This window comes from Macaca thibetana, chromosome 17 (genome assembly GCF_024542745.1).
Source record: "Macaca thibetana thibetana isolate TM-01 chromosome 17, ASM2454274v1, whole genome shotgun sequence".
NCBI lineage: Eukaryota > Metazoa > Chordata > Mammalia > Primates > Cercopithecidae > Macaca > Macaca thibetana.
The window spans coordinates 4,773,501-4,917,679 of NC_065594.1; the positions used below are offsets into that span (position 1 = coordinate 4,773,501).

A 144,179-nucleotide genomic window follows, 5' to 3' on the forward strand; every position below is an offset into this window, starting at 1 on the left:
GCCTGTAATCCCAGCACTTTGGGAGGCCAAGGCGGGCGGATCACAAGGTCAGGAGATCGAGACCATCCTGGCTAACACAGTAAAACCCCGTTTCTACTAAAAATACAAAAAATTAGCCGAGCGCGGTGGCGGCACCTGTGGTACCAGCTACTCAGGAGGCAGAGGCAGGAGAATGGCGTGAACCCGTGGGGCGGAGCTTGCAGTGAGCCGAGATTGCGCCACTGCACTCCAGCCGGGGTGACAGAGCGAGACTCCGTCTCCAAAAAATAAAAATAAAAATAAATAAATAAATAAAAGAAAAGAAAAAATAATTGATGCCTTATCCATCAATGCTATCTTTACCATGCTCAAAACTTAGAGACTACAATCCTATGTGGAAGAATGGAAGAGTTAGCATGTCTTAACAGTTTCTTAGTTCAAGAGTTTCCTCTTTCACTGCTATAATGAAGCACAGTATCGTTAATAAAGGGTGCCTTTATTGTCTGTCTCCTGACTTGTTTATATCATCTTGTCTCAGAAGGATGTTTACTTACATGTGGTGGCTCATGCCTGTTATCTCAGCACTTTGGGAGGCCGAGGAGGGCAGATCACTTAAGGTCAGGAGTTCAAGATCAGCATGGCCAACATGGCAAGACCTCATCCCTACAAAAAATACAAAAATCGCTGGGCATGGTGGCGTGTCCCTGTGGTCCCAGCTACTTGGGAGGCTGAGGCATGAATTGCTTGAACCCTGGAGGCAGGGATTGCAGTGAGCCGAGATTGTGCCACTGCACTCCAGCCTGGGCAACAGAGCGAGACTCTATCTCTAAGTAATTAAATAAATAAGAATTCCCCACTTTGGGAGGCTGAAGTAGGCGGATCACTTGAGATCAGGAGCTCAAAACCAGTCTCACCAACATGGTGAAACCCTGTCTCTACTAAAAATATAAAAAATTAGCCAGGCATGGTGGAGGGCACCTGTAATCCCAGCTACTTGGGAGGCTGAGGAGAATCGCTTGAACCAGGGAGGCAGAGGTTGCAGTGAGCTGAGATCACACCACTGCACTCCAGCCTGGGTGATCCCAGCGAGACTCTGTCTCAAAAAAAAAAAAAAAAAAAAAAAGAATTCCCTTCATCTTTACTCGATTCCCTGAGCTACTTTTAGTCTAGCTGACCTGTTCAAAACACCCTCAACAAAAATATCCTCCTCTCAGCCAGTCATTTTCTTCCTCATATTTACAACCAGATCTGTCTCTGGAGAGACATTTCACCTTGAATGTTTGCACTCACTGGGCCCTGCTGTTTCTGGAGTTTGTTGCTTCTGGTGGGTTCGTGGTCTTGCTGACTTCAAGAATGAAGCCCACAACCTTTGTGGTGTTACAGCTCTTAAAGGTGGCATGGACACAAAGAGTGAGCAGCAGCAAGATTTATTGTGAAGAGCGAAAGAATAAAACTTCCACAGCGTGGAAGGGAACCCGAGCGGGTTACTGCTGATGGCTGCAGGGTGGGGTGTGTCCACCTTTTATTCCCTAATTTATCCCCGCCCATGTCCTGCTGATTGGTCCATTTTACAAACCTCTAGCTAGCCACAGAACGCCAACTGGTGTGTTTTTACAGAGCACTAATTGGTGCATTTTACAAACCTCTAGCTAGCCACAGAACGCCAATTGGCGTGTTTTTACAGAGCACTAATTGGTGCATTTTACAAACCTCTGGCTAGCCACAGAATGCTGATTGGTGCATTTTACAAACCTCTAGCTAGCTACAGAGTGCTGATTGGTGTATTTTACAATCCTCTTGCAAGACAGAAAAGTTCCCCAAGTCCCCACTTGACCCAGGAAGTCCAGCTGGCTTCACCTCTCACTGCATTCCAGTGTATGTGTACTCACTGGACTCAGCACTTCTTTTAAAAATGCCAGCAAGGCCGGGTGTGGTGGCTCATGCTTGTAATCCCAGCACATTGGGAGGCCAAGGTGGGGGATCACGAGGTCAGGAGATCAAGACCATCCTGGCCAACATGGTGAAACCTCATCTCTACTAAAGTATAAAAAAATTGCCCAGCATGGTGGCACACACCTGTAGTTCCAGCTACTCAGGAGGCTGAGGCAGGGGAATAGCTTGAACCCGGGAGGCGGAGGTTGCAGTCAGCCGAGACTGCGCCACTGCACTCCAGCCTGGCAACAGAGCAAGACTCCATCTCAAACAAACAAACAAAGGCTAGCAAATACATGTAAAAAGTTAAGACAAAATTAGAAAATCAGCATTTTGTAACATCAATGAAATAACTGATTTGGGCAAGTATAATTAATGCATAGGTTGTTAGGGATGGGATATTTACTTTGATGCCAAAATATCGCCCCATAGAGCATTTGCTGAGTTCAAAGGGAAAAAAATGTATCTTTACAAGGAAAAGATAACCAAGTGATTAAATTTAGCGTCACCAACAGTGGAACCACCAGGCATTACATCCTCCTGCAGTAATTCAATATGAAGTACACAGCATCTTTCCTGAAATGCAAACTCTGAATTGCATCTAGTACCTACTTGACAGCAGCTACAGTAGACAGAGGAACAAGTTAAATTACACCATGAAGAAACAATCAGACAAAAGCAGAAAGCGGGAAAACTACAACTGGTCTGGTGCAAAAGGTCAATGCGGAGGGGAAGAGGTGAGCGGCTGTTCAACACAGAGACTGATGGGCTGTCACCAAATGCAGTGCACAAACCTCAGCTGGATACTGACGCAAAAGAGCAGGACAAAGGCCATTTGGGAACTAATGGGAAAACAGAACTTTGTACAAATGGTTCCATCCCTCAGGAGGGGCGCGGTTACACCACAGTAACAAAGAGCCCAAAATCTCAGTGGCTTAAAACAAAGATTGATTTCTTGCTCTCACTTGTATCACAATGTTTCAGAAGTGTGATGCTCCCCAGCCTGTTGCTCTTTAGGCAAGAGTAATTCTGAGGCGGGTGCGGCGGTTCACGCCTGTAATCCTTTGGGAGGTCAAAGCAGGTGGGTCACCTGAGGTCAGGAGTTTGAGACCAGCCTGACTAGCATGGAGAAACGCCGTCTTCACTAAAACGAAATTGTGGTGGCGCATGCCTGTAATCCCAGCTACTCTGGAGGCTGAGGCAGGAGAATCACTTGAACCCGGAGGCGGAGGTTGTGGTGAGACGAAATTGCACCACTGAACTCCAGCCTGGGCAACAAGAGCAAAACTCCATCTCAAAAATAAATAAATAAATAAAAATAAAAAAATAATAATAACTCTGCATCCCTTGAAGAACAAACGAGATGTTTACTGACCATGATGGATGGTTTACAGCAGTGTTTCTCAAAGTATGATTCCCCAACCATTTGCATCACAATATCCAAAATATTGCTAAATGCAAACAATTTATTGGTATGCAAATGATTTTAACTCCAGAGTCCCAACCCCTAACTACTGAATCAGAAACAGCACACCAGGGCTAGAGAGTCTACTACTAGCTTCTGAAAGTTCCTTTCAGTTCTGCAGGCCACTATTTTATAAAAGTTGCCATTTAAATGGATATTTTACTTTGCTAGAAATAACTAGAGTAGCACAAATACTGTTTATTGAAATATCAGGGTTTCATGTTTACATTTTCTTATATCAAGTACAATGGTATATATATTCTTTTTTGAGATAATTATTCTAGATTATAGGCTTTCTTCTAGATGTAAGTTCCTAAAACTTAGTTTACATTGATATCTAGATATATATCTTAAACAGTCTCCAAATTTTCTTTAATTAATCAAGGTATGTTAATGTCACTTGGAATTCTACATGGAAAAGCCAACAAAATAACTAAAACTTGACTAATGAAGATCAATGTCACTAATAAAAGTCTGCAACTGTAGTAGTAGGTTGGTGCAAAAGCACTTGCGGTTTTTGTCACCACTGTCGATGGCAAAAGCCCCAATTACTTTTGCAGCAACTATATAGTTTTACAGATGATCAGCATTTAATCCAACTTAGCATGTCAACTGGAAATTTTTCAAAATTTTAAAACTGGCCTTCTGCAAAAACCCCTTTTTCAAAACAGGCTTGACTGACACCACCTCCCTGCTCTGCTACCCGACCAAATAAATTGAATTTGTTTTTAAAGAGTTCCCTTCATCTTTACTCAAGATTCCCTGAGCTACTTCTAGCCTAGGTGACCTTTTCAAAACACCCTCAATAAAATTATCCTCTTCTCAGCCAGTCATTTTCTTCCTCATATTTCCATCCGGATCTGCCTTTGGAGAGACATTTCACCTTGAATGTCTGTACTCACCGGACCCTGCCTTCCATCAAGCTGGCAAGGGCACAATAAAACCCTGATTGTTACATGAGCAAGTGACAGAAACAAAAGGAAAACTTAATGACATTATTACCTACATCTGATGGGCCTTTTAACCCACTAAACCTATTTTAAATATTATGGAAATTATTTTTGTATGAAACAGGTATGATTTATCAACAAACTTTTGGAAAATAAACTACTCAAACCTTATGCTGTTATGTTAATGTAATGGGCAAGTCGACTTGCCTACGTGAGAAGAAAAAAAACAACTACAACTTGATTCTATTTGTTTTATCCAGAAGAAAAACATTCAAAGTAAAATGTGAACATTTAATTACCTTTAAATAATATATGAAATAATTTACATGCTATACACTTCCAAACACACTGAACATAAATCCAACTTTATAAGACATACACAGTCTGCTTTTGCCAACATATATCCTGTAGGTCACTTAAGATGTAACTGATTTCTCAGTCCACCTGTGAGCATATAAACACACAAATATATGTCTAAAGTTGAAGATTACGATAATAAACCAGAGTTGAATACAAGAAGTCAGCCACAGAAGATTCTAAAACCACAATCAGTGACTGGAACACCAAGGCACAAAAACTTCCCTTTGTAGTCACAGAGATTAAGTTTCCATTCCCAGTGCTTAAATATGGAAGCAGTATTGGTTAATCACATACTATATTTTATAGTGCATTTCTGTTGCTGTTTAAAATGGAGTATTTTTTAAATTACATAATGTATTACAGAAAAGCATTGGAAAAATAAACAGGATTAGATAAGCTCTCATACAATAAAGCTTTTTTTTTTGTCTGAAAAAGACGTTTATGTTCAAAACTAATATAATAGAGGTGTAACACAAAGCAGCATGAGGGACCCTATGCAAACTGCCTAATACTCAAATTGTACCTCATGCCACCATGTTATTTAAATTTACAATTTTAAAGCCAGTTGGGTGATATTGCTAATTCCAAGTGATAGTTTTGGGGTTTTTATGTTTTGTTTCTTGTTTTTTGGTAATTTAAAGATATGTACTTTAATAAACAGAATAAACAGTAAATATAACATGGCAAAATGAAATCTTTCCCAGAGTGTAAGTTGCTTTTGTTAAACAATAACTTTGTAGTAGAATCTCTTTTTCTTTTTTTCTATATTTAACAAGAAGAAAAATAATGTTCCCCATAGAAATGACTTCAAAATTCATGCAACCATGCACAACCTAAACTATCTATACTTCCTTTTTTTATTTACCCAAAAGTTTTTGGGTAAACTGAAAGTTAGATACTCCAGGAACAGCAACTCATTGAGCAATAAGGCAGTTAAAAAATATACGTATACATATACTATTCATTGTTTCTAAGAACAGTTTTAGAGCTTTAGCTCTTTAAACTTACATAGTTGTGAAAGAAATAAAGCCAACCACAAAATAAGAATCAATGGAATGCAGTAATCCATATATAAAAGACAGTCAAATGTGCTTATACGTATTCAAGAAATCAATAATCTGTCTAAGCTGTAAATAATAAATTACCAAATAGCACTAAACAAATTATGATCAGAATAAACCTTCAGTTTCATTAATTTTGAATACGAAAGTGGGGCAGGCTAAATGTGAACAGTGTACTTCTACAAGTGTTTATATAGAAGTATTGTAGCATGCAACCCCAGCAGTAATGAGAGCACAATTCTTTACAAACAAAACAAGGCTGACCAAAAGAAAAACAAAACAAAAAATCTTGTTGTAGGCTGTAAAACGTAAGGGTAAAGAATCCACTGGGAATTTAAGGCTTTCTTAGAAATATTTTTCATGGCACTTCAACATTAAATATCACTAAAAGGCAAAATATGTAAATATTCATAGTTACAAAGCTACATAATTGAAAGCACATGCCATATCATTTATTAAGAAACTATGTTGTCAAATTTTGTTTTCTTGAAGTTAAATTGTACTTAAGGAAGGCTATTTATGTTTGGCTGAATTAACATAAATCATAAATGTCAATTCCTTAGTGTACAGTGCAAATTGTGTTTTGAGTAAATACATCAAATACCACTCATTTCTTACAGAATTGAATGTCATTTCTTGCTGGAAATGCAATTCAAATGACTTATCTCTCTCCCAAGGGCAGTTATTATCCTTCCTTCAACTATTAGCCTACTGTTAAACCCTAAAATTGTTATTAGACAAATTCCTCTTGGTCATGCTTACAGACCATCCTCACAATAATCCTTTTCTTGTATTGCAATCATTGCAGAAAAAACTCTAGGAGCCTAACAGGTCATTCTTGCCACACCATACTCTAAGCTGACCACAGCAGGTTCTGATTTAGAAAACTCTTCTGCATATTCACTATAACGATTATCTGCCAGGCTGCTGCCCTCTATAGTTCGAAGAGCATCATTTACGGGTAGCAGAGTCTGCTCTTTAAAACACAGGGAAGTTTTGAGGGTAGGTGATTCAGGATGAACTGAATGCAACAATTCCTTGGTGAGGATGCCATCTGTTTGCTTATTTTTGCGCTGTTTAATTTTCTAGAACAAACACAAATTTGAAAAGAAAATTACTAACTGCATATACCACAATATGTTACATGAAAAAAGAAAACATGCTTTTTGCAAAATATGTTCTCTGTATGTATAACAAAACTAAATCTCAAAAAATTAGAAACATTTAATGCATATGACATGGTTGAAAATCCTAATTGTGTACAATTTTTTGCTGTGGAAAATTGTTAGTTTTTATGTTTATTAAACAAACAATCCAGCAAGACTTGACTGCAGGCGATCACTAGGCTTCCACACTTGAAATGGACATATATTACCTAGAAAGCATAACAGTTAAACATTTATAAAAAAAAGAAATGTATATGAAACATCCACCCTGAAAACACAACAAACAATCTTGTGTAGCTAAAGGGCTCACTGTATGAAGAGTTTTTCTTACATGGTTTTCCTACAGTGGCTTGTTAGGTAAAAATAACAGACTTTAAACACAACAGAACTTTATTTTTTTAACAGAAGATTTTTAAAGTGTCCTGTGGCAGAGTATCATGCTCTCTAAATTCTTGGACTGTCCCGATAATCCTGTATTACCTATTAACCTGGACTTGCCTCTCTTGACCATATCCTTCTACAATTTACTCAAGCAGTCATTACCTCCTTATATAAAAGATGACTAAGGTAGACTCCTGCCTGAGAGGTAGGCGAGACAGTCTTACTGTTATAATTGTCTAGGATTTTAAAAATATATATGTACTTACTGATCCTTTTTGCTTATATAGGATGGCAGAAAAAAGATTATAGGAAAGTCTTAGGGTAGAGAGGGGTTTGTTAAACAAGACACACCCAGAAAGCATAAAACATTGACCAATTTGACATGAAAATTCAAAACATCTATATATAGCATACCATAGAGTGGAAGACCATAGGTTGGACAAAGCCATTTGTAATATATATAACTAACAGAATTAGTGCCTGGCATATAAACAACTCTTACAAATCAATAAGAAAAAGGCAAATATGCCAACAGAAAATGAGCAAAGATTTGAACAGTCCGTTCACAGAAAAGGAAAACCAAATGGTCAACAAATATGGAAAGTCATTTAACTTCATTTGTAATCATGGAAATCCAAAACTGAAAACAATTTAAATATTCATCCATAGCTGAATGGATAGACTATGATATATTCATACAATAGAAAGTTATACAGTAGTTACTAAAACAGATGAATAAAAGCTGCGTGTATCAATATGGATAAATGTCAAAACAATGTTGAGCAAAATGAAGCACATAAACAGTATGGTAACAGTTTTAAAACATCAGTTTCTTAAGCAGAGTGGCGGGTATATGGGCATATACATTGTCTGTTTCCTTTTACACCTCATACAAACATTATAGATAGTCTTTGGTATTTTTTCAATACACAATAAAAATATTTTAAGTCAAGAAAAACAGTATTATGAATTGTGGATACAAACATATATAGTAAAAGTATAACAACATGCACAAGAATGACTAAGAGCAAATCCAGCACAGTGAATCTGCAGACCTCAAAATACATGGGTGAAGACTGGCTAAGAGTATAGAGGGTCTTCAAATAGATCTATGTTTTATTTCTTTTTTTTTTTGTTTGTTTTTGTTCTTGAGATAGAGTCTTGCTCTGTCACCCAGGTTGGTGTGCAGTGGCACAATCTCGGCTCACTGCAACCTCCGCCTCCCAGATTCAAGCAATTCTCATGCTTCAGCCTCCCAAGTAACTGGGATTAAAGGAACACGCCACCATGCCTGGCTAATTTTTAAAATTTTTTTAGTAGAGATGGGGTTTCGCTGTGCTGGCCAGGCTGGTCTCGAATTCATGACCTCGTGATCCGCCCACCTCAGCCTCCCAAAGTGCTGGGATTACAGGCATGAGCCACCACGCCCGGCCTATGTTTTATTTCTTAAAACAAGAACGAGAAAGATCTGAGGCATATATAGTAAATGTTAAAATCCCACAAAAGCTAGCTGGTGGGTACACAGATAGTTATTGTATTTATCTATACATTATGCTATATACTTCCAGTATTTTAATGTATTTTAAAATACAAAGAAAGTGATTCGAACTAACATATTCAACCAAAGTAGGGTTGACCTGATTTTGAAGCAACTGCTTACTTCAGAAGTTTATACGCTGATTTACACCAACAATACAAGTATTAGTCTAATCGTAAACTAATTTCACATTCCAAATATATTAAATTAGATACTTCAGAATACTTACAGATTCTAGGTCTTTAATATCTTTCTCTAATTGTTCATTTTGCTCATTCATATTCATAATTATATTAAATACAGACTGCCTAGGATGCAGTGTTCGATCAAATTGGTGGTACATGTTCCTCCAAAACCTTTATGACAAAAAAAAAGTTTCAATAAATTGTGTTTGAGAAAATTCAAATATAAATACTTCAATGATGTCAACTTACTTAAAATTGAAAGATATTGTATTTGGCTCCAAAACTGTAAATCTGTGAGATTTGGAACTGTAGAGAGGATTTAAATACTTCTTTTGGTCTTCCAAAAGAAACGGCCACAGGGAATAAGTCTTCTCCTTCAACCTTAATGTAATGAGAAAAACACAGAGATCTTTCCTATAGGTGCAAAGTAGTAATGGTAATATTCATTTTTATAAACCAGGCGATGGCTTCTGAAGCAGATTTAAATTTTAGTTTTTTCTTCTATTCACAGTCCAACCTTGTATCACAATTCCGTATTCTCTCTAATCTCCTTTTTCATTCATAATTAGGTAATAAATAAAGCCATGTTTCTTGAACACAACACAGGTATAACATTTTCTCTCACAACCATATATTTTAAGGGATTCCTCTCAACTCACACAATTTCAAAAACTTGGTCTCTGTTTCATCTACTTCAAATCACCACAAACATACACATAGAACAAGACACTAATGTATCTTTCTGTCTGGGCTTCTTCTCTTAACCCTACATCTGGGCTGTAGGGGCAAGTACCACAGGGCAGGAACACATGTAAGTGTGAGTGGGTACAAAAAGGGAAACAGGCCAAATCAGGATATTATGCAAGAATTTTAAAAACCAATTATTTTGCAAATCTAAGAGTAGGTGGGCAAAGGTAAGAATGGTTTTAGACTGCACATTTACCAAGTAAACATAGTGTAGGTATCCAGAGGGAAAGCGGAAAATCTCCTCATTTTTCCATAACTCCTAAGATGACCCATAGGTGTGTCTTAGAGAAAAACTACTAAGAAATATCTACTTTTATTTCCATCTTACCATGTTTGATAATGTTTGGCACTAATTAAGAGTAGTTTTTCCTAAAACAGCTCTGTACTCCAGGAAACGAGTCACCTCTGTGCTCCAAATTATAATAAACAGTTTTGAATCACTGTAGCACAGAGCTAAAGTCTCAGTGTTCTTTGATTGTTCATCTCCGCCGTTCTCTATTCACTTTTTATTCTCTTTACACATCTTGAGAATTTTCCACATGCTCTCAGTTCTGCTGTTAACTCTGTTGGGAGTGTGAGCATGTGGCTATCTTCAAATACTACCAGATTTAGCTTCCTCAGTATGTCCCTTGGATGTTCAAAAGTCTGTTAAGTGCTCTTTACTGCCTACTGTAGGAGGCAATAAAGAAATCCAAACTCAGAAGCCCAACCTAAAACAATATACACAGGACCTCTAAGACCTACTCCAGAGATCTTCCTTGTAGCAAAATTTAGGCAAAAACCCCTATCCCCAAAGATTGGTCAGGAAATAACATGAACTAGGGTCAAGTAGTGTCTCAGAGCTTTTCTCTGGACAGACGCGCTAGAGTCAACACAGCTAGATTTACTTTCCCCAAAGAACTGTCTGTTTAGAAATGTGGGGAGAGCTATAAGGCTCCATCTTACCTTAAAACAAACCAACAGTTTAAAATATTTTACACCTTAAAACTAGCGACCAACACACTCTGGGAAATTAAACAGCGTAAGGATTTCTCTGTTCTAAAATATATTAATGCAGACTGGAAAGAAGCATGAGGGGACTTCCCAGGGTGTTGGCAATATTTCACATTCTGGGTTCTGGTGACATAGGTGTGTGAGTTTGGTAAGATTTACTGAGCTTCATACTTACGCTATATGTACTTTTCTGTATGTATGCTACACTTCAAAACACACTTTATAATGTGTTTTTCCTATTAACTGAAAGGCAGGGGAATATTAGAAGGGTACTCAGCTTTAGAAATACAAAAAATAAAATCTTTACAATAAAATTTCAAATTGTCAAGGTATTTTATTAAGTTTCAACCACGATTTTTGTTAGACCTCGGCTAAGTAGGGGGAAAAGGAGACCCTTTTAATTGAATCATCTTACTTGAGCTCTTCTCTTTCCTTTTGACAATTTCCAAGGAAGTTTCCAAACTGGCATGAATGAATATGTTCATGGATCTGAAGAAGAAATGCTTCACTGAATTCAAAGGCTTGTGGAAACTGTTCGGTCAAATGCCACACACATTCCAAGAACTGAGTAAACACTGGTGAGACTTCCTTTGGGTCACCATCCAAATGGCCACACCTAACCCCACAGAAAGTACAAGCTTTTAAAAACACCTCTGAGAGAGTCCATTGTTCAGGTATTGTTAATCTTAAACACACAAAAACATTCCTAAAGCACTGTTATAGTAGCACAAAAAACTAGAATTTTTATTGAAACCATTTATGAGTTTTTAAACTACAGCTTTAAAGGATCTGTTACCATCTCTAAATATAATGCAGCCAAAAAGGAAGGTAATAGTCATAAAAATTAACAAGTGTACTAGAATTGAAAGAAATTACAGAAAAAAATTAAACATCTTCATGTAAAATACAGTAAAAACCATGACACTCTTACCTCCCACCACGCATGTGAGTTCATAAGGAACAGAAACATTTTGGCATTCTAAACTTGGTTTACTAATTTTATAAAATATATGACCGTGTAACTGTGACTCACCTCTCTGAAAATTTATGTCCAAAAGAGATCCAATCCTTTTCTATTAAAACCTTAATGAGAAAAAGTAAAATTCACTTTCTGACTACTTTCAATTATTTTGTTTAGGCTGGATTAAATCTTATTAGTTTAAAAACAGTATTTACTGTACACTTTTAACTTATAAACAAAACAGCACAAAAAACCACAGGCAAAAGAATGCCAAAACCTTGATTCGAGGTGGGGTTAAAGAAGAATAAAAATGTATAAAAAGAAATAGAGTAGTTTTGTGACTTAAATTATTTCCATTGAACTTATTACATTTTAAGTGAAAAGAACATGTTATAAAGCAGTATTACATTTAAGTTTTTGTATGTACGAAGATGACGTATCATAGGAAAAAGGCTAGAAAAATGTAAACCAAAACTGCTAACAAAGGTTAACTCTAGGTGGTAGACTGAGGTGGATATTTTAAACCTTTTGGCTTACTTGTACATTATTTATATTATTTATACACTACTCTTTTGAAGAAAAAAAACTAATGATAAAAAGACCAATTATTTTAATCAAATCATCTTACTTGGGTTCATGTTCAAATCCAAGTGTTAACATCTATCCTCTTGAATGGACTGACTTTATGTTTTCCTTGCTGCAGCTTCTCTACTTACCCACTCCACTGTAAAAACAGATTTCTAACTTTTTCAGTCTAATCTAAACAAATATTTGTAGTATTTAGTATACTTTATCACTTCATTATACAGTCACCAAGCACATTCTTTTCATAGTGTCAAAACTGCCAGTTTTAGCTTCTCTGAGTTTTCTCAAGCCTCTGCTTTTGGCAGAAGGCTATACACCGATGTGGCTGAGGATGCAATCGCTGGAGCTCAGGCACAGGCTCCAATCCCAGCTTCACCACTTTGTGTGACCTTGGCCAAGTGATCTTTTGGCTGGAGCTACAGATTTTATTCTGGTCTCTCTGCCATTCTTCTGCACAGCCACGTTTAAAGCATAACTCAGTATCTTTCTCACTAAATGTATTCTTCGGCTTCTCTCAGTGAAGAGCCAGAAAGCAGCACCATCCGTCCTGGCACCTAATTCAGAAACTTCGAAATCATCCCAGAGGAAGACTCCTCTCCTCTATCCCACATCCAATCCATGACCAATTCTTACTGACTCTACTTTCTTTTTTTTTTTTTTTTTTTTGAGACAGAGTCTCACTCTGTTGCCCAGGCTGGAGTGCAATGGTGCAATCTTGGCTCACTACAACCTCCACCTCCTGGGTTCAAGTGATTCTTCTGCCTCAGCCTCCTGAGTAGCTGGGACCACAGGTGCACACCACCACGCCCGGCTAATTTTTAGTAGAGACAGGATTTCACCATATTGGCCAGGCTGGTCTCAAACTCCTGACCTCATGATCCACCCGCCCCGGCCTCCCAAAGTGCTGGGATTACAGGAGTGAGCCACTGCGCCCAGCCACTGACTCTACTCTCTAAACATCCCTGGAACCCTGGAACCCATCACTTCCCCTTTCACTTGTGTGTTCCTCTTTTAGTGTGGTAAAATTAAAAACTTTCGTCTCGTAAGTTATTGTAACAGTGTCTACACTGGCCTCCTAGCCTCCATTCCCACTCCCTCTGGCCTTCAAGACACCAAGCCATCTTTTTAAAAAGCACATCTAATCAAGTTACTGTTTGCTTGTTTAAAACTCTTTAATAGCTCCTATTATCCAAAGAGGGGAAAGCCCCATTCCAGCCTTCTCTTCCTCAGGCCCTGACCCCACTCTATTCCTCTGCACCTAAGCCCTCTATTCTAATACTCACTCTGAACTTCATCCATCACACATTACCTGCAGTCACCAAAAGAGGTTATGCTTTGGTTCACACTGTTCTTATTGCCTGGGAAGCTCTCACATGCTCCCCATTTATTACCTAATTTCATTTGGATGTCTAATAAATAATTAAAGCCAAATAAGGTAAAGAAAATATTCCTTATCATATACTCTCAAGGTAAGCTGAGCATTGTTTTCTTATCAGCAGCACTCCCGCTTGGCCTGTCCAAGAGTCAGTGTGTTAGCAGCACAAAATAGCGGTGCTGAAAAGGGACTGGTGATTTTTAATCTTCCCTTGTTTTAAGATGGCACTGTATTTAATAATTCTAAACTCATGAAAATTTTCTAACATCTCTTCATTTAATTATGAGTTAAGATGTAAATTTTGAAAACATAAGTTAATCTGATCACACGTTTAAAAGCAAGCAAATAAAAATCTGATCATACCTTTAAAAGCAAAGAAACAAAAAGTAGGAACTAGGCCTTTATCTTCACAAAGGAGAAAATCTATTCAACCAGAAATTTTATCTTCAGATATAAAACATGGCTAACATGTTATTACACTTACAAATGCAGGTGCTTTAAATAGAAGGTTTCCTTCAGAATTTAATTTTAAGTACTCTCATTTGTGCATTGTTGTATTACATTATTTGTATTTGTTAGATAAAAATGAGGGACAAAATACTGAATATTTCCATTGCAACATTTTAGGAAAAAAAAGTTATTTAAATCTAAAGTTTATTGTCAGTGTTAGCACACATGGAAATGTGTCTAATTCATGGTTTCCCAACCTCAACAGTACTGACATTACAGGCCAGAACATTCTTTGCTGTGGGGCTGACCCCCCAGCAATAATTTTATGCATTATAAAATGTTTAGTTAGCAATATCCCTGGCCACTCCCACAGATGCCAGTCTCATCATTTCCTTTAGTGCAAAATTGTCTCCAACACTGCCGAATGTCCTCTGGAGGGACATAAAATTACTCCTACTTAAGAACCATTGGTCTAACCAAATAAATCCTTACCATGAATCCCTTGATTGTCCTGTAGTAGGAATCCAATAAAAGAGAACCCAGGGAACAAACCTGGGAAGTCCTATCCCAACCGTCGGAACAATGCACCAGCACACTTGCATTTTCAACTGTTATTGCCTAAAAAGAAAGATCACATACATTCTAGCAACTTTAAGATAAACCAGTAAGTTCTACTTGAAAACCATACTACCAGGTATTGTGTTACAAAGAAGTGCTATGCCTGCAATGATGTCACAGCAATGATTTCCAAAATATGCAACAAAATACGGTAAAAACAAAAACACAAGCAAATAAACAAAAAACAAAGAAAAAATGCTGCTTCGAAGTACTTAGGAGCATCTTTTTAAGTTTCTACATTAAGTGCTACATGATATTTTTAAGGCTGAGAATAAAGTGAAGCTCATTAAAAAAGTAAAAAATAATAAAAGTTACCTGATGAATAGATACCAGCCCCCAACAGAATGAATCTACTCCTTCCCAATCATTACAGACCCCAAGACCAAACATGAAAGATAGTGTTACTTTGGCCAAGAAGATTGCAGCATCCATAACAGCTTTGATATGGCGAAGCCATCCTGAGCTCTCCAAACCGGAGTAGAAATCATTGACGGAAAGCCCTTTAGTGCCATTGACTAAAAGAGGGATAAAAATATTTCAATTAGAATATGGCTAGAGTTTCTGTGGTTTTTTTTTCTCAAGATCTTTCTAGATAAGTGAATTAAGAAAGAAGACAAAATAAATAGGCAAGACTCTATAAATGAAAAGATGCTATTAAAAGCTCAATAACTGATTCTTGGATATATTTTTCTATTATTCCTGCGCTTACAAAAATGCTCCAATCTCTTTAAAAACATTGTAGCACAAGCATCTAACTAAAAATAATCTTCTATTTTAATTTTTTAAATTCCATACTATGACTGGAATATTTAAATGAACATTACCATAAATTAGTATTTACTGTACTGACTACTCAAGAATATCTATCTAATAACAATTTTTTTGCAAAACCATTAGAATTGTTCTAATACAGTAGCCACTAACCAAATATGGCTACGAAACATTTGAAATATGGCTTGTCCAAACTCAGATGTGTAGTAAGTGTAAAATACACACCTGATTTCTAAGAGTTGTTGAAAAATATCTCATTACTGATTTTTTTATATTGATTACATGTTAAAATAATGTTTTTAATATATTAAGTAAGGATATCATTAAAATTAATTTCACTCATTTCTTTTTAATTTTTAAAATGTGACCACTGGAAAATTCTAAATTACATGTGACTAGCATTAGATTTCTTTTGGACAAGGGTGCCTAAAAAAGCAAGCAATAATATACCTTCCAATAATTTCTGAAGGCTGGACCTCATGACATGAATATTTTCAATTCCAACAAACTGAAATCTAATATTGGAATAGTTGTCTTCATTTTCATAACCTTTTCCAGCTGCTCTGTTGGCCATTGCATTTAGCTAAAATTAAAAGTTTTAGAAATTTAGAGACAAATTACTTTTCTCTTTTAATTTACCAAAATATCATGAAAATACTAAATAAGCTGTATTTTAGCTAGGAGAGAGTTTAAAGCAACTCATCAAAACTGAATAAGCTACCATCCATGTTTTAATAAGTAAAAATGCCACATGTTATTAAATAGTAAAGAAGGAAATAATTAATATGATTCTTATATAATGGAAAGGTCAAAGTTCTCATAAGTTCATGAAACCAATTCATTTATGTTTTTGTCAGTTTTCCATATGTTTGTAATATTTTAAAATTAAAAAGAAATAAATGTCTCCTATCTGATTTTTAAATGATTCAGTTGAGCAGAGCTGGCTGGGGGACTTTTCTATTACAGAATGAACCTATAAGTTTATTTCAGAACAAGCCTAGAGCACTGATCATTCTGAGAGCCACAGGGACCTGAAAATCAGATCTGAAATATGCTTCAGATTACTTGAGGTCTTCTATATGAGAAATTATTGGAGGCCCATACACCATATAATATGGCATATAACCGGCTATCGAGATACATCTCTGAGAACTGGGCCAAAAATAAACTGGTCTCCAGGAAAAAATAGATTGCTCATAGGCCCATGGTCTTTAGCTATTAGATCAAAATGTTGTCAGTGGTCCCCTTAGGATCTGTCATGCTCAATTCTTCCAGGCTAGGATTTCATATAGTATGTTAACACAATTTATTAAAAATTCTTATGAACGTGGATAAAACGGAGCCTAAATTAGAAGAAAAGGAGCTCTTCATTTTGTGGATTTGACCTCAGTTTGGTAACAAGTACAGTTAAATTGTATCCTACTGACTGTAAAATCTACAGTTAGATGTTAAAAAATGCTTCCACATTACTACTTGATTTACATTTAACTAGTAAAACAATCAAAGAATGATATATTTTCTGTGAAGATAATTATATAAATAAGAGCTACGAGGTCCTGAAAAAAAATCACTGTATCAGACCTCATCTTCAAAAATTCTCATATTACAATAACCTTTTATATCTAATATTATCTAAAAAGTGTTCTAGAATTTTTCTTATAAGAGATATCACCAACACTCTCAACTCCTAATAGTCTTTTATTTTTAATAAAAGATTATCAAAGTTATCAATTTCAATTTTTAAATGATAATAATAATTATTATTATATATATTTTTTGTCACTCAGTCTGGAGTGCAATGGCACGATCTCGGCTCACTGCAACCTCTGCCTCCTGGGTTCAAGCAATTCTCCTGCCTCAGCCTCCCAAGTAGCTGGTACTACAGGCGCCTGCCATTGCGCCGAGCTAATTTTTTATATTTTTAGTACAGACAGGGTTTCGCCATGTTGGCCAGGCTGCTCTGGAACTCCTGACCTCAAGTGATCCACCCACCTCAGCCTTCCAAAGTGCTAGAATTACAGGTGTGAGCCACTATGCCCGGCCAAATAATTATTTTTTTTTTTTGAGACAGAGTTTTGCTCTTGTTGCCCAGGCTGGAGTGCAATGGCGTGATCTCGGCTCACCACAACCTTCACTTCCCAGGTTCAAGCGATTCTCCTGCCTCAGCCCCCTGAGTAGCTGGGATTACAGGCATTCACCACCATGCCCGGCTAATTATGTATTTTTAGTACAGACAGAGTTTCTCCATGTTGGTCAGGCTGGTCTCAAACTCCTGACCTCAGGTGATCCACCCGCCTTGGCCTCCCAAAGTGCAATTTACTCAACTTAATCTCTTCTTCTGTTTTCTAAATTATCTTTTGTGAAATTGCATAATGATGAGAATCACTTCTAAAATAGTGACCATTCCCTTCACAAAGCTGCCTAAAAGCCACTTGCGTTCTATATTGCTCACTCGCTTTTTCTCATTGCTCTCTCTTATTTTCTCATCATTCCGGATTTTTGAAGAAATCCTCACTATAATTCTGCCAATGTCCTTTTGTGTAGCCCACCAGCTCTGCATGCGACGCTATAACAAAAATTAAAAGTAATGTTAGCTATTACCACTGAGGATTTTAATTATTTTAGTTTTAGGATCCTATATGAATTGCTTGTTTAACTATGTTAATAAAAAGATGAGACTCTGACATTTGTCCCAATGATAACAATTTGGCCCCATAGCACAGATGCCTAAGAGAACCCAAATTCCTGTTCACTATTTACAATTCTCTGGTTCAAACTCTTTCCTGACTTAACTGTTTTCCTTATTTTCTTGAATATTTCAAGCTAAAATCCATTATTTTAGCATAAAAATGTTTTGCCAATTGAAAATTCTACAAAAAAGAATAATAAGAATTTAGAATGGGCGCAGTGGCTCATGCCTATAATCCCAGCACTTTGGGAGGTCAACTGAGGTGGGTGGATCATTTGAGGCCTGGAGTTCGAGACCAGCCTGGCCAACATGGTGAAACTCCATCTCTACTAAAAATACAAAAAATTAGCCAGGCATGGTGGTACGTGCCTGTGATACCAGCTACTCAGGAGGCTGAAGCAGGAGAATTGCTTGAACCGGGCAGGCAGAGGTTGCAGTGAGCCGAGATCACACCACTGCATTCCAGGGTGACAGAGTGTAACTCTGTCTTAAAAAAAAAAAAAAAAAAAAAAGAAGAGTAACAATTTATTTTTCACAACACACATTTTATTATTTCTTCACAATAACATAAGATTTAAATACTAGCAAGAGTTCTCAATATACAATTCAGCTTTCCTGAAATTATATATATCAGAAGACATAAGAAATCACCATGAGCTACTCAGAAATTGGTCTTCTAAATTGGTATCCTTTAAATAAAGGATTGATTTCCTTAGTATGATTAACCTTAGTTAATTTAAAACTAGGATTCAGATATTTTATATATGGGCAAGTTTATTAGCTCTCATTAGTAAAGTAATAAAGATAATTAAACTAGCAGACTGTACTGTATTTAAAATACATACTTTTGGCCTGGTATCCATGACATACATATAGCGATTAACTGGATTGGCTTTACTAATGGCTTGAAGCAAATGTTCATCCTCCAGGCACCTGGCACTGAATCCAGAGAGTGGTTGACTACATCGACAAATGGCAGCCTATTTTTTTAAAGAACAGAAAACAGATTATGCAAATATCTCTAAAATGTGTCTTTAAAAATGCTTACAAGAAAAAAAGCCAAAAGTGTTAAAATCAAATATAACAATTAGGAGGCATTAACTTTAAGATCCTCTTTGAATTAAATACTACTTCAGTATCTTGACATTCTCTAAGTTTTCCCAATATTCTCTTCTCATAAGAAAACTACCTCCTTATCTAGTTTGATTTAAAAACCCTGGATCCTAAGAACTAACACCCAGTCAATTCTCTGTTAAGTAACCTTCTGTTAAGTAACCTTCTGTTAAGTAACCTACTGTTAAGATGCCTGCATTCTGCGTTCCATTTAGATTACAGGATACTTCCAACTGACGTTCAAGTAAAAGATTAGTCAATAAAAATAGAACAAGAATTTTTAAGTAGCATCATTAGAACTTTTACTTTCTAAAGGCTTTAAGATCTCTAATTAGAAATCAGCAATCTTAATATAAAATGAAAAAATAAGCTTCAATTCAAATTTGGGTTAAAATACAGTCAATCGAATAGCGCAAGAATATCTATAAGTAGTGAATGGTTGGATTCATTATTTACTGTTTTTTGTTTGTTTGGTTGGTTTTTTTTTTTTTTTTTTTTTTTTTTTTTTGAGACTGAGTCTGGCTCTGTCGCCCAGGCTGGAGTGCAGTGGCCGGATCTCAGCTCACTGCAAGCTCCGCCTCCCGGGTTCACGCCATTCTCCTGCCTCAGCCTCCCGAGTAGTTGGGACTACAGGCGCCCGCCACCTCGCCCGGCTAGTTTTTTGTATTTTTTTTAGTAGAGACGGGGTTTCACCATGTTCACCAGGATGGTCTCGATCTCCTGACCTCGTGATCCACCCGTCTCGGCCTCCCAAAGTGCTGGGATTACAGGCTTGAGCCACCGCGCCCGGCCTTGGTTGGTTTTTGAGACAAGGTCTTGCTCTGTTGCCCAGACTGGAATGCAGTGGTGCGATCACAGCTTACTGCAGCCTTGACCTCCTGGGCTCAAACAATCCTTCCAACTTAGCCTCCAGAGTAGCTGGGACTACAGGAACACACCATTGTGCTTGACTAATTTTTGTATTTTTTGTTAAGACGGGTTTTTGCCATGTTGCCCAGGCTGGTTGTCAACTCCTGGGCTCAAGCAATCTGCCCACCTCAGCCTCTCAACATGCTGGAATTACAGGCATAAGTCATCATGCTCAGCCTACTATTGTTTAAAGTCCTAAAAAAAAGATTTAAAAGATTTAGACCCATATACTTTTTCTCCAATGCAAAACAAAAATACATACAAATTCACACAATTGCATATTTTAAACTCACAAAATAAAACCATGAAAATGATAAAATAGTAGAAAATGAGTATTGCCTAATTAAATTCTTTTCAGACCTACTTTCTGATTTGTTAAGTTGTTCACTGAATAACTATTTTCAGCCCAACTTTCCAATAAACAATGTTTACACATATGGCTGTGTCAAGACAGGCCATAACCATTTAACCTCTCTACGATTTATTTGTGAAAAGTAGATTAGAAATTTCTGTCTAAACCCTTACCCCTTTGCCTCTGCTCCTTCCCAAAATCCAAGTCAGGTTCTAATAAAGAAAGTTAAAATGTATAAAACCACAGGGACAAAGAGAATGGGAAAAAAGACATAGAGATGTCAATAAAATCTGGGGAGATGATAGCTGACTAGCAAGTGATACCCAATTTTACAGGACAAAGAAAGCTGCTAACTCCCTTAAGTCAATAAGAAGCAAGGTATTTTGTGCAGCAAAATCCCAAAAGGCTCAAAACCTCTGAAGGCTTGAGCAGGGATATAACTGAAAAAAAGGAGAACTGGTGGATGTCTGCATGGGGCTAGCTAAGACCATCAGACTCCCTTACCTTGAAGACAAGGTTTATTCTATGATGAGGATGAACCTGAAGACTCTATAGACAATACACACAGCTGTGGGCAGGGGTGAAGCCCTATACTCACAAAAACTAGGAGCATTAAGTAAAGTCTACGTAACAAAATGTGAGATCCTGCCACCACTCTTTTCACCCTTGGATCACGGCCAGATTTACTATACACATTGGGACCAAAATTAGAGGTTTCTTCTTTAAGGAAACCAACTTATACAATAGAAAGAATCCCAAAGCCAGGCACAGTGGCTCACACCTGCAATCCCAGCATTTTGGGAGGCCGGGGCAGCTGGATCACCTGAGGTCAGCAGTTCGAGACCATCCTGGCCAAATGGTGAAACCGTACCCATCTCTACTAAGAATATAAAAATTAGCCAGGCATGGTGGCACATGCCTGTAATCCCAGCTACTCTGGAGTCTGAGGCAGGAGAATCACTGGAACCCAGGAGGCAGAGTTGCAGTGAGCCGAGATTGTGCCACTGCACTCCAGCCAGGGAGACAAAGTGAGACCTTGTCTCAAAAAAAAAAAAAAAATCTCAAAAAAAAAAAAAAAAAAAGAAAAAAAAAGGCCGGGCGCGGTGGCTCAAGCCTGTAATCCCAGCACTTTGGGAGGCCGAGACGGGCAGATCACGAGGTCAGGAGATCGAGACCATCCTGGCTAACACCATGAAACCCCGTCTCTACTAAAAATACAAAAAACTAGCCGGGCGAGGTGGCGGGCGCCTGTAGTCCCAGCTACTCCGGAGGCTGAGGCAGGAGAATAGCGTAAACCCGGGAGGCGGAGCTTGCAGTGAGCTGAGATCCGGCCACTGCACTCCAGCCCGGGCTACAGAGCAAGACTCCGTCTCAAAAAAAAAAAAAAAAAAAAAAAGAAAGAAAGAATCCCAAGATTCAAACCATTCCTGCACACAAACTTCAAAACAGCTTAAATATGAGAAGTTGGCCAAGAAACAGGTATTTGAAAGACATGAAAGACAAAAACACTAAATAAACAGAAAAAAATGGAACTCTTAGCAAAACAATAACTAATGTGGGAAGCATGTTTTAAAACTTTAACATCCTCAAAGAACTAAAACATCACATCCAAGAATAGAAAACTATCTTTTTTTTTTTTTTTTTTTTTTGAGATGGAGTCTCGCTCTGTCACCCAGGCTGGAGTGCAGTGGCCAGATCTCAGCTCACTGCAAGCTCCACTTCCTGGGTTTACGCCATTCTCCTGCCTCAGTCTCCCAAGTAGTTTGGACTACAAGCGCCCGCCAACTTGCCCGGCTAGTTTTTTGTATTTTTTAGTAGAGACGGGGTTTCACCATGTTAGCCAGGATGGTCTTGATCTCCTGGACCTCGTGATCCGCCCGTCTCGGCCTCCCAAAGTGCTGGGATTAAAGGCTTGAGCCACCGCGCCTGGCCAGAAAACTATCTTAAAAAATTTCAGAAAATAGGAAAAGCTCTCAGATATTAAAAACACTACAGCAAAAAAATAAATAAATAAATAAATAAAAAGGATCTAAGACACAGACTGGAGATAAGGTTGAGGAAATCTTCCAGAAAATACAAAAAAATGAAAAATAAAGGAGAAAGTTTTAAAAAAAGAAAGTAGAAGTTTATTCTACAAAGCCCAATTTTCAACTAATAAATTAAAAGTACAAAGAAAATTAATAGAAGAGAGGAAACTATCAAAGAAATAGAGAAGCAAATTCCCAAAATTGAGACCTGAGTTTCTAGATGAGATTTAAAAAGACATTACTGTGAAATTTCAGAACAGGCAGGGCACGGTGGCTCACACCTGTAATCTTAGCACTTTGGGAGGCCTAGGTGGGTGGATCACTTGACATCAGGAGTTCAAGACCAGACTGGCCAACATGGTGAAACCCCATGTCTCCACTAGAAATACAAAACCAAGTCTCCACTAGAAATACAAAACCAAGTCTCCACTAGAAATACAAAAATTGGCTGGGCGTGGTGGCAGGTGCCTATAATCCCAGCTACTTGGGAGGCTGAGGCAGGAGGATCGCTTGAACCCGGGAGGTAGAGGTTGCAGTGAGCTGAGATTACGCCATTGAATGTCACCCTGGGCAACGAGCGAAACTCCATCTCAAAAAAAAAAAAAAAAAAAAAAAAAAAAAGGAATTTCAGAACACTGGGGAAAAAGAAGATTCTAAAGGTTCTCGGAGAAAACAAAACCAGGTCACAAAGGACTGGGAGTCAGAAATGGCATAGAATTCCTCAACTTACTTGCTGAGAGACAAGGAAGTGACTTACCCTCTTTGAACTTCAGTTTCCTACTTGAAAGTCACAGGTAATTAGTAAAGCCTACCTTACAAAGTCAGGAAGACATGCATATAAAGCATTTAACATACAGTGCCTCCTGGCCTTCTATTAGCAGGCTACAAAGGTTAAGTTTTACCAATATAAGCAAACCTTATTACAGCATCTCACTATAAAGATGCCTCCTCCACTGCTTCATGTTGCAAAACCCTTTTGATTTGAGTTTACTATTAAAATGGGACTCTGAAATGCCCTTGGTTCTCTCCCTTGTCTCAGCGGTCATCTTATCAAAACTAACTGGTTTTCCCAAATATAAGCAGAATCAAAAGAGAACCACAGGAAAGAAAGAGGATCCTATCTGTTAACTAACTGTATTATTTTCAAGTCACTGCTGGAAGGAAGGGAGGGTCAAGAAAAGATGACAAGAAGTATGAAAATTTCTATATTTGAGTAGTTTTGTTTTAAATTTGCGAAAATGTAATTAAACAAAAAGCCAGTGCTTCTCCATTAGCAATCTTTTAATGTAAAAAATAGTGTTCTTGATCCAGGCAGTGGCTCACATCTGTAATCCCAGTATTTTGGGAGGCCAAGGCAGGCGGATCACTTGAGATCAGGAGTTCAAGACCAGCCTGGTCAACGTGGCAAAACCTCGTCTCTACTAAAATTAGCCAGGCATGGTGGCATGTGCCTGCAGTCCCAGGTACTCAGGAGGCTGAGGCACAAGAATTACTCGAACCAAGAGGTGGAGGTTGCAGTGAGCCAAGATCGTGCCACTGCACTCCAGCCTCGGCAACACAGCAAGACCCTGTCTCAAAAAAAAAAACAACAAAGTGTTATTTAAGATACTTAACCCTGAAGATGAGTTATACCTTATTTCTAAAATCAAAAGAAAAGCATCCTACCTCCTTATCTTGATGATAGTAGGAAAGAACTGGGAATCTTCCCTTGCTCCGGAACTTGGAACTACCAACAATGATGGGTTTGCTTGCTATCCGGGGAACATACAGTTCTCTGGGGTACGTTTCACAAATCTGTAAATATGAAACCAAACATAACCATTGTATCTCAGTTCAAAACCTCTTTAAACACCTTGAAACCTTATTAAACGCAAGAACAGCACATTTCAGTACACAGACAACTTGCTATGCTGACACTCTCTAACCCTCTGCTATTAACATTTTCTGAATTTCTCCAAAACGTTGTTAAGGTACCTTGTAGTCCCGGTTGGCATCAGACAACTGCCAGTGAGAATTTGGCACTCCCATCCTCTTATATTCCTCAGCGAGATCAATGAGCTGCCAGCCTTGTAGTCGTTCTGAATCATTTTGTTTGGGATTATAAGAAAATGCATAGAGATCTTCATATTTTGCTACAGAATACAAAATTTTAAGTGTTAGGTGCAATTTATAAGACATACTACAAATAAATGTAATTTTTCAGTTTTTTCCTTCATTTTTCTCTTTACAATCTTCAAAGAGATGGCTAATACCTGAATATATTTGATATTCAGTATGCAAATGATTATACCTAAAAAGCACACACATCAATCTGAGATGGGATTTTTTGTCATCAGCAAAAGTAAAGCTCATAAATACAGTTAGACTTACATGTTAAATCCTCTACTGCAGTATTTCTTTTTCTTAAAAGTAAAATTATAAAGACACTAATAGACATTTTCCACTAATCACTTTCCCAAATGAGATGTAAACTAGACTAACGTTATAATGAGAAGCTAGAGACAGCATATAGAACATGAAATTGCATTATACATCCCTATCGGACACTGTCAACTAAAAACAGCAACTGTTGCACAGAGCTCTTGAGGCGCTTTGGAATCATCTTTACTATAAACTCTGGCTTGAGACAATGGGATGTTACAGGCTTATGTCCTCAGAGAGAAGAATGAACAAAGACCTGCTCTGAGACCACTCTTGTAGGCAGCAATCCAGACTGCTCAACCGAAATCCAGTCCAACACAGAATTCAAGTCATGCTGGGGGAAGGAAGTCACCAGATCCACAGGGCATAAGTAGTGATAAGATTCTTCTTTAGTGGCTCACGCCTGCAATCCCAACACTTTGGGAGGCCAAGGAGGGTGGATCACAAAGTCAGGAGTTTAAGACCAGCCTGGCCAAGATGGTGAAATCCCGTCTCTACTAAAAATACAAAAATTAGCCAGGCGTGGCAGTGGCTGCCTGTAATCCCAGCTACTCAGGAAGCTGAGGCAGGGAACTGTTTGAACCTGGGAGGCGGAGGTTGCAGTGAGCTGAGATGGCGCCACTGCACTCCAGCCTGGACCAGAGAGTGAGATTCCGTCTCCAAAAAAAAAAAGTTCTTCTTTAGGACTGAACTCAACCTTACTTCTACTCAAATAGAATTCACCCTCTCTTGTTTCTCTGCTCATCTTCTGTATCTCCCACTCAAATCTATTAAATATTTTAGTCCCACTGCTACCAAAGGACCTTGACCTTCCTTAACTTTTTATTTGTAATATCAATTTCCAAGTCATTCTCTTTGATTGTGAAATACCCTCTTAAAAAATATGTTGTGCTACTTGCTATCAATAGACTTAAAAGATTAATATAAAACTGTGGTTTTGTAAGTCTCTACTATAAATGCTTTACTTTTTCCTTACCATTACCCCTTCCGATTATACCATTCTTAGATCAATAGTTTCTAATTACTTTCAGGCCAATTTGGGGGAGATAGAGTACACAAGAACCTGACAGAGTATAAAAGGATAAAATAACAATAATAAAACATTAAATAAAGTATCTTAGATAACCCATCTCAAAGTGAGCATGCAAGCTTTGGTCTCTAAGAACAATACCTTGTTTTGACAGTTGTAGCAAAGAGTTGTAAATATCATGGCAATCTCTTTCTCTGGGAACAATGAAATGCACGGTTCTGAAGTTCTTGCACTGAATCACAAGGGGACATCCAGAAGTAGTCAAAGCAAGTTTCTCTACTGAGGCAATATGGTGGTGTAATATCTACAGCATGAAAAAACATCCCGGTCATCAACATGGAAAGCACTGAATATTCTCTTCCAGAATGCATAAGTTTAAGAATGTCCTCCTCAACAAAAGTTGCAAATGTTACATACTCACTCAAACTTCAAGTTTTTTTTTTTTTTTTTTTTTTTTTTGAGACGGAGTTTCCCTCTGTCGCCCAGGCTGGAGTGCAGTGGCCGCATCTCAGCTCACTGCAAGCTCCGCCTCCTGGATTTACGCCATTCTCCTGCCTCAGCCTCCCAAGTAGCTGGGACTACAGGCGCCTGCCACCTCGCCCGGCTAGTTTTTTGTATTTTTTAGTAGAGACGGGGTTTCACCATGTTAGCCAGGATGGTCTCGATCTCCTGACCTCGTGATTCGCCCATCTCAGCCTCCCAAAGTGCTGGGATTACAGGCTTGAGCCACCGCGCCCGGCCTAACTTCAAGTTTTTAAATGACTGAATGCCCAAGGCAGAAATATGGGTGTCACTCTGATCCCTCCTCCATCTCTCCACATACTCAATACATTATCAGACCCCGGGAACTGCATCGCCTACATGTTTCTGTAACCTATCCACTTCTCTCTCTCTCTACTGTCACATCCCTAGTTGTAATGTCCCCACTGTTTCTCACCTGAACTACTATAGATAAACATCCTCCTAAACGCTCTCTCCATATCTACGCTTGACCCTCTGATCCATTTTCTACAACACAGTAGTGAACACTGAAAAGCAGACTAAAAAAAGGAAGGCAATCTCGTCATTTCAAGTCCCTCTCCCGATCACTGACTATGTTCTAGTGACAACAGCCTTCTTTTGGCTCTTCAAATGAACGAAGCTCCTTCACACATGGTCAGATGCTCCCACTAAATGGAATACTGTAACTCTACATCTTCATCTAAGAACTTCTAGACACACTTCTGGCCTTTGCTCAAAACTCATAATATCACCAAAAGTGTAGCCTGACATGCCCCACAACCCTTCCCAAGTAAGTTAGGCCCCCTCCCTTTTCTTACTGCAGCTTAAGCTATACTTTCCCTTCATAGTGATGGCAGCAGCGGCCTGTCTGGAGTGGCCACTGTGAGGATGCCAGCTGCAGTGGGGGAGGTGCAGCCAGGGTTGCGTGCTCTGCAGAACAGGCAAGACCTGGGAACAGGTGATCCCAGGGGAAGCCCCATGCCCTACCGAGTTGGCAGGGCTGGAGCCACACTCCTGGGCACAGCTGCAGCCGCCCAGCCATGGCTCTGGACCCAGGCATCCCTGCGTTCCTGGGGGCCTAGGAAACCCCCTCCCCCTGCAGGTTCAAAAGTGCCTGCTCCCGCTCCCTGGCCTCTTCCCACTCCCATTGCCTGCTCTGTGGCAGAGCAAAGCTGTGGACATGTCCCGACAGCCCAGCCCAGGTACTGTCGTGACCTAGCTGGGTGTGCATGTGCTTGGGGCGGCACTGACACACCAACCCCTGGCTGCCTTGGCCCCTCCGGAAACTACTTCTGAGGCTGAAACTTTGAGTGCCCATGAGCACAGGAGGGAGGCCCACGGCCTGCGGGTGGCATGGTGTGGCGTTGATCAACATTACATCTCCAGCACCTAACACAGTACCTGGAACATTATAATTGCCCCCCTCAGATCAAAAAGCTTACAAATGTTATATATCACACACTTCAACTTTAATTTTTTAAATGTGAATGCCCAAGCCAGAAATATGGATGTCATCCCTGATACCTCCTTTATCACAATAAGAGTTTACTAAATGAATGAATAAAAAGTCCTACTATAAACTCAATATTTGATGGTATTTTAAACATATGCTTACCATTCTCACCTACTACCAATAATATTTTGTTTGCTACTAAAAATGCCTACTGTTTCTTAATACCACTCCTATTAAAATATTTATAGAAAACTTTTCTGGAGAACAAAAGACCAAGGCTCCTAATCATGGCAAGAGATCCATTAATCCCAAATTAATCTAAAAATTCAACATAAATTTCAGTTTAAAAATTCCAATCTGCTTTGTTTTGTAGTGAGTGAGGGATGATTATTTATATAATACACATATATAATTATAATATTATGTTAATATTAATTATACATATTAAATCTAAAGTTCACCTGCGAAATTAAATGCACATAAATAATCAAGAAAAGCTTGAAAAACAATGAGAAGCAGCTGTCAACGGAAATCAAAACTACACAGAGAACAAATAATTAACACACACACACACACGTAGCCCTTACTTATGGCTAAGATTCAGCACCATTATCACTTATATTAATGGGACTCCGCTACTAAAAATGATCTAATAATAACATTTAAACAGAGAATAAGGAACAAAAGCTAACTATAGTATTACAAGTTGAGAACCCCTATCCAAAATGTTTGGGACTAGAAGTATTTCAAATTTTGGATTTTTAAAGATTTTGGTATATTTGCATTATACTTATTATACTTATCAACTGACATCCCTAATCTGAAAATCTGGAATAGCATTTCCTTTGAACATCATGTCAGTGCTCAATTTTTGGATTGGGGATATTCAACCTGTATATCACTGTTCTGATTTTAACTATAAAGACCCAAAAGTATATGCAGGAAGAAAATGATAAAGAAAACTGGTCCTACCACTAACTAGTTATGTGATCTTGAAAACATAACCAACTATAAAGTGAGAAAAAGGATATAAGGTTGGTAAGGCCCCTTCTGGATCTAAAATGTTCATTTCTATGGCTCTAGTATACTAAACAAACTTCATTTAGGGGAAACATAGGGAATATACTGATAAGAAAGCATTTAAAAGACAACAATAGGAGAGTAGAGAATAACACAGTTATCTTTTTGCTGCCCCTCAAACTGTATTCCTAGCAGCTGAAGGAACAGCTATATGGAAAGCCTTCATTTATCTCTCTACGGGATGGATAATAGAGAAAATACTGAAGTAAGTGGACAAAGGAGGGGTAGATGGAGTGGATGATACTATGACTAATTATTTCAGAAGCTACTGCTAGGTAAAATTCCTGGCAATTCTTGGATTGGTAAAATTTCTGGCAATTCTGGATGGAGAAGGGATCCAGTGCTTCTAGGGAATACAACGTCTCTGAGATCAGTATCTCAAGTGAGTTTCCTTAACAGCTGATATGGAATCATATATCAATTGGTCAGCCTTCTTCAGGAAATCAGAAGAGTACAATCAAAGAGAGAAAGAGAAGAGTACTGTATGTGCAGTACAGGGGTGTACCACAGAGCAACATGAATCTCTGGACAGGGAGGCATAATTGACCTCTAATCTTGATTCTACAGCTTAGAAAAATAGTATGAGCAGCTATGATTTACTGCCACTACTATGTTTTAGGCACAGATGTTTTTCGTACTTTCTCTCATCTAAGATTCATGAAAGTCCTACATGATGACGGATGCTATATACCCATTTTATGTGAGTGTTAAGCTCGAAAGTTACATACTTTTTGGCAGACACTGTTGGTCTGCCATTCCTCCCCACCTTCCTTACTTGCAACACCCTTTTCCCTCAAGAGATCCAAAATACCAGGGTCTGCATTCTCTGCCTCCTTTTCAGGTAGGAGTAGCCAAGTGTCCGGATTTTCAAACAATCAGAGGTTAGGGAAAGTCGGCTGGGGGTCCTTCTGAGAGAGCCTCTCCTCCCTGATAAAAGGAGAGGGGGCTACTGAGGAAAGCCTACCCACCTCTCCTGCTTTGCAAGGTTTGGTACCATGTTCAGTCAGGTATTCATTTACTTACAACCAAAAGTACCCTGACATAGTCGCCCAAGCAGTGAACAGCAGAGCTGACATTTGAACCCAAAGCTACCTGACAACACAGCCTACATGAGCTCCTTTTACTATGTTACACTGCCTGGGTAACACTGAATGAATTACCACTTCGCGGAGCTTCAGCTTCTTCATCTATAAAGTGGAGGTTCTAAAACCTGGCAGAGCTAGTGGCACAGAAACATGCTCAAGTCTCTTCCTCTCAAGCACAGAGACACAAGCCCCATATTCTAACCCCCTTTCCTACTTCTTTTTCTGCTTAGCACTTATCACTATGTATTTTACTTATTTACCTATTTATTGGTGACGTTATTCATATCTCTCAGCACTAGAATGTGGGCTCCATGAGGGCAGAATTCGTACCTGTTATTATTGGCTATTGTTTCCAAAATATCTAGAATAGTGATATGAAACACACTGTAGATGCTCAATAAATGTGTGCTGAATGAATAAGTGAATGAATTCTAAAACAGAAAAGGAAAAACAAAGAGTCCAAAATAGCCATGGCAATTTTGAAGAACAAGTTGGGAGGGTATGCTCTACTTGATATCAAAATTCATTTAAAAGCTATAGTCAATAAAACAGTGTGGTACAGTGTAGTCAGTATACTAAACGAATAGAAAACAAAACTCAAAAGCAAAGCCTCACATACATGGAAGATGTTTTTATGACAGAGCTGGTACTAAAGATGAATGAAATGAAACAATCAATAAATGGTGCCAGTCGTCTATAAGAAAAAATAAAAATGAATCCCTATTCACGTCATACGCCAAAATATTTCCCAGATGTATTAACAACTTACAGGATCAAACTTAAGCTTTTAGAAGAAAATATAGAAGAACCTTTATGACTTTGACATAGGAAAGGATTTCTTAAGTCACAACAGAGCACAAACAAAGAAAAAAATGAAAAATCTATAATATTAAAAATATAAACTTTAACTGAAAGACACATAAAAAACACAGAACACAAGCCACACACTGGGAAAAGCTATCTATGTCACACACATCTGACAAAGCATTATAACCTAGAACTCTTTATTTCTTTTCTTGAATAATACTTTTTTTTTTAATTCAGTGGGTACATGTGCAGGTTTGTAATATGAATATACTGAATGATGCTGAGGTTTGAGCTTCAACTGAACCCATAGCCCAGATAGTGAATACAGTACCCAAGAGGTAGTTTTTCAACCCTTGTTCCTCTACTTCCCTCCCTCTCACCTCTATTAGTCTATTAATGTCTATTGTTCCCATCTTTATGCTTATATGTACCCAATGTTAAGTTTCCACTTGTAAGTGAGAACATGCAGTATATGGTTTTTTGTTTGTGTTAATTCACTTAGAATAATGGCTTCCACCTGCATCCATGTTGCTGTAAAGGCCGATTTTGTTCTCTTTTTAAGGGGGCATAGTATTCTGTGGTGTATATGCACCACATTTTCTTTATCCAGTCCACTGCTAATGGACGCCTAGGTTGATTCCGTATCTTTGCTGAACAGTGCTGCAACAAACATGCAAATGCCCGTGTCTTTTTGGTTGGATGATTTATTTTCCTTTGAGTATATATCCAGTAACAGGATTGCTGGGTTGAATGGTAATTCTATGTGTAGCCCAAAACTCTTATAAAATCAATAAAAGACAACCCAATAAAAAAAGAAAAGGAAACTCTTTCCTTTTTCTTTATCTGCAAAGGGTAAATTCTTTGTAATCAGTTCATCAACATTACAATTGGACATCTACTAGATATGCACAAAATTTTAAACTGACAATATCAATGTTGTTGAAGATTTACAACACTGTGTAATACACTACTGAGAATAAATTGGAACAACTATTTTGAAGAGGTGACATACTTAGTAAGATTATATATGCACTTATTCAAGACCCCATAATTTTACTCCCAGGCAAATATCCCAGAGAAACTCTGGCAAATATACAGAAAGAAACATATATGTCTCATATAAATACACAAAATGTTGTTTACATGTATATGCATACTGCAACATTTATACTGGCAAAAAAAAAAAAAAATACCATAATTAAAATTTGTATAAAAACACTGGGGAATATACCAAACAATCCATTTGATCTGTTAACATGTACATAGTTTTTAGATTTTTAAAAATTAAAAGGAACAATAGGTATTTTATTTTTATTTTTTTTGAGACAGAGTCTCATACTGTTGCCCAGGCTGGAGTGCAATGGCACAATCTCGGCTCACTGCAACCTCCGCCTCTCGAGTTCAAGCAATTCTCCTGCCTCACGATCCTGAGTAGCTGGGATTACAGGCACCCACCACCACGCCCTGCTAATTTTTTGTATTTTTAGTAGAGATGGGGTTTCACTATGTTGGTCAGGCTGGTCTTGAACTCTTGACCTCGTGATTCACCCACCTCAGCCTCCCAAAGTGCTGGGATTACAGGCATGAGCCACCGTGTCCAGCCTAGGAACAATAAGTATTTCAAAATTATTTATGGAGATAAGAGTGTGGTATTTTATAGAATTCCATGTTACACATTCCATAACTGATTTATTAGAAGGGAGGGCAGGAGTGATCTAGAGACCAAAAAATATTTTGGTTGAGATAGGTAACTAATGATTAAAAATTGTGTTATATATTATGTTATACACATTCAAAATAAAACATGACAGACCAAGTTCATTATTATTATGACAAACAGTACAGCTGCGGTGCTCCTTACCCAGGTTTCTTTTTGATGAGAGTCTATAAATAATAGATGTGTAGCCGTAAGATACAGTGTTCCTGTTAATGACTTGTTGCTGGTACTGAATCGGTCAAGTAATTTTACTTGTTCTACCTAAAAGAAAAAAGATATTATTTTTCATTTCAAAAGTGGTATAAATTATTTTTCTGTTAGCCCAGGACTTACATGCACCATTCTCAATTTTTTCTTCGTTTTGTCTAAAATCATAAGAGCTTATTTAATACTTACTGTTAAATTCCATGTATCTTTTTGGGGAATGTATAACCCACAAATAACATACAGATTATTTACAGTTACAAATGTAACCAATAGAGAACCACATTGTAGAAAACAGTAACACTTATATTGAGGGTAGCAAGAAAGAGGGGTGCAGTACAAATAAGCAAAAACATTTTTCATATCCAAGAGTCAACATTTTTATCTAAAGTTGGAAAATCAAAATATAAATATATTATTATCTAGAGTTTTAGAGTAAACTACCATAAAAATTAAATCAGGAAACATTTAAATGGTTGCCAACTCCAACTAGTCTCTATATTCTCCTCACTATCCCACACCAGGGCAATGATTGTTTTTTGTCCACCTCTGGGCTTTTATTCACACCGTTCTCTGCTTCTAAAATCGTCTCTTCTGCTTAGCTAAGTGGCAAGTATTCTTCAAGACTCACTAACATCCTGCCTCCTAACATTAATCCTCATTAGAGAATTCGTTCATTACTTACATCTTGGCTTCGCATTCCTCTGTAGCTCTGAATTCCCTGGCACAGATTATGTCCTATGCTGCTTTGGCCTCCTCTAGTGCCTGAGCTGGTAAGGCACATAATATGTCTTTATGAATACTAGTAGACAGACACACACACACATGCACACAAACACACACACACGATGTTGCTGCTGGAGTGGAGAGTGGGACTAGGGCTACCCAGGAATGTGCAGGAGAGTACTGCTGGGAATCTTTGTGTTATTCATCCTTATGAAAAAAAGTAAAATAACCACTACCAACCTAAAAAATGTTAATTTGGGCCAGGCACGGTGGCTCACGCCTATAATTCCAGCACTTTGGGAGGCCAATGCGGGCGGATCACCTAAGGTTAGGAGTTCAAGACCAGCCTGGCCAACATGATGAAACCTCTACTAAAAATACAAAAAGCAGCTGGGCATGGTGGCACACACCTGTAATCCCAGCTACTTGAGAGGTTGAGGCAGGAGAATTGCTTGAATCTGGAAGGTGGAGGTCGCAGTGAGCCAAGATTGTGCCACTGCACTCCGGCCTGGGCGACAGAGTGAGATTCCATCTCAAAAAAACAAGCAAAAAAAAGTTAATTTATGTGTACCAGCAGGTTGTAGACAGTTTTTTAAATTGTTTATATCTTCAAAATCATCTAGATAGCTAACCACTAGCTCATTAATTCTACAATTTTCTCCCATATATTAATATATTTCATCACCACCAGGCGCAGTGGCTCACACCTGTAATCCCAGCACTTTGGGAGGCCAAGGCGGGTGGATCATGAAGTCAGGAATTCAAGACCAGCCTGCCCAACATGGTGAAACCCCATCTCATTAAAAATGCAAAAAATTAGCTGGGCATAGTGGCGGGCGCCTATAATCCCAGCTACTCGGGAGGCTGAGGCAGGAGAATCGCTTGAACCTGGGAGGCAGAGGTTGTGGTGAGCCAAGATTGCACCATTGCACTCCTGCCTGGGCAACAAGAACAAAACTCTGTCTCAGAAAAGAAGAGGAAAGGAGAGGAGGGGAGGGGAGGGCAGGAGAGGAGAGAGGAAGGTTTTCTACTTATAAACCTGAATAAAGATTTCTCTTAGAGGTCAACATTTATTTCATTGTTTAGGACCATTTCTTCCTTAAATAAAAATCTAGCTTCAGTTTACCACACACTGCGAATCCAAACTTAAAACACCTTTTAAGACAAATGGGATCAACTACTGTTTACTCCTCTTCATTGTGCGTGACTTGGCTGGAAAGGGCACTGTGGCCAACCAGCACTGAGCAATTACTGCAATATAGATCTCACCTATCTTTCTGGGTGGAGACACAGAGCCAAACCATATCATTTCCTAAGCTATTAAAACAAAGTTTTTAAGGCTCTAACAAGAAGATAACTGATGAATATACATGGAAATAAAGGTTACCATAAAGTATCAACACTACTCAAGCAAATAATCTGTGTCCACATCATTCAGTAGAGTTTCAAATAGCTTCTCAGAAAAAATTAAAAAGTCTACTGGCAAGTAGTTTAAAAGTGGGGAGGGGCTGATTTTATTACTATTTAATTAAATAGGAAGTTGGCTTTAAAAAGAAATCCACGTGAAATTTTAAATTTGTGGATTTTTTGAAGATCATAAATATTCCTGGTTGTGCTCCAATTATAAATCTCACATTGTAACTTCTCTATGAGGCATAAGTATCTACAAAGCTTCTATACATGGAAAACAATCACACCACTTTTCATTTGGATTTTATTCCTCTTCTGTCCATCCCCTGTCCACTATTACTCTTCCTCAGGGGTCCATTCTCTATAGGAAACTTACCTACTGTCATTATGTAAGCCTATACGTTAATGACTCCCAAAATTGTACGTCCAGCTCCCCTCTCTCCTGAGTTCATACTGTCTGCTACACAGATAGTATTTCCTGACATACTAGTGAGGTCTCATTATATGCCTATTGCTGTGACAAGTGCTTACCATACATTATTTCTTTTAATTTTGACAACTCCTATATAGTATGTACTAGTACTGTCCCCACAGAAACTGGGACTTGGTGAGGTTGGTTAGTCATCTCAAAGTCACACAGCGAGAAGCAGCTAGTGGTATAGCTTAGTCATAAACCTATGTGATCTGATTCCCAAGCCAAAACACCTTCCTACTATGCTATACTGTCTCCACTAGATGTGTCGGAGCCATGTTATACATACTGAAAGCAAAACTGATTTCCCCCTCACCCCTCACAAATAGGTTTCTAATTCTGTATTTTGGATGTGAGTTAATGTTAATCCTCCATCCTTATCAAGTCACCCACACTGGAAATCTGTGAATCATCCTATGACTTCTTCTCAATCCCCAACATTCCATCAATCACCAATTCCTATGATTTTTATCACCTAAATATTTTTAAATCTGCCCCTTCCACCACTATTAAAGCAATTCCTAAATTATAATGAAAGCCTCTGTTCATGTATCTGTCTTTTCCACTAAAGACTAACATAGCCCAGGGCAAAGACTGTCTTTCATTTACGCACGAATATCTCCTAACAGCTAGTGGTGTCTGACACAATAAATGTTTGTTGAACTAAGATGAACGGCCACAGAAAAATTATTTTCCTCAGGTGAAAACCAGAAGGTGTGCCCAATTTACCAGTGATCCCTTTTGTTGAAATCATTTGATTTATTAAATAAGATTCTTCTTTATCCCATTATACTTTTCCTCATCTATCTTTTCCCTACACAGTGGGTGAACAGTAGGTATTCATTCAGTAATTCTTGAATAAACCAGCATGTGGAACTTGAGTCAATTACACCTCTTTCCCTTATAAATTACCCAGTCTTGGGTTGTTCTTTACAGCAGTGTGAAAATGGACTAATACATGTACTCTATCTTTGTCTGCCTAATAAATATAAGCAATAAAGTGCTCTAGTAAATATTTGCAAAACTACTGCAGTTAGTAACCTGGTCAAGTAGGCAGAGTCCTGAGAGTCCTCTATGTCAAGCTGCTGTTCAGTTAGGTTGAAATGGAGAAAGAAAGAAGGATGCACATGGAGTTTAAAAAGCAAATTCCATATTTAAAGGTGCTCCATAGTTGGAAAAACTACTGTAAGTGATGAAAGCAAAGATCAGCAAAATGTTATTCACTAATGGGAATACAGAAAATACAAAATTCTCAACATAGGAAATACAACATTTATGTCTCGATAGCAGAGGCATAACATTTTATCTGATTAAAAAAAAACGTTAAGGTACAAAATCTGTACTGTAGATTAAAAAAGGTACAGAGGTTTTTAAGTACAGTAGTCCTTTAGGAAATATAGCTTATAAGATCATTCCAGTGTCAATGTGGAGAAAATGCTGGATTGATTAAGTGCAACCAGGTAAGAAGCTAATGAAGCCATCTAGGTGCCTGGTTCATATTAGGGCCTGGAGTAAGCTGTGATAGAGAGGAAGTCCCTCTTGAGATAATAACAAAACTGATAAGGGAAGGAAGAGAGGAGGAAAAACAGAGGTTCCTTAAGGGTTTTAAGCTTGTCACACTGGTTGCCATTCACTAAGATAAAGTAGTATAGAGAAGAAAACGTCCGAAAGAAAGGATATCTTTAATAAAATAAACTGAGGACTATCTTAGCATATGCCAACTTACATTCAAATCTATATAACAGAAAATCATTACATACAACTGCTTCAATAGGGTAATCTCTATGTGAAAGTGACAGATAGTGAAAGTAATCTGAAATCATTCCAAAACATTTATTTAGTATTTACACTAAAGTTCTCAAGAAAATAAGAGAATTTCTGAGAAAATACACTGATTAGTTTGCTCTTTGTGGCAAATCCCACCCCTCACCTCTAAGGTGAGACTGAGTCTCGCTCTATTGCCCAGGCTGGAGTGCAGTGGCGCCATCTTGGCTCACTGCAACCTCCAAAGAAAATCAAGTATTTTTCTTTACTAAAATCATTGGCATACAAATTTCAAACCACAGACTTAGTCAACTTCTAAAAACCAACTGCTTCTTTATATTTCCCCTTTTCACCAAGGAACTAAAAGTATTTTACAGATGTTGCTACAGATTTTCCCAGTCTGTTCTCAGAAATGTGTTAAGTCAGATGTTAGGAAGCAACTATAACTCTTTCAGGTCACTATCACTGTGAGGTACTACAGAAACTGTTAGGATCCTTAAATTATAGGTATCACCACAGCCAAATAGAAAATGGAAAAAAAGAAAAAAGCCTTTGGGAAAAAAAAGAACAAATGAAGAATAAAAATGGGGCAAAGAGAAAGGAATTGGAAGATGTCACTTCGGTGAGGAATGGTAAATGCCAACACACATTACTTTAAGGACTATTTAGCTGAATCGTTGCCAACTATGGGCCTACACTAAAAGGTACCCTAATGGTCTATGCAGAAAGTTCAAATTTCAGCCAATTATGAAGTCAGGACTGGAAAACACAGAGAACCCCACACATACGGATTCACATTCAGAAAATGTTGGGGCCACCACAGGTGTAGTGGCTCATGCTTATAATCCCAACACTTTGGGAGGCCAAGGCAGGAGGACTGCTTGAGACCAGGAGTCTGAGAACCAGCCTGGGCAACACTGTGACACCCTCATCTCTACAGGAAAAAAAATTGTTTTTTAATTAGCCAGGCATGGTGGCATGTGCCTGTAGACCCAGCTACTTGGGAGGTAGAGGCAGGAGGATCGTTTGAGCCCAGGAGGTAGAGGCAGGAGGATCGTTTGAGCCCAGGAGGTAGAGTTATGATCATACCACTGCACTCCAGCCTAGGTGACAGAGCAAGATCCTATTGGAAAAGAAAGGAGAAAGACAGGAGAAAGGACAAAGAAGAAAGGAGAAAGGAAAGGGGAAAGAAAAAAAAGAGGAAAGGAAAAGAAAAGGAAAAGGAAGGAAAGGAAGAGAAAAGAAAAGAAAGAAGAAAAGGTTGGAAATGAAAAACACAGGGAGTCACACAAACAGAATCACATTCAGAAAATTCAGACACCTCTTTACCCCTCAGGAAGAAGTGGCCTCTGGGACAGGAAGGGACCAATGGCCTTCAATCAGACTTCTGTGACCAACAGTTGTACTTATTCTACAACTACAACAATAGTCACGGTGGCTACTGAAGCAGAAAGTGCACCATCACTGCTCCTCTGGCTTGTTGCACTCCTTCCCTATAGCCAGGCACTCATCTGGGACTCTCAGAATCATTCCACACTGACATCCTGCCAAGAATTAGCTTTCAAAAACGGAGCACTTCAAGCTGTGTGCAGGAAGTGGAGAGCAGAGATCATGTTTTTTGTTCGTGTATCCCAATTTCCAGAACAGTGTCTGGCTGCATAAATTAGGAAATGAAACAGTCACAGACCTCAAGAGGGGAGAGAGTAACCTCAGATCGTAAATCCAGTGGGCACTTTTCAGTTTTATCTTACTTTGCTTATTCCATCAATGGCTTCCTATCTCACTCAAAAAAAAGCAAAGATTTTACAGTGGCCTTCGAGACTACAGTAACTTGCCCCTGTCCCCCAGCTTTAATCTTCCACTATGCTCTTCTTCACTCACCCTGCTCTAGCTGTCTTGCTTGTTCTTAGCAACCAGGCATGCCCTCAAAGGGTTTTTGCCCCCGTTGTTCCCTTTGTTGAGACTCTCCCCCGCATCCCCCATGTGGGGATGGCTTACGCCCTCACCAGTTTCAGGTCTGTACTCAGGAGTCACCTTCTCTGTAAGTGCTTCCCTAACCACTCGATTTACAGCGGTCCTCCCTTAAACCTCCTCCTCAACCCTCATACTCTCCAGAGCCCTGGCTTGCTTTATTTTTATCCATAGCATTTACCACCATCTAACACACTATACATTGAACTTAATTTTGTTTATTGTTATCTCTTCTCCAAATAGATAAGTTATAAAGGCAAGAGTTTTTGTCGGAACTTACAACAGTGCCTGGCCCAAGGAGGAAGCAGCCAGAGGATGGAGCAGAGAAGGAAATTAGAACAGGGAAGACTGTCCCCTTCCCATCTGTGCTTCACCTCTTCCAAATTCATCTGGCTTCTCCTCCTCTGCTTGCCTGCCCCCTACCCCATTTTTTTTTTTTTTTCTTTTTGAGACAGAGCATTGCTCTGTTGCCCGGACTGGAGTGCAGTGGCATGATCTCGGTTCACTGCAACCTCCATCTCCCGGGTTCAAATGATTCTCATGCTTCAGCCACCCAAGTAGCTGGGATCACAGGCATCCGCCACCATGCCCCGCTAATTTTTTGTATTTTTAGTAAGACAGGGTTTCACCACGTTGGCCAGGCTGGTCTCAAACTCCTGACCTCAAGTGATCCTCCTGCCTTGACCTCCCAAAATGCTAGGATTACAGGCATGAACCACCATGCCCAGCCTGCTTGCCTTTTTAAGTGTTTAGACTATTCTCTACAGAGTCTCAACATATTCTTGCATAAACTCATCCAAAATAGAAATTTCAATGATTTACCTAAACACAACTCCCTCCCAAATCTACTCTTGAAGCCAGACTTTTTCCCTCACACTAGATCCTCACAATCAGCTAGCTACTAGAAAAAGTCTGACCACCCAAGCTTCTATTCATCCCCTCCTCTCTATTCTTACTCACACTGCCCCAACTGACTAATCAAATCTCTTGATTAGATCATTATTCTGTGAGGCAAGAGAGTGTGGTTAAGAGAATAGGCTTGCTATCAGAAAGACCTAAATTCAAGTTCCCACCTCCACCTCTTCTTTGGCAGAGCTAATTGTGCGAGCCAGGACAAGTTATTTTATTTATTCTCTCAGGGTTTCAGTTTCCTCACCTGTAAAATGGGATAGTACTAGTGAAAATCAAAACAGCACTTTACTTGGAAAAAAGCCTTCAGGTGCTCCTCAAAACCTACTGGCTCTTATTTCAAAGACAATTTCAATACTATCAGTTTCTCCTTATTCTTATTTTTATATCTCCTTCCTTCTTTCAGAGGGAAGATATATTTGTACACATACATGGATGATATCACATTCTAATGACAAAAAGAGGGAGCAAGCTAAAGAACAAGTTAGGCATTAACTTTTGTAATAACTCAATTTGGGCCTTAGTAGCACCAGATTTTTATGAGACATTCCATTTGATTACAAACTCTAGCAGTCAGTCTTTCATTTATAGCTTAAAAAAAGTTCTTCCATTCCATTCAGTAAAGTTCCATTCACAGATAAGACAATATCATTTGACATCAATATAAGATGTCAGCCAAAGTACTGGCAGAGAAAGGAGAAAGACTGCATGAAGAACTGTCTCTGCATATTTCTCATTGTTTCTTGGCAGGACTATGTCATTATGGCAAAATCAGAGCTCAAAGCGATAGGCAGTAGCTACATGATTCATAAGTGAAGCTTGGAAATGCTCTTTCAGAAATCCAGATTCAGGGACTTGACATCTTTGATGCTATACAGTTAGTAAACCAAATGTGACCAAAACAGAATGATATATATGTTCATTAGTATTCAGCTAAAATACTTAATCTGATAAAATTCTGATTAGCAAGCAACAGTAATCCTAAATATTATTTAAAAACAATACCACATAAATATTATTTATGGCAAAAACAGGTTTGGGGGGAAAAGCTCTTAGAATTATTATCAGCATTTATTTCTGAATTAATACGAATGCACATTTAACAATTAGATTAAAACTAGAGAGGCACTGGAAAAAGCATACATAGTCTTTGGAGTTAAACACACCTTACTTTAAATACTAATTCTATCTCTCATGAGCTAATTGAGCAGGTTTCTTAAATTCCTAAGCCTATTTCCTCCTCACCTATAAACGCAGATAATACTACCCAACTGACAGGGTTATTTAAGAGATCAGTGATGATACTGTATAAATTAACATATTTATGCAATTGTATATATTATAAAGTAATAATATTGTATAATTAGCTATACTGACATATAGTTGCTCAACAAATGGTAATTATTACTTTTCAAATACAGCTGATTGAACAACATAAATCACTAAATAGTCATAAAGGACACTCTACAGTCAATTTTGATCCTAATGACTAAACTACATAAAGGTCAAAACAGCTAATCTAAAACAATCCACTTTTGGTTTCTAAATACTTACACTTATTTTTGCAGCAAAACTAACTAAATCCAGATGAAGGCTATGCATAATGGAAACAAAAGGTTGGCTATGTTCAAACCAATCTTTTAAGAATAAGTTATTTTCCCAATACATTAATAATTTAAGAAAATGTTACAGTCCCCACAACAATTAACAGAACGTACCCTGAGGTCCACCTCCATCTTGCTGTGATACACCCAGTGTCAATAGAGCGTCTGGCACATACTAGGTACCTAGCAAATATTTACTTGCCGTCTATGTACACTCACTTAATATTACTCCAGAGTAGTGATCCAATACTAGAAAAACAACCCAAAGTAATAAAAGAGCATATTTGAAAAGTAGTTGTAATAGAAAATCATCAGAAATTTCTTAGTCTCTAAAAACGCCTTATTAAACCACCAGCATGGGACCACTGTGTAAAGATAAGTCAAAATCAGAACATTACTTGAAGAAAAGTTCATCCATTGATAAAGAGGAATATCAGACAAAATGAAAGTCAACGGTGACAACTTTCAAAGAGCTAATAAGAGGGGCTACAACTCTACAAATAAAAACAAAGATATATATTCATAATACATTGAAGGAGGAAAGATTTAAAATAACGAAGAGATCCTCAATATTTTCCAAGTCTGTTCACTCTTATCCACCTAAGAATAGGATTTGCTCTAGTGGATCAGATTCAGTTTACTTTTACTGATTTTTTTCTTCTTTTTTTTCCGCCCCCACTATGTCACCCAGGCTGGAGTGCAATGGCTCGATCTTGGCTCACTGCAACCTCCACGTCCTGGGCTCAAGCCATCCTCCCATCTCAGCCTCCCGAGTAGCTGGGGACTACAGGTACACACTACCCGACACGGCTTTTTTTTTTTTTTTTTTTTTTTTTTTTTTTTCCTTTTGAGACTGAGTCTCCCTCTATTGCCCAGGCTGGAGTGCAGTGGCGCCATCTTGGCTCACTGCAACCTCCACCTCCCGGGTTGAAGCAATTCTCCTGCCTCAGCCTGAGTAGCGGGGATTCCAAGCGCCTGCCACCACGCCCGGTTAATTTTTGTATTTTTAGTAGAGATGGGGTTTTGCCAGGTTGGACAGGCTGGTCCCGAACTCCTGACTTCAAGTGATCTGCCCACCTCGGCCTCCCAAAGTGCTGGGATTACAGGCGTGAGCCACCGTGCCCAGCCAATTTTTTTGTTTGTTTGTTTTTGTAGAAACTAGGTTTCACTATGTTGTCCAGGATGGTCTCGGATTCCTAGGCTCAAGCGATCTGCCCGCCACGGCCTCCCAAAGTGTTGGGATTACAGGCGTAAGCCACCGTGCCCAGCCTTTTACTGGTTTTCGATTGTGTGCTATGCACCGTAGAAAGCACATGAAAAACAGAGGAGGTTCGAACTGATGCAGAAGTCAGTCACGTGCACTTAGCTACTATATAATACGTATCTGGAACCAATACAAGAACCTGATCCAATGTCTACTCTAGTCCTCTTTTCCATCTGTGCACCTTCTACTAGTTTGGTTATAGACTTAAGCACCCTTCTATTTTCAAAATTTAAGTACCAACAACTTGAATTCTCAAGTTATTTTATCTTTCTTCTCTTAAAAAAAACGTTTTAAGGGGTTAGTTTTCAGCATCTTCAATTTTGTTAGATACGGTATGCACAACGTTAAAGACAAACTCTAATAAAAATTCATGTGTACCTTTAAAAGGTTTGTGAAACATTTAAAAAAATTGTAAAAACACAAATTCTTCTTGGAATAATGAAGATAACGAACATCTGCTGGTTCCCTAAATGAGCCGTAACTTTAAGATGGCCAGCAACTAACAGGGCTTCAGCTTTGCCAAAACGTGGAGAGGCTGCCTTGCAGTGGGCTCGCAGTGATTTTAGAATGTTACTCTTCCCGTCTCGATTTATGTTTTTCTCCCTCCCAAATTTAAACTTAAATGTCGTTGGAAACGTAATTTGGTAATATTCTGATGTCATTTCCTTTCGTTTTTAAATGCGTAATGAAATAAAAATATTTGTTCGTTCTCAAAGTTCTTCCACACACAAAAATTAAGCGTGGAGTGTAATAAGATTAATCGAGTAAAGCTGCATCCCGCCTTTTAAAATATGGAATAACATTCTCCCCTTCTCCAGAACTCCTGTTAAACTGACTACTGACACTTAGGACAATGCCTGAAGTTTGAAGCACCTACACGGAAACACCGGATCCGAAAAGACTGGAGACCGAGACAGCAAAGGGAGGTGCCGCGGAGAGCTGATCTCGGCTCCTCCAAAACTCGTATTGTGCATCTGCGACACGGGACAAAGAAATGTGAGCAAGGACAAGCTTACACAGCATCATAATGTTAATTTGAAGACCGATTTTCCGGTAGATGAGGCAACGAAAGGCCGAAAGACCCCAAAGTTAAAGGAGCCTCAATTTTGCCCGAGAAAACGTAGAGCTAGGAGGGCGGGGGAAGTTTTCCCGGACTTATCCCTACGCACCCCGAGATGTTGCAGGAGGGACCCCTGCTCCTGTAGGTAAAGGGGGCCTCTGCACCCCGCTGGGCCCAAGCTGACCCTGCCCTCCAAGACCAGGCCTGGCCAGACCCTCCCGCCCCGGGCCGGGTCTCCGCCGGGCCGGCCCCCAGCCCCGGTCAGGCCAGCCGAGCCTTCGTCTCCTCCTGCCTCAGCCGGGTCAGACCAGGGCCCCTGAAGACTGGTCGTCCCGCGCTCGACTACCTTGGTCGTCCGGATATGCTCCATCGCGAGGAGACGTCAGCCAGCAGCCGGCCTCACGGGCGTACCATGGGGCTAGAGAAACAGGGCGGTGACAGCCACAGACAGCTAGCGGGAACTCCCTCCGCCGGCCAGCGACGCGGGTCCGTCAGCCGGCCCCGGTAGCGTCAACCGCGCAGGCGCAGCCGGCGAGCGCCGTCTCCTAGAAACACTTCCCCAAACCTCGCGGCCTCCCGGGGAACAAGGGGCTGGCGGACGGGCAGAGAGTCTGCGGACCGAGAGCGGCTTGCTGGTTCGTCCCGGACCGCGGCGGATCCCACAGCGCCCCCTGCTGGAGGAGGCCGATGCTGCTCACCACCCCTCCCGAGGCCGTTTGTCGTCCCGCAGAGCCCACGCGGGGCGGTCGGGGAGGAAGACTGCGCGAGAATGGATCCCCAGTAAAGGGCGCTTGTGGGGTGAGGGCAAGACTGGAGGATGTTCTGGGGTCTGTCGCCATACCAATGGACACCACCAAATTTAGTTTGAGCTGCAGTTCTACTCATAAGAATGTATTCTAAGGAAATAATTAGATTTGGAGTTATTATTCTAAGGAAATAACCAAATAACGAAACCAGCCTTATTTGAAACAAATCTCCAATACTACGGATTCCTTATGTAAAGTATGATGATTAGCTAGTCCTCAATCTGGTCTGCTGTCAGAGTCCCGCCTGCTACCTCAATTCCATACGATGTCAGCACCAGCCTCCATTAAAACTCACCCTGCAGAGGGATATCACGTAATGAAAATGCGAATGCTGCATTACAGAGGGAAGAAAAAAACTGGCTATAGAACAATAGGTTCGATGTAACCGTGTTCTGTAATTTTTATTTATGTAAACAAAAAGTTTACATTTCTAGAGGAGGGTTATTTTTGTTAGAATGCGTCTAATGTGGTACTTCTCAGCCTGGAGTGAGTGTTCTCCCCAGGGGACATTGGGCAAGCTCTGAAGATATTTTTGGTTGTCTCAAATGGGGGTGGGGGGTGGCGGCGGGGGGCAACTGGTGGGTGGAGGCCAAGTCGCAAGTCAGCTGCTGAACACCCTACTAGGCACCAGACCAACCCCCCAACAACAAGGAATTAATTATCCGGCTCAGATACGACAACAGTGCAGAGGTTGAAAAAACCTGCTCTATGCCAGGTGCGGTGGTTCAGGCCTGTAATCCCAGCACTTTGGGAGGCTGAGGCGGGCGGATCCATTGAAGTCAGGAGTTCGAGTTCGAGAAACCCTGCTCTACGTTTCGTAAGTATTCTGTACTAAGCGAATTAGGGTTTGTAATCTTCAGCTTTCTTACTGCGATTGGTGTTAGAAAAGCCTAACATCTACATTTTCTTTTATAATTAAAATTTTTGTTTCACTTATTTGTTTCATTTTGTTCAAGTTGTCTTGGCTTGTTTTGTTTTGAGTGCCTACTATGTTTCAGACAGATTGCCAACACAATGGAGATGGTTATTAAACACAACAGCCTTTGTGGTGGAGTTGCTGACTCCTTTAAGGTAAATATGTAAGAAGAGTTACATTAAACCACCTAGAAACCAACCTTAGTACAGTATCACATCCACCCCCTCCCCCCCCAAAAAACCCCACAAAATCTGTTCAGGAAAAATATATATACACGAATATATATGGAGAGAAAGATAAAAATAATGTAGGTCTTTACTGAGGATTGCTTTTTGAGAAAACAGAAAGAGGTGAATTGTATAGCACACAGCAAGACTTTCTTAATAAAACCTCTTTATATCATTTTCCTCCCAATTTATATCTTCCTCCTTCCCCATTCCCCTACAGATCATCCTCCCTCTTCTCATCTCCTCACTTCTTGTGTCCTCTCTTTACCAATTCTCACAGAGAGGCCATCACAATGATGTCAGGTGACCAAATGTACTGAGTGCTTTGCAGGTATTCGGAGGAAAATGCTATTGCTTTCCTTATTTTAGAGATGAGACAAGTGAGACACAATGAAGTAAAGTAACTTGCCCCATATCACATAGCCGATAAAGCCAAGATCCATGTTATAAAGCCAGACAGGCTGACTTCAAAGTCTGTGTTCTTGACAACTGTTTTACATTGATTGGCTTCTCAAAATCCATATTAAAGTTCTATTTATGTTAATATGATAGTCTAGAAAATTACCTAGCTTTACAGAAATAAAGTAAAATAACAGACAAAATATTAAATGACATTTCTTTGACTCTTGAGTTGACTACTCTTGCACTAGATAGAATATTCCTTATGGTTAAATCTGACAATCACTCAGTTCCATTATTTTTCCTCAAGACGTCTCTTTAGAGGTCTCCAGATGCTTCTAGGAGCCTCTTCTCCTTTTGCTCCAGTTTGTACTTGTGTTCGCTGAGCTTACTGAATGAGTATTATCCTGGGACTGTCCTCACCATGGGCCTGAGAAATGTGTTGGTTACTTGCGCTGAATTTTTAGATCCTGTGGTTTATCTTTCTTGATTTACTTACTTGCATTGTTTTATTTTGATGTAGTATATTCTGTATTAACTTCCTGAGAAAGGGTGAATGCAGCATAAATCCTTGATGGGAAGTTTGACTGGGTCTAGAATTCTGTAATTTTAATTAGGATTTTGAAAGCTCCCAGAGACGTATCCTAACTTTCAATGCAGTTCAGAAATCCGATGGTGTTCCGATTTCCCTTTAGGTATCGCTTCTACTTTCTCAGGATGCTTTTTGGGTCTCTTTATCGCCAATGGTCTAAAATTTCAACAATAAACCTTAGCTTTCTTGTTTATTTTTCTGCCTAATGTTTTGAGCTCTGTAATCTGAAAACATAAGTCCTTCGATTCTGGGACATTTTCTTGTATTATTTCTGTAATAATTACTGTTTCATTCTTTTTCCTTCTTCCTTTTTCTTTCTTCCCTTTTTTAATTTTTTTATTCTTTTCACCTGTCTTCTCTCCTGCATCTTTCTTCTTTCCTATTTCCCTCTTGTCCTTTCTCCTTTCTTTTTATTTTGTTTTATTTTTATTTATTTATTTTGAGACAGGGTCTTACTGTGTCACTGAGGTTGGAGTGCAGTGGCACAATCTCGGCTCACTACAGCCTCGACCTCTCAGGTTCAAGCAATCCTCCCACTTCAGCCTCCTGAGTAACTGGAACTACAGGTGGGCACCACCAAGCCTGGCTAATTTTTGTATTTTTTGGGTTTTTTCCATGTTGCCCAGGCTGGTCTCAAACTCCTGGGCTCAAGTGATCTGCCTGCCTCAGCCTCCCAAAGTGCTGGAATTACAGGTATGAGCCACTGTGCCCAGCCCCTTTCTTTTTTCAGTAGAAATTCCTCGTCTGACTCCCTAATTTTACTATCCTTTCACTCCTATTTTTTAAGTATTTGCCTTTCTAATCTACTTTCTAGGAAATTCTTACAACTTAATACTCCAATGTTTCTAATATTTTTAATTGCCGCAATTATATAGATATGTATATTTGTGTGTGTATATACATATGGTGTATATACATATACACAGATATACATATGTGTGTATATACACATATACACACATATACATGTACATACATATATAATTGTAGACAAACCTTGTGCTCAGATCTTGGATTCTTTTCCTTTTTCTTTTTTGTCTACTGAGCACAAGGTTTGCCTTCCAAAGTGCTGGGATTACAGGCATGAGCCACTGTGCCTGGCTTATATTTTTATTTTCTAAGTGTTTTCACTTTAAATAGACTTTATTTTTATTTATTTATTTGTTTGTTTTTTAGAGATGAGGTCTCGCTATATTGCCCAGGCTGTAATGCAGTGGTGGCTCATAGGCGTGATTGTAGTGCACTCCAGCCTCAAACTCCTGGGCTCAAGCTACCTCCTGCCTCAGCCTCCTGAGTAGCTGGGAATACAGGTAGGCTGTACCACAACATATTCCAGGCTCACCTTGCATCTTTCCCACCCCAGCCCTAGAATCATCCATTTCTCCAAGGAGCTCTGGTTCCTTTTATTGGAAAATGATATGAGAATCCAAGATCTGTTCTGAACCCAGGATGGTAACTGGAAAAAAAAAAAAAAAAAAAAAAAAAGAATCCAAAATCTGAGCACAAGGTTTGTCTACTAGAATGTTATTGTTTCTAAGTGAAGAGATCTTTTTGGTTACATACATTTTCCTATTTTTCTGTTTTTCAGTTTGTTCATTTATTTGTTTTCTAGCCTTCTGCTCTGATACATGTAAGATCTCATCTCTCCTAGGTGAATAATAGTTTTTATTTATTTATATATTTCTTGTAATTTTTGCTTCCTGAACTCTATTGCTGTTAGGTTCTCTCTCTGCTGTTTTGGCCTCTGACTTTGATGTCAGAAGCAATCCTCCAATATCTGATCATCTTTAATGGTCCTTTCCAGCAATAAAATGTTGATTGGAAACTTACCCTTTATAGGAGAACTTGCCTATTGGCAAGCTTCACTACTGAATGATGGAGCAGGGATTTGGTACTTTTGTTGGAGGTCCTGCATCATTATTTGAAGACCCTGTGCATGTGAAGGGCACAGGGAGCTCTGGGAACAGGTGTCCTGTTAGCAGCAGTAGCTAAGTGGAAGCCCCAGTCAGGTACCATATATAGGATCCAGATGATACAGGCCATCTGCTTCTCTGTCACCAGTTCTCCCCTTGGTGATTACTGCAAGGAACAAAAGGACCCATTTCCCCACAATACAAGGGGTGGGACATGAAGAAACAGTGGAAAGAGAAGAGGTTCATTCACTAATACTTGTTTTATTGTTAGTAATATTTATAAAGCACATGATCCAGTCTCAGAGAATTTCAATATGCACCTGTGTTCCTACTTTCCTATCCTTCCCTTAAAAAATGTTGACATTCAGGCCGGGCGCGGTGGCTCAAGCCTGTAATCCCAGCACTTTGGGAGGCCGAGACGGGCGGATCACGAGGTCAGGAGATCGAGACCATCCTGGCTAACACAGTGAAACCCCGTCTCTACTAAAAAATACAAAAAAACTAGCCGGGCGAGGTGGCGGGCGCCTGTAGTCCCAGCTACTCGGGAGGCTGAGGCAGGAGAATGGCGTAGACCCGGGAGGCGGAGCTTGCAGTGAGCCGAGATCGCGCCACTGCACTCCAGCCTGGGCGACAGAGCGAGACTCCGTCTCCAAAAAAAAAAAAAAAAAAATGTTGACATTCAATAACATTCATCAGATTAAGCATTTTCTGCTGTCTGATCTCATCAGTCACGCCAATAGAGCACTTAATACAGTTACAATTCAATTGAGTAGTCCGCTGCAACTTACAAACTAATCTGAAGGAAGACAATCAAGAAGAGATCTGTTTTCGAGGTTAGACTGGTGAATATCAAAATACCAGTGTAATCACTGACCACAAGAAAGCAGATGGGAATGAAGGTCAACATGTTCTCTTCCTGTAAAGCTTTGGGGGAGGTCACATTGCAGTTGAGAAGATGGCTTGAATTCAGAGCAGGGGAAACTAGCTGGATGATAGGAGAGGCTGTTGCCATTCAGCAAAGATCTTGATGCATCAGTCAACCCTATCAGGATGTACCAACCACAAGAAAAGGCAGGAGTGGCTCTGGGCCAGGCAAGCCTCTGGAGGCAGTCCTGAAGGTTCATTATTTGAGGGAAATATTAGATTTCCCTAAACGAGGCCTCATTGTTGAACAATCCTCCTTCTAAGGGCCCTATTCTTTCTTGAGATATGCCATTCCATCTGCTAGGTTCCTATCAAGATGTGGTATAGAAGCTATGCTGTCTTTTTAACAAGACATATCTGTAACTTAATTTTGTTTTAATGTGTATATTTATAATTTCCTTTATCATCCAACTTCTAGGAGACATCAGGTTTTTTTCTTACATGTGCCTACAAAAACAACTTAAAATATTGACATGACTAATAATTGATGATTTTAATAAAATATCATTTTCTTAATTTACTTTGCATTTAAAGATGGAGTATTTTTGCACAAAAAGTTAAAAGTTAAAAATTCACAAAAAGCATCAAAGAAACTATTATTATGGTTTGAAATAATGAGGAATCAGATTTTTTTTTTTTTGAGACAGAGTCTCACTCTGTTGCCCAGGCTGGAGTACAGTGGCGCCATCCCAGCTCACTGTAAGCTCTGTCCCGGGGTTCAAGCCTCAGCCTTCTGAGTAGCTGGGACTACAGGTATGCGTTACCACGCCTAACTAATTTTTGTATCTTTTAGTGAAGACGGGGTTTCGCCATGTTGGCCAGGCTGGTTTCGTACACCTGTACTCAAGTGATCTGCCCACTGCGGCCTCCCAAAGTGCTGGGATTACAGGCATGAGCCACCATGTAATCAGAGTCTTCTACATTTGTTTCTCTGTAATGTTTAATCTTTATTTTTACACTACTAAAAAAAAAAAAATAAAATAAAAAATGCCCCATAAAAGGCACAAGAGATATTTGATATTTTGATTATTATGTAAGAAAATATTTTACATTTAAAAATAAAATATTGATACTCTTTAGGGGGTTGGCTTAAACAACAGAAATTTATTGTCTTGCAATTTTTAAAAAAATTTTTTACTTTAAGTTATGGGATACATGAGCAGAATGTGCAGGTTTGTTACATAGGTATTAATATGGCATGGTGGTTTGCTGTACCTATCAACCCATCATCTAGGTTTTTGGTGTTTTTTTTTTTTTTTTTTTTTTTTTTTTTGAGATGGAGTCTCGCTCTGTCGCCCAGGCTGGAATGCAGTGGCACGATGATCTCAGCTCACTGCAAGCTCCACCTCCCGGATTCAAGTGATTCTCCTGCCTCAGCCTCCTCAGCAGCTGGCACTACAGGCGTGCGCCACCACACCCGGCTAATTTTTTGTATTTTTAGTAGAGACGGGGTTTCGCCACGTTAGCCAGGATAGTCTCAATCTCCTGACCTCGTGATCCGCCTGCCTCAGCCTCCCAAAGTGCTGGGATTACAGGCGTGAGCCACCGCGCCTGGCCCATCTAGATTTCAAGCCCTGCATGCATTAGGTATTTGTCCTAATGCTCTCCCTCCCGTTTCCCCCTAACCCCTGACAAGCCCCAGTGTGTGATATTCCCCTCCCTGTGTCCATGTGTTCTCATTGTTCAACTTCCACTTATGAGTGAGAACATGTGTGTTCGGTTTGCTGTTCCAGTGTGTGTTAGTTGAGAATGATGGCTTCCAGCTTCATTCATGTACCTGCAAAGGACATGAACTCATTCTTTTTTATGGCTGCATAGTATTCCATGGTGTATATGTGCCACGTTTTCTTTATCCAGTCTATCATTGATGGGCATTTGGGTTGGTTCCAAGTCTTTGCTATTACAAATAGTGGATGCTTTTATAATTACGTTTACTGTTTACCAGCGATTTGGATATTATAAAAGCAATCACAGTTCCTAATCTTGGAGCTTCTTAAGTAAGTGTAAATCATTAAAAGAGCAAGAATATTTCACTTGATTTCGTTTCTTGGCTTTTATTTCTAGCAGTTTTATGGAAGAAGGTGAAGTCTATGATTAGAATTCTCTGTGAAGTCAAAGATATCTGAATTCAGATCTCATTTCTGCCACTTACTAGCTGTGAATTTAGTCAAATCATTTAACGTCTCTAACGCTTGATGTCCTTATCTGTATAAATAATAGTACTTATCATTATGTTCTTCATCGAGTTATTTGTACAGGTTAATGAAATAATGAACAGAAGTACTTAGCATAGTAGCCGGCCTCGATAAGTGCTCAATAGCTGGATATAGCAGCATATGCCTGTAGTCCCAGCTAGTCAGGAGGCTGAGGCAGGAGCAATCAGAGCTCACTCAGCTCACTTGAGCCCAAGAGTTCGAGGCCGCAGTGAGCTATGATTGCACTATTGTACTCCAGCCTAGGTGACAGAGGAAGACCCCCATCTCTAAAAATAATCGTAGTAAATAAACACTCAATAAGTAATAGTTATATGTACATGTTAAGCAGAATAAGTCCTAGAGTTCCCAGAAATATCTAGATACCTGTCGATCCTCATTCTAGTTCTTCACCATGGAGTTCAGAAATGTACTTGGGTCAGGCTGTGTTCATTTGGGGAGACTGATCTTGTCTCAGGATGAAATTTGTCTGAATGCACTGTATATTGTATTCAAGTGATCACATTATGTATTCTATATCTCTGCAATTGAGTAGGTACACCTGGCCCAAAGAAGTGCACATGTCCAGGTTATCCTCATGCTGGATTGGAGGAAGACAATACTAGTATTATGTTTCCATAGGTTGGTGTGATCCTCACTCTTTCAGGATCTGGGGGTTCAGAGACTTGCTCCTCATTCTGTCTTTAAAAAGGTTACTAGCCTTTATTTTTTCTAAGTGTCCTTCTCTCTAAATCCTTTAGATAAGTAAATCTTGATGATTTGGCCAAGTGGCATCTGTGTCTGGGTTTTTGCACTTGCTGTTGACACAGTGCAAATACTGCCGATACAGTGGTTAGTCATGCTGTATTCTACATGACCACTTTATTGAACACTGGGTTCTGTGGGGTGCGAGCAGACAGTATCTTTCTTTTGCTCCACCACTACCCTTCAAGCCTGCTTTGTTGGCTGTCTTTTCACCTCTCCTCAACAGGAGCTTGAGCTGATCCTGGAGAAGTACCTGTTTCTCTTGTATTTTAGAATAATCTGATGTATATTCATCAAAATGTATCCAGTTCAAAGCTTCTCCTTTTCCCTATACCACCCAGGTTTGATGACAGTGGGATGGAGGTGGGACGGGGTAGGAGAATCTGTTTTGACTGTCTTGGCCCACTTCCTTCCTGCTTGCTTTTTAGCTGCTGTTTTGGCTCCCTGAGCATCAGGTCTTACTTGATAAAACCTTTTATAATCTGGCATCACTGATTTGTGTGCAGCAGATGCCTGAATGCCTCTTCTTTCTCCCCTGGGCAACTTGGTCAATTACTTAACCCTTCATCTAACCTCTGGGGCTTGCAGAACGCCTCAATTCCCTGAAGTAGGTGCAGCTCTCTCTACTTCATTTCTTATAAGCTGGCTCTTGGTTTCTGATATACACAAGGCTTGGCTACTCCCATTTTTTCTAGAAACTTGTCTGTGTCTGTACAATAACTCTGTGTTCTCACACCTCCACCATATATGCACACACTTGTGCTTGAACTACCTTGAGAGAGTTCCTATTCTTTGCAATAAAAGAGGTCTAATTAGATTATGGGAAAACTGCTCAGAGCAACGGGAATTGGGCAGGCTTAGGGAACTTTTATCCATGAGATGGAAAAGACATGAATGTACTCCTGCTTCGTGGAGGTGGACATCTCTCTAGTGACAGAATATGTGTATCCATCAAGCACAATGACTTGTTTCCATGAAAGGTGAGAGCAATAAATGCAGATATATTGTTCCTTTTTGGCTCCCATTTTTTTGAGACTACATGTTGACCACTGCCTTTCTGTTGGCATGTTTCAAGGCAATTAGATAATAGGTCACTGGTGGCATTTTTATTGTTATATTCTAGTCCTATATATACTATTGACCTTTGCCAATCTTGGATATTTCCTAGTTTTCCTCAGTAACACATGTAAAATTCATCTTTTGGGGTGAACGCCTACTAAAAAGGTATACTGCATTTAGTTATGAATAATACAGATTCAGCTCTAACGGACTAAATAACATAGAAATGGACTTTTCTCTCATGTAAAAGAAATCTGAAGGTAGGTAGTATAGGGTTGGCATGCTGTCTCTACAGTGTACCATCAGGGACCTAAGCTCATGCTATTTTTTTGTGATACCCTCGTTTGCATATGACTTCCGTTCTTAAAGTCACTCATGGACCAAGATGGCTATTGGAGATCCAGCCATTGTGTCTAAGTTCCAGGCAGCAGGAAGAAAGGAGAAGAAAGTAGAAACAGATGTATGCCAGCTATCTGTCCCCAAGAAAATGAGTGATCCTGGAAGTCTCATCTCATGTTTCCCACCCACCTCTACCTGTAAAGGAAGATGGAGACATACAGTTGTTTATCTGGTTAGTTTGGCACTTTGGAGAAAACTGAGGTTTTAAGGGAGAAGGAAGGAAAGAATAAATATTGGTGGCCAGAAGATAGCTTCCATCGTTTATCTTATGTTGACAGTGCTTAGTTTCTCTTCTCGGTCTTCCTTATCCACTACAGTTGTCAAGTCATAAAAGCAACTTTTTCAGGTCCCATCTCTGCCAATAGGAAGGGTGTATCTCAAAATAAATGACTATCGTTTGAATTAAATACATTTAGCTTTATGGATAACTCCTTACATTTATTTTTCTCATTTCTTGGGTGATGAGTGAAAAAAATAGTCAGGAAATAGACCATTACTGTTCTGACCTGTGATTGGGAACTTTTGTTTTAGCTTTAAGCTTTTCACCCTTAACTTTTTAGTTTGAAAATTTCAAACCTACAGAAAGGTTGTAAAATTATTATAATGAACACCCATATACCTTGTTTTGACCATCATCCCATAACTTGCATTATTGATTTATTTCTCTATATACATTTGGTGGTGGTGGTTGTTGAATCACTTGAGAATTTAATGAATTTTTAAAGTGGAAGGACACTACTTAAATATTTAAAACCCTAAAATTTTTAAGACCTTTTCTGAGAATAATTTTCAAGATAAAGACTGTGATTGAAGGCAAATGGTTACATGTAATTTCTAAAAGATAACCTCTCTTCTGGATATTTCAGAGGACCAGAACTAGAGATATTACAGACTCCTTTCAATAGACTTCAGATTCCCACTTCCTTTATGTGTTAGAACCTCTGCTGAGAGAGGTTCTCAAATGGTTATCCTGATCTGAACACCCCCACCAAAGCAAACCTATTTTAGATATAGTAATGCAAACACAAATTAGAAGTTTTAGCCTGGGCAACATGGCGAAAACCCATCTTTACAAATAAACAAATTAGCCGGGCATGGTGGTGCACACCTGTATGTGGTCCTAGCTACTCAGGTGGTTGAGGTGGGAGGATCACTTGAGCTAGAGAGGCAGAGGTTGCAGTGAGCCAAGATGGTGCCACTGCACTCCAGCCTGGGCACAGAGCAAGACCGTGTCTCAAAAAGGAGAAAAAAAAAAAAAAAAAAAAAAAGAAAATTTTTTACAGCGCTATTTCTGTTTGGATAATTCAGTTTGATTATGACATTAACAATGTCATCATCCTGCTGGCAAATCAGCAAAAGATGGAGTTCTCTAACAGAATGCTTACAATGTAAGAAGCAAGGAAAGACAAAATGGCCTGCTCTAGAATTTACAATCTGAAGCACTTGCTTCATCCTTGGAAGCAGCAATTCACACAGAACTGACACATAGGTTCAAGTCCTCTAATGTTGAAAAGAGTACTATCTGGAAGATCCTTTGGGATAGGTTTGTTACTCTACCTAGACTAGGTCAGGGTGAAGCCAGATTCCAGTGCTCCATGGTTCTGCTCGGTTGCAGATAGGATTCAGGCTTATGTATGCATAATGCTCAGTTACTGCTATTTTACTGTTTTCAGTTCACTAACCAAACCATTGAGCTTATTGAAAACTGCTTTCTTTGGAGTTTCATTTCGGTAGAATGTAAGGATGTAATTTCTTTCTTCACTAATAGGACAAGCAGTACAAGGTATACGAGATGAGAAGGGATCTCTGGCCGGGCGCGGTGGCTCAAGCCTGTAATCCCAGCACTTTGGGAGGCCGAGACGGGCGGATCACGAGGTCAGGAGATCGAGACCATCCTGGCTAACACGGTGAAACCCCGTCTCTACTAAAAAAATACAAAAAATTAGCCGGGTGTGGTGGCGGGCGCCTGTAGTCCCAGCTACTCGGGAGGCTGAGGCAGGAGAATGGCGGGAACCCGGGAGGCGGAGCTTGCAGTGAGCCGAGATCGCGCCACTGCACTCCAGCCTGGGCGACAGAGCAAGACTCCCGTCTCAACAACAAAAAAAAAAAAAAAAAAAAAAAAAAAAAAAGAGAAGGGATCTCTGAGATCTAGTCTTATACTTGGTGCATCTAGTGGTAGATTGCAATACTGCTCATCAGATATTCCAGATTTTGTCTCTGCAGTGCTCCTCCTTGAGTGATTTGGGGATTTATTACTGTAGCATAACTTAAAACTATTCTGTCAGATACAAGGCAAGAAATGCTACACTAAAATTTTGATAAAACAAAGTTGAAAGGATAGTTTGCTTGTTAATTTGAATGGCTTCCCCCCAAACCCAAACTTTAATCTAAGTCAGATTTCCTTTATTTCTTTTATAAACGTTTAGCTTTAAAACAGTTATAGATTTGGCTGGGCGTGGTGGCTCACGCCTGTAATGCCAGTACTTTGGGAGGCTAAGGCAGGCAGATCACGAGGTCAGGAGATTGAGACCATCCTGGTCAACATGGTGAAACCCAATCTACTAAAAATACCAAAATTAGCTGGGCACGGTGGCATGTGCCTGTAATCTCAGCTACTTAGGAGGCTGAAGCAGGAGACTTGCTTGAACCAGGAAGTCGGAGGTTGCAGGGAGCCAGGATCTAGCCACTGCACTCCAGCCTGGTGACAGAGACTCCGTCCAAAAAAAAAAGTTATAGATTTACAGAATTATTAATTACATAGAGAGAATGTTCATATTCCTCACACCCAGTTTCCCCTATTATGAACATATTAGTTCCTATATTTTTACATGCTCTTTCCTTCCTGCGAATATTACAAGTCTTGTTCATTAATATATATTTCTTAAGTGCCAGCCATTTTGCTATTACTAATTGTAGGTTGGTATTCTTCAAAAGTTTTGGGAAGAATACACGAGAAAATCAAAGACATAGGGAGTGCCTTTCTATCTTCCCATAAAAATCATGTGGATCTTTTATTTTTCAGTCAAAAGGAAGACTTTATGTGAACAATCCTCTTACTGACCACCCTATAGCCATTACTGAAAATAGCCTTCTCTATATCACTGAAGCTTTAAAACTCACAACAATCTTTTATTTTTGCCTCCTGTTCGATAACTATGAAGTTTTTATTTATATCTTAATCCAAATATATCCCTTTTTTTCTTTTTTATCATTCCCATTATGACCTCCATGACGTTTAAAATGTTATGGCCATGAGCGGTGGCTCACGCCTGTAATCCCAGCACTTTGGGAGGCCGAGGTGGGCAGATCGCTTGAGGCCAGGAGTTCGAGACCAGCCTGGCCAACATGGTGAAACCCCATCTCTACTAAAAAATACAGAAATTAACCGGGCGTGGTGGTGTGCGCCTGTGATCCCAGTTACTCGGGAGGCTGAGGCAGGAGAATCGCTTGAACTCAGGAGGCGGAGGTTGCAGTGATAGGCCATTGTATTCCAGCCAAGGCCACAAAGCGAGACTCCATCTCAAAATACAGTATAAATTTAAAAAATAATAAATTAAGTTAAAAAATAGATAAAATGTACATGTTTCAATTATACAAACACAGAGGTGGTGTATTAGTCTGCTTGGCTGATGTAACAGAATACCATAGACTGAGGTGGCTGTAACACCATTTACTTCTCTCAATTCCGGAGACTTAAGTCCCAGATAAAGATGGGGCAGTTTGGGTTCCAGGTGAAAGCCCCTTCTTGCTCTGTCCTCACATGGCACACAAAGGAGAACAAGCTCTTTGTTGTTTTTTCTCTTAAAGGCACTAATCCCGCCATGGGGGACCCACCCGGGTGACCTCATATAAATTGAATTATCTCCCAAAGGCTCCATCTCCAAATACCAACATATCGGGGTGGGGCGGGGCTTTAACATACGGATTGGGGGAGGAGGGAAATAGTTCCGTCCACAGCTGGTGGCAATGCCCAAGCTCAACGCAAGATTAAAGTACTGAATTACAGAGAGCTGTGAGATGAGGTTAGAAAGACTCCTCATACGGAGGTCATCAAGTGCCAGACTAAAGAGCCACTGGGCTTTTTAGATCATAAATCCGGGGGTTGCTTATGGGATGGATTTTGTTAGAGATCACGAGTGGGAACACCATTGAGGGGGGGGTAATATAACAATTCCTGAGGGAAAAATAAAAACGAACACTACGACAACCACCCTCGAATGCACCACCACCAGGAAGCCTTTCCCGACGCTTCGCCAGAGAGGTTCTCTTTAAACGCGAATTTTTCTTGAGTTACCCTAGAAATGTGAGTTCCCCTCCACATCTCGCCTTCTCTCGTACACGTTCCTGTGCGTTTCCTAACCTTCCACTTCACGGTGCCTGCAGCACGCGGTGTGTCCGCGCGCCCTACAGCCCTGCACCGCGCTTCCGGCGCAGCCGCCCGCGCTCGGCCCCAGGTCCCGCCCTCCCGCATCAGGATGCGCGGACGGCGTTTGTGGACTTGACCGCAGGCCAGGAAATCCCGCGGGCCTGGCCACTTCTGGGCGCTAGGACCACAGCCGGCCACCCCACGGACGCCGGGGACGCTCTTCTGGGCCCACTTCAGGGCCGCGCGTCGGGCTCGCAACAACGGCGTCCAGCTGGCCTGAGGCTCAGGGGTGGGGCTCACGTCGTCGGACGGTTGCATGGATTATTTTCGATTGATTTCCGAACCTTCAGGAAGCAGACACGCTCCCCTTCCTTCTTAGAGATGATGGGGCGGCAGCCAACGAAGGCCCGAAGCCGCCTCCTTTTCTGGGTGGGGAGCTAGGAGATGCTCAGGAGGGACCTCCCCGATTCTGAGCATCATTTTTGGCAGGAGGCTACATATGAGCAGTAATTGACATTCATCATTCTAATGTGCAGATTATGTCAGTACGGATGCTACGATAGAACAACTAAAAAATGACAGAAATGGTTTCACTGTTTTTAAACTCTGGGAGCCTACTCCTTTAAGAGATTGGGCCGTGCGCCAATCCCACCTGGTCCCGGGGTGCCTTGCGCGGCTCGCCGACCCCTCCGCACCATTCCCAACTGGCGTCCCAGAGCTCCCTGCGCGGCGGTTTCACTTCCGGCGGGCTACGTGCGCGCGGCGAGCGACAGGCGTACTTTTGCGTGGTTGCTCCACCCCCTCAGCCTTACCTTCGCCGCCGTTGGGGCTGGAAGTTCTCGCCAGGTCGGTGCCGGGCTAGAGAGATGTTCCCCGGCCCGCCTCGGCTTTGAGGCGACGGCAGTGTCCCAGAGCCCTTTCATCTTGCTGACGGCGTCGAGCCCCGGGCAGACATGTCCACGGGGTTTTCCTTCGGGTCCGGGACTCTGGGCTCCACCACCGTGGCCGCAGGCGGGACCGGCACGGGCGGCGGTTTCTCCTTCGGAACGGGAGCGTCTAGGTAACCGCACTTTCTCGCCTTCCTGGGCCGGATTCCCCCCGAGCCCCACCCCCGCAAAGCTCCCCTCGTGTCCCCGTCCTCTCTCTTCCCGCTGGCTTCCTTCCCGGTGAGGCTGGAGAGAAGCACTTAATCTAGCCGCCCGGCGTCGTAGGCCTCTCGCTCGCCGCGGTACCCGGGCCCAGCGCGGCCTGGTGAAGTGGAGGGCGGGATGGGTTTTGTGCTGTGAGGTTTCCAGAATCCGCGTATAGTTCAGGCATTGTTTGGACCTAGTGGGGTCTTGACTGCGTGGAGGGGCCTGGGGGTCTTCCCCGGAGCTTTAGCGATGCGTCAGTCTTAGGCGTAGAATGAACGTTGAATGAATGAATGAAATTATAGCATGTTGTGGAGTTTTATGGTAGATAATTCCAATTTCATTGCAGCATTTGCGGTTTTGGATATTACGGTGTTTTAATAACTTTGTGGTTGTTTTTAACCAGCTTTTCAAGCTTCTGTGCCGCATGGGACCTCATCTGCTTTTGTTAAAACAACAACAACAAAAAACACTTCTTTGCAGTGTTTTTTAGTGGTAATTTTGTGCATTATGTGCAGATTAGTATATCTGACGCAAGAATGTTGTGTTGTAATCACTCAACATTGTCTTTTACTTAAATTACAAAACGTAGGTAGCATGTTCCTCGTTTTTGTGCAACCCATTAGTCCAGGTGGCGACAAAAACATAACTGTCCAGAAAGAAACAAAGTGGTGAGGCATTTATTTTAATGAGAGATTTAAGCTTTAGAACTCAATTTTTTAAAAGATAAAGGTGGAGGGGTTCATAAAATTAAGGAGTGTGCACACTGTCAACAAGATACTTCCTGAAGCTTAAAAGATGCGGCTGTAGATTTAAAAGGCAAAAACTTAAGCATGACCTGCAGTTTAAAAAGGGAGGGAGGAGGAATCACAGGCTACACAGTCAAATTCAGAAATTTGAATTTTCATCCGTACCTCCGTTATTCTTACTCGCTCAACAGCAGGTCCTAATAATTTTACTTCTGCCATTTCCGTTTGTCTTTATTTCCCGTTCCACCACCCTGCTCAGGCTATTATCATTCATGGAACAAGTATTTATTGGACAGATTCCCATGTGCAGGGCTCTGTTTTAGGTATTAAGAGTCTTGCTCTCTTGATCCTTAACATTCTTACGAAAGTACTTCTGATTCTTGTCAGATTTTTAACCAGCTGTTTTTCTTGTTTTAGATGAAAACTACTCCAATCAACTTCTTCAATCTGTTCTGCCACATTGTAGCCAGAGTAATTTTTTTAAAAAATTGTCATTGCTCCCCCCTTTAATCATTTCCCGCTATCTTTAGAGTGAAGTTAAAGAAAACCGACAAACAAAAAAACTTACCATAGTCTGCAAGGTCCACTTCTGCTGGAACCTCTGGGTACTCATCTTGAGCCCGTCTTTTTATTTTAGTTATCCAGACCCACTGTTAAAAACAAACACGCAACTACCACCCGGTGCACCACTACCTGCACACAAATAAATCACTGAAATAAAGTTTCCGAGAAAGATACTAACCCCTACTTCATGGGATGCACTTTGATATTTTCTATTCTATTTCTTTTTTTTTAATGTTGTTTATGACTTGAATTAATTTTTATATTTCTCTCATGGTCCTGATCTTAGTGTGAGAAAGCCTGTCCTAGCAACATGACCTTTTCTCTTTTCAAGTGGGCTTTGCCAGCCCCTTCCTTGCCAGTATCAAATGGTCTCTTTCCCCAGAGAGGCCTTTTCTGACCTGTCAGTCTAGGGGAGATTTCTGTTCTCCTAGTACTCTTAGAGTGCTGATCACAATTGTAATCAGTTTGTTACATTTATTGTTAACTTGTTTGTTGTCAGATCTCAGCTCTAGAATAATTAATATCTGTGTTTCTCACTGACTAGAAACTGCCTGAGGGCAGGGTCTGAGTCTTACCACCTCTTCCTCAGTCCCAAGGACAGTGCCTGGCATAGAAAAAGGGCTTTAGTAACAATTTGAATGACTGAGCAAATGAGTTATTAGTAATAAGTTATAAAAAATTACCCAAGTTTTAGAGAGGCTTGGATAAATTAGTGAAAGAGGAGACAGTCTGACATAAATTTGTTAGAGTGCTGGTTGGGAGGCCTGACAGCCCCTAGTGCCACCTGGTGATTTGATGTCTTGAGGTCGGTCATTTTAGGGGAGTTCTCACATCTGGAACTCCTCAACTCAGGAGTGGGTTACCTGAGTTGATGAGTGAGATGAAGCATTTGAATATTTAGCATCAAGTCTGGCACTTGCTAAGTGCTCAGTAAATGTTAGCTATTATGTTAGCTGCCAAGTCCGCATTAGGGCAAGCTGGCAAGTTAAAATAACATTCCTGATGTGATTGAGTCAAGTTGGTTTTTATACAGCACATCCTATCAAGTGCTTGGCACATAACATTGGTTTGAGGCAATAATTGGTCAAGTCTAGGGTAGCTTTTGCTTTTCTTGAGTTTAGTAAATTTCACTGACACCAAAATTTCTCTTTTGCTTTTGTGATAGAGTAAAATTTCATTTTGATGTGTTTCTTTGGCAGCATTTTCAACTTTAATTATGTAATATTTCATAATATCTTCAGTTATGTTGTCAAGACATTAAAAAATATATATATGTATATATATATATGGCACAATCTCGGCTCACTGCAAGCTCCGCCTCCTGGGTTACTCAATTCTCCTGCCTCAGCCTCCTGAGTAGCTGGGACTACAGGCGCCACCACCACGCCCGGCTAATTTTTTTTGTATTTTTAGTAGAGACAGGGTTTCACCGTGTTAGCCAGGATGGTCTTGATCTCCTGACCTCATGATCCACCTGCCTCGGCCTCCTAAAGTACTGGGATTACAGGTGTGAGCCACTGTGCCTGGCCCTTTTTTTTTTTTTTTTTTTTTTTTTTTTTTTTTTTTTGAGGCAGAGTCTTGCTCTTGTTACCTAGCCTGAAGTGCAATGGCGCAATCTCGGCTCACTACAGCCTCCGCCTCCTGGGTTCAATCGATTCTCCTGCCTCAGCCTCCCGAATAGCTGGGATTACAGGCACACCACCACACCAGGCTAATTTTTTTTTTTTTTTGATATTTTTAGTAGAAACGGGGTTTCACCATGTTGGCCAGGCTGGTCTCAAACTCCTGGTTCAGGTGATCCGTCCTCTTCGGCATTCCAAGGTGTTGGAATTACAGGCGTGAGCCACTGTGCCCAGCCACCAATAATGTTTTAGTATCCCCCAGATACTCATTTATTCTACTCCACATTATATACACAACAGTTTCAAAATAACAATACGATCAGACTGACCACAGCTAAGCTAAATGTTTTGGCATATATGGCCCTTTTATGGTTGTACCTATGTTGTCTGGATATAGCCATTACATACTATATTCTTTTGCTTGTCGTGCTCACTTAGGTTTCTGTGTGTGTGATATCTCACTTAGTTTTGGTTGTAGCAATGTGTTTTTAATAATACCTTTTAAATTCAGACTAAATGTTTAAAGATCTGTGGGCCTCTTTTTTTTTTTTTGTGAGACGGCCTTGCTCTGTCTCCCAGGCTGGAATGCAGTGGTACAGTCTCAGCTCACTACAACCTTCACCTCCTGGGCTAAAGTGATCCTTCCACCTCAGCTTCCTGAGTAGCTGGGATTGCAGGCATGCTTCAGCACGCCTGGCTAATTTTTGTTTTTTGAAAGTTTTTTGTTGTTTTTTCGGTAGAGACACTTTTACCATGTTGCCCAGGCTGGTCTCAAGCTTCTGGGCTCAAGCAGTCTGCCTACCTCAACCTCCCAAAGTGCTGGGATTACAGGCATGAGCCACCCGGTCTGGTCAAGATCTGTGTTTTAATTGTTAGTGAGAGCTCACAGCCCTACTTTGTCTCCCACCTCGCCTTTATCCACCCAAGGTGAACACAAACATTTTAAAGATCAGTGGTGAACTAAGTACTTCCTCTTCTTTTACCTACTCAGTATGGATGGCACACCTCAAGTTCTGCCCCTTAATAAGCTCCTCCATCTCTGTTCCCCTCACAGGTGGTTAGCTCTTTGCCTCAAACTTCTGCAGTATCTCTTTGCCATCATTTGGTACTTGATTATAATCTGCCTTATAGTAATTGTAAACTTACTGAAGGTGTGTACATTTCTGCTGCTTGAATGATCTACTGCTTGAGTATTTCCTTTCTTCCTTGTCCCCCAATGTTTGCAAAAATCTGAGTGGCTTCTTAAGCTGGTTATGCAATTGAAGACACGCGGACCCAAGTCACTTGGAGAACTCTTCTGGCTTGGAGTACAGTTATTTGTGTTTTCCCCCTGGTAAACGGCATGTTCCTTGACTAGGGACTTGATCATCTTTCTGCTTCCTTGCTATTCCTGGCGTAACGCCTTGTACATAATATATCTAGTTGAATTTATAAGTATCCGTAATGATAACAGTCATAACAACATTTATTGAAGTTAATTCATCCTGTGCAATTTCTGAAGTCTTATATTTAAAAAAAAATTCTGCTGGCTGGGCGCGGTGGCTCACGCCTGTAATCCCAGCACTTTGGGAGGCCGAGGTGGGCGGATCATGAGGTCAGAAGATCGAGACCATCCTGGCTAACACGGTGAAACCCTGTCTGTACTAAAAATACAAAAAATTAGCCGGGCATGGTGGCGGGCGCCTATAGTCCCAGCTACTTGGGAGACTGAGGCAGGAGAATGGTGTGAACCTGGGAGGCGGAGCTTGCAGTGAGCCGAGATCGCGCCACTGCACTCCAGCTTGTACGATAGAGCAAGACTCCGTCTCAAAAAAAAAAAAAAAATTAAGTGGGTACTGTTAATTCCTATTTTGCAGATGAGGAAATAGAGGCTCAGAAAGGTTAAGTAATGGCACACAAGTACCAGAACTTGGGGGAATTCGTACTAGAACCCAGCCACACTACTGCTGCCAGAGATTTTGAGACTTTAAAAATTATATTGGGTTCTCCCATGGTGATTACTCTTTATGGAAGAGCAGCAAAGGAAGTAATAAATATGTAGGATAAAGAGGATTCCCCATTATGCTATATAATCTCCCTTAACTCTCCTAAATAATTTTTGAAGTGCCAACTTGTCAAACTTTGCTTGCTTTCACAATTTGTCTTCCCACCTTTTCCTAGCAAATTTGAACCTCTGAGTCTTGATAAGAATAGTTGAAAAGTTGTGAACTTTGTTCACATTCACTTGTTTTTATCAGCTGTACTTTTTTTAAGCTTTCCAACGCTCTCAGAAGAGTTTCTGTTAGTGAACACATGATCCTGAGACACAGTGATTTTGCTTTGCGTTTAACTTTTGCCAGGAAATGTGCCCACTAGTTTTTCTATTTTGCTTTTTTTGGTGGTAAAATCCCTAACTATAAGCTCTCCCCAACCCCACATTGCCCTATGAATGTGGTAATGTAGCAACATTGAAGTTAACTTAAAATCACTTTTCTATGGCCATTTTAAAATATGCTAGGTTTCAAAGATTGGTGAAAGCAGAATAATTGTGATCCTTACTGATGATTACCTTGGGATCTGAAATCCTTATTGCTATAGACTGCTTTTCTTGAAATCTGGTATTGGTTTTTTTTTTTTGAGAGGGAGTCTCACTCTGTCACTCAGACTGGAGTGCAGTGACAGTATCTCGGCTCACTGCAACCTCTGCCTCCCGGGTTCAAGCAATTCTCCTGCCTCAGCCTCCTGAGTAGCTGGAATTACAGGCACATGTCACCACCATGCCCGGCTAAGTTTTGTATTTTTAGTAGAGACAAGGTTTCACCCTGTTGGTTAGGCTGATCTGGAACTCCTGACTTCGTGATCCACTCGCCTCGGCCTCCCAAAGTGCTGGGATTACAGGCATGAGCCACCATGCCCAGCCTGAAATCTGGTAGTATTGTATTTTTTAAGACTACGTTTACATGTGGTTTTATTTTTTTTTATTTTTTATTTTTTTTGAGACGGAGTCTTGCTCTGTCGCCCAGGCTGGAGTGCAGTGGCCGGATCTCAGCTCACTGCAAGCTCCGCCTCCCGGGTTTACGCCATTCTCCTGCCTCAGCCTCCCAAGTAGCTGGGACTACAGGCGCCTGCCACCACGCCCGGCTAGTTTTTTGTATTTTTTAGTAGAGACGGGGTTTCACCGTGTTAGCCAGGATGGTTTCGATCTCCTGACCTCATGATCCACCCGTCTCGGCCTCCCAAAGTGCTGGGATTACAGGCTTGAGCCACCGCGCCCGGCCTTGTGGTTTTATTTTTAAGGAAGAACAGAAACGTGTTTGAACTTGGTGGGTTAAAGATAAATTTATTTTTCTTTTTGGGTCTTATGACAATGTATTTGATATGTTAAGTGAATGAAACTATCTTGAAGAGTTAATTTTTATTTTTCTTAAGTAAATATTGGCTCTAGTAGACTTCCTTTTGTGCATGTAGTTTTTGTTTTGTTTTTGTGTTTTTAAATAAGCAACCCTTCTGTGGGGCTCAATTTTGGAAATCTTGGAAGTACTGCAACTCCAGCAACTACATCTGCTCCTTCAAGTGGTTTTGGAACCGGGCTCTTTGGATCTAAACCTGCCACTGGGTTCACTCTAGGAGGAACAAATACAGGTGAGGAGGATCTGACCACATTGTCAGGGAGTAGGCTTGGGATATTCTTTCCTAAATTCTGTCCTGTATCTCCGTTTACAAGGATCATCACTGGTAGTAGACCTTAAAAAATGGTAAATACTAAGATGAAAAAAAATATAAGGAATTGGAATTAAGGGCTAGTGATATAGGCCCAATCATTGACTGTCATCTACTCTGAAGTAAGGAAGGAAAACATACAAACATTAAATTTTTAGATTGTATAATATAGAGTTTTTCCTTAGTGAAGATTGTTGTTTAAGCCAGCTTTATCAATTTGGAACGTTAACATACATGAGATAATCAGCACCCTTACTGTAACATAATTCACTTCTTTTTTTTTTTTTTGATACACAGTCTTGCTCTGTTGTCTAGGCTGGAGTTCAGTGGCACGATCATGGCCCACTGTAGCCTTGCAACCTCTTGGGTCCAAATAATCCTCCCACCTCAGCCTCCTGAGTAGATGGAACCACAGGTGTGCACCACCATGCCTGGCTTCTTTTTTTTTTTTTTTTTTTTTTTTTTACTTTTTGTAGAGAAGGGGTCTCCTCCTGGTCTTAAATTCCTGAGGTCAGGTGATCCTCCTGCGTTGGCCTCTCAGAGCGCTGGGATTGTAGGCCTGAGTTACCATGCCTGGTCTATAATTTACATTCCTAAGAGATGTTTTACATTTTCGCATTATTAAAACAATAAGTGGGAAAAGGGCAATAGATAAAGGACTTGAAGGTTTCGAAAACAATGGAAATTTTTTGTTTTTAATACGGCTGGAAAAATAGTGTTTCACTGGAGCTGACCATTTAAAAAGTTTACTTCTTTATTTACCCTTTATTTTCTAATACTTTGTTTTCTTACTACTTTTTGCATTGATCTTCCAGCTTTGAGTGCAGCACATTTCACAGCCACATCTAGAAAATGGAAGAACGGCCGGGCGCGGTGGCTCAAGCCTGTAATCCCAGCACTTTGGGAGGCCGAGACGGGCGGATCACCAGGTCAGGAGATCGAGACCATCCTGGCTAACCCGGTGAAACCCCGTCTCTACTAAAAAATACAAAAATCTAGCCGGGCAAGGTGGCGGGCGCCTGTAGTTCCAGCTACTCGGGAGGCTGAGACAGGAGAATGGCATGAACCCGGGAGGCGGAGCTTGCAGTGAGCTGAGATCCGGCCACTGCACTCCCGCCTGGGTGACAGAGCGAGACTCCGTCTCAAATGGAAGAACGACAGGAATAAATATGAGCAGATTAGTCAGTGAGCTGCTTGAGACAGCTCAGTGTAGCATTTTGTTTGGAGTTGCTTTTTTTGGTCTTGCTTAATTTTGTTATAAGCAATAGTTATGTGCATTTTATAAATTTTATTCCTTAATCAAATTATGCACAGCTTGTAATACGAAAACCAGTGCTATAGGAAAAATGCGTGATTAGTGGTTATGGTGGCAGATACTATGATATGTATTGTTCTAATTAGAAGTGTTGTCACTCCCTGAGGGTGATTTAAGTCTTTGCCTTATGACGGGTAAACCAAAAGAATGTCATCTTCATTGATGATTAAATTTTATTTCTCTTTTTGTCCCCAGGAATAGCAACAACTATAACTACAGGATTAACTCTGGGTAAGAATTTTTGAGGAAAGATCCCAGCTCTGTGGTCTTCTAATAATTTTGATAAATTGAGTGATCTTTCTACTCTTCTCCTTCTAATATCTCACAGAGCTGGGGTATAGAAAAAAGTGTGTGTATCACAGATGGTGACTTATCAGAGAACCTTTCAGTATATGAGTAGTGAAAAAGGAATGACTTTGTAGAGTACTTTTATAATTCAGAAAAGTATTTTAAATGCAGAAATTGTTTTTAATGTGGAAGTTTATTTCATACTACTTTTTTTAGTCATTTGACTCCATTTAGTGGAAAAAACACCAAACTTTAAGCCAGAAATTTTGGAATTAAGCCTCTAAAATAGTTGTGAGGCCTTAGGTAACATTTGGGGGCTTTTAGTTATCTAAAAAATTGAGGATATTGAACTAATATCCAAATACATAATACCTTCTGTACTGTTATGCTAAAGGGAATGTGATAACTAGGGTTTCAGTCAGCTTTCAATCTGGATGGCAGTAAACTATGTGAACGGAAAGGAAAAGGAAATGAAAGAACATTTAGAAGCCCTTAAATTGAGTTTTAAAATAAGGATTGGCAGACTTCATTTGGATGCTACACCTGTTATTAACAGAAGACACAACACATCTGTTTATCACCAAAGTTTTGGACTGGATTGGCTACAAAGATAAGCAAGTGAATCTTCTTGTTTTCTTTTTTGCTTTTTTTCCCCCCCATCAGACAGGTTCTTCCTCTGTTGCCCAGGCTGGAGTGCAGTGGCACCATCACAGCTCACTGCAACCTCAAACTCTTGGGCTCAAGCGATCTTCCCTGAGGTTCCCAAGTAGCTAGGACTATAGGTACATACCACAATGCTCGACTAATTTTTTTTTTTTTTTTTTTTTTTTTTTTTTAAAAGAGATGGAGTTTTGCTCTTACTGCCCAGGCTGGAGTGCAATGGCGCAATCTCGGCTCACCGCAACCTCCGCCTCCTGGGTTCAAGCGATTCTCCTGCCTCAGCCTCCCAAATAGCTGGGATTACAGACATGTGCCACCACGCCCGACAAATTTTGTATTTTTAGTAGAGGCAAGATTTCTCCATGTTCGTCGGTCAGGCTGGTCTCGAACTCCCAACCTCAGATGATCCACCCGCCTTGGCCTCCCAAAGTGCTGGGATTATAGGTGTAAGCCACTGCGCCTGGCTTTTTTTTTTTTTTTTTTTTTTTTTTTTTGGCGAGACAAGGTCTCACTATGTTGCCTAGGCTGGTCATGGACTCCTAGCCTGAAGCCACGTGCCCTCTTTGTCCTCCCTAAGTGCTGGGATTATAGACTTGAGCCACACTACGCCTGAGTCTTGTTTTCTGAGGTTGTAACCCCATACATGATTTCAAAGTACTGTACTCTGGCAGGAACTTCTAGTTGTGATCAAGGCAATCCAGAAGCATGGTTTCTGGCTTCTTTTCTCTCAGTGATTTCAGGTTAAGTCAATGCAGGTCATTCATACATTTCTTCACTTAGTATTGTTTGAGCAGTTACTCCTTCCTAACCATGCGGCCTTGTGTATACATGATGCCTTGAACATTGAATATTATCTTGTGGCACTGGTAGTGAGGATGGTCCTTGATGAAGACATTGGGAACTGCTAAGGGTTGGAGCAAGACAGTCTGTTGTGAGGTGGAAGGGTTAGGTAGGTATATTAACGTGTTCTTGTATTATCTGATAAATTTCCTAAAAGATGTAGGAGAGGCACCATGGAAGGCAGAGGAAGTAAACAGTATGGTTTACTTTACAGGCAAGAAGCATTTCGGACAGAGGATTGGCAAATGCAAAGGCCCAGTCATAAAAGCATTCAGGGAAATACGAAACATTTTGTTCTTGGAGCTTAGAAATCAGAGGTGGAAATGGTGGGCAGAGTTGAGATTTGAGAAGCAGGTTGGGACCAGATAGGAAAGGGAGGTATATGTCATGCCTTTAGACTCTATTTTAAAGACAGTCTAGAGTTAATAGGAACCTTAAGTTGGGCAGAATCACCAGGATTATTTGTGGGGGGGTTTTGTTTGTTTTCGGTGGTGGTGTTTTGTTTTGTTTTGTTTTTTGAGACGGAGTTTCGCTCTTGTTGCCCAGAGTGGAGTGCAATGGCATGATCTCGGCTCACTGCAACCTCTGCCTCCCAGGTTCAAAAAATTGTCCTGTCTCAGCCTCCCGAGTAGCTGAGATTACAGACATGTGCCACCACGCCCAGTTAATTTTGTATTTTTAGTAGAGATGGGGTTTCACCATGTTGGCCAGGCTGGTCTCGAACTCCTGACCTCAGGTGATCTGCCCGCCCCAGCCTCCCAAAGTGCTGGGATTACAGATGTGAGCCACCGCACCCGGCCTTTTTTTTTTTTTTTTTTTTAAGGTAACCAAGATAATTTTAAGGATAGATTAGACGTTAGAAGAGACTGATACCAGAGAAATAAATACTGTTGCAGTAGTTCTTAAGAGAGAGATGGCCTAAGCTAAGGTTTTTAAGGATGCTTGTAGTACAGGATATTTCTGAAGTGCAGTCGATAGGATTTGTGACTAATGGAGTACGGGAGAAAGAAGGGATGTCAAGAACGACTGGTTTCTGGCTTGAGGAATTGAACTGAGCAAGGTTGCAGATTTAGCAAAAAGTTTTTGTGGTGAGATATGTAGGAGGCCAAAGGGGCATCAAGATAGAACTAGACAGTGAGGACTTAGGTGAGTATCAGTTTAGACTTAATCACCTGTAGTTGAAATGATGAAAGTGGGTGAGTCATTGGGGAAGTAAGGAAGTAGGAATAGAATCCTAGGAAGTATCATTTAAGACATGAACAGAGGAAAGACAGCTACATAAGAAAAGGGCTGAAAAGGAATAGGGAGACAGCTGGGGGCAGACAGAGACACAGGGGCCAGAAGAAAGGAATAGAGAATGGGTATTAGAGAGGAGGGACCATTTTTCTGCTGAGAGGGAAAGGAGGAGGATAAATGCTGCATTAGAGGTAAATCTAGGAGTAGAATTAAAATCGATGTATTATTACATTGATTAGATTTTTTTTTTTTTTTTTTGGAGACAGAGTCTCTTGTCTCCCAGGCTGGAGTGCAGTGGTGCGATTTCAGCTTACTGCAGCTTCCCCCTCCCAGATTCAAGTGACTATCATGCCTCAGCATCCCGAGTAGCTGGGGTTACAGGTGTGCACCACCATACTCGACTAATTTTTGTATTTTTAGTAGAGGAGGCATTTCACCATGTTGGCCAGGCTGGTCTCGAACTCCTGACCTCAAGCGATCTGCCCATTTGGGCCTCCCTAAGTGTTGGGATTACAGGCATGAGCCAGTACCAGGCCATTCTTTTGTTTTTCTTAACTCAAAGAGCCATCTTTTTTGTGTTCACCATGGTTTAGTCTCAACTTCTACATATTTTCTCTCACAGACACATCCGCCTTCTGTTGGCAAAAGGTAGTATCACAAACTTTTAGGGATCCATATTGAAACCAGTGTAATAAAACACTTACAGGTAAAGTAGAATTTTGTTTGTTTACTTATTTATTTATTTAAATAGGAACGCCAGCCACTACATCTGCAGCTACAACAGGCTTCAGTTTAGGATTCAACAAACCTGCAGCATCTGCCACACCATTTGCTCTACCTATTGCTTCTACCTCAGCTAGCGGTCTGACTCTTTCGTCTGCTCTGACATCAACTCCAGCAGGTGAGGTAGAATGAAAAATCGTTGCATTCAATGGTTAAATTTCAATTTTACCTGGTTAGAGAACATAGATAGTCACCTTTACTAAACATAACTTAGGATTTTGACTACAGAAATTATTGATTTATAAAGAAGAAAATTCAGCTTTGAGCATTGAAGCAGGAGAGGCTGTCTTGGGAGATAGTTCCTATTTAAAGAGCAAAGCAGGGGAGAGGGCTAGAGAGGTAAAATGTAAACTTGTTAATGTTGACTTTGTTTTCATGGAGCCATTTAGTGACAGGGAAAGACAAAGACTTGGCATAAACCTCGCCTATCTTTTGATTCATTTAATATGAAGGTGAAGTTGATGGCCTGGGGTGAAGACAATATTGCTGTCTAGAATCAGTTACCTGGTACTATTGTAATATTCCTCAAAGCCCTTATTTCTGTCCCAGATTTTTGCTTTAAAGCTGCTGTTTCTCTTTATTCTTAAGTATGTAATTTTATCTTTAGCAAGTAGTTCTTCCAAAGAGCCAATTTTATCATGGATGTCAGTTTTTAAAAACATCGTATTTGTATTTTTCTTTTTTTTTTTTTTTTTTTTGAGACGGAGTCTCACTCTGTCGCCCAGGCTGGAGTACAGTGGCCGGATCTCAGCTCACTGCAAGCTCCGCCTCCCGGGTTCCCGCCATTCTCCTGCCTCAGCCTCCTGAGTAGCTGGGACTACAGGCGCCCGCCACCTCGCCCGGCTAGTTTTTTGTCTTTTTTGGTAGAGACGGGGTTTCACCGTGTTAGCCAGGATGGTCTTGATCTCCTGACCTCGTGATCCGCCCGTCTCGGCCTCCCAAAGTGCAGGGATTACAGGCTTGAGCCACCGCGCCCGGCCGTATTTGTATTTTTCTATGATGCTGTTAAATAAGTTGCCTTTTGAAAGCTTACTATCTCTTTTTTTTACAGCATCCACAGGATTTACTCTAAATAATTTGGGTGGGACAACAGCCACCACTACAACTGCATCAACAGGCCTCTCTTTAGGGGGAGCCTTAGCTGGTTTGGGAGGTTCACTTTTCCAGAGTACAAACACAGGAACATCAGGTAATTGATGGTATTTATTCTCCAGAATAGTAAATATTTATATTTAAATGTACTTATTTTTATTTTAGCCCTTTGAGCACATCACTTTTTCTCTTTAATCTGCATATTTTCCTTTAAATATGAAAACTAAATTATAAAATGATGGTTTTCATACATAATTGGATGTATTCGCCATATTTTATTTATTTATTTATTTTGGGATGGAGTCTTGCTCTGTCACCCAGGCTGGAGTGCAGTGGCGTGATCTTCTTTCACTGTAACCTCCACCTCCAGGGTTCAAGAGAGATTCTCCTGCCTCAGCCTCTTGAGTAGCTGGGATTACAGGTGTGTGCCAGCATGCCTGGCTAATTTTTGTGTTTTTAGTAGAGATGGGGGTTTCACCATGTTGGCCAAGCTGGTCTCAAACTCCTGACCTCAAGTGATCTGGCTGCCTCGCCTCCCGAAGTGCTGAGATTACAGGCATAAGCCACTGCACCCGACCTATTAGCCGTATTTTAGAAATCCATTTTCCTCTTTCTCAATATTGACTAACTAGATAAGAAAACAAAGAAGAGCCTGTTTAAGGAGTCAGTAAATTGATCTAGAGATAACATTTTTTCTAAAAAGAACAAAAGTTATATCAGCTCAGGAATGCATGGTCTTATAGAAGTATAGATTTATTAGGCTGGGCGCGGGGGCTCACACCTGTAATCCCAGCACTTTGGGAGGCCAAAGCAGGTGGATCACCTGAGGTCAGAAGTTTGAGACCGGCCTGGCCAACGTGGTGAAACACCCCGTTTCTAGTAAAAAGACAAAATTAGCCGGGTATGGTGCTGCGTGCCTATAATCCAAGCTGTTTGGGAGGCTGAGGCAGGAGAATCACTTGAACTGGGGAGGCAGCCGTTGCAGTGAGCCGAGATCATGCCGTTGCACTCCAGCCTGGACAACAAGAGTGAAACTCCATCTCAAAATAATAATAATAAAGAAATAGAGATTTATCAACGCAAGATTCTTGAAATTTTGCTACTTGACTCACAAGTATACATTAATGACTTATGATTAACCATAGTCTGGTCCTTTTTATTCTTTTTGTCAGGGAGGGAAGATTTAAATAAACAAATGAATTCTAATACTTTTTTTTAAGTTTGTGAAAAGAATTTGGGAGTATGAAATTATATTCAATACATGTTATATTCAAATCTTACAAATTCACACTAGGCTCTCTTAAAAGTATGCAGTTACAAAGTGTGTTCAGAAGGCAAGATGTATTCACCTGAAAATACACCAACTGAAACTGCTTTTGTAGAGAGGGTTTAAAAGCCCTCTAACAAAACCCCTTTATAACAAAGATTGAATGTCTACTTATTAAATTGATATACATTCTGGCCCGTCTAATAATGACAAATCGCATCATCCAACCTACATATACCATTGCATTCAAGAAAGGGTATCAGTCTTTGACCAAAACATGCTCCAGACTTGTTTCTTGTTATTTGCCTAAATCAAATATCAAGAAAATCTAGGATCCAACTTTAAAAGCATTAAAGTCCTTTGAACAGTAAGGGAAAATTGTTGTCTTTCGGTGGAATTTATAAGTGATGTTTTATTTATAGGACTTGGACAGAATGCTTTAGGGTTGACTTTGGGAACTACAGCAGCTACTTCAACTGCAGGCAATGAAGGCCTTGGTGGTATAGATTTCAGTAGCTCCTCAGATAAAAAGAGTAAGTAGTAATGCTGTTGTAACTTTTATGTTCTAACAGTACTGTTGAGGGAATGTCTAGGTTGCTGTAAATTCTTTTGTGTGAAAGATTAGTAGTTTATATTTAGTAGTAACAGTTTTTACTTTTAAATTTGTTTGTATTAATATTTCACAAATTTTGTGTGTGTTCATTTAAGGTTTTATTTTTGTAGATAACAGATTTGTATGTGCTTGTCTTATGTAGCTATCTTAATGTGTATACGAATATGTATTTTTTAATAGGGATCATGATACATACGCAGTATTGTTTTGTAGTCTGTTCTTATGTAACATATCAGAAGCATTTGTCTGTTGGTAATTCTTTTTAAATATTTTAATGCTGCTTAATATCAGTTTTATGGATGGATAATTTAGTCAACCATTGTTCTCTTGTTAGATGTTTATTTCCAGATGTTTTACTCTGGGAAGTAAAACATTGGGCATCTTTATCTAAAAAGGCAACATAATATAGTAGTTTAAGAGTGTCTACTATGGAGTGGAATTGCCTGGGTTCAGATCCTGGCTCAACTGCTTGTAAGCTCTTTGACCTTATTGAAGTTACTTATATTGTGTGCTTTAGTTTTCCTTATCTGTTAAATGGTTTGAGGGTTGCTATTTGTAAAACCTTAGCAGAGCCAGACGCATAAGTGTCTCCTTTCATTAGCAATGTTTGTTTATACTTTGGGTTATTTCTTAGGGAAAATACCTAGAAATTGGATCATTGGCTTAAAGAGAGGGATATTTTGGAGACTGTTAGTATATAGATTGTGAAATCGCTTTCCCAGAAAGATGTTACCAGTTTACCCCCTAACCAGTATGAAAATACCTTTCTTGCTGTGCCCTTGCCACATTGAATATTGGTTTTAAAAATTTGCTAATCCAAATTCATTGTGAAAATGTTTTTTTGTTTTTTTTTTTTTTTTTTTTTAGACGGAGTCTCGCTCTGTAGCCCAGGCTGGAGTGCAGTGGCGGGATCTCAGCTCACTGCAAGCTCTGCCTCCCGGGTTCCCGCCATTCTCTGGCCTCAGCCTCCTGAGTAGCTGGGACTACAGGCGCTGCCACCTCGCCCGGCTATTTTTTGTATTTCTTAGTAGAGACGGGGTTTCACCGTGTTAGCCAGGATGGTCTCGATCTCCTGACCTCGTGATCCGCCCATCTCGGCCTCCCAAAGTGCTGGGATTACAGGCTTGAGCCACCGCGCCCGGCCGTGAAAATGTTTTTATTGTTCTGTGTGTTACTTTGTTTTGCACCATCTCTTCTGCTTCTGATGAAAGCATGTTTCACTAGAAATATATACCATATATACTAGGGTGTATACATATATATTGACCTTCTCTGAAGAATGAGATAAATGGATGAAGATGTGAAATAGTATCTGTGTATATATGACTTAAAAAAAAAAAAACAGACACAGGTTTTATTATAAGGAGATACTATTCTAGGTTGAATTACTATTTTAAAAGTTGGTAAAACCTTTTTAAACTTTTACAAAGTTTAGGTTTCTCTTTCAATGAAAATTGACTAATTTCTAAACAAAGTTTGTTTTTACTTAGTTTTCTTTGTAGCAGCTCCATAATTAGCAGCCTTAGCAGCTTATTTGTTCAAAATGGAATAGCCTGGTACCACTTTTATTACTTTTATTTTAAGCATGAGAGTACTTCTCTATTATAATTGTTTTTAGGCTGAAAGAGCAGGCTAAGGCAGAAGAGTAAGATAAATAAATGTGAGAAATTAATCTCCCCTCCTCTGCCGCTCCCCACATCTTCCTGCTTTCATAGTGTACCTAAGATAGAGTTGAGCAAGGAGAATATATAGAATAAATGCAATAAATGTCTTAGATATGACATTAAATTTTATAAATATGTATACACAAACATGTATATAAAAAATTTGGGTGTGTTTCTACTATGGATCTCTGATTACTACATCCCCGTTTCCTTTTATCTAATGCTCATATCAAGGGATTTTTTTTTAATCCAAATGATTTCTTTTTTTCTTTTTTTTTTTTTTTTTTTTTTGAGACGGAGTCTCGCTCTGTCGCCCGGGCTGGAGTGTAGTGGCTGGATCTCAGCTCACTGCAAGCTCCGCCTCCCGGGTTTATGCCATTCTCCTGCCTCAGCCTCCCGAGTAGCTGGGACTACAGGCGCCCGCCACCTCGCCCGGCTAGTTTTTTGTATTTTTTTAGTAGAGACGGGGTTTCACCGTGTTAGCCAGGATGGTCTCGAACTCCCGACCTCGTGATCCGCCCATCTCGGCCTCCCAAAGTGCTGGGATTACAGGCTTGAGCCACCGCGCCCGGCCGATTTCTTTTTTTCTAGTAGTTGTATCAGTTAGCTTGGGCCCTGCAGTACCAGTGTGGGGTTTAACCAGATGGAGAGTAGCAGTAAACAGCATTCAGTGAAGAGGGTAAAGCATCGAGTGAGACTAGAGTTGAGAAGGACCTTGACCTTTTGAAGAAATGACTGAAGGCCAGATTAGCCATAGAGGAGAAAGACGAGGTTCCAGAAGTCATGGAGGCCTTATTTGCCACGTTGAGTTTTGTCATTATATTAATACCTCAGGCAATTTGGGTCTGTTAAAGGGATGTGATGAGATTTGTATTTTAAGATTAAGAGCTTTCTGACAGCCATATGGAAAATAGCATCCGGGAAGAATGGACATGGAGAACTGTTAGGAAGCTTTTGTAGTGGTCCACGTGTGTTATTGAGGCAAAGCTAGGTAGATTAATTGGGGGTCCATGGTAATCAGGGATCCATGGTAAAAACAGGCTCAAGTTTTTTATATACATATTTGTGTGTACATAAGTATTTATAAAATGTAATAAAATATATCAAAGAAATAATATGCTAGTCAGTTTAAAAGTTGGTGAATTATTTGGAAAAACATAAAATTAAATCCCTAATTTTATTTCCATATCTCATAAAATCTAGGACATCTATAGAAGATAGGTGGCAATTTTAGAGATACTAAATATGAAATTAAAAAATCTTAAACTCGGTAAAATACAAAACACGGAAACATAAATTACAGTTGGATAAAAGAGGTAGAAAAGTAAAACCCCATGTGCAGAGGTAAAATGTAAATGAGGAAAGTAAAATGCTTGATTTTTTTTTTTTTTTTTTTTTTTTTTGATACAGAGTCTTGCTCTGTCACCCAGGCTGGAATGCAGTGGATGTGATCTCACCTCTCCGAAACCTCCACTCCCTGGCTCAAGTGATTCTCCTACCTTAGCCTCCTGAGTAGCTGGGACCACAAGTACACAGCACCACACCTAGCTAATTAAAAACATTTTTTTTGGCCAGGCGCAGTGGCTCACGCCTGTAATCCCAGCACTTTGGGAGGCCAGAGCAGGTGGATCACGAGGTCAGGAGATCAAGACCAGCCTGGCCAAGATGGTGAAACTCTGTCTCTACCAAAAATACAAAAACCAGCCGGGCATGGTGGCAGGAGCCTATAATCCCAGCTACTCAAGAAGCTGAGGCAGGAGAATCGGTTGAACCTGGGTGGCAGAGGTTGCAGTGAGCTGAGATCACACCACTGCACTCCAGCCTGGGCAATAGAGTGAGACACTGTCTCAAAAGTGAAAAAAAAATTTGAAGGGACAGGGTTTTGCCCTGTTGCACAGGCTGGTCTCCAATTCCTGGGTTCATGCAGTCTGCCCAAAATGCTTGATTTTTAGGTGCTTTTTTTTTTCACATTTTAACATCTCTGAAATTTAGATATATCTTAACAAGGGTCTAATATTAGAAATACTTATGAAATTATGTAAAGGAGACAAATAATATACTTAATGCTGAAATAGCTCTTACAAATAAGAAAAACACCTCAAGAAAAGTTTGCAAATCACAAGCAGTTCACAAAAGGAGAAATATACTTGTCTCATGAGCATTTGAAGAAAATGGTTTTTTTCACCAAATATAAACTAAGAATTATTATGAAGTGGCATTTTTCACCTACATAACTGGCAAAGGTTTTTTAAAAAATATGTCTGTTGTTGTGAGGGTGTGATAAGGTATTCATGGCAGATGGGAAGATAAATTGTGATATTTGTTTTAAGGGATTGTCAGATTGGAGTAGTTCAGGTAATCTGACATAGTATTCTGTACTGATAGGACCTTAAAAAGTGTAAGGTAAAGTTTTCAGGAGTTAAACTGGTAGGCAACAATGTACATTTTCCATACAGGATATTTTTCATGGAAGATGGTTGAGAAAGGAAGATTCTTGCCCTTGAAAGTAGATGTACATCTGCCATATATATCTGCTTATGTGTACTGATGTCTTCATAAAATGCTATGCTTCTGAGTTCATGACGAGTCATGACATCACATGATGTTTAAGAGGCAAGCAAAAAAATGCTTAACAGTTTATATTTATACTTTAATTTGTGTTAATTTAAAACTTGTATTTGGAGTCTGTTGTTCAATTACCTACTTTTTTTACATGAAGCTTCTTGAATTTTCTAGGTGATAAAACGGGAACAAGACCAGAGTAAGTTTACAAATTTACCCTTAAGACATTTTAATTGAAGAGTTTAACTTATTAAATTGTAGACAGATGGTATAATTGGAAGTAAATAGAATCATGTACATTTAGGAGAAAAAACTTTTTTAACGGTATTTGTTAAAAGTAAAATAATAGACACATGTTCTGGAAAGATAATGAAAGGTCAAATCTTTAGTTTTCAGTCATTAAAAAAATTTAAAACTATTTCTTTCTAGAAAGGTGTTTGGTATTTCCCTAAATAATATAAATAAATACAAATATGTGTGTTTATTTCTTTAGTCTATTAAATATTGAACAACTCATGGAACTTTACCTTTGGAGCATTTAAAAAAGATATGAATTATTGTGCCAGTCCCATTTTATGTCCTGGTGTTTTCAGTGAGGAGAGTAGCCTCCATATACGTCATATATATGTTTGAAATTGGTCATTCTTCTTATTACCAATTTTATTTTCTTACATGATTTGTACTGTATTAAATAAAGCATTCATAAATGCATGACAAATTCACTCCTTACAAATATCCTATGTGTGTTTTAGCTTACTATTTAAATGAAGAAGACTAAAACTAAGAGCTGTGTAAGGGTTATGAAATCTAACTCATGGTTCCATTGCAGCATGCCAAATTTCACTTGTTCTTGTTCTCATTAAATATTTTTTATTCCTGTAAGCTCTGCCTAGGTCTTACTTTTTCATTTTAATGCATGTTGAAGAACTAATTGAAATGAGAAATTTTGTAGCTTTCTTTAATGAATACCTTAATATTTTGGAACTGAACAAATTGTCAGAATCTTTAAGCCAGAGGGAACTTAGTTTAACATCTCACCCAGTTTGCAGTATTTTCTGATTTTTTTGTTAGACATTTAGTCAAATGCTTTTAAGTATGTTTTTAATAGATGCCAGTCTTAGATAAGAAATCTTCATGTCGGACGAATTGTTAAAATTATTTTATAGATTCTATTTACAAGAAATTTATTGTTTTTTATAAAGAACTTTGAAATCATCCAAAGAAGCTATACGTGCTTTTTTGTTATATTTTCTTGTGTCTTAATACTCTAATACTCTATTAAAACTCAGCTGTCAACTTTTTAAAATCTCAGTGATCTTTATACATGTTTTGCATTTTTCTTAGGGATAGTAAAGCTCTGAAGGATGAAAATCTACCTCCTGTCATCTGCCAGGATGTTGAAAATCTCCAGTAAGTGAAGATAAATAACACTTGAAGAATTCTAGAATATTTCTTAAGGCGAGCATCTCTTCCTCCTCAAATCGCATCCTAGAGGAGCATCTCTTAACTAGGGTTAACATGTTAATGCTTTTAGAAATCAGAAAGAAAGCAGAACAACGGGAATTAAAATTCTATAACTACCCTTCTGTAAAAAAGTGTGAACTGTAGATGAATTTTTAGTTTTGTTTTTTAAAACACTTGGACTGTTTTAAGTATGTATATATTTTTGTAAGAAACCAAAGATATACTTTTAAAAACTCAGTTTTAAATATATACTTTTTAGGAAATTTGTGAAGGAGCAGAAACAAGTTCAAGAAGAAATTAGTAGAATGTCTTCAAAAGCAATGCTTAAGGTACAAGAAGATATTAAAGCTCTGAAGCAGCTCCTGTCATTGGCTGCCAGTGGAATACAGAGAAACACTCTCAACATTGACAAATTGAAAATAGAAACTGCTCAGGTATACCATCTTATGGCCATTTTACCTTACGATTTTTTTGTTTTGTTTTTTCCCAAAATTGAAATAAGGTGTTTTGTTTTTTTGTTTTGTTTGTTTTTAATTATAAAGTTTGATACATACATACTGGTAGGAAACCAGATAGCTCATACACTCTAATAATGAGTTTTTATTAAGCATTTTCTGTATACAAGACAGTATCCTAAGCAATTTATATCTGTTTAAACTGTTAAGTTTTCTGAAAAGGCCCAACAAGGTAGGTATTATTATCCCCATTATATAAATAAGAAAAAAAACACAGAGCTTTGTTAGTAAATGGAAGCGCCTGGATTCAGACCCTGGCAATCCAACTCCAGAGCTTATGCTGTTAACTAACTAGGTTTCATAAGCGTAGTTGCTGGCTAAATTGGTCTATTATATAAGAGGAAACATAGCTAGTCAGAAAATAATGTTTTTTTAACTCTGTAAATTTGAGTGATGACTTGCAAGTCATGGTTAAATCTTAGTTAATAAAAATAGTAGGCCGGGTCTGGTGGCTCACGCTTTATAATCCCTGCACTTTGGGAAGCTGGGGCAGGTGAATCACCTGATGTCAGGAGTTCGAGACCAGCGTGACCAACATGGTGAAATCCCATCTCTACTAAAAATACAGTAATTAGCCAGGCGTGGTGGCGCATGCGTCTAATCCCAGTTATTCCGGAGGCTGAGGCAGGAGAATCGGTTGAACCCAGAAGGCGGAGGTTGCAGTGAGCTGAGATTGCACCATTGCACTCCAGCCTGGGCAACAAGAGCAAAACTCCGTCTCAAAAAAATAAAAATCAATGGTAATGTGGCTAATATTGTCTGTCACTAATGTCTACTTGTTTTTCCTGCCTATGGTGTAATATACAATACATATTTAATATGTAGTTCGTTTCTACCTCAGTGGGAAAGGATGATGATAGGTGATTTATTTTTGTTGTATTTATCATAATTACGGAACGTACTTGATCTCATCATAGCAGTCTAGAAATCTTTCCGTAAAGTTGTCACTGATCTGTTAATGAACTTCATGTGAGACACACCTGTTTGCTGTGGATTTATCAGAGGGCTATGAACTTCACAAATGAAATGGTAGTATTTTAAGTAAAATTTTTAAAGGTGCTTTTGGGTCTTTAAGTCCACTATTGGAGAATATCTTGTAATCTTTTTAATAATGATGTGTTACTAAAAGAGCTACTCGAAACTGTAATGGCTAAAGGGATTTCAAAGATGTTAGTGTCTGTTCTCAGATTTCCTGGTCTCTTAACACATTTTCTTGGTTAAACATGAATGTAATACAGGTTGAGCGTCCCTAATCCAAAATCTGAAATGTTGCAAAATCCAAAACTTTTTGAGTGCTAACATGATGCTACAGGTGGAAAATTCCACACCTGAACTCGTGGGATAGGTTACAGTTAAAACTGCGTTTCATGTACAAAATTATTAAAATTGTATACAGTTACTTTCCGGCTATGTGTATAAGAAACACAAATGAATTTTGCGTTTAAATTTGCGTTCTATCCCCAAGGTGCTGTGTGCAGATATTCCAGAATCAGAAAAATTCTGAAATCCAAAACACTTCCGGTCCCAAGCTTTTTGAATATGGGATACTCCACCTGTATTGCCCCATGTTTCCCCTCCACTTACTCTTCCTAATCATCACGTATGTCCTTTCTAGGGAATAGAAAGAGTTAATTATGTTTTTATACTGGAAAATGTTTAGACTGTGATTAAATATCACATGAAATTATGTGAAATATTTGAAATTATATATAAGTTATATGGGAAACATCATTAGAGCAAAATAATGAAGGAGGCAAACTTGAAAGAAAGAAGTGAATGCTATATGGGACCCATTTTAACTCTAAAACTGAATGATTCCATTCACCGTTGTTGGTGGAGTAGCTGTCATATAGTGGGCATGTTAATAGTCTTTTAGAGATAAAAAGACAACTCCAAAGGTACTAAAAGTCTAGGAGGATGAATGAAATAATAAAAGATTGAGAAGAACTTAAAGGTGGCAAAGGAATAAGAGGTTGGGATTCAAAGTTTCCTTAAGGAAGAATCATCTGAGCTGAATTTCAGGAATTTTATAGTTAGTGCATATTGGGCTTAATACCTAGGTGATGAGCTGATAGGTGCAGCAAACCGCGTGGCACATGTTTACCTATGTAACAAACCTGCACATCCTGCACATCTACCCTGGAACTTAATAAATTTAAAACAAATTTTTATTTCCTGCTCACCAGGTCAAAGGGGAAGAAGAAAAAGAGAAAAAAAATATTTTTAAAGAAATTTGATCTAAGATTATTCCAATTTCTAGTAGACAGGAACTAATAATCTACTAAGAGTCTAATGAATTACCAATTGAAAAAAATGTTCTGAATCCTCTATAAAGTATCAATCTTATTTAACCCTAAAATGTTTTCTTCAAAGAAAGCCTTTCTGGGAAATATAAGTTCTGCAGTTAGAAGTGATGTAGACCAGAATCTTATGGAAGACAAAGTCTTTTATATACTTCATTTTTAGTAAGTAACTTGAGTTTAAATTAAAATAGGATAGTTAGTTCTTCTTTTGGGGTGAGTCGGGGCTACATGGTTTATTGAAGTTAAATTGCTGAGTTCAGCTCTCCAGTCATTCAACTAACATTTTTAAAAGATCTGTTGTGTGCCGGGCGCTTCAGCAGGCATTAGGGATCAAGACTTAGATTAGGGAGGGAGTTAAATCCATCAAGTGATATGACCCAGGTACAAGGGTTTTGTAGGGGCACAGAGGCCTCAAGTGGGCACTTTTATCATCTGTCCAGTGTAGAATACCTTTACGTTGAGTCTTGAAAAAGAGGCAAGTATCATGAATGAGGGTATGGGCATGTCTGATGATCTGCAAGCAGTTTAGTGTTATAAGAGTCCGGGCCTGGCTAGAGTCAGTGCTTAGAGTGGTAGCAAGGGTCAGTCTTGAATCATCTACACATGTATTTGTATTGGAGTGGAGTGGGATGGAAGCCTGAGTTGAGTGAAAAGGATGTAAAAAAAACAGTCATCGACTTAGCAGGTTGGCAGTTTAGTGAGGGAGAGATGTTGCTACAGGGAATATAAAGTTAAAGTAACTCTTTGTGAAATAAAGAATACTTAAATAGAGTTCGAAAATACAGTGAAATTGATAGGAATGTGGAATGAAAGGGGGTAAACAGAATACTTATCTTGAAAAAACATTGGCTGGAATGGTAGAATACAATATAAGAATGGTTGAGTGTGTAAGCTTTAAAAGATCCCGTTCTCCGGTCTTCTAACAACATGGTATTGGGCAAGTTACTTAATGGCTTTGTAAATCCATTTCTTCATCTGTAAAAAGAGAAACATTGCCTGCATTGTAGTGTTGTCCTTGAGAAGTAACCTTTAGCATAGTGTTTGGTACATAGCAAGCACCCAAATGTTAATTGTGCCTGACTCAGCCTCAACATTATTGTTGCTACCTGCCTTTAAAAAAAGCATTTTCTGCATTTATATTAAAGATTTTAAGTGGTAATATAATCTTTACACTGTCTGTGAATTCACTTCATGAATCCTACAGAAATCATAGTTTTAAAAATAGATCTACAGCTCTTTATAATTTTATCATAAAGTTTGTTAAACAAACAGAAATTTATCTGCTCTTGAAAGGTTTTAGCAACTTGTGAAGCAGCTTCATCCATAATATGTTCTTATAGCGTGAACCTCCAAGGTATTGTTTGAAGTTTCAGTCCAGAGACTGAATATTTTTTTTAGTGTGGTATTTTTAACCTAACTCTTAACTGGCTTTTTTTTTTTTGAAACCCTCTGGTATATTAGGAGTTAAAGAACGCTGAAATCGCTTTAAGAACCCAGAAGACACCACCTGGACTTCAACATGAATATGCAGCTCCTGCTGAGTAAGTGGCTGGATTTTTAAAAACAAATGTTTCTCACTTTCAGAAAGCAGAACAGTAATAATAGTATACAAACTAAATATTTTTAGTATGCTATGTGGAAAGGCTGAGCTAATAAGCACTTTACATGGATTTTAAATTTCATAATAACCCTAAAAAGGTTTATCTCCATTAACACCATTTTACTGCAGGGTAAGTGAAGGCTAAGATCTGAGCTTTTCACCACTATTATGCATTTATACTTCATGTACATACTACTTACAGAGTCTACTCCATTTTATTAAATTTTGCTGGTAATGGAAAATTACGATTATTCATTTACATAGGTAATACATGTTCTGGAAGAAAAAGTAGAAAATATAGATAAGTAGAAGAAAAAAACCAACCTGCAATCACATCACTCAGCTTGTATATACATTTGGTTTCCATACATGTAAAATACATCTTGTCTCTCTCTTTATGTCCTTCCATGTTGATGAAGATAATAATAACTAATGTTTACCAAATGCTTACTATTTGCCATGCAGTGTGCTTAGGACTCTACATGCTTTACCTTCATATTTCATAAGACCTCTGTAGCTGTTGTTATTCCAGTTTTAGCGATAAAGAGACTGAGGTATGCAAAAGTGAGTTGAGTGGTGGAGATCTGTTTGATTCCTGATCCCTCACCATTAATTAATTAATTAACTTGTAGAGATGCCATTTCACAGTGTTGCCTAGGCTGGTCCTAGGCTAAAGTGATTCTCCTGCCTCAGACTCCTAAAGTGCTGGGATTACAGATGTGAGCCACCACGCCTGGCCCCTTACTTATTTTATTCTTTTAGTTTTTTATTATAATTTTGGTCTTACAGATAAGTTTCAAGATGAGAACTAAAAATTCCTGTATGTCTTTCATTCCAATTTCCTACATATTAACATTCTTACCATATTTTTGTTCCTCACACTCTAAATGTATATATACATTTCTCCCCCAGTTTGGGTTATTTGCAGAAATAATGTTCACTATACTAAAGTACTTCAGTGGATATTTCTTAAAAATAAGGATATTCTCATACTTAACAATTCTCAAAATCAGGAAATTCATAATGACCATGATATTCCTCTTACTCAGATTGGCATGGGATGTGCTTCCTCACTGGACTTCCTCTACTGTTTTATCCCTCTGTCTTGTTCTTAATACTGCCATCAGAGCTAATTTTGCAAAATGCTTTCATGGTTGCCCATTTTTTACTGAAAAACATTCAGATTCCTTTGTATACTACTCAAGATACTTTTTTTTTTTTAATCTACCTAGCACTCTCTGTGAGTAAATTTATTAGAAAAGTAGCAATAATTACATGTGCTTTCTGTAGTATACTACAGTGTTCTCAGATTATAAATTTCATTGATAAAATAACTGTAAATTCTTAATTCTGCAGTCTGGTTGGTAGACGTTTCTACTTTATTGTAAATTTATTTTAACCTTACAGAAAACTTCCAAAATAGTAGTACAGAGAATTTATTTGTATCACTTCCCCTGCTTCTCCTAATGTTAACATATAACTATAGTATAATTACCAAGAACAGGAAACTAAAATTGTACAATATTATTAACTAAACTACTAAACTTACTTAAATTCAGCCAGTTTTTCCACTAATGTACTTCTGTTTCAGCATCCTATTTGGGATTCACAGTGCATTTGTAATTTCTCCGTAATCTCTTCCAATCACAGTTATTCAGTTCTTCCTTTCCTTGGATAACCTTGATACTTTTGAAGACTGTTACATTATTGCAGAATATTCCTTAATTTGGATTTGTCACTCCGAATTAAGAAAACATTTCATCTGACTTTTTAAATGTTTTTTAAAGCTACTTCAGAATCTTGGTTCAGCAATTTGAGGTACAACTTCAGCAGTACAGGCAGCAGATTGAAGAACTAGAAAACCATCTTGCCACTCAAGCAAATAATTCACATATAACCCCTCAAGGTAACATGCTTACTGTGGTCATTTTTTTTGAACTTTTGTTTATAGGAGATAGATGTGGTTATATAATAGGTATTCTGGATAACTACTGGTAGCCCCTTTAAGAAAATTCCCTTAGAAGTCATTTACTACTCCTTTATTCCCTATAAATGTAATATGCTTTATTATGTGAATTGCTACTGTGGTAACAAGGGCAGAAATCTTAGGGCATTCCCTCCAGATTACTGTTGTAGACATTCTTCTCCCAGTCTACTACTTTGTATGTTCTCTAGACATGAGAACATTGATAGAGTTTTTTTCTCTTACATGTTAACTATGCCAAAAATTGGACTCAAATAGAAAAGTAAAATGGATTATGCTCTCTCTCTCTATATATATATATATTTGGGTGATAATGTAATTTTCTTTTATAGATTTGTCAATGGCTATGCAGAAAATTTATCAAACATTTGTAGCTTTAGCGGCACAACTTCAGTCTATTCATGAAAACGTAAAGGTAAGTTTTCATTGCCCATTTATCTACCTGGATATCTAGACCCAAGTGTTTGTTCATCTGGGGACAAATGTATCCATTCTTAGTACAGAAATAGCTAAAATTACGTATAAGTGAAAAGATGAAAACTACTCTAATCCATAACATACCTAGACATAATGATTGATAGTATATGTTCTTTTAAAAAAGATCCAAGCACCCTGTACACTCTGTTATTACAGCTTTTTTTTAAGCAGTGTATTGTGAATAACTTTCTATGTTAATACACATATTTCCTGAATATCATTTTTAATAGTTAACGTAGGAGTTTGTTGTGTGTTTGTACATACATTGTTTAACCCGTTTTCTATTGGATATTTAGGTGGTTTCTATTTCTTTACCACTATAAATAGCACTATAGAAAATAAACATTCTTAGCCAGGCGTGGTGGCTCACACCTGTAATCCCAGCACTTTGGGAGGTCGAGGCAGGCAAATCACAAGGTTAGGAGTTCGAGACCAGCCTGGCCAATATGGTAAAACTCTGTCTCTACTAAAAATACAAAAATTAGCCAGGCGTGGTGGTAGGCACCTGTAGTCCCAGCTACCTGGGAGACTGAGGCAGGAGAATTGCTTGAACCCAGGAGGTGGAGGTTGCAGTGAGCTGAGATCACACCACTGTACTCCAGCCTGGGCAACAGAGCGAGACTCCGTCTCAAAAAAAAAAAAAAAAAAAAGAATATTCTTAGTAGCAAAATGATTTTATACTACCTTAATTTTATGTGTGTTTTAAGTGTTTATTGGCCACTGCATTAAAACCCTGCCTACAACATTTCTCCCTTCTAAATGCAGGGAACTGTTTGTGTTTATTAAATAATGTAAATAAAATGATTTATCACTGAATATTTAGAATGACTTTTGCTTTTTTTTTTTTTTTTTTTTTTTGTATTTTTAGTAGAGACAGGGTTTTGCCATGTTGCAAAGGCTGGTCTCGAACTACTAAGTTCAGGCAGTCCTCCTTCGGCCTCCCAAAGTGCTAGGATTACAGGCATGAGCCACTGCACCCAGCCTGAATATTTTGACTCTCATATAATAACGTTAGTTTTGAAAATGTATTTAAGTGAAATATTAAATGTAAGTACATCTTTTCTAACTAACTGAGCAAATGTAATTAAACTCTTTAATCTTAGAGTATATGTGGTCCAAAAAAACCTTTAAAATTCAGGCGGCCAAACCTGAGTCTAGATATTATCAACTGTGTAGAATGGAGTTTAATTGGAATTATCAACATTTTCATTTTTATTTTGATCTCATGCATAGTAACAGAATTTTTTTTAAGTTAACCATTTAAATTACACTGTTTTTGAAATGGTAGCGCACTTTAGACCTTTTTGCGTTAGTAGATTTTAAACTGTAACCCAAATCTTTAAATTTTGTTCTAAAGGAGGAATTTTACCAGATTTTTAAAAAATTTTATTAGTCTATAATAAATGTTACTTTAATTTTTTAGTAAAATTAATGTATGGCACTTAGAAGTCCATTGTGCAGAATTTTTTCCCTTAATTTTTGTTACGAAATCTTTCAAATGTACACAAAAGGAGGCTATCATGATAATGAATGCCCAGGTATGACTACGTAACTGCAGCCATTATCAGAACCTTGCCGAACTTGCTCCACAGGAAATGCTTTTTTACCCCTCGAAGTATTTTAGAGCAAATGCCAGGTGTAAATATACTTTATTTATTTATTTTTTTTAACAGCACTTTCTCCTCTCTGGTTTGGAAAATATATCATTTTTGGTAATGTGACCATAAAACAGTGAGACGAAGACCACATAAAACTGCCCTAGATCATGTTAAATAAATGTTGTAGACGTGAAATTTTGACCTACTCTTTAAGCAACCCAAGAACAAAAGGATATTCCCAAGAACCAAATAATATTTTATGATCAGATTTGGTATGTTGCCATTATTTTTAGCTTAGTTTAGTGAGCAAACTAAGCTCTAGGCTTCTTTATTTCTTATAGAAATCTCACAAGACATTTTTTTGTTCATTTTGTTTTTCATTAGGAAATCTGTTGAAACAGGCATTAACTATCTTATCCAGCCAGGCCTTAGGAACATTAACACATTTGGACGTTTTAGCAATTTGTTTTATAAATCATGGCTGCTGTCAAGGTTTTTGTTTGTTTGTTTGTTTTATTATTTTCTTTTGTTTTGTTGAGACAGGGGCTTGCTTTGTTGTCCATGCTAGAGAGCAGTGGCATAATCATGACTCGCTGCAGTCTCAATCTCCTGGGCCCAAGCGATCCTCCAGCCTCAGCTTCAGCCTCTTGAGTAGCTAGGACTATAGGCACGCACCACCACACCTAGCTAATTTGTTAACTTTTTGTAGAGAGGGGGACTTTTGGTGTTGCCCAGGCTGATCTTAACTCCTGGCCTCAAGGAGTCCTCCTGCCTAGACCTCCCAAAGGGCTGGGATTATAGGTGGGAGCCACCGCGGCCAGCCTGTTTCTTTCAACTAATGGTCTTAAGTATCTAAAGTGGATCATTATTTTCCATTATCTGAAGTAGAACTAAAATTTATGGGATACTGATGCTTGCTCAGGAAAAGGAAGGGTAGATTTGCAAGAGATCGGTAAGGCTTGTTTTTCTTACATCATATGTCTTGATTCTGGCTTTATATCTTCTCCAATATCCAGTTCTTGGCATGCCCCCCTTTTTAATACATCATAAATGTAGCAAAGTTTGGAACATCAAACACTGACAGCCACACAAAAAGGGCGATGATAGCTTTTAAATACTGTAAACAACAGTAAGATTTTTAAGTGCTGTACTGGTTATAATCAGAACCTAATGTTTATTAATTTCTGCTAAGAAATGTAAGAAATATGAAAAATCTGTGTCTCTTCAAAAAGTGTTAAAAACCTATCTAAATTAGGCTAAATCTTCAATGAAAGCATAAAATAATTCTAAAGTGAAACAGAATTGTTGCTTGGTAATGGCTTTAATCAAGGCAGATGCTGCATTGGGTAAAAGCAGCTCACTTTATGAACTTGGAAATTTTTCTTTCTTTGGAGTTATAAACTCATTTTTTTTTTTTTGAGGTGGGTAGTTGGGTTCATAACTTTAACATGGATCAAGTCTCATTGTTCATTGGTCAAATAATAGCAATAAAGTAGAAGCCCTCCTGATACCCTCCAAGCATTCTGCTGAGGTGCAACATCTTATTTTAGCATGTGTTACCCAGGCCTTCTAAAAAATGTATTTAAAAATATATGTATTTAGTGCTGACTTTTTTTTCTTTTTTTAACTGTTTTAATCAAAAGGCTATGAAAAGGTTGGACATTTGAGGGGAAAGTTTCTTGAGAAACTGGAATATTTATTTTTAAAGTCTTTTCATCCATCTTCACATTGATGGAGTGTTTATTTAGATACTACTCTGTCTAAAAGCATAGCTGATTTATTTCTTTTTTTTTTTTTTTTTTTTTTTTTTTTGAGGCGGAGTCTTCACTCTGTTGCCCAGGCTGGAGTGCAGTGGCACCATCTCGGCTCACTGCAAGCTCCGCCTCCCAGGTTCGCGCCATTCTCCTGCCTCAGCCTCCCGAGTAGCTGGGACTGCAGGTGCCCGCCACCGCGCCGGCTAATTTTTTGTATTTTAGTAGAGACGGGGTTTCACCGTGTTAGCCAGGATGGTCTCGATCTCCTGACCTCGTGATCCGCCCGCCTCGGCCTCCCAAAGTGCAGGGATTACAGGCGTGAGCCACCGCGCCCGGCCAGCTGATTGATTTCAAACAAGGCCTCACAAAGACAGTATTTTAGGAAGCATATTGTAAAGATAGGGAGTAAACTATTCAAGGGAGCAGTAGAACTCTTGAACTCATCACTTCCTACACGAAAGTGCATTATTAGCACTCTATTTGCAGTTCAGATTGAATGTATAATATTGGCAATGTCTTTGGTAACTCATGGTTATATTCATCCATGTATTACCATAGTCAATGTGGAACTTCATTTAGCCTTTTTGTTTATTTTTTATTCTTTAGGTTCTGAAAGAACAGTACCTTGGCTACAGGAAAATGTTCTTGGGAGATGCTGTTGATGTGTTTGAAACAAGGCGAGCAGAAGCCAAGAAGTGGCAGAACACACCCAGAGTTACTACTGGACCCACCCCTTTCAGCACCATGCCAAACGCAGCAGCCGTTGCCATGGCTGCAACACTTACACAGCAGCAACAGCCTGCTACAGGTCTGAACGCATTCAAGTTATAGCTTCTTACTGTTCCAATGCAGAACATTTATGTGCGTTTTTATAAGTCTTCCATTTGTGTGAGCACTGAAGAAATTTATATGAGTAGCTGTTCCAATACAATCTAAAATCGTGATGGACACAATTATAAACATACCTGATAAAAAAGGCAGGGTAGTCTTAGCAATAATTATACATCAATTAGATACTGAATATTGTGAATTTACTTAATGTTATTTGCTGTATTGCTATAAATGCCCTTTCGAATATGGTGTTTCACTAGTGAATTACATTTAAGAATAACATTAGATTCTGAAATCATGACTGTACCATTTATTGTTTTAAAGTCAGAGATCATCCATTCTTACATTGAATTTTTCATATATGATACTGATAGATGGTGCATTCTCATTTTCCTCATACATAGCGATTACCCACATTCAGGATGAAGTATGCTTTTATTGACTGAAGTTATGTTGAAGATCAGTAGGCTTGTTTGTATGTATGTTGACTGTAAACAGAATACAGGCCCTCTAAACCAACTTTTGAAGAAGATACATGCTAGAATTGTACCTTTTCAAGGTGAACAGAACAGCAAGAGCCGGAAAAAGATGTTTTGAGATGTGGATTGCACATTAAGCACAGGAGAAAGATGTTTTGAGATGTAGATTACACATTAAGGAGCAACTGAGAAGTTGAACAGATGAAAATAATCGGTGACATGGAAAGCAGATTGTTTTATTCCTTGGTTTAGTTACACTTCTAATTAGAGAAACATTTTTGTGGTCATTCTACAGTGCTTTATTTGGTCCTGTGTCTATCGGAGGTTAATAATTATCTTAATCCTGCCATCCCTTTTGTCAAGTTTGAAGCTTGAGATGGAAAAATAGTCTTAATTGATACAGATTTTTTTGCTTTAATCATCATAAACTTCTTAGTAATGCTTATTACTCAATAGCATGTGTCTTTCTGAGAGTTCCATATAGTCCAATAGTACATTATAATACAAAAAAAATTAATACATATTTAGATTGCATTCAGGCTACCTATACTAGGGAAGCATTCTCTGGTTTTCACTATTGGCAGTTTAAAACATTGTTCTTCACATTTGGAGTTGACAGAATTGACTTGCCATAAGTAAAGGGTTGATGATAGATTTATGTCAAATCCTCCATATTCCGTGGCTGGACACGTGTGAGTAGTGGCTCGCATGAGCACTGTCTGGTAGCTCTCTAACTGAGTGGAGTGTAGCATTGCATTCTCAAGTTACGGAGGGAAAAAGTCATTATGGGATTGATTCCTTTGAGGATTGATAACTTCTTAAAAGGAATCAATCCCATAATTATGACCATCAGCTCTCATTATTACTTAACCAGTTAATAGTTTACTTTTTAGAGCCAGTATTAATCCTAAAGTAGATAAGTGTAGGTTTGGTTAAGTGCTCTTTAAACATAGTGAATTTCCATTCTATTAAATAAAACTTGAGAAATGTCAGTTATATAAAAAGTTATGTTGTAAGTGAATATATTCTATGATAAATACCTAAACTTGAAGCAAGACCTCCTGTCAAGGGTTTGTGTGTGTGTGTGTGTTTAACTTTCTTATCTAGACAGTGTTATTTTGAGAAATTCATAGGTTTTCACTCATACATTTTGAGCTCGTGGACATATGGAGATGTGTGTTCATTCTCTAAATGAGTGCCTACTATGTGCTGGGCTCGGGAAATGCAAAGGTAGACAATATAGATTTGGTCTTTGTCCTCTGTGGTGGTTGAGAATATCAGCCTAATTTGGTGTATTCTTGAGCCTTTTGCTCATAGGCTTTAATTTTGCCTGTGACATTTGCCAGGCTTTGGGGAAATTGACTGCCTTCACTCTTCCCTGAAATTTTGAAGTCCACGTAAGGGCTTTCTAATCAGATAGCAGAAATTATAATTTATTAACCTAAACAACCTTACAGTGTTTTCGCTTTGAATTGTATGAATTCTTAGAACTGAGAAGCTAAACAATAGTGATAACAATTTTACATTATCTTTTCTTTCTCCTTTTGTTTCTCTAAAGGTCTCCCAGGCCTTCCCAGTCAAAATTTTAGTTATTTTAGTCATGTCACCATGATGTGAGATTTATGAGCTCTGTTAGATACATTTAGAAACGTCCCTATTTATTGAATGGTGTTTTGTACCCCGTAAGTTATCCCTTATGCTCTGTGACTTCCGTGAAATCTTTTAAGTGCCAGTAACAAATTTTAGACCATCTAGATGAAGGTAGAGAGAGCTTACACATTGTTTTTATACGTCACTGTTTATCTATACAAGATTTGAGTTATCAGAGGGATTTTGCTTTTATTTGCATATGAAATTTTTATTAACATGAATATGGGCACAGAGCAAATAGCTTCTTAGACTGCTGCCTTCTGAAGGTGGCTTCTGTATCTTTCTCAGAGGAGGAGTAATAGACTTAAATGACTTCTTTGTCTTTCTTCAGTTTTTTTTTAAATGAAAAAATCTATATACTAGGGCTTAGGCACGTGTGATTTACAGTTATTTGTTCTGAAGGCTGCAGAGAATTAAAAATCCAGCAGGCTATTTGTGTATGAAATCATGAGCATCATTACGTGGATAACGTAGTTTCATGTTGGCAGAACTTGACACTTGTAGTGCTTCCCAAGCCTCCTGAAAAACTGAAGACATTTACATTAGGCTTTTCAGTATAATTTTAATTTAGGATAGGTTTTTTAGCAATGAACTGGGATTGAGTTTTGCTGTTGTGTTTTGACACTTTTAAGAGTTCTTGATGTTTACATAATAAGACTTTTCTTATGTGACTTAGCTGCTGTTTTAAGGAGAGCCAAGACGTTTTGTTAGGAATTCCTACTTTTTAGCTTAGTGTAGGTTTGGACATTTAAGGTGTAGTGTTAAATAGGAAACGTTAAGTATTTCATCTTAGTTTCTTGTGGTTTTGTGATTTTGTTGTATTTAATAACCAAAGGAACATTCCCCATTGAATCAGTAAGAGTAAAACTTTTCAAACTGGGGAAAAGGCATTTTAGGTTTTTTAAAGAAAAATTATTTTAAAATGTGACTTAGAAATAACCATACTAATTACATTAGGCATTTTGGGTGATCATGGAAAATTATAAAATATTTTTAGCACTTTAGTCCTTTTTCTGTTAATGCAGTTTTACTTTTAAGAAAGTAGAATTTACTCTGGAAAATATGAATTACAGTGCTAAACCTGGTTTTGTTGTGTGTGAATATATTATATGGTAACTTTTGTAAAATGTTACTCTACATGAAGATTTCACTTTGGCCAGTCATTGATATATATCACTACTAACTTAATTTTATTTATGGAAATAAGAACCTCTCATTGAATGACAGTTCAGATTTCAAAGCAGACTTCTTGAATTGTTTACGTAACTTTTGCCTGAAGGATTTAGACTCTGCTTTCTAATAGTGAAACTAATACATATGGTGGCCAGAGTGTAATATATGCTAGTACTTTGGCATGGGAGATATTTATCATGAGTTTTTACTATTAAAAAATGTTATACATTTGCCTACGAGTTTTTTAAATGATGTTGCCTTCAGAATTTGTGTGAAGGTACAAAACTAAAAATGTCATGTATCTGATGTGCAATGAAAAGTCTTGTCATCATTAGATAGTTCTTGATTATCTATATTATGAATATTGATGATTAGAAAAATCTTATGTTCTGTTGCTCTTAACAATAGACCCACACACAACAAAAAGCATGCTATTTGAGTAACTCTTATGACTTACAAGGCTGAGGGCTGTGGTGTGCATTATTCTTTAGGGTCTTCCACCAGCAGTGCCTCCTCTTAACCTGTGACACACAAGTCTCTCAATGTTAAACTGGACATGTGTTTTTTTATGTTTTTTGTTAGGAATCAGAAAGTATAATAATATGCTTGGTTTCTTTTTCCTATAGTAACATTTTACAAAAGAGCTGCTAGGCAGGTATTTTATTCTCAAATTGATCTCAAACTGGATGTAAAATGTTAAATTATTTTTTTAATAGTAGTGTAAGAATTCTGGCTGCTATTAGTTATTGTTTATTTTCTGGGTAGAAGCTATTTGAAAAGTCCAGTTTCTGTCCCAGTGTAGCAAAATGTAGTTCCTCGGTTGTTTTTCTTTAAATGCTTTATAATTTTACACTACCTTTTTAATATACAAACCTCATTCTTCATTGGACAACTTGAAGGCTTTGATTTCTTTAAAAATTTAAATTTTAATGTGTGTATTACTTTGACAGTTCCCTCAACTTTGAGATGCACTGATCACTGTGCTTGAAAAAGACAAAACTGAAGATTGTACTATGAAGTTTATTGAATAATTTTCATAAATTATTTATCCAAATGAGAGATTTTTAGATTTTTGTATTCTGCTTAGTTTAAAAAAAAATAGTAGTTTAAAAGAGAGGCTAGTAAGTTTGATGCTATTCTTGCCAAACAAACTCAGCCAAAATCTTTAAAGTAACAAGTGGGAAAAGGATGACTAATCGTTCTGCTTCTGAGTACATTTTCCAAAACGTTGGAAAGAAACTTCTGAATTGAAATCTTGAATGTATTGAATCTGTCAAGGTACACAGCGGTGCCTTTGTAAATGTTCATTACCTTATTTAATCAGGTGATAAGTGGTGTAATGTAGCAGAGCTTAAGAATAGAACTCAATTATCACTTTTTGTGAACAAGTTGGAATTGTCATGTTACTGTGTAATTGATTTGCTTTACAATGAACAATAAATTTAATAAAATAAAACATTGTCTTGTTTTTTATCTACTTATTGTATATATCATTTATATTTCATATGAGAAATCATGCCTAGTTTTTTGGGTACTTACTCTTATGAAATAACATGATAGTTTTGCCATGTTAGTGTCAGTCTCTCTTCATCAGTTGAGACTTGACTCTAACACTAAGGAACTTGATTAAAAAAAATTAAAAACCGCTTACTGATTATACCAACTAGTTTTATCAGAAACAAGTGAGGAGATCTAAAATAATTCTAGAAGTAAATCTCAAGGAACTATAATTTATGATACATTAAAGATTTCAAATTATTTAGTAGGTTAAACTAACATGCATCTTTCATTGCGGTAAGCCTCTTTTAATTGTCTAGTTCTGAACAGGTTAATTTTTTTAAAATCTTTTTTTTAATTTTTAGATATATCAATTGGATAGTTAGGCTGGAGAGACATCCTGAAAACTAAGTTTTAACAAATGGAATCAGTTAAAAGTAATCACTGTTCATTTTAAAAATAATTTCATAAAGAATCTTTAATCTTGAAAGAGTAAGGCAAATTTGTTTTTTTTTCCCCCCCATTTTTTTTTTTTTTATACCAGGGCCACAGCCATCTCTGGGAGTTAGTTTTGGAACGCCATTCGGCTCAGGCATTGGCACTGGCTTGCAATCAAGTGGCTTAGGTTCTTCAAACCTTGGAGGTACACTTTAACTTTTCTCATATTTCATTGAACTATTATATATTTGAATTGATACTAGCCTGTAAAAAAAAAATTTCTAAGAGGATCTGCTGCTGTTTTGGAAGTTAAGGTTCCATCTGGCAAAAACGATTCTCAAACATAATTACTGCTTTCTAATATTAGATTTAGTATCATTCCATCTTCTGTGAATAGTAAATATAAAGTATTAAAATTAAGAGGTAGGCATGTTCATGTTTTCAGAGCAATATGCTGACACATGAACTTGAGAATTCTTTAGTTTTAATCATCTTAATTAAAAATCTTAAAATTAATAGTCTTAATGTTAGTTTGGAGTCTGAACTACTTCTGGATGATATACATTCTCCTAATCAGTATCTTCTTTTTTCTGAAAATGAGTACTTAGGGAAATTATTATGAATTGAACAGCTAAACTCATGTCCATTTCTAAGCACATTTGGCAAATTTGCCTATATACATACTTGTTTACATAAGCAATTAAGCTTATTTTAATAATACTTTCATAAGTTTAGTAAGGTAAGTCCTCTGCAAAAACATCATGCTAAATACAAATACATTCACAATTCTTTGATATGGATAACTGAAAGTTGGTTGTATTTTCACAGGTACATTATAATGTAATGAATAAGTTGCCCTTATTTCCACTAAAATATGACAGGAGACCTATAAGCTAGTATGGTTGTTTAATATAGACTGTTCTAAATTAGGAATTATTAGAATCATGGCAGATAGCATAATTCCTATAATCTAGAATTAATTTGCCATCACATTTCTTATTGTTAGAGGCAATGATGCTGTCACACTCAGTATTTTAGCTAAGCTATTGCAAAGTAACCGAAAAAGCATTTGAACTTTATTTGTAGAGCACCTGGCTCTTAGAGAGTGGAAACTAGTCTTCACGTACTGAGAATGTCATGACCTTTGTGTGATGAAAAATCCTTCCTTTTTTAAATGATTAAGATAGTATTGTTAAGAGAAAAACCATGATCTTCTCACCACCAATTTTTCACTGTTACACTGGCTGGTAGTATGGCAGGAATCTGCTGTTAAACTGAGTAGATTTAAAGGTTTGACTATAGTTATGCAGTTTTTCAGTGGTACAGATTCTTAATTAACTAAAATTGGGAAAGAGCAGAGTAAAATAACCTTGTAGTATTTAGTGTGTACATTGTTGTGCATGTCATGCTTATTAATGTATTTAGTCCTTTATTTGTGAAATGAAATACCCCTAAAGTGGAAATGTTTATAACTGACTAAAATCATACTTGAATGGTGGGTAAAATTTTCTAGCACATTTAAAAGAGAAAATCCTAATACTTTCTTTTTTATGGCCTTGTTCTTTAAAAATTGGGTCACAAACATAGTCTAAATAGATGTAAACGTTTTATTTCAGAATTAGTCTGGTTCTTCTGAAAGTCTCATGCAAAGGAGTAAGCAGATTTCCTTAATAAGGCCATGTTTTTCAACACTGTATCTATTAGACCTCTGATGATTTTCGGTTGTACTTGTCCGTATCCTTTAACCTGTGTTTTATGTGCCATTGTATATTTTTCTATTACCCTTCCACTAGGATTTGGAACTAGCTCTGGTTTTGGATGCAGCACCACAGGGGCCTCCACATTTGGATTTGGAACAACAAATAAACCCTCAGGAAGTCTTAGTGCAGGTTTGTGTGTTTCTGCCTGGATTTCAGGCAAATTTAAAGGTGTAAATTATTTAATTTAAAAGTATGTGTTGTTATTTCCAGTAACCCAAAAAGTTCCCTCCCTGATTCAGTTTTTACCCCCTGGATGAAGTATGCAAGCCTAACTAATCATTTTACTTTATCTCTCTCATAAACTAAAGGGCAGGTTTGTAAAATATTTCTAACAAGACTTCTTAGTTTGATTTAATAATTAATTATATCTTCTAATTAAGTAGAGATTCATTTGAACCCTAGTGACTAACTTCGTGGTTAAGTCATTTTCTTCATTATTGCAAAAAGGAACCCATCATTGTGAAAGTTTAACCAAGTTTCTTGTCATAATTCATCCTGGAGAATGATTTCTATTCCAGAGTCCCTCTGGTTTTGAGAATACCAAATCTTTATTATTAATTTAGTTCCTTGTTCATTTTTGAAATAGGTATAATTTTTTTGACTCTTCTTATGAGAAATTCCAAATTTCATCTACTTTTGCATTTATATTGGTAAATATGGCTTGTTTTAATGTGCAGTGCTTAGGGACAAATACCATATCTAATATAATGACATAATACTGTGAAAGATGTGTTTAAATTTAGAGAATTTAAAGGAAGTTCCACTTAATATAAGTAGTGTTTAAAATCAGCAGTTCCAGTGGAGGAAGATAATAATAGGATTCCATGTTATCAGGATTATAATCAAAATATTGTATTAGTTAACTAGCAGTAGTACTACTAGATCTTAATTTTGCAAAAGCTCTTATAAAATCAAAACAGTGAGTACTGCTTTTTTGTTGTTCATTGTCTTGAATATTGTGGGTTGACGCTTTCCTGGAGTGCATGGGATAGCAAGGGTAGGTCCAGATATGTGAATGTCCCTCTTCTACATGTGGATAAAATGTTGTTGGGGCTAAGGAGGAAGGCACCTTGACATATTTAATTAACAGGAAAGTTTCTGGCAATTTGAAGTTTGTATAGATTTTAGTTATTTGTGCTAAGGTTTCTCTTTTGGCCTGCATCACTAAACTCTCTTTCAAGGTGCCACTTAGTTGTTAGCTAAATTTTCCTGTTAAAATTTCATGTGAGAAATTTAGGGCTTTAAGATACTTGCATTTCTTACAGATTATGTATTCTTTTAGATAGAAATTTACTGCTCCTCCCTGTTTTTATATTTGATTTTGGAATTCAACTTCTGATATGAATATTTTTTTCCCTAAACATAAGGCTTTGGCAGCTCAAGTACATCTGGGTTTAACTTCAGCAATCCTGGCATCACGGCATCAGCTGGTTTGACTTTTGGGGTGTCCAATCCTGCCTCTGCAGGTTTTGGAACAGGAGGACAACTCCTTCAGTTGAAGAAACCTCCAGCTGGAAACAAAAGAGGAAAAAGATAAACATGGGTTGATGTGTTGAGAGAATCCATAACAGCACCGTTCATTCTATGAGTCTATTTTTCTAATGATGCAGTAATTAAATTGCATCCCAGGAGATTTATAAAATTTTGATATTTTTCCCTACTCTGGAATTTGAACTTTCTTCATGTTTGCCATACTGAACATCTTTTTTCTTGTGAATTTAAAGTCCAGTTGTGTTTCCTTTTTAGTTTGATTCTCAGTGTAAGAAATGTTCTCATTACATCAGTGATTGATAATGGTTAGAAACCATTAACCTAATACTATTTAACCTAGTGTTTTTGTTGATGAGGTTTACATTATGTGAATACATGCACATTTGTTTCTTATACAGATGGTGTGAACTCTAGGGCCTATACTAGAATCAATTTGTTCCTTGATAAAGGCCTTTTGAATTACACTGCAGGGCATCTTGTGAATATGTATGTAAATATATACAGAATAATACACACAGTTATGTGTGCATATAGAATATATATTTACGCCGGGTATGGTGGCTCACGCCTGTAATCCCAGCATTTTGGGAGGCCGAGGCAGGTGGATCACCTGAGGTCAGGAGTTCGAGACCAGCCTGACTAACATGGTGAAACCCCATCTCTACTAAAAATACAAAAATTAGCCAGGCATAGTGGCAGGCGCCTATAATCCCAGCTACTCAGGAGGCTGAGGCACGAGAATCGCTTGAACCCGGGAGGTGGAGGTTGCAGTGAGCTGAGATCGCACCACTGCACTCCAGCCTGGACAATAAGAGCAGAACTCTGTCTTCAAAAAAATGAAAATAAAATATATATTTACAGGCCTACAACTTTTGCCTCAGACTGTTCCCCTTTTCTAAGGGTATTCAAGTTTTCACCTTTAAAGCTTCATATCCTCAGTGCTTGTAGAATGATGAGCTAGAGGTACCAGGTCATTGCAGTTGTTTGCTTAAAGACTTATTGAAATGGTTACTGGCGTAAATACTTGGCCAACTCAACTTTATTGCCCCGGCCTTTTCCATTTTTGTTTCCACCTTAACCTGTAGCAGCCCCTCCAAATGAGGAATGCTGTAAGACTCATCAAACAGATTTTAACAATTTTATTATCCTGTGTGTCCTTATTTGCTTCTGTGAGATGTTTTTTTCTTACCTGAGATGAACTTTCAGGAGCATATTTGAACTCCAGACTGGTGTTCTGGGGCAAAGAGCTATTAGCCAAACTGATTCTATGCAGGTGAAGGATGCACTAAAGTTCTCACTTTAGTGAGACCTTTTCTAGCTATTCCAATACAGAGTTCTTTCTTATAGGGCTATTGATATTGACACCAAATGGAGTGGCTTCTCAGCCTCTTAATGTCTTAAGTAAGTGCTTAATTTGGAATAGAGAAACCAGTATATTTTAAACAAGAAAATTATTCTTTGTAGCAACTGTAAATTCTCCCATTATAACAGTGAACAGAGCTCCAGGTAATAATGCATAGGCATGTCAGGTTGCATCTGTGTATTTGACTACATTAGTATTAGTATTAGTGACGTCAGGTGGATATAAAAGAAAACCCTTGGAAAGAGAACTGCCTTAGCCATGATTTCAGAGAGAAACCATTAGTAGACCTATTTATGATTCAATTACAGTTTTCAGATAGGATGTGAACATGGAATTTCATTGAAAATAGTTTAATTTTTTATATAAAAGGTTTTGTATATAATGTGTGTCAGTGACTATTTTCAAAATCATTTTCATCAAGACACCTTTTTTCTAAAATAGGCATTGCATACACGCACATGTACGTGCTCACGCACACACATTTTTTGTATAATGTTGGGTTTGATTGTAAAAGTGTTGTCAAATCTGTTTTATTTATCTGCATATAGCAGTGATTGGCTTTTTTGAATTGAAATTTTTGTGCATTGATGCATTGAAATAAGGAAAATTATTTATCTCTGAGCAGTAAGCTTATTTTTGCATATTTCTGTAATATTGCAATTCCCAGATCCAGATCGTGGGAAGTTAGGGAAAAGGTGTGATTTTGTGTTTTGAATTACTGTCAGAATTACATACACAATTACAATAAACTTTTTTTAAAAGACATTTCATTGTACTGCAGAAATCTGAATATTTATATTTCTTGTTTTTTTCTTTATATATTTTGCATTTTAATATGTTGAGCCACTGGAAATTTGTAAGATTAATTTGTTATAGGAGTTTAAATGTGTTGTCATTGTCTCCATTGTCTTTGTCCAGAGCCTATTATTATGGAAACAATAAAATTTATTGTGTCAGTTGCTTTGATTCTTTATAGGTGTCAGTAGCTGTTCTTAATATGTAATTTTATTATTGCTCTTTTCTTCTCCGGTTGGGTTTTAGTGTATTCCCTTCATTGGTTTATATATCTTGCTCTTTTTTAAACAGAAGAGTGAACATAAAATGGTAAATTATTTCTCACTTGCTTTTGTCTTCTCAAAATGACAAAAACCGTGAACATTTTTAGTTACAAAGAAGAATATTGAGTAAAGGAAAAATCCCCTTGAACTTTGAGGCCCTAATTCCCCTCCATTTCCTAGTGTGCACTCTAATGGTTTGATATGTATCCTTGTAGACCCTTTTAAATGTGTCTTAAAGAGTATATAAATGTTACTTCTCTTTTCTTTTTCTTTTATATTCTGATTTTTTTTTTTAAATCACATTTTATTCTCTTAGATCCCTCTTTTTACTTTTTTAACAAATGGGTTAAAAAGTCTGTGTTCTGGACTTGTTCTTCTTCCCTTCTATTGGTACATCATCAGCATTGTTCTGTGTCCATATAGATTTACTTTTTACATACTGTCCCATAGAATGGGTGTACAATGATCTGTTCCAACTATTCTGTTTTGTGTTTTTTTAGGAAATGTAATTCTTATTTTAAATTTTTTTATTTCCATAGGTTTTTGGGGAACAGGTGGTATTTGGTTACATGAGTAAGTTCTTTAGTGGTGATTTGTGAGATTTTGGTGCACCCATCACCTGAGCAGTATACACTGAACCCAATTTGTAGCCTTTTACCCTTCACCCTCTTCCCACCCCTTCCCCTCTAAGTTCCCATAGTCCATTGTATCATTCTTAATGCCTTTGTATCCTCATGGCTTAGCTCCCACTTAGAGATTGGTTTTCCATTCCTGAGTTTCTTCTCTTAGAATAATAGTCTCCAATCCCATCCAGGCTGCGAATGCCATTAATTCTTTTTTTTTTTTTGAGATGGAGTTTCACTTTTGTCGCCCAGGCTGATGCCATCTCAGCTTACTGCGACCTCTGCCTCCTGGGTTCGAGCAGTTCTCCCTGAGCCTCCCGAGTAGCTGGGATTACAGGCATGATTACGCCTGGCTAAGTTTTGTATTTTTAGTAGAGATGGGGTTTTACCATGTTGGCCAGCCTGGTCTGGAACTCCTGATCTCAGGTGATCTGCCTGCCTCAGCCTCCCAAAGTGCTGAGGTTACAGGTGTGAGCCACCATGCCCAGTCAATTCATTCCGTTTAGTGGCTGTGTGGTATTCCATCGTGTACACACACATACACACAAAAACACCACACCAACTATTCTCTGTTGATGGATGGTTAGGTTCATTTGACTATTTCAGTTTCTTTAGGGTTGATCCTGGAAAGAAATTGCTGAAAAGTCATAAGTTGTGTTTTTTAATGTCACATTGCCTTCCCAAAATGCTATACAAATATGTACTCCTACCAGCATGTATATCCATTTCCTAGTATTCTTTGTGATCCTAGTTAATTGTAATCCTAAGTCTGTGAGGTCAAACTTTTTAACGTGTACCAGCTATTTGTATGTGAGTGTAATTGCTTATTATGTCCTTTGACAATTTTTATATGAAATTAGGGTTTTTTCTTAATGATTTGGAGGACCTCTGTAGATAATAGGTATTAATATTTTTCCTGAGAGGTATGTCTAGTCAGCTGTGTTCAGAATCCTGCCTTGACCATGTGTGATCTTAAGCAAGTTACATAACCTTTCTAGAGTTCAGCTTTATCGTCTGGAAAATGAGGATAATATACATGGGTGGTTTGTATTAATAATCTAAAGCATTTGGGTAGTGTAAGCCCTGACACTTGAGAAGCATTAGCTGTTCCTGCACCAATACCCCACTGCATTAATCATTGTAGCCAGATGCTTTATTTGTATACCTGATGGGAAGCTGCTCTGTCTTACCCTTTTTGTTTGTTTTTGTGTGGGGAGGCTAATCTAGGACACTTAGTCTTTAAGATGAACTGTAGTCTGTACTTTATTTTGATTTTTCTTCAAAAAATTCTACTGAGATTTTTATTGGATTTACACAAAATAATATGTCCTGGGGGAAATTGACAACAATAAGCACAGCATGATATATGCATTTCTTGGGTCTTTTATTCTTTTAGCAAACTTTTTATTAGATTCTTGTTTATTTTTACTAACCATCTTGATTTTATTTGAGCGCAAATTTTTATCCCGTAGTAGGTATGAGGTCATTTTCATTATTACAACCAGTTAATTTACCTGTCCTTTCTGATGATCATATAGTAAATCCGAATTAGTGTCCTACCTTTTCTGTGAATAAAGCTGACTTTGCCACACTTTTTAAAGCACACACCAAGACAGGCTTGTTCAGTCACAGGATTCTGGGCCTTGCTAACATGAGCCAGTGTCCTGGGGAGTCTGAGCTGGCATACCTAACTTAAATCTCCTGCACAAAGTCCTCTTTGCCTCTTACATCACATTCTCATTTATTGGGTGCTTAGTCTGTCCTGGGTACCACTCTCGGCACTTTATATACTTGACCTTGTTTAGTCTGAATATTACCGTATAAAGCAGAAATACCCAATTTATAGATGAAGGAACTGAGGCTAACGTTAAGGAACTTATTTGAGGTCGCATAGCTAAGTCATAGGTCTGGGTTTTAAACCCAGATCTGTTTAATTCCAAAGCACAGTATTTTACTGCCTGTCTCTGATACAGGAATAGCATGCTGATTTTCATGACTAACAAAGGCACTGAAGGTAATGTGATTACACAGTTCATATGGGGGAAACTACAAGTATGTAATAGACCATATAGGGCAAAGTAAGGCAAGTACCTAGGTCTATGTGATTTAAAAGGAGAGGGAAGAATATCTGTGGTGTAAAGAGTGTTATAAAGAAGCAAGAGCTGGACTTGTGCAGTCCATCTTTGACCTTTTCCTGCTGGTTCCCTATGAAGAGGTTTATGGAGAAAAGCGTCATCCCAGCAGCTGGGCCATAGGGGCGGTGGGGGGTTATGTCCACCTTGGAAAAGGTAAGCAGAGCAATGTTGACTATTTGAATTTTATGAACTGTCAGAAGTTTAACAAGAAAACCTTTCCTGGAAGGCTTGTATGACTCCCTCTCACATTTCCAGACCAAGTGAGACTTGCTGGTATGGATAAACTTCAACAGGCCATTTAGAAAAAGCTCAAGAGAACCTGGCCGGGCGCGGGGGCTCAGGCCTGGAATCCCAGCACTTTGGGAGGCCGAGGCGGGCGGATCACGAGGTCAGGAGATCGAGACCATCCTGGCTAACACAGGGAAACCCAGTCTCTACTAAAAATACAAAAAAATTTAGCCTAGCGTGGTGGCGGTGCCTGTGATCCCAGCTACTCGGGAGGCTGAGGCAGGAGAATGGCGTGAACCCGGGAGGCGGAGCTTGCAGTGAGCCAAGATCTCGCCACTGCACTCCAGCCTGGGTGACAGAGCGAGACTCCGTCTCAAAAAAAAAAAAAAAAAAACCTCAAGAGAACCATGGAAACAGGCAAGAATGAGAGACCGCAACATACATAGGAGAGAGTAGGGATTAATGGAAAAATTGATTTTTCACATTCATTCAATAGAATGCATTTGTTTTTTCTACCTAGTCTGTCAGCTAATAGAAACAAAAAACCTACCAGGCTCACAAAGGTTTCATTGCTGACAAGTGTGCTGCAGAATTAACTTGGGGAGAACTTTCTTGTCATCACCACCCCTCTTTTAATCCCCCTGGTAGCAAGTCAGTTTAATTCAGTAAACATTACTTAATAATTTGTGTGCTCCACTGCTGGGAATTTAGGAATACAAATATGGGTAGGATATTGTCTATACTCAATAATAGCTAACAGTGCTAAGTAGGGGCCAGGATCTACTCTTATGAGTTGCCATACATTAACTCATTTAGTCCTCAATCCTGTGAGCTGGGTACTGTTGTTCCTTTTTTTTTTTTTTTACAGGTGAGAAAACAGGCACAGTTGTTAAATAATAGTCACCACTCAACTAGCAAGCGAATGGGCCAGAATTCAAACCCAGGCAGTCTATGTACAGTCTATGCAGGCTTTTAACTTTACATAAATTGATATAAAGTGGGCTTTCTTAAGTTATAAGGATACAAGAAAAATTCTCGAGTGTATGAGGAGATTAATTTGGCCCGAGGGAATCAAGAAAATACGTGGCTTTGAGGAATAAGTATGAATATGGTTTATATTTTGTGAAGTATTTACAAGTTTAAAGAACCATGTATTTAATTTAAAATGTTAAATTTGAACAACATAAAGGGGTTCGAAATAAAAAGCAACTAATACTTCACCCTCCAGAGGAAGTTTGTATCCCTTATCTCAAATGCTTGGGACAAGAAGTGTGTTTCAGATTTTAGAATATATATATATATTTTTGTTGTTGTTGTTTGTTTGTTTGTTTTTTTGGTGACAGAGTCTCACTCTGTTACCCAGGCTGGAGTGCAGTGGCGCAATCTTGCTCACTGCAACCTCTGCCTCCCGGGTTCAAGTGATTCTCCTACCTCAGCTTCCTGAGTAGCTGGGATTACAGGCATCTGCCACCACACCCAGCTAATTTTTGTATTTTTAGTAGAGACAGGGTTTCACCATGTTGGCCAGGCTGGTCTCGAACTCCTGACCTCAAGTGATCCACCCGCCTCGGCCTCCCAAAATGCTGGGATTACAGACATGAACTACCACTCCCGACCTGGAATATTTTCATATATATGTAATGACATCTTGGGGATGGGACCCAAGTTTAAACATGAAATTCATTTATGTTTTTTATACACATAGCCTGGGGGTAATGTTATACACTATTTTAAATCATGTTGTGTGTCAAATAAAGTATTGACTGACCCTTCACATGAGGTCAGATGTGGAATCTTCCATTTGTGGCTTCATGTTGGCACTCAAGTTTCAGATTTTGGAACATTTCAAGTTAGGGATTCTCAACCTGTATTTGCATTCCAGCTTAGGGGAAGAAGGAATGAGTGAAGAGAATACCTTTCCTTTCAGGAGGATGAGCCAGCAGGTGCATACTTCTACTCATACCACATTGGCCAGCACCTAGTCACATCGCTGCAAGCAGGTCTGGGGAATGTCTTTTGCTAGATATCCTGCACTCAGCTAAAACCCATACTGCTAAGGAAGAAGGGGAGAATTTACCCAGGGTACAGTAAGCCCATCTCCACAGGCTGCTGGGCCTCGGCTTGCCTCCTGAGCAGGGTTATAACCTCAGTGTCTTTGTTAGCAGCCACAAGTCTCAGTGCTCCATCGTTCTCACACTTTCACTTCATTTTTGGCTTCCAAGAATTTACTTTATTGCTAATTCAGCTATGCATTTAAAAGATGTTTTTTAAAAATTGCCCTCATTATTTTCAGGTGTTTTGTAGTGGGGCTGTGTTTTAGGAGTCTACTCCATATACAGTTTTAAACAGAAGGCCTTATGAGTTAAAGTTCCACAATAGAGCTTGTTTTTGTAGATGTTTTTATAGGTGCATTAATAACAATTCTTTCAAATCATTGTTTACATTTTCTCTTAGCCAAACAAGGATTAATCTAAAGAACAATATTCTTTTCTTTTTTAGTAACTTAACCAAAAACAATAATGTGCTGCGCATTTGCTTCTTCAGGTGTCAAGAATTTCTACTCCTCTATACGGTGTTTTACTTGCAGTTGGTTTAGAACGAGAGATTCTTCCTTTTTAGATCCTGATAATACACATTTTGTGGATATCTATTATAATCCAACAAGGGAGTGGCTGGCAAGTCGTTCTCCCTTGGCTGAGAAGCAGTGCAGTCTGCACTGTCCACAGTGGTAACCACTGGCCATGTGGGGCTCCTGAGCACTGAAATATGGTAGGCGTGATTGAGGAACTGAACTTTTAACTTTAATTTTTATCAATTAAAATTTAAAAACTGACACACCATTCAAATATCGGGCAACATTTAAGTGTGTTTGGAAAAACTTGAGTACATGAGTCTACATTTTCAATAGTAAAATTTATAAAATCTAAATGCAAATTAAGTTTCAAAGGAAATTTAGCATTCAAATGGAAAATTCTTTAGGTATAAAATTCACACTGGATTTTGAAGACAGTATGAAAGATGCAAAATACTTTGTTAAGGATTTGTATTGACATGTTGAAATATATTGAGTTAAATATATTTCAAAATGTTTGTTTACTTGTTTTAATGTGTTTAGTATAAAATGTATTATTTTTATTATTATTATTATTATTTTTGAGATGGGGGGTCTTGTTATGTTGCCCAGGCTGGTCTTGAACTCCTGGGATCAAGTAATCTTTCCATCTTAACCTCCCAAGTAGCTAGGATTACAGGCGCACACCATCACACCTGGCTAGTATAAAATTTAAAGTTATATATGTGACTCGCATTATATTTCTGTTACACCATGCTGCTTTAGATGGTGCAGACCATGGTTCTGGGACCAAATATGGCTTATATGTCTAAAAGAGAAATAAATTACAGATAATTTAATTTGCTTCTTTTTGCCTCTTACGTCGATTGTTAAAGCAGTTTCCTACTTGGTGTCCCTGCTTTCTTTTGTCTCCCGTTGTTCATCATCAGAGTTCCTACAGTTATCTTCACAAACAGGATCCTGTCAAGCCCATACTCATTGGTACTCTTTATTTCAAACTCTTTCATAACATAAAAAGCCCCTCAGAGTCCGGCCTCTACTTTTGCCAGTCCCTTCTGACACCGTCCCACACCAAGGCCGTTCCCGAACACTATGCTCTTTCACACCAGGGGCTGTTTCCTTTGTATGGAGTCAATGTTAGCCCTTCAGCATCATCTTTCCTCACCTTTCTCTAACTCCCCTGGACAAAGTTAGTTTGTACCTCTTCACTCTGGTTGGACTTTGGACCTTCTAATACAGGCTTACCTAGTTATATTTGTATTATTTGGTGGTATCTTTGTCTCCCATATTAGGCTGTGTAATCCCAGGACAGGAGCCCTGTCTTGTTTTAGTGTGGGTTTGTTTTTGCTTACTGTTTAACTGGATTCTATTAATGTTTATTAATTAAATAATGCAGTGGGAAAAGGGTTGCTTCAGTGGCCCTCCCTGCTGATCGTTCTCCACATAGGCCTTGCAACCATGCTACTAGGGTTAGAATCTCAGCTTTATCACTTGGTGGCTCCAGTTAGGCAAGTTATTTAACATCTTTGTGCCTCGTTAGTAAAATGAAGATAAGAATCCATCTTATAGGTTGACTGTGAAGATTAAAATTGGTTAGCATATGTAAGGTGCTTAAATATGTTCCTGTAAGATGCAATAAGTATTAACTATTGTCATAATACAGTCTAAACGATTTTTCTCTTTCTCTCAGGCAACAAATCACAGGTTTTAACTGAATTTCGAAAACCCAGTGTTACAGAAACCAATGAAGTAGGAAGAAAAATCCAGTTCTGAGCAGTCCTTGAATCAACAAATATCTACCTTTAAGGAACTTCTAATTCTCATTTTGTAAATCCCATTATTTAAGAAAAGCACGTTAAATTTAGAGTAGATTTGGTCAAGATGTTTAGAATTAAGGAAATAAAACTTGCCCTTGGTGTTAAAGGACAATCTAATGGCTCGTATACCAGATCCTAGGAGTATTTAGAGGAACTGGGAAGCAGACCACTAATTCAATGTATAGAAGACATTGGTGGAAAACTCAGAGTAGGAAAAGTTGGTGCAAAATAAAATTGACCAAATATAGTGAATTAAATACTTTTAAATTCCAATTATGCAACTCACTCTTTTGTTAAAAAAATAACATTTTATTGAGATATAATTCACATACCATTACAGTTCATCCATTTGAAGTAAAATTCAGTAGTTTTTAGTGTTTTCACAAAGTTGTACAATATTATCACAGTCTAGTTTTAATTAAAAAAATTTGTTTTCGAATTGCCTGAGCTCAGGAGTTCAAAACCAGCCTGGGCAACATGGCAAAACCCCGTCTCTACTAAGAATACAAAAATTAGCCGGGTGTGGTGGCAGGTGCCTGTAATCCCCGTTACTTGGGAGGCTGAAGCACGAGAATCGCTTGAACCCAGAGAGAGAGGTTGCAGTGAGTTGAGATTGCACCATTGCACTCAAGTTTGGGTGACAGAGCGAGACTCTGTCAAAAAAAAAAAATTTTTTTTTTTTAGAGATAGTCTCTTCACCCAGACTGGAGTGCAGTGGGGTGATCATAGCTCACTGCAACCTCCAACTTCTGGGCTCAAAAAGTCCTCCAGCATCTGCCTCCCAAGTAGCTGGAACTACAAGCACGGCCACTATACCTGGTTAATTTTTTTTTTTTTTTTTTAGATAAGGTCTCACTGTGTTGCCCAGGCTGGTCTTGAACTCCTGGCCTCTAATGATCCTCCCACTTTGACCTCCCAAGGGGCTGGCATTACAGGCACGAGCCACCATGCCTGGCCACAGTCTAGTTTTAGAACATTTTTTGTCACCTCCCCCTCCTCCAAAAAACAAACCCCGTAAGAACATTTTGTTACTCCTTATTCCACCCTAAGCCCTAGGTAATCATTACTCTCTGCCTCTCTAGCATGTTCTGGATTAGTTTATATAAATGTGACCATCTTCTTTCACTTCACATACGGTTTTCAAGGGCTATCTATGTTGTAGCATGTACGAGTAGTACTTCATTCCTTTCTATTGTCAAATAACTTTTTTTATTTTTTATTTTTTTGGAGATGGAGTCTCTGTCACCCAGGTTGGAGTGCAGTGGCGCGATCTCAGCTCACTGCAATCTCTGCCTCCTGGTTCAAGTAATTCTCCTGCCTCAGCCTCCTGAGTAGCTGGGACTACAGGCACACGCCGTCACACTTGGCTAGCTTTTTGTATTTTAGTAGAGACAGGTTTAATTGTGTTGCCCAGGGTGGTCTCAAACTCCTGAGCTCAGGCAATCCGCCCGCCTCAGCCTCCCAAAGTGCTAGGATTACAGGCATGAGCCACTGTGCCTGGCCTATTGTCAAATAATATTTGATTGTGTGGGTATAACACATTTTATTCATCCAAGCATCAGCTGATGAACATCTGTTTCCGTTTTTTGGCTATTGAGTATTACTACTATGAATACGCATGGACAGATTTTTGTGTCAATGCATGATTCCAATTATCTTGGGGTATATACCTAGAAGCAGAGGTGCTGGGTCATATGGTAACTCTATATCTAATATTTTGAGGAACTGCCAGAGTTTTCCAAAGTTGCTGCACCATTTTACATTCTTACCGGCAATGTATGAGGGTTTCATATCCTTTATTGTCTGTCTTTTTTATTAATAGCCATCCCAGTGAGCATGAAGTAGTATCTCATTGTGCTTTTGATTTGCATTTCCCTAATGACTAATGTTGAACATCTTTATTCACATGCTTATTGTCCATTTGCATATTATGCAACTTATTCTTATGTATACACCATTTCTAGGTTCATCTAATTAGCTAACAAATATTTGTGAGCAACTATTATGTGTCAGACATGTTTTTAAGTGTTGGAATAGGTAAGTGAACACATCAAACAAAAATTCCAGGCCAGGTGCAGTGGCTCACACCTGTAATCCCTGCACTTTGGGATGCCCGGGCTGGCGGATCACTTGAACTCAGGAATTCAAGACCAGCCTGGGCAATGTGGTGAAAGCCTGTCTCTACAAAAAATACAAAAATAAGCCGGGAGTGTTGCCGCTCACCTGTAGTCCCAGCTACCCGAGAGGGTGAGGTGGGAAGATCGCTTGAGTCTAGGAATTCGAGGCTGCAGTGAGCCAAGATCATACCCGTACACTTCAGCCTGGGTGACAAAGTGAGACCTTGTCTAAAAAACAAACAAACAAACAAAAAAGACTTGCGCAGTGGCTCATGCCTGTAATCCCAGTCCTTTGGGATGCAAGGCAGGTGGATCACAAGGTCAGGAGATTGAGACCACCTTGGCTAACTTGGTGAAACCCCGTCTCTACTAAAAAATACAGTGTTTATGTAGACAGATGCAGTAGCTCATGTCTGTAAGAACAACATTAAGGGACTTAATGTTACTTAATACTTAATACTGTTTGATTGGTAATGGTACATTAATTTTGTTAATGGTGTTCAGTGATCTATTTGTCTATTCATATGCCATGTACATGGGGGTCTAATACCATAGATGGTCTCGATCTCCTCACCTCGTGATCCGCCCACCTCGGCCTCCCAAAGTGCTGGGATTCTAGGCGTGAGCCACCGCGCCCGGCCAAAGATGCATTTTTTATCAGAAAATTTTTTGAGGGCCCAGAAGAGACAGGTAAAGAACCCTAACTGAAGCTACATTTAGTGTAGATTCTTACCAGCCTGCAGTTTTCAATGTAACTTGCCTGGCCTGGATGTTCTTAAGAAAATTAGAAGCAAAGGCCGGGTGTGGTGGCTCACGCCTATAATTACAGCAGTTTGTGAGGCCAAGGCAGGTGGATCGCCTGAGGTCAGGAGTTCGAGACCAGCCTGACCAACATAGTGAAACCCCTGTCTCTACTAAAAATACAAAAATTAACCGGGCATGGTGGCAGGCGCCTGTAATCCCAGCTACTCGGGAGGCTGAGGCACGAGAATCGCTTGAACCCGGGCAGCAGAAGTTGCAGTGAGCCGAGATCGCGCCATTGCACTCCAGCCTGGACAACAAAAGCAAAACTCCGACTAAAAAAAAAAAAAAAGTAAAAGAAAATAAAATCAGAAGCAGAGGCCAGGCAGGAGGGGCTCAGGCCGCACTGCTGTCTTTGCTAGCACAGATTCTTCTTGCTGAACTCTGTACTCCTCCTTGTCAGTCCCTAATGTTAATTTAGGTTAAAAGAAATGTAATGATCGCATCAGTAAATGCAAGGTCAGACTTTCACCTGAACGGTTTTATTTTTGTTTTGTTCTGTTTTTACTCCGAGGTCAGAATGTCACAGGCACGATAAAGATTTAGCTTTTTATCTTCATGGGATTGTGCCCAGAAAGATCAAGCACAGTCTAAACATTATGCGATAAGTAAAAACAAAAAATAGATCAAGTGACCTTGGACAAGTCACCTTACCTCTCGATGGTTTGGTTTATGAAAGAAGGTGTGAGTGTGTGTCGATGGGTCTGTGCGTGTGCTCGCGGGAGGGTGCTGCTAAGGTTCCTTAGGGCTACCTGCAGCTTTAATATGCGTGGTTAGAATGCCGGGCAGGTTGTGTAGAGTGGGGGGCTGGAGACCCCCGACTTCTCTGGTGCCAAGCCACACATCAAGACACTTTGGAAATAACCCTTCCACGAAGACCCTGAACAGAGACCACCAGGCTGGGCACGGAAGAACAGAAATTGCGAAAAGAAAGGGGCAGGATGCGTCCTGGGGGATCACAGCGCCTCCACTTCCACATGACAAGTGACAGGCAGATAAATAAGCAGCAGACAGGCAGAGACTCCAAGTCCCCTAGGGGCACCCCTCTCCTGGAAGAGCCCACGAAAGCACAGGCCTAATCCCCCACCCCACCAAGCCCTCCCCATCGCCTTCCCCGACAGCTAAAAGCCCCCGGTCCTGCGTAACATTGCGGATCCCTCCCAGCCTCCCGTCCGCTCCTCCTCCCGCGGGGCTCCGCTCAGGGCCGGTCCCCCGCCCCCACGCCGCAGCCCGGGCCAGCGGGGCCCGCCGCGGTGCCGTTCGCGGGCGCTGCCGCATTGGCCGCTGCGGCACGGACGGCGCAGCCTCGGGCGCTGCCCGGCACAGGCGCGGGCGGTCCCGGCCAGCTAGCAGCCCGGCGAGGTGCTGGCCCACCCATGGCCCTCGGGCCGCGGACCCTGCGCCCAGCCCTGCGCGTAGCCTCCGTCTCTCGCCCGGGGCCTCCGAGCCCCTCACACGGGCGAGATGCTGAACGGCGCAGGCCTGGACAAGGCTCTTAAGATGTCCCTGCCGCGGAGGTCGAGGATCCGCTCGTCCGTGGGTGAGCTGGGAGGGGCGCGGCGGGGGAGGGTGGGCCCGGGGCGGCGCGGGGCGCGTCTGCGGTTCTGCGACACTGCCCCGCCCGCGCGCTGCTCCCCTCCCTGGGCTCCCCGGGCTCCCCGGGCTCCCCGGGCTGCAGGATCCGCGGACGCCGCGCGCTGGCCGCACGGGGACTGGGCGTCGCTGCACCTGCGGGGCCAAAAGGCCCCAGGCCCGGGCGACGGGAGCGGCGGGCGTCAGAGACCCCCCGGCTCGTCCCTGTACAGATGTGTGTGCGCGCGTGCGCGTGCGTGAGTGTGTGCGCGCGCCCTGTGCGCGTGCCCGTGCGCCCCTACGCGCGGATGCGGCTCAGGGAGGTGACCTAGGCGGCAGTCCCCGCGGTGGTGGGCACTGTTGGGTGGCGCGGGGAAGATGCAGCCTTCCCCGCCGGCGGCCGGCCCGCGGTGCTGCAGAGCTCAAAGGCAGAGGGGGGAAAAGGCATCCGAAAGGTTCCTCCAGTGATTCTCACCACTTGGAGCCCCGGGTCCTCGCGCGCACAGCGGCGACGTACTGGCTCATAACCGTCCGTGCATACAGCCACCTGGAGACGAACACACACATGCACACGCGCGCGCACACACACAGGTACACACACACGTACACACGCACGCGTGCACACACACCCTGCCTGCAGGCGCCCGGGTGTTGGAACTCGAAACCTAAACCCAAAAACGCATATAACATCCCCGACCCTTCGCACTGTTAGAGGCCTGCGTTCTATGATTATAGAGCACATTTAGAAACCATGATGTCGTGCAGCTGGATGTTATGTGGCTATGACACTTGATAAGGGTACCTAGACCATTAGTTAATGCAGACGTAGAGAGGAGCCCCCAAAATGATTTCTTACCGTTTCAGGACTGCGGCAAATTTGCAGGCAGATCTTTGACATGAGGAAGGTAGAGGGTGTGCAGTTTGGAGCTGGGGTCACTTGTCTTCGTGCTTTTTTATTTGTTTTGAGAAAACAGGCGCATGAAAATAAGCGACTTTCGTATTTCTGTAGTTGAGTAACGTGAGAGGGAAGCAAGCTTATCAGGTAATTTAAGCCAGTGTTTGTTAAACTTGGGTAAAGTCAGGACACTTTCATATTCATTTTAAGGAGAATCCCAGCCTGAAGGGGTCACGGGGCGCAGGGTCAAGACTAAATAGCGGGGAAGAGACAGTGGGAGGGCGCAGGGATACAGGCGTGAGGCTGCGGCAGCCTGGGGAGACCTGGGGACACCCTCTGTACCTTCGCAGGTGGAGCCAAAGGCATTTGCTTGTGATTTGGATGTGGGGCTTCAGTATAATAAAAGAATTAAAGATGGCCCCAAGGGTGTTGGTCTGAGACACCGGAGGAATGCACCCCTTGCTGAGATGGGGAAGCTGCGGAGGACCAGAGTTCTCTTTTGCGGAGAGGGCAGGTGTGAATAATTTGGTCTGAAATGCCTACCACAGAGCCAAGTGGAGATGATTAGTAGAGAGCTGGATTTATGAGTCTGGGCTCCGGGGAGTGTGCAAGGTATCTGCATTCAAGAGTCGTCGGCAGGACCGGCTCCTAGAGTGTATACCCTGCAGCTGCTCAGAGTCTGGCTCTGTCAAGAGTAGGCACTTGCTTGGATGTTCTGCCCAATGTTGCTGTCTTGAAAGTCTTAATTTTTGAACAAGGGGCCCACATTTTCATTTTACACCGGCCCCTAAGAATTATGTGATCAGCTGTCAATGTGTATAGATGTGACCTAGAAAAGAGGGGTCCTTGGATAGAGTCCTGGGCACTCTAACATTTTGAGGTCAGGGAGATGAGGGACAACAGAAAGGGCCTGAGAGGATGGCCAGGGAGGTCCCTGGAAACCCAGAGGGGGTGCTCTGAAACTCAGTGAGGAGATGTTCAGGGAGGGGTGGGGTGCACCTGTGTCCAATGCTGCCGAGCTCAATGAAGATGAGACTGGAGAACCGTCGTGTCAGTGGAGGTCACTGGTGATCTTGAAGAGAGCTGTTAACCTATCATTGTGAGGAACAGTGCCTGATAGAGCAGGTGTAAGAGAGTAACAGGACAGGAACTGGAAACAGCAAGTCCAGAAAACTCTTTTGGGTGAATATTGCAGAAAAGGGGGGGAGAAGCAGATCGACTGGTAGCTGGGGGAAGATGTGAGTTCAAGAGAGGTCACTTTGTTCTGAGACTGCCCTGTAGTCTGACGGCATGAACATCAACGCAGGGAGCTTTTAGGGAGCAAGGGGGAAGGCAGTGATGTGAGAGTAACCGTGGGGAGCAGGGTCCTCCTGGCACAGCAGTTAAGGCAAGAAGTTTCAGGAATAGTCAGAGGGGTCGGGTTGTGGGGGATCTTGCTGATGACAGGCTGAAAGTTCCAGGAGACAGAGTGGAGGCTCTGAGGTTGGGTCTGTTTAGGGTATTTGCATAATGTATGGGGAAGAAAGAGGATCTGCATAGTGTGGGCTTCTGGGGACACTGATGGAAACAGGGGCAAAGGGCCTGACAGTCGTGTACTCCCATAAAAATACTAAACAAAGATGTGTGATTTTTAATGAAGTCTGCTACTTTTCATTTTTTAAAAATAAACTAATGATGAAAGGATTGCAGGTCATAGTCAGCCTCAAGATTATATGCTGAGCTGTATATTCTTTTTAAAAATAATTCTGGAATATTTTCTTGTCTGAACCATCTTTGATTCTGCACATTCAATTGCACTTTGATCAGTTTTACCTTTCCCCAAATATCTACTTGGTGCCAGTGTGTCTCATTTTGCCAAATGATGAAAATCCAAAGATTTGTGACCATGGGGATCCTCCTGCCCTTATAGTGCTTACAGTCTGCTCAGGGTGGAGCCCCTTGGAATGGAAACAAAGTCAGTGACAAATATGTATCAGTGCCTTCTATGTGCCAGGCATGGTTCTAGGTGCTAGAGACAGAGCAGTGAATACAGCAGTGTGTCTCATGGAGCTTATGGTCTAGGCAGTAATTATAATGTACTTGGGAAGAGCTCTCAACTCTCTGCTCTCACCTTGACCCAGATGAGTAAGGAAATTAACTGTGTGCATGTGAATATGGGTGTCGGGGTTGTGGGAGGGGAGCAGTGGGAACAGAAAGGAAGGAAGTTGTTCTCTATGGATGACAGCATCAGTGCTGTCTAGGGCAGAAGCTCTTCCCTATCTTACTGAATTTCTGGACTTCATGAAAGAACAGGCAGGCAGAAAGTGCACAGACCAAATGCAGAACCCAGAGAACTACAAATATTCCTTTTTTTTTTTTTTTTTTTTTTTTTTTTGAGTCTGTCGCCAGGCTGGAGTGCAGTGGTGTGATCTTAGCTCACTGCAACCTCCGCCTCCCGGGTTCAAGCAATTCTGCTGCCTCAGCCCTCAGAGTAGCTGGGACTACAGGCGCGCGCCACCTTACCCAGCTAAGTTTTGTATTTTTAGTACAGACGGGGTTTCACCATGTTGGCTAGGATGGTCTCGATCTCTTAACCTCGTTATTCACCCACCTCGGGCTCCCAAAGTGCTGGGATTACAGGCATGAGCCACCGCCCCCAATCAGGGCTACAAATCTTCTAGAAACTGCCCCTGGAGCCCTCCTCTAAATTCCATGCCCAATTCACCCTGCCCTCTGCTGGTCATCAAAGATGTTTTTTAATGTATGCTTGCTGTTTTTGCCAGAACAACTTGCCTTAAGTTTCAAGGAGGAGAAGCAGGGCAGCTGAAAATACAAGCAGAGCTAATGTGAGAATGTAATAGCTGGAGGATGTCTCAGAGATGGTCTGATCCCTTCACTTCACAAATGGAAAAAACAATTCAGAGAAATTCCTTACTTGCTACGTAATTTCTGTCAGGACCAGCTAATTAGCAAGTCCAATGTGGTTCTTATTGTCCACCTGCCTAGTTCAATATCACATCTAAATGGAACAGAATACTCTCATTGATTCTATATTGTTTTCTCTTCCTTGACAGGAAATAAAGATAATAATCTAATTTCTCCTGCTCTCATTCCCTGTACTACCCTGTGTGTGCTCAGTAATTACAGATTTTACTCATCTCTGTCATGGGCAGCTTTTGAACTTGGTCTAATGGTCTAGATTCTGTTTTGAAGTTTCTTAAGGGCAGTATATCTAGGAGTTAAAACCCCAGACTTTAGGGTTAAAGAGAATTCAGTTTTTTTTTTGAAACGGAGTCTTGCTCTGTCACCCAGGGTGGAGTGCAGTGGTGCGATCTTGGCTCACTGCAAGCTCTGCCTCCTGGGTTCACGCCATTCTCCTGCCTCAGTCTCCCAAGTAGCTGGGATTACAGGTGCCTGCCATCACGCCAGGCTAATTTTTTTTTTTTGTATTTTTAATAGAGATGGGGTTTCACCATGTTAGCCAGGATGGTCTCGATCTCCTGACCTCATGATCCACCCGCATCAGCCTCCCAAAGTGCTGTGATTACAGGCATGAGCCACCGTACCCTGCCTGAATTCAGGTTTTAACACTGTCATTTCTACCTATATGACATTCAAAAGGTTCATTTACTTCTGTTACAGATAAAGATAAAAATAAGAGTTTGCACTTTGTGGGTGGTTGGTAGTGGTCTGTGGGTATGTGCATGTAAGTGCGTGCATTAATTGACACATAATCAAGATGATATCGACAGCATGTCAGATTTCTCCCATGCTGCCCATCGTCATCTAAGGCAAAGTCCTCCATCTAGGCATGTATCCTATGTAATAGAAGAATTGGCAAAAACTTCCTTTATTATTTTCCCCTCTAAATCGAATGATGGAGGCCTAACTAGGAGAGGACTGCATAGTCATCACAGGAGAATTGAAATGTTCTGTTACTGTGGTTATCCAGGTGTAAATGGTTACAGAAATAAGCACTTACTCACCAGGAGCTCTGAATCTGGATAGAGTGTTGTTCATCGTCTAGGGGCTCTGAAGGTCATCACCTTCTGTTGAAAGGAGTCCTGCCTACAAGGCTGTCTTCTACCCCACACGTGGCCAAAAAGCACCTCTGTGGATGCCTTCTGTTGTCCAATAATTGGTTTTACATTTACAACGGATACGTTATCTTAAAACCCCCTCAGACAGAGGTGCCAGCTAGGCAATGGAATATTTTATAGTTATTTTCGAAAATGTTTTTAAACATTTATGAGAGGAAGTGTATACAGTGCCTCTAAAGAACGGTCTCTATTATTCCTCCTTGGATCTTTACATTTACTAAATATAACTTCTGGTCAATACCACACTGGATACAAGATGTTATTTACATCCACTTAGGCTGGGAAAAGTGCTCAGCACAAATGTTAACAACCATTAAGAAGGGCTAAAAATAAAAAAGTGATCTCACCCATGCCCTGGGAGTCTCTCCCCATCATCATCAAGGGCAAACACAGAAACAGGACCTACTCTAGGAAAGGAGAGAGCCCTTCCAGGAATAGAGTAAGGAGTGGGGACCTGTCACACCCCAGTGGCTTCCTGGGTCTGCCTGCACAGATGTGTTGTAAAAGTACCTGGATGGGCTGGGCACAGTGTCTCATGTCTGCGTTCCCAGCACTTTGGGAGGCCGAGACAGGTGGATCATTTGCAGTCAGGAGTTCAAGACCAGCCTGGCCGACATGGTGAAACCCTAAAAGTATAAAAATTAGCCAGGTGGTTGTGGTGCACGCCTGTAATCCCTGTAACTCAGCAGGCTGAGGCAGGAGAATCACTTGAGTCTGTGAGGGGGAGGTTGTGGTGAGCCAAGATTGCACCACTGCACTCCAGTCTGGGTGACAGAGTGAGACCCTGTCTCTAATAAAACCAAACAAAACAAAACAGTACTTGAATGACCAAGCCTGGTGGCTCACATGTGTAATGTCAGCACTTTGGGAGGTCCAGGTGGGAGGTTCATTTGAGGCCAGGAGTTCGAGACCAGCCTGTACAACATAGTGAGACCCCATCTCTACAAAAAATTTATAAATAGCCAGGCATCGTGGCACATGCCTGTAGTCCCAGCTGCTTGAGAGACTGAGGTGGAAGGATCACTTGAGCCCAGGAATTCGAGGCTGCAATGAGCTACTGCACCACCTTATTCCAGCCTGGACAACAGAGCAAGACCCTTTCTCTAAAGAAAAACAAAGAGCACATGAATGATGCTGGTCGCTCCCCAGCTGTGATGGGGGAGGGCTACTGGGCCCAATATTACCACTGATACGTGTGCGCGTGTTTGTGTGAACAGGTCTCTTGCTCTGATGCTTCATTTCTTCCCTCCCGCCCTGCCCCTGTTAAGCTTGTCATATAATATTTCATCATATTTCATGCTAAAAAGTGATCTAATCCTCATTCTGTTTTTTCCCCAGAGTTTTGCATGGTTTTTTTTTTTTTTTTTGGTAATCATTAGTTTATAAATACTGCCCATTTTGCTTTCCATCACGATCATTCCCAGGTGAGTGTAGAAAAAGCTGCATTCAGGAATGTGGTAAAATGTTACAGGAAGATTTATGCCATTTTGATTGGTTTGCTTCAGGTTGCCTGAATTTTTAACACCCTCTTCTTGTCACAGAGAAGAGAACTTTGTTATTTTTGGCTTTCACTGGAGATCTCACTTCAGAGTTGGTTAGTATGGGTTTCTGCTTTCCAAGCTGACATGTTTTTTTTCTTTTTAGCATCTGTTCCATATACAGGGTGAATAGCTACAGGGTTCCAAAATTGCGCGTGAAGCAGCTCCTCCACATATTCCTCACTAGCCCGCATAACTGACAGCACTTGGCTGTCTCCGTCCCTGCTGTCCTAGCTCCGTCCCTGCTGTCCTAGCTACTCTGTAGCTCTGCCCACCTGATACTGCGCCACTGATGGCAGGCAGTGCTGTTGGGAAGAGAGCAAAGGAAGTGAGTCTGGTGGTGTGAGAATAAAGATAATAAAGGTAATTACAAATACGTCTTTAGTGTTTTTCGCATATTTTTCTTACTGGTCTTCACACCATCCCTCTGAGAAATATATTATTATTGCTTCCCATTTAAAAATTCTATATACCTATTTGTATACTTTTCTTTTTAAGTAAAGGCAGGAGAGAAGAAATACTCCAGATAGGAGAAATGTGTTTTTCCTTTTCCCCTCTTTTGCAGAGAATGTTAAGGCAGGCTCGTTACTTTTGATTCAGAGGTTTTGCATTCAGAAGTAAGTGTTCCTGTCTTGTGTAATCTTTTGCCAAATCATCAGCAATGTACGTTTCACACATTGCAGGGAAGCATTCGGGTGCTCCTTCTCCCTTTTCTGTCTCTAGAGATACTGTGTAAGCCAGACGCGGCACCGAGGATCCCAGGATTACTGTAAATATTTTAAGCACATTACAGAGACTGATTATGTAGGAAACTAGGGTAAGCGAACTACTCCACAGAATGAGTGAGTACTTCTCTGTGCTGACATTTGCAATCTCATTCCAGATGTTTAGTTCAAAGACAGTTGCTTTTTTCAAGGTCATGATATGTGAGTATTGGGGAGCAGTTCATTCATATTCAAAGGAGAGAACAGTGGCCTGGCTGATAATATATTCAGTCACTGCGCCATGGGATCAGGCTTCTTATCAGCTATTTTTAGCCACATAATGATTATCCTTATTTAAGTCTCTTCCATTTTCTTTTTATTGTCTTTATTGTAATGCATCGAGGAAACATAACATTGGTTTTAAAACTGCGGAATTTCTGTGTTTAACCCTCAAAGCAGTGGTTACTGTATATGTAGCAAACAAACTAAGGGGTCTTCTGGGACTCGGCGGAGTGGGCCCTGCTAAACGTGTAAGATAGTGTGCCGTTTCTGCGGCGTCCCCCGCCCCAGCGTGCCATGTCCCCAAGTTAGTCTGCCGTCCATTTGTGCTGGAGAGAATAACAGAAACACACAGTCTTTCTGGATCCACTCTAAGTTCATTTTCCTGTTGCCCCTTCCTGAAGCTTGGAAATACATTCATTCAACTCGATTGAACTCTTCTAGTGTCTGATTTTCTGGTGTTAGAGTTTGGGCAGATTTTCCGGAAGGGAAGACACCAGTGTGGGCAGGCAACTGAATAGGTTTCTCGGCTGGATGCAAACACAGGGATGAGTGAAGATTGTAAATGAAATGCACAGTTAGGGCCTGTTATAAGACTCCAGGTGCAAAATAATGAGAGCTGAACCTGGGCGGCATCAGAGAGAAGTGCAAGTGATAGTGGAAAACAGCTGGGTTGCAATCAAGCCCTACAAAGGGAAGCGAGGGAGATGAGAGATGAGGGAGGAGCTCTCCCTGGTCTTGGGCAAGTAGAATCGTTGAGCTTATACCTTGCTTGTCTAAGATTTGTCCTTTAGAGAGCCCGAGAGACTTTGTACAGAGCAGGCATTACTCTGTAGAGTCAGATTATTAAAGTTGAAGGTGACTTTGCAGATCTTTGCTGTGCAGTAGAGTGGCCACTAGCTGCGTGTGGCTGAAGAAATGGTGAGTCACAACTGAGCTGGGCTGTAACGGTAAAATATGCACTGGATTTCTGAGACTTAGTACGAAAAAGGAAAATGGAACAGTTCATTCACCATGTTTTCTGTTTATTATATATCGAAATAATATTTTGGATATGTGAGGTTAAATAAAATATATTATTAAAATTATTGTATGTATTTCCTTTTTTTTAGTGCAGCTGCTAGAAAGTTTAAAATTGTATATGTGGTCTGCATTATATTTCTATTGGTGAACAAATTATAGATCATCTAGTCCAAATACTTTAATTGATTATTTATGGAATTGCAGACTTTCAGAAATAAAATTATCTGACAGTCAACACCCCCGTTGCTTCACAGGGAAACCAAGGTCATGAAAGGTGAAGATCCAGGGACTTGTCTGATCTTCCAACGATAGTACCAGTGTGAAAGAACTAAAGCCATGTCTTTGGATTCTCCAAGTATTAAAAAAAAATTGTTTTTCTTCTCTGCCCCCTCCCTCCAGCATTTTTTTTCAGGGTTATTTATCTTCCTCTTGAGTGAATGTCTCCCTCAGGCACACTCTGAGATATCCACCTTAAGTTAATTTTGAAAATGAACTGGGTTATGGCACTAGGAAATAATATTATATTTCTTTGAACCTAATCTCTAATAGAATCTGTTTGCCTGAGTCTTTTAGTATTGTCTGATATTATCAGTCAGTATTTATGGAGAGGATCTTCAACACACTCCTCACTCCAAAAGTGAGATTTATGGTTAATCTCACTTTTGACTGCATGACAAATCTTAATACCCTACACAACAACCTTCTTTAAGACCAGTGGGCATCTCAGCAGCACTTTTTTCTTCTCAGAGACCAGTCATTGATTGGAGTAGAGCACCTTTTAAAGCAACACATTTAGGGGGCCGGGCGCGGTGGCTCAAGCCTGTAATCCCAGCACTTTGGGAGGCCGAGACGGGCGGATCACGAGGTCAGGAGATCGAGACCAGCCTGGCTAACACGGTGAAACCCCGTATTTACTAAAAAAATACAAAAAACTAGCCGGGCGAGGGGGCGGGCGCCTGTAGTCTCAGCTACTCGGGAGGCTGAGGCAGGAGAATGGTGTGAACCCGGGAGGCGGAGCTTGCAGTGAGCTGAGATCCGGCCACCGCACTCCAGCCTGGGCGACAGAGAGAGACTCCGTCTCAAAAAAAAAAACGAAACAAAAAAACACATTTAAAAATGTGTTCCCGTTAGTGCACATTTTCTCCATAACACATTACTTTCTCCAGTGTCGGAAAAGTGGAGAAAGTAAATACAAAAGAGAAAAAGTCTGAATAGATAATGTTCAAATACCATTAGGTTGTGAGTGGCTCTGAGTCCTGCTGGGAAGACAAAGGTAGGTTTTTTTAACCAGGGAATGCAGCTGGACTTTTAAAATTGTTCAAGACTGAGTTTTTAGGCCTTTCTTTTAAACTACATTGATGAAATTATGGGCTATGATAATAAACACAATGCTGGCAACCAAGATAATACTGGGTGATGATTAGTAGTCCGATAACTTGTATCAGTGTGTGGTTACTTTGATTTCACTCATAATTTGTGAGTCCACATGATGAGAGCTGTGTTGTCTGCAGTCTGTGATATTTTTCAGTGGAGATCTTGGCCTTCTGAGCGTGGGTACAGAGTGTGGCTGAAGAGCCGCAGGGTAGGAGAGCTAGTCCGGAGTTCTGAGACTACCCGCTGGGCTCTTCTATGCAGGAGGGTATGTTGACAAGATATTACAGGGCAATGTTGGCAGTGTTGTGCAGAGGAAGTGGGATGGCATCTGTGTGAACACTGTGATGTTGTCCGTGTTAACACTATGAATTCAGCACCAGAAGTCACACCATGATGTCACACTGTGTCACACCGTGACAATGTATAATGACAGGTATCCCCCATTATGGTATCATACAGAAGAGTTTCACTGCCCTAAAAATCCCCTGTGCTCCAGCTGTTCATCCCATCCTTCCTCTGTAACCTTCTGCAACCACTGATCTTTTTACTGTCTCCATAGTTACAGCTTTGCTCTTTACACAGTGTCATGTAGTTAGCATCATATAGTATGAAGCCTGTTCAGATTGGCTTCCTTTACTTGGCAAGAGGCATTTAATGTTCCCCCATGTCATTTCATGGCTTGACAGCTCATTTCTTTTTATCCTTGAATCATACTCCGTTGCCTAGATGTACCACAATTTATCAATTCACCTCCTGAAGAACATCTTGGGTGCTTTTACTTTTTGAAATTATAGATAAAGCTGTTATAAATACTCCTGTGCAGGTTTTTGTGTGGACATAAGTTTTCATGTCTTTTGGGAAAATTCCAAGGAGTGTGATTGCTGGTTCATATGCTAAGAGTATTTTGGAAGAAACTGCCAGATTGTCATCCAAAGTGGCTGTACCATTTTGCATCCCCACCAGCAGTGAATGAGAGTTCCTATTGCTCCACATCCTCATCAGCATTTGGTGCTTTCAGTGTTTTGAATTTTAGCCGTTTGATAGATGTGTAGTGGTGTCTCGTTATTTAAATTTGTAGTTTTCTCATGACATATGACGTTCAGCGTTTTTCCATATTTAATTGCCATCTGTGTATCTTCTTTGGTGAAACATCTGTTCAGATCTTTTGTCATTTTTTTTTTTGAGACAGAGTCTCACTCTGTTGCCAGGCTGGAGCACAGTGGCACGATCTCAACTCACTACAATCTCCTTCTGGGTTCAAGAGATTCTCCTGCCTCACTGGGACTACCCGCATGCACCACCATGCCCAGCTAATATTTGTATTTTTAGTAGAGATGGGGTTTCGCCATATTGGCCAGGATGGTCTCAATCTCCTGACCTCCTGATCCACCTGCCTCGGCCTCCCAAAGTGCTGGGATTACAGACATGCGTCTTTGGTCCATTTTTTAACTGGGTTGTTTGTTTTCCTAGTTTTGAGTTTGAAGAGTTCTTTGTATATTTTGGATACCAGTCTTGTATAAAAAAATCAGAGGTACGTTTTCCAAATATCCTTTTCCAGTCCATGGCTTGTCTTTCGTTCTCTTAACAGTGTCTTTTGCAAGGGTGAAATTTTAATTTTAGCGAAATCCAACTTATCAATATGTTCTTTCATGAATTATACTTCCGGCGTTTCAAGGTTTTTTGATAATATTTTTGCTTAGCTTTTTGAAATTATATATTTAAATTTATTCTTTGAGAGAGTATGCTTAAATTATGCATATAGTGTTTACTTACTCTGTCCCTAGCAATGGCTAGAGTTAATTAGTATATATATATCTTTTTCCTCTCCATAGAGACCCTCTCCAAACAAAAAGAAGGCAAAAACCTTGGCACGGTTTTACTCCCTACCCCTGACTCTCCCCTACTTTCTTCCTTGTCATAGTCACCTGAGTTGGTTCCAGAGAGTAATTAGTTTTCTCTGGGTAACAGGTGTGTGTGACTTTCTTTACTCAGCTGTACTTCCTTGGGTTTCATTCTCGTTGCTGGAGTAGGTCCCTGGGGATCTTTTAGGGAGCATCTGTGAGTGGCCATCTGTCTGATTTTTTTCATGTCCCTAAAAATGCTTTCATGTCATCTTCACAAGTAAGTGACAGTTTTGATGTCTAAGGAATTCTAGATTCAAAATTCTTTTTCTCTGGTACACTGCTTTATTATCTTACTCATACCCAGATTTGCTGATGAGCATAGATATCAATCTGGTTCTTGTTCCTTTGTAGCTTAGCTATTTTTTTTTTTGTTTTCATTAGTTTTTAATGATATATCTATCTTTGATGTTCTGACGATGGTTTAAGTATTTCTTTTATTCCATTTGTTGTCTGGTCAACACTGGAAAGATCTTGCAATCGGACACTGGGTCTTTGTTTTTGGGGGAGAAGTCCTCATGTCTCACGTCTTCGAGAGTGGCCTCCTGTGCATTCTCCCTGTTCTGGTGGCAACTCTGGAATTAGACTGCTCTTGCCACTTCTGTCTTTGCTTCCAGCTTTCTTAATTTTCCTTAAATCTCTTTGGGCCCCATTTTTGAAGAACTCTTGGCTTTGTCTTCTTGTTCGGTGATTCGCTCTTCAGCTTTGTTTTGCGTTGTTTTGTTTTTTCCTCTCCAGTTTGTAGTATCTATTAAGTTTTTATTTCAACAATTATATTTTTTCTTGGAAAGATTTCTAACTGACTCTTTTTTCATAACAGCCTAGTATTGCTTCATGTATTGAATATGCACCCATTTCCTGGAGGTTATGAATTACACTTATTTTAAAATCTTTTTCTGATTGTTTTATTATTTAAGTTCTGTTTGCCTCTTCTGTCTCTTGGTGTTCATGAATCTTAAATCCCTTATGATTCTAGAACCCCCACCCCTGTTTTCTGGCAGTCAGGAGTCCCAGGAGGGGCAGTGAAAAGCTGCAGGGCCATGTGACACTGCCTTGAGCAAGTGCAGGGATGGGTGGGACATGCCACGGGTTGGGCCGTACCAGTGGCTGCTTTGCTGAGCTGTACTGCTCAGTGTTTCTTCCGCATAAGCAGCTCCATGTTCCATAAACCACGGGGAAGCCTTCTCCAAAGGGCTTTAGTTAGCCTTTTGATGTCCAGAGGGCCAGTGTTTTAGTGGTTTAACCGTGAACCCAGTGTCATTAGGGACCACATTAGCCATGCAAGAAGTTTATATTGCTCTTTCCTTTCTTTCTTTTTTTTTCTTTTTTATTATACTTTAAGTTCTAGGGTACATGTGCACAACGTGCAGGTTTGTTACATATGTATACTTGTGCCATGTTGGTGTGCTGCACCCATCAACTCGTCAGCACCCATCAACTCGTCATTTACATCAGGTATAACTCCCAATGCCATCCCTCCCGCCTCCCCACTCCTAGAATAATCAATGCTCTTTCCTTTCTTTTGCTGAAATGCCTGCATGCTGGTGGAGGAGGGAAGCCAACTGAACTGTGCTATTTCATGTGACTTGTGCTACAGTTTAGGCTGAATTCAGCCCTTTCTTTAGGCAAGGGTATAGTCCGGATGACTCCAGCCAGACCTGCTTTTATGTTTTGATCCTGGCCCTTGCTAGCTGGGTGTCTTTGGGGAAGTTACCTCATTCGCTCAGCCTCACTTTCCTCCTCTATAAAATGTCAGTAGTAATACCTCCCTCACTGGATTATGGAGAGACTTGAACAAGGTAACATATATAAAGCATTTCACACTACCTGAAACTTAAGAAGTGTTACCTATTCATATAAAATAAATAATTAAAAAAGATGGTTATTATTTCCAGAATAATATACCAGGGGCATAGAGAGCTGAACCTCTTCCATTTTATTTTGTCTATAACTGGATTGGTAACTTCTCTTCATATAATTTGAATTTCATGTGGATACAATGCCTTTGGAAAGTTTAATTATCCCCCTGGTGGGCTTAAGTTTTTTTGTTTTTGTTTGAGACAAAGTCTTGCTCTGTTTCCAGGCTGGAGTGCAGTGGTGCAGTCATGGCTCACTGCAGCCTTGACGTCCCAGGCTCAAGCAATCCTCTCACCTTAGCCTCTTGAGTAGCTGGGACTATAGGTACACACCACTATGCCCAGCTAATTTTTAAAATTTTTGGTAGAGATGAGGTCTCCCTGTCTTGCCCAGGCTTAGGCTTAATTTTTTTTTTTTTAGACGATTTTGCTCTGTTGCCCAAGCTGGAGTGCAGTGGCTCAACCTCGGCGGTTCACTGCAACCTCTGCCTCCTGGGTTCTAGTGATTCTCCTGCCTCAGGCTCCTGAGTAGCTGGGATTACAGGCGTGAGCCACCATGCCTGGCTAATTTTTGTATTTTTAGTAGGGACGAGGTTTCACCATGTTGGCCAGACTGGTCTTGAACTCCTGGCTTCAAGTAATCTGCCCACCTCGGCCTCCCAAAGTGCTGGGATTACAGGTGTGAGCCACCACCCCTGGCTGGGTTTAATTTTCAAAGAGCATTATAAAACTCTGCTCACATCAGTGAGTGCATGGGAGAATTCAGTCGTTCCTGAGAAACAAAACCAGTTTTCTTTGTGATGATGGTGCTTCGTTAAACTTAGAGGAACTCAGTCATTATGTAGGGTCCTATTAACCACCCCCCGCCCCGGGAACCCCTACCCTGGTCACTGATAGGAATATGGAGGCAGGCTGAGGTGGCACCCATTCAGACCTGCACTTCAGTGAACTATGCTAAGCTATGTGGTAGTCTGAACTTTAATAGGGATGAATGGTTCTTCCCTTGGAATCCAAATAGCCATTTCCTCTTCTCTCTAAGAATGAAAGCTGTGACCTCCACATTAATTCCAGATTCTGAAACAGTTTATTGGTGGCGTTTTTTCTGTGCCTTGATTTCCCCGCAGAACAACACATCTTCTGGGGACCTCTTGTCCGTGGATCCTGCCAATACAGGATTCTTCGTGTTCAACTACTTATTAAAAAACACAGGATTCGGTCACTTCTCTCTGGACTTTTCTGAAGATAATTTTCCCCCTTCTTTAGCCTTGTTAATATAGAGAACTGGCTCATTCTGTGCTTGGGACTAAGACAGTGAATAACGGGAGAAACATTGCTGAGGTGGTTCTGCCTAGAAAGCAATCAAGGATTTCCAGGGCAGCCGTGAGCAGCCACGAGCCTCAGGCTGGATGCTTTAGCCGGAGTTTAACTAGTGCAAATGGGTCTGAGCTGCAGGGTCTAAATGGACCTGTCTTTTCCACACCCGAAACGTTTCTTTCTGTTTGTGTGTTTGTACACATTCATCTCTAAGCACTTGCTTCTGCTTTTGTGGGTCACTTTGAGGTGGGCTGAGTCCTAGTCACGTCTAGATTCTTGTAGCACATTCTAACTGTTGCGGGTGTTGGGCTGAGCTCTTGGTGGGGTTCACCTGCTACAGCCCAGGTTTAATGGTGGTCCACTTCGACAGTTGGGATGTGCACAGCTTCACTGCCTTAACCACCTCACCAGTCACTAAAATGGGCGTAAATGACAAACCCATTTATCAACTTACTTCAAGGCGCACCTAGAGAAAGAGGAGAACAATTGGAGTGACTGAAACATTATTTAGAGCTGTAATTTTCTAAAACCTGAAGAATTTTATAATTTTCAGAGTTTTTGATAGGTGTTTAAACTTAAAAGTTTAAAGATAGGGGTTTCGTTCTTTAATCTGTAAATGTTTCTATATATTGATTGAAATCACTTTATTAGGCCGGGCGTGGTGGCTCATGCCTGTAATCCCAGCACTTTGGGAGGCGGAGTGGGTGGATTACCTGAGGTCAGGAGTTTGGGACCAGCCTGGACAACTTGGTAAAACCCCGTCTCTACTAAAAATACAAGATTAGCCAGGCGTGGTGGTGCATGCCTGTAATCCCAGCTACTTGGGAGGCTGAGGCAGAGATTCGCTTGAGCCTGGGAGGTAGAGACTGTGGTGAGCCAAGATCGTGCCACTGTACTCCAGCCTGGGCAACAGAGCAAGACTCCATTTCAAAAAAAAAATCTTTACTAGTGTTTTCAGTTATTTTTATGGCGAGGGCTGTTTTGGTTGAGGTATTGTTGTGTTATCTTATTTAGTGTCAGAATTAAGAAAGGAAAGGAGGGAAGGAGAGAAAGAAGGAGGAAAGAAAGAAGGAAGGAAGGGATAAAGGAAGTGAAAAGAAGAAAGCTGGCTCCTGGGGGACACGTCAAGGATACTTCAGCACAGTTCCCAGTTCCTGTGGTCGGGAGAGCTTGTCTCAGGAGTGAGCCAAACACAGGAGCAGTGACACGGCCAGCAATGGGCATGAGGGGAAGTTGGGGTGAGGGCAGGTGTGCATGAAACACATGCTGAAGGAAACGACGTCTCTGCCTGTTTGATGGAAAATAGATTCACCAGGGAAGAGAAAGCCAATGAGAATCCAATGAAAGGGTCTTGGGCAAAGCTCTGTGATGTGGAAGAAATGCAGCTCTACAGCAGGGGGATTCAATGAGTGTAGCACCAACTGCCCGCACCCAATAGGAGACTCATCACAATTAAATTACCTGCTATAAGGTTGTGATAAGACAAACAAGAACTTAGTCAAGATAGTGGCACTCAGTGAAATATGGGGGAATCCAAGGCTGGAAGTAGCCACTGTTTTACTTCCGGGAATTGAAAATAGGCAAGTTTGGAAATAGGAAACCCCAGCATTTTAGATGTAAGGAGAATCAAATAGAAATTGTTGGGTTTTTGTAATATTAAAGTAGAATATGATTTTGTTGAGTATAATAATTATTTTAGTCATGTTTTCCCCCTAAAATACTAAAACTCTGGACTTAATGAGGCCAGTAATTGTCAGCCAAGGAAATAAGACAATAGGTTGAAAAAGGCGGCATCGGCACTGGCTCAGTCCAAGCACTCTCTGGGAGGTGTGCTAAACTGGTCTAGGGTTACTTGGAAATCTTCAGCCTTTTCTTTTAGTCAGGGACAAATGAACTAGAGCACTGAGGGTGAAATGTACGACTGATTGACTTAGACAACCTGAGAGGCATTGAGAAAAGTTGTGTTTGGTAATTAATGCGGAAACGCATTTGTGAGCCTGTTCATCAAATTCAACTTTGGAATGAAGAAGTACACCGAGTAGCTTCTCTTAGCTGCTTTTTCCTCAAATCAACAAATATTTGTTGAACATCTCTTGTGTCTAATGTGTCAGTCAGTGACCTGGATTCATAGTTGTGGATGAAGGATGCATAATACTGCATAGTTCCTGTTTCCAAGGCTTTTACCATCTGACTGGGGAGAGAAGACCTGGACATGTAGAAAGGAAATAGTAAAAAGTAGGCGATGTCCAAGACAATACTGGAAGAGATGCTCACAAGGCATAATTAATTGCTAAAGGAGTTGTGAGGATAAGTGAACACTTGAAGCAAAGAGTGGTCATGGTAAACTTTTAGGAAGAGGACACAAGTTAGGTTTCAATTTTTTGCCTTTTGTTTTGTTTTGAGACGGAGTCTCGCTCTGTCTCCCAGGTTGGAGTGCAGTGGTGTGATCTCAGCTCACTGCAACTTCCACCTCCCAGGTTTAAGTGATTCTCCTGCCTCAGCCTCCTGAATAGCTGGAATTACAGGCATGTGCCATCACGCTCAGCTAATTTTTGTATTTTTAGTACAGATGAGGTTTCACCATGTTGGCCAGGCTGGTCTTGAACTCCTGACCTCAAGTGATTCACCCACCTTGGCCACCCAAAGTGCTGGGATTACAGGCGTGAGCCACTGTGCCCAGCCCATTTTTTTTGCTTTTTAAAAAGTCAAGGTTATTAAGGTATAATTTACACACAGTGAAATGTGCCCTTTTGGGGTGTAAAGTATGCATAGTGTATGGGTGTATAATGTGGCTTGATGACTTTCACAAAAACACAGCTGTGCACAGTCAAGATAGGGATTTTCCATCACCCCTAAAGTTCTCCCCTGTCCCTTTGTACTCAGTTCCCTTCCCCTCTCCCAGCCCCTGTTAACCACTGATCTGATTTCTGACTCCGTAGTTTTGTCTTTCCCAGAATGTCATACAAATGGAATTATCCAGTGTGCAGTCTTCTTTGGCTTCTTTCACTTACATACTGCTTTTAAGATTCATCTGAGCAGGCGTGGTGGCTCATGCCTGTAATCCCAGCATTTTGAAAGGCTAAGCTGGGTGGATCATTTGAGGTCAGGAGTTCGAGACCAACCTGGCCATCATGGTGAAACCCTGTCTCTACTAAAAATACAAAAATTAGCTGGGCGTGGTGGTACCCACCTGAATCCAGCTACTCAGGAGGCTGAGGCAGGATAATTTTTTGAACCTGGGAGGCAGAGGTTGCAGTGAGCTGAGATGGTACCACTGCACTCCAGCCTGGGCGAGAGCGAGACTCCGTCTCAAAAAAAAAAAAATTCATCCATGTTGCCACATGTCTCAGTGGTTTCATTCCTTAGTATTACTGAGTCGTGTTCTATTATTATAGGGATGGACTGCAGTTTGTTCATTAGTTTCCCTGCTTCTTTGAGCTAAGTTTCAAAGGACAGTAGATTTAAATGGTCAGGAGAGAGGGGAAATGGGATAATTGGAGGTAAAATGGCATACGGCGAATAGAATGAGTCACTGAGATGTATCGCATCCTGCTTCTGGGAAGAATCAGTAAATCAGAGAAGACGACTCCTGGGTATGAGGTGTTATCTGCATTTTTATTATAAATGAATCCAGCTCAAGCCTTATCTCCTCCTTCATACTTCAACCTGCAGTAAATGCTCCCTACTCTGAATTTCTATTCATCCGTCCATTCTTCACCCATCTATTCATCTGTCCATCCATCCATCATTGATCCACACATTCTTTCATCATCTATTTATTTTATTTGTCCTTCATTTAACGACCTTTGTTTCAGGTCTCCAACATGCCAGGCGCTGACTCAGGAACAGGTTAAACAAGTTAAAAATCATAATCCCTGCCCCCAGGAAGTTCTTAGGAATCTACTGGGGGAAACAGCAAGAAAGGTGAAGCTAGTAACAGTTACCGTACACTGTTTTGCATCATTGTTTTACTCTCCGTGTGTGTCCTTGGGGCTAAGAAGCTCGCCTTGCCATCTACTTCAGTGCCTTGAATATCATAAGAGTTCAACAAGTACAAAAAATAGCTGAAACTGCAGCACTGTGGCTTAGTTTTGGCCTTTGGAAAAGAAAGAAACCTACGTGTATGGATGCTGACGTTTTTTCCCTTACAGGAGGCCATACAGAGGCTGTACAGAAGGAAGACCACAGTGGGGATCCTTGAACAGGCAGTCTTGAGTGGATGGAGGGCTCAGGGAAAATTGCAGCATGGAACAGTTACATTTTCCTCATCGAGAATATGCGGTTGAAAAAACGATTTGGAAAATGCCAACAGGCATCTATCACACTTCAATATAAATGCATGAATATAAAATTAAAACGATCAGATTCCATTGCCGAGGTGGATGGGCAGAGGCAGCCACTTCGTCGCTGGGTCTACTTGTTTGGTGCTGAGCTGGTGCAGCGTGACAGTGCAGTGAGCTCAGCCCACCCCGGTCGGCAGCAGCTCTCAGGGACTGACCTCACACACGGCAATGGGTAGTGGGCACCACCCAAGTGCCTGATGCACTAGTCAGAAGAACATTCTGTTTCTTTAGTGCATACTGTACCTTTCCTCTGCACATCAGCACATGTCTTTGAAAATAAGTAATTGAAAGTCTAAGCTGTTGAAACTTTCAACTATTTTGAACCTTAAGGGAATGTGATTATGGGACCTGAGTCATGTGACAGGCAGTTGTCACCTAGGAGCTGTAACCTTAGTTTCTCTGATTATAGATTGGCCTTCTTCCTTACCTACGTTGTTTTGTAAAATGCTGTAAATGACTAAACAGTCTCAGGGAAGACCTCTTCCCTCTCCACTGTCCATCTTCATCATAAAATTAACTTCCCTCTTTGCTCCCTCACACAGACTTCGTGAGTGTCACACAGTCTAAGATGGGAATGTTAAATACATTCTTCTCTTTTTTCTTTTTTGTTGTTGTTAATTTTTTTTAATACTTTAAGTTCTGTGGTACATGTGCACAACGTGCAGGTTTGTTACATATGTATACATTTGCCATATTGGTGTGCTGCATCCATTAACTCGTCATTTACATTAGGTATATCTCCTAATGCTATCCCTCCCCTGTCCCCCCACCCCACGACAGGCCCCGGTGTGTGATGTTCCCCTTCCTGTGTCCAAGTGATCTCATTGTTCAATTCCCACCTATGAGTGAGAACATGCAGTGTTTGGTTTTTTGTCCTTGCAATAGTTTGCTGAGAATGATGGTTTCCAGCTTCATCCATGTCCCTACAAAGTACATGAACTCATCCTTTTTATGGCTGCATAGTATTCCATGGTGTATATGTGCTACATTTTCTTAATCCAGTCTATCATTGATGGACATTTGGGTTGGTTCCAAGTCTTTGCTATTGTGAATAGTGCCGCAATAAACATACATGTGCATGTGTCTTTATAGCAGCATGATTTATTATCCTTTGGGTATATACCCGGTAATGGGATGGCTGAGTTGAATGGTATTTCTAGTTCTAGATCCTTGAGGAATTGCCACACTGTCTTCCACAATGGTTGAACTAGTTTACAGTCCCACCAACAGTGTAAAAGTGTTCCTATTTCTCCACATCCTCTCCAGCACCTGTTGTTTCCTGACTTTTTAATGATCACCATTCTAACTGGTGTGAGATGGTATCTCATTGTGATTTTGGTTGGCATTTCTCTGATGGCCAGTGATGATGAGCATTTTTCTGTGTGTCTGTTGGCTGCATAAATGTCTTCTTTTGAGAAGTGTCTGTTCATATCCTTCACCCACTTTTTGATAGGGTTGTTTGTTTTTTTCTTGTAAGTTTGTTTGAGTTCTTTGTAGATTCTGGATATTAGCCCTTTGTCAGATGAGTAGATTGCAAAAATTTTCTCCCATTCTGTAGGTTGCCTATTCACTCTGATGGTAGTTTCTTTTGCTGTGCAGAAGCTCTTTAGTTTAATTAGATCCCATTTGTCATTTTTGGCTTTTGTTGCCATTGCTTTTGGTGTTTTAGACATGAAGTCCTTGCCTATGCCTATGTCCTGAATGGTATTGCCTACGTTTTCTTCTAGGGTTTTTATGGTTTTAGGTCTAACATTTAAGTCCTTAATCCATCTTGAATTAATTTTTGTGTAAGGTGTAATGAAGGGATCCAGTTTCAGCTTTCTACATATGGCTAGCCAGTTTTCCCAGCATCATTTGTTAAATAGGGAATCCTTTCCCCATTTCTTATTTTTGTCAGGTTTGTTGAAGATCAGATGGTTGTAGATGTGTGGTATTATTTCTGAGGTCTCTGTTCTGTTCCATTGGTCTATATCTCTGTTTTGGTACCAGTACCATGCTGTTTTGGTTACCGTAGCCTTGTAGTATAGTTTGAAGTCAGGTAGCGTGATGCCTCTAGCTTTGTTCTTTTTGCTTAGGATGGTCTTGGCAATGCGGGCAATTTTTTGGTTCCATGTGAACTTTAAAGTAGTTTTTTCCAATTCTGTGAAGAAACTCGTTGGTAGCTTGATGGGGATGGCATTGAATCTATAAATTACCTTGGGCAGTATGGCCATTTTCATGATATTGATTCTTCCTATCCATGAGCATGGAATGTTCTTCCATTTGTTTGTGTCTTCTTTTATTTCATTGAGCAGTGTTTTGTAGTTCTCCTTGAAGAGTTCCTTTACATCCCTTGTCAGTTGGATTCCTAGGTATTTTATTCTCTTTGAAGCAATTGTGAATGGGAGTTCACTCATGATTTGGCTCTCTGTTTGTCTGTTATTGGTGTATAAGAATGCTTGTGATTTTTGCACATCAATTTTGTATCCTGAGACTTTGATGAAGTTGCTTCTCAGCTTAAGGAGATTTTGGGCTGAGATGATGGGGTTTTCTAAATATACAATCATGTCATCTGCAAGCAGGGACAATTTGACTTCCTCTTTTCCTAATTGAATACCCTTTATTTCTTTGTCCTGCCTGATTGCCCTGGCCAGAACTTCCAACGCTATGTTGAATAGGAGTGGTAAGAGAGGGCATCCGTGTCTTGTGCCAGTTTTCAAAGGGAATGCTTCCAGTTTTTGCCCATTCACTATGATATTGGCTGTGGGTTTGTCATAAATAGCTCTTATTATTTTGAGATATGTCCCGTCAATACCTAGTTTATTGAGAGTTTTTAGCGTGAAGGGCTGTTGCATTTTGTCAAAGGCCTTTTCTTCATCTATTGAGATAATCATGTGGTTTTTGTCTTTGGTTCTGTTTATATGCTGGTTTACATTTATTGATTTGTATATGTTGAACCAGCCTTGCATCCCAGGGATGAAGCCCATTTGATCATGGTGGATAAGCTTTTTGATGTGCTGCTGGAATCGGTTTGCCAGTATTTTATTGAGGATTTTTGCGTCGATGTTCATCAGGGATATTGGTCTAAAATTCTCTTTTTTTTGTTGTGTCTCTGCCAGGCTTTGGTAGCAGGATGATGTTGGCCTCATAAAACAAGTTAGGGAGGATTCCCTCTTTTTCTATTGATAGGAATAGTTTCAGAAGGAATGGTACCAGTTCCTCCTTGTACCTCTGGTAGAATTCAGCTGTGAATCCATCTGGTCCTGGACTTTTTTTGGTTGGTAGGCTATTAATTATTGCCTCAATTTCAGAGCCCGTTATTGGTCTATTCAGGGATTCAACTTCTTCCTGGGTTAGTCTTGGGAGGGTGTATGTGTCCAGGAAATTATCCATTTCTTTTAGATTTTCTAGTTTATTTACGTAGAGGTGTTTAAAGTATTCTCGGATGGTAATTTGTATTTCTGTGGGATTGGTGGTGATATCCCCTTTATCGTTTTTTCTTGCATCTGTTTGGTTCTTCTCTCTTTTCTTCTTTATTTGTCTTGCTAGCGGTCTATCAATTTTGTTGATCTTTTAAAAAAACCAGCTCCTGGATTCATCGATGTTTTTGAAGGGTTTTTTGTCTCTCTATCTCCTTCAGTTCTGCTCTGATCTTAGTTATTTCTTGCCTTCTGCTAGCTTTTGAGTGTGTTTGCTCTTGCTTCTCTAGTTCTTTTAATTGTGATGTTAGGGTGTCAATTTGAGATCTTTCCTGCTTTCTCTTGTGGGCATTTAGTGCTATAAATTTCCCTCTACATACTGCTTTAAATGTGTCCCAGAGATTCTGGTATGTTGTATCTTTGTTCTCATTGGTTTCAAAGAACATCTTTATTTCTGCCTTCATTTCGTTATGTGCCGTAGTCATTCAGGAGCAGGTTTATTCAGTTTCCATGTAGTTGAGTGGTTTTGAGTGAGTTTCTTTTTTTTTTTTTTTTTTTTGAGATGGAGTCTCGCTCTGTCACCCAGGCTGGAGTGCAGTGGTCAGATCTCAGCTCACTGCAAGCTCCGCCTCCCGGGTTCACGCCATTCTCCTGCCTCAGTCTCCCCAGTAGCTGGGACTACAGGCGCACGCCACCACGCCCAGCTAGTTTTTTGTATTTTTTTTAGTAGAGACGGGGTTTCACAGTGTTAGCCAGGATGGTCTCGATCTCCTGACCTCGTGATCCGCCCATCTCGGCCTCCCAAAGTGGTGGGATTACAGGCTTGAGCCACCGCACCCGGCCTTGAGTGAGTTTCTTAATCCTGAGTTCTAGTTTGATTGCACTGTGGTCTGAGAGACAGTTTGTTATAATTTCTGTTCTTTTACATTTGCTGATATTTACATTTGCTGAGGAATGCTTAACTTCCAACTATGTGGTCAGTTTTGGAATAAGTGTAATGTGGTGCTGAGAAGAATGTGTATTCTGTTGATTTGGGGTGGAGAGTTCTGTAGATGTCTATTAGGTGTGCTTGGTGGAGAGCTGAGTTCAATTTCTGGATATCCTTTTTAACTTTCTGTCTCATTGATCTGTCTAATGTTGACAGTGGGGTGTTAAAGTCTCCCATTATTATTGTATGGGAGTCTAAATCTCTTTGTAGGTCTCTAAGGACTTATTTTATGAATCTGGGTCTCCTGTATTGGGTGCATATATATTTAGGATAGTTAGCTCTTCTTGTTGAATTGATTCCTTTTCCATTATGTAATGGCCTTCTTTGTCTTTTTTGATTTTTATTGGTTTAAAGGCTGTCTCATCAGAGACTAGGATTGCAACCCCTGCCTTTTATTGTTTTCTATTTGCTTGGTAGATCTTCCTCCATCCCTTTATTTTGAGCCTGTTTGGGAGACCTGTCTCACATGTCTCTGCATTTAAGGTTAATATTGTTATGTGTGAATTTGATCCTGTCATTACGATGTTAGCTGGTTATTTTGCTCATTAGTTGATGCAGTTTCTTCCTAGCATCGATGGTCTTTACAATGTGGCATGTTTTTGCAGTGGCTGGTACCAGTTGTTCCTTTCCATGTTTAGTGCTTCCTGCAGGAGCTCTTGTAGGGCAGGCCTGGTGCTGACAAAATCTCTCAGCATTTGCTTGACTATAAAGGATTTTATTTCTCCTTCAGTTATGAAGCTTAGTTTGGCTGGATATGAAATTCTGGGTTGAATAAATTAGAAAGGAAATTAAAAGGCTTTCAGAAAAGAAAACAAACTGTAAGCAATTAAATTATTGCAACTCAAAAACTAGCCTTTTATAGAAAATGTTGTAATCCTGTTAAATTTCTTTGTTTTCTTCTTACATAAACAAGACCTTAACTTCGACCTTCAGAGCACTGACTCCATTTCTCTGGAGCACATGTTTCTAGGATGCCAGTTTACAACTTATTGCTTGGATAAACTTTTAAAAACTGGATTCTAAGCTGGGCGTGGTGGCTCATACCTGTAGTTCCAGTGACTTGGGAGGCTGAGGCAGGAGGATTGTTTCAAGTCAGGAGTTTCAGACCACACTGGGCAAAACAGTGAAGCCTCAGCTCTACAAAAAACCCAAAAAACAAAAATGAACTGGATTCTGATCCTTTTGATTATTTCAGGTTGGCATGGCCTTTCAAACCCAAATGTCCCCTCTTCCCTGGGACCTTTCGTGGCTGATAAAGGTTGATAAGCGTTTCTTTCCCTGAGCCGTAGTGGCACTTTATCTGTACCACTTTTTAGTTCATGGATCCTTTTTTTCAAACTTCCCCAAATTATTTACATACTTTTTTTTTTTTTTTTTTTTTAAGACAGAGTCTTGCTCTGTCACCAAGGCTGGAGTGCAGTGGCATGATCATAACTCATTGCAGCCTCAACTTCCTAAGCTCAAGCAACCTTCTTGCTTCAGCCTCCTGAGTATCTGGGGCTACAGGTGCGTGCCACCATGCTTGCCTAATTATCTTTTATTTTTTGTAGAGATGGGATCTCACTATGTTGCCCGGAGCTAATTTCAAACTCCTGGCCTTGAGTGATCCTCCCACCTCAGCCTCCCAAAGTACTGGGATTACAAGTGTGAGCCACCGTGCCCAACCTATTTGCATACATTTTTGTTTGTTTTTTGAGATGGAGTCTCACTTTGTCACCCAGGCAGGAGAGCAGTGGTGCAGTCTCAGCTCACTGCAACCTCCGCCTCCTGGGTTCAAGTGATTCTCCTGCCTCAGCCTCCTGAGTAGCTGGGATTACAGGCATGCACCATCATGCCCAGCTAACTTTTGTATTTTTAGTACAGATGGGGTTGCACCATGTTGGCCAGGCTAGTCTTGAACTCCTGACCTCAGGTGATCTGCCTGCCTCGGCCTCTCAAAGTGCTGGGATTACAGGCATGAGCCACTGCGCCCAGCCCCTATTTACATACTTTTAAACTCCTCTATATAACTTTCAGCATCTTAAGAATCTGAGGTTCATTTTATGTTGTGCATGCCTTGACTATGACACATGCTCAGGACACATTTATTGACGATCTGACATGACAGTGGGGTTAGCTGAGAAGGGTCCAGAGTTCTGCATCAGGTAGACTCAGGTTGAATCTTAAACACTGATCATGAGATCTTGGGAAAACTCTGAAACTTCTCCAAGACTCAGTGTAGTAACCTATAAAACAGGAATATTAGGATTAATGAGAGGAACTAGACAGTCTGCAAACTGCCTAGCTTTTGATAGTTTATTCTGTAAGTACTGTTTTTATTGTCTTGGTTGTTATCAAAAAATGAAGTGAATGATCATTATAACTGTTACACCTTGTAAGTGCATCTTTAAAACAGGTTGTAAATATTCTGATGGATGGTTTCAGTATTTTAGGTGGAGTTTACAGGCTGTAGATGAGCTTGGCTTGTTCTCTATAGTGTGATTAGACGTGTCTGCCTGTTCTGGCCATTGGTAGGCTGAGAGTGAGCTGGGGGTAGTCTCATGGGAGGAGAGCTCATTACTGGCTAGCAGTGATGCAGGGAAGTTGGGCTCAGGGAGGCATCAACAGAGATGTTGGTCAGGATAATTCATTAAGTCATAAATTTGTGGCCGGGCGCGGTGGCTCAAGCCTGTAATCCCAGCACTTTGGGAGGCCGAGATGGGCGGATCACGAGGTCAGGAGATCGAGACCATCCTGGCTAACATGGTGAAACCCCGTCTCTACTAAAAAAAATACAAAAAACTAGCCGGGCGAGTTGGCGGACGCCTGTAGTCCCAGCTACTCGGGAGGTTGAGGCAGGAGAATGGCGTAAACCCGGGAGGCGGAGCTTACAGTGAGCTGAGATCTGGCCACTGCACTCCAGCCTGGGCGACAGAGCGAGACTTCATCTCAAAAAAAAAAAAAAAAAAAAAGACATAAACTTGCTTTGTGTAATTTTTGGTATCTGTGTTTTACTTAACGATAGAAAACAAAATGAAAGAAGCAAACCAAAAACCAAGACAAAATAAAACTCCAAGTCTAACCAGGATGTGGCAGGCTGAATCCAGGTTGTGCCCCTGAGCCTGAGGGGCAGCCAATCAGAAGAGGAAGATAAAGACAAAGCAGGAGGTGGCAGAGACCAATTGCTGGCCAGCTTGATGACATAGGTCAGATCTAGGCTTGCCAGGCCTGTGAAGGGGACCATAATATGTCACCCTGAAATATGCCTTTTGGGCTAAGGGTTATTTTGAGCTGAAGGCATTGAAGAAACATCAGATGCAGAAAGAAAAAGAAAAGCTTACTGTCCTTCCCCTATCTGGCTAAAAGCAGAACATAAATTTCCATTTATGGAATGGAAAATGTTCCCATACCAGAAAGAACAAAACAACTCTTGTTCACCTGAGATGACTAGAATCTTATCAGCCCAGAGCACTGAGTGGAGCCTGCATGACAAGCCTTACTAAAGCAGCCTTATCTTCCATTAATCTTCCCACAAGATTTACTCTCCCACAATTTACTGCCCTTAGAAGCCTTCCGTTTTCCTTTGTCTTGTCACAGCTTCACAATTTATCATTGTTTGTTGAAATGGTATGTAAGCTCTCTAGCCTATGTACTTCTTTGGGTCTCTCTCTACATATACATACAAAGACTCTGTGTCTTCCTAAAATGATGACCATCAAATAAAATGTGCATGTCTTTATTTCTCTTCATTTGTCTTTTGTCAGTTTGATTAGCAGGGCCCTCGCTGCTGAACTTAGGATGGTAGAGGGGCAGGGTTTTTCACCCACTATTGGCATTCTTCTGGTCGTCCCACAGTAGGCTGCTGGTCCATCTGCAATGTGTCCACTTAGTTACCAAAGCCAGAGATCTTGTCTTGGGCCTGAGGGGGGCTTCTGTCTTTTTTAAAAAGGCCTTGAGACTCTGCTTGTCATCCTCACCTTCAGTTTTGTGGCTTGTAGGGGTCAAGGGAAAGCTTTCCCTTCATCCTCTGAAAGTTTGCTGAAAAATCTACCCAGAAAAGGCAGATTACTTAGAGAAAAGGCATACACATTTATTAATGTATACATGGGAGCCTTCAGAATAAAGACCAAAAGATATGGGAAAATGGTCCATTTTTATGCTTAGGTTTAACGAAGTATGGAGAGCCAGGGAGAGAGATGATTGGACAGAAAGGGCCAGTCATAGCTCACTGCAGCTTTGAACTCCTGGCCTCAAATGATCCTCCCAACCCAGTCTACTGAGTAGCTAGAACTACAGGCATGTGCCACCATGCTTGGCTAAGTTTCGAATTTTTTTGTAGAGATGGGATCTTGCTATGTTGCTCAGGGATGTCTCAAACCCCTGGTCTCAAGTGATTGCTCTGCCTCAGTCTTCAAAAGTGCTAGAATTACAGGCACGAGCCACTGTGTCTGGCTGATCCAATTTTTCTTTCTTTTTCTTTTTTCTTAGAGGAGTCTTACTCTGTCTCTAGGCTGGAGTGCAGTGGCATAATCTCAGCTCACTGCTACCTCCGGCTCCCGGGTTCAAGAGATTTTCCTGCCTCAGCTTCCTGAGTAGCTGGGACTACAGGTGCACATCACCACGCCCAGCTAACTTTTTTATTTTTAGTAGAGAGGGGGTTTCACCATGTTGGCCAGGATGGTCTTGATCTCCTGACCTCGTGGTCTGCCTGCCTTGGCCTCCCAAAGTGCTGAGATTACAGGTGTGAGCCACTGCACCGGGCCCTGATCCACTGTTAATAGACTGAGTGGGGAAACCCAGCAAGGCCTGTCTGTCTAGATTCTTCTAGGCCTCTTGAAGGAGCCTATCTTCCTTCTTGGTGTGGAGCAGGATCCTTTCTGCAATAAGGAACTTAGGACATACAGTCAAACAAGGTAAGTCAGATAACTTTTTTTATGGCCAGTTTTTACACAGAAAGAGGAAAAGTTTGAGTGCCTTTTTTAGGTTTTATGGCTGGTGGTGGGGAAAAGGGGTTCTAGTTTCTATGAACTAGTTTCTATGAACAAGGGGTTCCTGCCTTGAAGAAGACAGATTCTAGTTTTTATGGCTAGCCTGGGGGATAATGGGACTGAGAGACAATAGGGCAGAAGAAGGTCAGAGAGAAACTTTTGCTTCTGAGGCCTTGATTTTAGGATATTGTTTTCTCGGTCCCAGCAGGCTTCTGTCCTGGCTCTTGCCTGTAGGAACATGGGCTAATCTGCCCTTGAGCCCCGGTAGCCTGCAGTCATGAGGGTGCTCTTGGGTGCATTATTATCTTCATGTTCCCAATCTTTGCGCTCACGAACTCTATTTTGGGGCTGGAAATTTCATGTTTTTAACACTGACTCTTAGTTGTGGGCGAGAGCCCGCCACTAGCAAGCATGCATTTCCTTTCCTTTCTACTTTCAGACTTTTCAGATGCATCTATCGCGGGGAGGATTCTAAAAACTTTGCCAATATATGCAATGTTATCAATCCACTGGCGTGACTGTGGTGAGGCAGAACACTCACACAGCAAGCTTTCAGCAAAGCAGCTTTATTACTCACAGATAGGCAGCAAGAGATGGTAGAAGGCTGGGCCCATGGCAGGCCAGTCCCTCAAGATTCAGGAAAGCTGCCCAAGGCAGATGGAGTCTTGTCTCTGACACCAAAGGCATGCCCCTTGGTGGAGGTGGGGGTGGTTCGATTTGCTGGGTTAAATAAAGCCTTGCTGGACATCTTGTTCTAGGAAGACGGGAACAGAGCCTAGGCTGTTTTGGTCAGTCCCTCCTTATCTCAGCGAGTCGCATTCCCAGCACATTCTCCAGTTGTCCTTAAGAACTGCCAGTGAGAAGGAGGGGAAGAGCTGGGTCTCCAAGATCATCCAGACAGTTGTCCTATAGCAACTTAGAAAAAAGCTTGTCTCCTTCTTATAGGACCTTGTGAAAGTCCACTTGAATTATCAAAACCATCAATATACTGACATTTTTCTATCAAGTCATAAAACACCAGCCTCTATGAACACATGGTTGAAATCCTATGATGCTCAGGTCCCTTTCGGCCTTCCTACTCTGCTGCTGCTGGCCCATGACTGCAACTTCCTAATAAGGCATGGAGGGGTCCTCTCTGCTCCTCACCCACCTTGACTCAGTGCACAGTCACACTCCAGGACGGGCAGCTTGCAATATGGGTCCATGTCTTGGGACCCATTTCTCTCTTCACTGGGAAATTTCTTTTACAACCTTGGAGAATTTTCCTTTATTATTAGTCATTATGCTTTGTTGAGGAAGAAAGCCAAACTCTGTAAAATATTTGGAAAGGTTTATTCTGAGCCAAATGTGAGGATCATGACCTGTGACAGCCTCATCAGGTCCTGAGAACATGTGCCCAAGGTGGCTGGGTTACAGCTTGATTTTATGCATTTTTGGGAGCTAGAAGTTATAGGCAAACGCATAAACCAATACGTATAAGGTGTACGTTGGTTT

The 144,179-nt window shown here is 40.0% G+C and overlaps 4 protein-coding genes across 10 annotated transcripts in view; 2 read left to right on the forward strand and 2 right to left on the reverse strand.

The window, feature by feature from the left end:
• Positions 1–4,563: 4,563 nt before the first annotated feature.
• Positions 4,564–59,565, reverse strand: MTMR6 (myotubularin related protein 6). Of its 4 annotated transcripts, none has more exons than XM_050766853.1 (15): positions 59,455–59,565; positions 32,845–32,961; positions 26,199–26,361; positions 24,581–24,738; positions 24,272–24,400; positions 19,051–19,185; positions 17,969–18,082; positions 15,967–16,099; positions 15,151–15,260; positions 14,620–14,745; positions 11,790–11,839; positions 11,172–11,372; positions 9,266–9,397; positions 9,061–9,187; positions 4,564–6,832 (listed from the first exon to the last, which is right to left on the reverse strand). In XM_050766853.1, the coding sequence occupies exons 1-15, from the start codon at positions 59,563–59,565 to the stop codon at positions 6,572–6,574; spliced, it is 2,067 nt and encodes a 688-aa protein (XP_050622810.1). In that variant the 3' UTR covers positions 4,564–6,571. The 4 variants fall into 4 exon arrangements, with proteins under 4 accessions (XP_050622810.1, XP_050622811.1, XP_050622812.1 ...); XM_050766854.1 differs by lacking the exon at positions 59,455–59,565 and adding an exon at positions 44,431–45,207; XM_050766855.1 differs by lacking the exon at positions 17,969–18,082.
• Positions 57,932–58,960, reverse strand: LOC126940764 (uncharacterized). The gene has a single exon (XM_050766949.1). The coding sequence runs from the start codon at positions 58,958–58,960 to the stop codon at positions 58,475–58,477; it is 486 nt and encodes a 161-aa protein (XP_050622906.1). The 3' UTR covers positions 57,932–58,474.
• NUP58 (nucleoporin 58) lies at positions 59,447–109,801 on the forward strand. 3 transcript variants are annotated; one of them, XM_050766867.1, is made up of 16 exons: positions 59,447–59,702; positions 66,186–66,328; positions 67,917–67,952; positions 71,497–71,646; positions 72,580–72,717; positions 74,310–74,420; positions 78,901–78,925; positions 80,071–80,136; positions 80,450–80,624; positions 84,470–84,549; positions 86,396–86,514; positions 86,925–87,007; positions 91,028–91,229; positions 96,596–96,694; positions 98,283–98,378; positions 109,410–109,801. In XM_050766867.1, exons 1-16 carry the CDS (start codon positions 59,596–59,598, stop codon positions 109,490–109,492), a joined length of 1,713 nt encoding a protein of 570 aa, XP_050622824.1. In that variant the 5' UTR covers positions 59,447–59,595; the 3' UTR covers positions 109,493–109,801. The 3 variants fall into 3 exon arrangements, with proteins under 3 accessions (XP_050622824.1, XP_050622822.1, XP_050622823.1); XM_050766865.1 differs by lacking the exon at positions 109,410–109,801 and adding an exon at positions 99,617–102,059; XM_050766866.1 differs by lacking the exons at positions 67,917–67,952; positions 109,410–109,801 and adding an exon at positions 99,617–102,059 and having other exon boundaries at positions 59,596–59,702.
• A 3,899-nt stretch (positions 109,802–113,700) lies between these two features.
• The window catches only part of ATP8A2 (ATPase phospholipid transporting 8A2), a 653,147-nt gene continuing 622,668 nt past the window's right edge, over positions 113,701–144,179 (forward strand). The window contains exon 1 of one of the 2 annotated variants that reach the window (XM_050766819.1): positions 113,701–113,994. In XM_050766819.1, coding sequence (XP_050622776.1) covers positions 113,919–113,994 — 76 coding nt within the window. In that variant the 5' untranslated portion in view covers positions 113,701–113,918. The remainder of the gene's footprint in view (positions 113,995–144,179) is intronic. The other variant, XM_050766821.1, reaches the window with a different exon arrangement.

What these genes read in the sequence shown, in the direction of transcription:
- NUP58 (XM_050766865.1), top strand. Translation starts at nt 59,596, where the DNA reads ATGTCCACGGGGTTTTCCTTCGGGTCCGGGACTCTGGGCTCCACCACC. An exon ending in AAAACGGGAACAAGACCAGA is followed by an intron (nt 78,926 to 80,070) that starts GTAAGTTTACAA and finishes CATTTTTCTTAG; the next exon opens with GGATAGTAAAGCTCTGAAGG. An exon ending in TTCACATATAACCCCTCAAG is followed by an intron (nt 86,515 to 86,924) that starts GTAACATGCTTA and finishes TTTCTTTTATAG; the next exon opens with ATTTGTCAATGGCTATGCAG.
- LOC126940764 (XM_050766949.1), bottom strand. Translation starts at nt 58,960, where the DNA reads ATGCAACCGTCCGACGACGTGAGCCCCACCCCTGAGCCTCAGGCCAGC.
- MTMR6 (XM_050766853.1), bottom strand. Translation starts at nt 59,565, where the DNA reads ATGAAAGGGCTCTGGGACACTGCCGTCGCCTCAAAGCCGAGGCGGGCC. An exon ending in CTGCAATCTTCTTGGCCAAA is followed by an intron (nt 14,746 to 15,150) that starts GTAACACTATCT and finishes CTTTCTTTTTAG; the next exon opens with GCAATAACAGTTGAAAATGC. An exon ending in ACAATATCTTTCAATTTTAA is followed by an intron (nt 9,188 to 9,265) that starts GTAAGTTGACAT and finishes TTTGTCATAAAG; the next exon opens with GTTTTGGAGGAACATGTACC.